Source organism: Periplaneta americana, chromosome 4 (genome assembly GCF_040183065.1).
Source record: "Periplaneta americana isolate PAMFEO1 chromosome 4, P.americana_PAMFEO1_priV1, whole genome shotgun sequence".
In the NCBI taxonomy this organism is placed as follows: domain Eukaryota; kingdom Metazoa; phylum Arthropoda; class Insecta; order Blattodea; family Blattidae; genus Periplaneta; species Periplaneta americana.
This window is the reverse complement of record NC_091120.1, coordinates 156703659-156847837: the sequence shown is the minus strand read 5'-3', so window position 1 is coordinate 156847837 and position 144179 is coordinate 156703659. Positions and strand designations below refer to the sequence as shown.

The 144179-nt window shown below is 34.6% G+C and overlaps 2 long non-coding RNA genes across 2 annotated transcripts; one reads left to right on the top strand and one right to left on the bottom strand.

Moving 5' to 3' along the window:
- Positions 1 to 23865: 23865 nt before the first annotated feature.
- LOC138698348 (uncharacterized) lies at positions 23866 to 28094 on the top strand. The gene is made up of 3 exons (XR_011331840.1): positions 23866 to 24415; positions 24548 to 24716; positions 26196 to 28094. It is a non-coding gene; the product is annotated as an uncharacterized lncRNA (long non-coding RNA).
- Positions 28095 to 44772: 16678 nt separating this feature from the next.
- Positions 44773 to 99934, bottom strand: LOC138698347 (uncharacterized). Its single transcript, XR_011331839.1, has 3 exons — positions 99490 to 99934; positions 60940 to 61132; positions 44773 to 45398 (listed from the first exon to the last, which is right to left on the bottom strand). It is a non-coding gene; the product is annotated as an uncharacterized lncRNA (long non-coding RNA).
- Positions 99935 to 144179: the final 44245 nt, after the last annotated feature.

Below are 144179 nucleotides of genomic sequence, written 5' to 3'. Positions count from 1 at the left end.
CATGGCTATACCTTTGGATCAATGGTTAAGAACCGAAAACACCGTTTGCTATCCCCTTCCACGATTGGAGTTCGATGATACTGACGCAATATACAAACAAATCACTTTACTAGGTATAGAGGGGAAGAAAAGTACCGTAGAAATGGGTAAAGTCGATCAGTGGGTGTATAATCGATCATTTGCGATTTTTATTGAAAATTATGTACTATCTCAGTTACTTGTTAAAATTTTGTTATGCTGATTTCATTGCCTGTCATTGCAAATGTAAGCGAGAGGGACAACAAAAAGCCTGCGCATGCCAACAATGGGAACACTGTGTAATTATCGTTGAAGTGAAAATGATTATTCTCAACTTTTTCTCTTAAACGAAAACAAAGTCTTACAAACTCTAAATTATCGTCAGCAGTGAAAGGAGACAAGAAGTAATTTTGGTTGAGATTGTATCCTGAAATAATAGTTTTGCAGTTCGTAAATGTTAGTATTGAAACTTATTATTTTCAAAAAACTTGTACCTTTGTAGGGTTAAATCGATCATGCCATCGACCTACTCGAAGCAGATAGGACCAGCAGGAAGAATAAATTTTTTCACCGAAATACCTCCAACTAACACTTATAAACAGAAAAGTGTCATAGTATAGCTTATATTGATGAGATAGTGGGGAAAGAGGAAGACGAATTTATGGTGAATTTCTTGCGTAAGAGAAGCACTGCCAAAGGAACGTATTTTGTATACTCCTCTGTACCTGACTATGGGAACAACGTAGTTTCTAAAGTGACGTGAGGAGGGGGAGATTTCAAATAACATCTGACATAAACCTAAGCAATGTTGAATAGCATTTTAGATTATAATTGAATTGTGGTATTTCAATGTAAATTTTGAATTCTTAAATTTTTGTTTGTTGATATTTATTTATTTATTTAACCTGGTTGATATTTGAAGTATTAATTTTTTATGTTTTATATATTGGCAATCATAGTCACGTTTGTACAGTGGAGACCTATAGGCCTAATTGAAGCGAATTGTATGATCACAGTAACAAAATATACACTATATAATCCTATGGACTTATATAATAGATTATTATTGTTTTCTACACCCCTTATAACAAATAAATTACATGTAATACACTTAATTTGTTTTTAAATACATAAACAGTGATCGACTTTACTTCGCAATATTTTAAAATCGATCTTAAACTAAAAATGCAAAGGTGATCGACTTTACCCTATTTAAACAGGTAACTTCGATCACAAGTAAAATAAAAAAAATCAAATTTTGGTAAATTGTAATTCACTTCTTGTAATGTGATTTCATAAGTGAAGGATATGACGACAAAATACTATTTTCTGAGGAACTTCGCTCCATTGCATAACCTCAATATCATTAAAAATTGCAAAATTTTGATCGACTTTACCCTCTTCTACGGTAGTTCATCCATTTACGTAAACTAGGAAATATCACGCTTTTAAGTTTGATAATTTTCATTGGGTTTTTGTTTAATCAAAATACAGTGCAGTACTAACAACGAGTGTTTATACTCACGAACTGAGCTGTCCATGCGGATGTATTCATTATGCAGTGTATATTATACTGTCTACAGCACATAAGCGTACACTATAGAGAATGAAGTTAAATTAAAAAATAATCATAATAAGGATATCTGAACACATTTTTGAAAATGGTGGCCGTTCATTTCGATACTGGTTTCAGTTCTGATGTGTGTAATTCCAATTACCAGTTTCGTCCTTCGTACCAGTAACTCATGTTGAAATAATTCTGTACCTATTCTATAAAAGAGTACCTTAGCACTTTAAATTCAATCTTCACTTCTGCCCGATCCGAAAAGATAAAATTATTCAGACATGCTATCTACCGTCCGCCCAAGTGGTTATGTCGCAGGGTGTAGAAAGGGTGAAAATCACGTAATAGTTAATTACTTAACGAGGTCCTTTTACTTAAGATATTTTAAACAGTTGTAGGGATATAATATTACGTAGACGTCCAATTCCTAACAGAAATTAATGTTCTCAGAAAAGAGCTAAGACAGGCAAGCCACTAACTAGCCTTTACAGAGAGGCGAATAGAAGCAGGTGGGGGGGGGGGGGGAACCGGGATGCGACGTAGGCAAATGGACGACAGTACCTGTGCGAAAATTATTCAATATTGAAAGATCTTTCGTCACTGGAAAACGTGAACATATTTTTGGAACGTACTGTTTACTATGACCATAAGGCTACTATGACTGTATATGCGGTCTTGGATCTGTGTGGAGGACGGTTGAACTTCATTAGTAGAAGGGGTCGGAGTGAAGTATATTCAAAAACTCAAGTACAATAAAAATTGAAGTAAAAATAAAATGATGTCCCTATACAACAAATCCATTTTCTTCGTATTGTCTCAAGTGCACTTCAGAACGGTATATGAGAGCAGTCGAAACAGAACGAATTTCAATAAGTCCCTTAGCGATAGCTTGTGTATCTGTGCTCTATGTCTCTGAGCATGCGCAGTTTATTGTATCTATTCAAGGGCCTATTACTTTTTTCTGACAGAAACAGCAGTGAGGAACAACATGAGGGACGCGGCAACACAGGTGCCCGAGGTGATGGAGAATACCAACGAAGAGACTCATACAACACCAACTACTCCTCCTGAAGGTAAGTTATTGTTCACAACAGTGCCGCGTAGTAATATTTCAAAGTAGGGAAGCAGCAACTAAATACAATGAATATTTACTTACTCACTGACTGGCTATTAAGGAACCTGGAGGTTCATTGCCGCCCTCAAATAATCCCGCCTGAGCAAGATTAATCCAGTCTCTATCATCTTATCCCACCTCCCTCAAATCCATTTTAATATTATCCTCCCATCTACGTCTCGGCCTCCCCACAGATCTTTTTCCCTCCGACCTCCAAAATAACACACTATATGCATTTCTAACTTTGCCCATATGTGCTACATGCCCTGCCCATCTCAAACGTCTGGATTTAATGTTCCTAATGATGTCAGGTGAAGAATACAATGCGTGCAGTTCTGTGTTGTGTAACTTTCTCCATTCTCCTTTAACTTCATCCCTCTTAGCCCCAAATATTTTCCTAAGAACCTTATTCTCAGACACTCGTAACCTATGTTCCACTCTCAAAGTGAGAGTCCAAGTTTCACAGCCATAAAGAAGAATCGGTTATATAACTGTTTTATAAATTCTAAAATCAGATTTTTGACAGCAGACTGGATGATAAAAGCTTCTCATCTGAATAATAACAGGCATTTCCCATATTTATTCTGTGTGTAATTTCTTCCCGAGTATAATTTATATTTGTTACTGTTGCTCCCAGGTATTTGAATTTTTCAACCTCTTCAAAGTATAAATTTCTAATTTTTATATATCCATTTCGTACAATATTCTCGTCACGAGACATAATCACATAGCCTACTTTGTCTTTTCGGGATTTACTTCCAAACCTATCTCTTTACTTGCTTGAAGTAAAATTCCCGTATTTTCCCTAATCGTTTGTGGATTTTCGCCAAACATATTCACGTCATCCGCATAGACAAGCAGCTGATGTCACCCGATGAATTCCAAACCCTCTCTGTTATCCTAGACTTTCCTAATGGCATACTCTAGAGCAGTGGTCGTCAGCACTCCTGAAGTGGGTAGAGTGCATGGAGGGTAAGGAACTTTGCTCCGTCGTGCACAAGGGATAGAGAGACAGCATACCCGCCAGCAGCGACGATTGCACGCTAGGACTGTGTCTTGTCCGCAGGTAAGAGACGCTTGCCCGAGCGTGCAGTGTTTTGATGACCGCTGCTCTAGAGCAAAGTTAAAAAGTAAAGGTGATAGTGCATCCTTGAAATACAATTAACACATTTTAATTAATTGAAACTTATAGTATAGCTAAATGAAACATTTTTAATAGAATTCTGGAGTAATTTCAACGATCCTTTGGTTTCTCACAGCAACATATAGCTTTAAAATGTAGTTCCCTCAAAACTTTAAATTTTCAGTTGTTTTCTTCTGGAATGGGTCGTTTATTTCACTTATAGGGGAGACTCGTCCAATTTGGCAATATTTGTATTTTGACACAGTTTGTAGTTACATATTCTGAAATTAAATATTCCTCTATTATGGAATGTCTTTACGCATTAAATCCCAATAAACCTCTGAAAGAAAATTCTACATTTCTAAATTACTTTACACATAACACACTAATAAATAACAAATTACATGTTTCCTTATTTGGTACTTCATCAGGATAAATTGACAATAGTAAAGGGGTAATTTGGCAATAGGATTAAAAAGTAATTTTTTCAAAATAAAACAGTGGTACAAGGTTTATAAGACTTGATTTACTCGGACAAGAAGTCATTAAACATCATAAACACACACACACACACACACACACACACACAAAAGAATTGAATGGATTTTTCCGACCACTATTATTAACTATATTGAAGGGTTGTCTTATAATTTCTTTTGCCGATAGCCCAAACCCAAGTTCTTGCATTTTGATTACATATGTCACCAGTTTTTTTATCTTCCTCAACGGTTAGAGCTATGGGTCTTCCTTTCTTGGGAATGACAACGTCATCGGGTCCTGAGGACGCATACAAAAACCTCTTTAAGTTGTTAAAGGGCACACTGTACTTCTTAGAAGCCTTATAAGTCGACGATCTATCTTTCAAAACACTCCCGACCGCAGTCCGCAAATCATCTTTGGAATATTTTTCAGAATAATGTCCTCGTTCCCTTGGCATATCTGCAACACACCACACACAGTGCTGTATTGAAGACTGTAAAAATCCCTCACATGTCCCTACTCTTAACTTTTACCATCGAGTAGACATTCTTGTTCAAAGAGAGGTGCAATATGTCACTATAAAGGAAAATGGCTAATTCACACTACCCTGGAGAAGACATTTTTTGCTAAGAAGAACATAAAACGAGCTAAGGCCTGATGAGTTATTTAACAGAAAATATTAATAAATGGCTTACCTTATAGTATGGAATCTCAGCTTTTGATATGTAATGCACAAACATATGTAGGCAATGAAGAACACTTTCTATCCGTCTTTGTTTACACACGTCCACACAACCACCACGTCAACAGGAAGTATTCAACACTTCTTTCTATTAGTAACAATATCTGTCACTATAATGCGCGGATTCGAATGAAACGAAAACTAAAAGTACAGTCAGATGTTGCACTATATGAAGGTGTCATTGAACGTCTTAAAACTCTGGAGGAAATTTGGCAATAAAAAAAATACAAGAATATTGCCAAATTTCCCATATTGCTAAATTTACCGTTTCCCCTACAACAAATCCATTTTCTTCGTATTGTCTCAAGTGCATTTCAGAACGGTATACGACAGCACTCGAAACAGAACGAATTTCAGTAAGTCCCTTAGCGATAGCTTGTGTATCTATGCTCTATGTCTCTAAGCATGCGCATTTCATTGTATCTGGAAATTGGAATATTCAAGGGGCTATTACTTTTTTCTGACAGAAACAGCAGTGAGGAGCAACAAGAGGGACGCGGCAACACAGCTGCCCGAGGTGATGGAGAAGACCAACGTAGGAACGCAGACAACACCAACCACTCCGGAAGTACCTCCGGAAATAACAACTACTCCGGAAATAGCAACTACCGGTACTCCTCCAGCAGGTAAGTTATTGTTCACATCAGTGGCGCGCAGTAATATTTCAAAGTAGGAAATGAGTAACTAAATATAATGAATATTTAGAAAAAATATTGCTACTCATCTGTAATTTAAATTGCAGAACGACCTTCGCGTTTTGAACCACTTGGTATAATGCTCCCGGTATATCTTTAACGATAGCGACCGTTAGATTGGAAGTAGTTGGTGCCAACTGTGGATGCGATACATTTACATTAGGTACAATACTTTAGTTGTAGTTCGTAATATTTAATTTTAAAATTTGTACTTGATGCTAAGATGTTGGTAAATTAAAATTAAATTCCTCGATTTCAGTATAGTCAGTAGTTTCTTTAGATACGACTGTACTATCAACAAAGGAAAGAGCCTAATGCTTTGTTTTCATATGGAAAAGAAATAGTAAAATGCATAGTTAATTTTAAATGATGGTTTACAATATTCCGCTCTCTAAATTATTTCACCGAATAGTAGAGGATCTGTCATTGCAATTTTATAACATAAAACATTTATATTTGTCTAAATCTTGAAGAATAACGTGAAGAAATCTCATTACATATTAAACAAATGTAATACTCTTGTATTCGAGAGCAATTACAGTATTTTACTGAAGAAATATATGAACATAATAACGGAAATTAAAATAGGAAACAGAATTGAAATTGTACTCAACAGAGACATAGACTTCACAATATATACAACGGTGAAATATTAAACAGTCGATAATTTCTTTACTTACACCGTAGCTAAAGAAACTGAACACTTTGATATTGCAACACCAGAATGAAGGATAAAATCGTAATTTCTGAAATAACAATAAATGTTACTATTGTCTGCATATTCAACAACTGTTATGCTACAACAAAGTAGACACAGAAATAGACTTCAGAATATCCATTTTTGAAAAATTGCATCATTTCAGTGATTTAAGAAAGTTACAACATCTAACACTGGAAAATCGTTCGAATTTTTATGTTTGCAATAAAAAATTACGATTCTTCTGCTGTAACAGAAAACTCACAAGACTTTATGAACAAAACCGAAGTGGGACTAAACTGCAATGATATGCAACGAAAAAGTGACTTAAGATAGAGGACAAATGACTTCTGGATGGAAGATAGTCGTAAAACAAGAAGCCACGCAGTCGCCTTAGTCTATTCATATTGCCAAATAGCGAGAACTGCATGGAAAGAGATCTCCATCGCCTCACTATGACAGACTGTGAAAATAACTCCTGATATTATTATGATGAAGACGATATTGTATTGTACGACGATCTGAATCAGTAACAAGAACAATGGTGAAAAGTGACAACAGAATGTAATAGGAAATGCCACAGAACATAAAGCATACTTTAAAAGGAAACGAAAATATCATGCTTGAAATGTAGGAGAAATGATTACGGTAATAAAAATGTACACTCTAGGACAGACGGAACAATTCTGTAAAATTACATATTATATAAATGTAATAATTGCCAGCATATCAAGGAAAGCGTCCACACCGGTGGAGTACCGGTTAGCGTGTCTGGTCGCGAAACCAGGTGGCCCGGGTTCGATTGCCGGTCGGTGCAAGTTACCTGATTGAGGTTTTTTTCCGGGGTTTTCTCTCAAGCGAATATGAGCAAATGCTGTGTAACTTTCAATGCTGGACTTCCGGACTGATTTCACCGGCATTATCACGTTCTTCTCATTCAGACGCGCAGTTAGCACAGCCTGTGTGTAACCTGGCTATCAGAGCAAATAAAGATATTCAGGCGTTTGCATCATCTATTTAGATTTCACGGAGCGCAAAATGGCTGCTCGTGACGTAGAAGGAGCGTGAAGCAGTGTTAGGTCGACTTCTAATTTTATAACAAAAAAAAACATGTATAGGCTTATGTATATTAAATAGCGGTATATTCAAAATACGTGACATTGATGGTGATGATAATAATAATAATAATAATAATAACAATAATAATAATAATAATAATAATAATAATAATAATAATAATCTAATGGTATAAATAATCATACCGGTACCAATATTTTGAAGACAAGTTGAATCCTTCTGTTCATGGCAACGAATTTGTCAGTAACATCGTTGTGGAAAGGCTGATTTTTTAATTATTTTTTTGCGCATTTTGTTTCTGCATGGAAATATTTGCGATTGACGACATGGAAATATTTGCGATTGACGAGAGTCTTTGTTGTGACATGCAACTACGCAAATAGTTTTTAATGTGAATCATGTAAGGAAAACTACTTTACGCGGACAAATTTGTTTATAAAGAGCCCAAATCCCTAAAGCACACTGATTTTATCAACAAATATTACTCTTAATTATTTAAAATAGTCCTAATAATTAAAGCAATAACTAAGAACAGTAGAGAAAATAATTAACGCACACAACGCGATCTTTATGCACACTCTCTCACGAAACCGCGGAAAATTTAATTTTGAATATAGGCTACAGTAGTACCCACAACGCTAACACCATAACCGTTTTTTTTTTTTCAATTCCTCTTACATTATATTTCCACTTTTCTCAAGACTGGTGCTTCCTTCTTCAGCAAATCAATTCAAAAATTACAGATATATTTATTTAATTTAACTTATCTATGGGCGATTCATCCATCGTACCGAAAGTTGTCTTACATTTTTGCTATCGTATATACATCTAGACCTATATGCAGCGTCCTACAAAAGAAAAAAAAACGTATAGTCTACAACAGACAAAAAGAATGGCATCAAGCATTTCTTCATATATTTCGTTGCACTGACATGCATTGATTGATTATATTGTACTGGAGTAAAAAAGGTATCCCCGTAACATGCCATGAAGGCACTTGGGGGGCATGGAGGTAGAGCCCCATGCTTTCCATGACCTCGGCACTAGAATGAGGTGGTGTGGTCGGCACCACGCTCTGACCGCCTTTTACCCCCGGGAAAGACCCGGTACTCAATTTTATAGAAGGCTGAGTGAACCTTGGGGCCGTTCTGAAAGTTTGGCAACGAGAAAAAATCCTGTCACCACCTGGGATCGAACCCCGGACCTATTGTACTGGAGTATCTTAATAATCTAACTTTTATAAGTTGAGAAAAGATATGAATTGGAAACCTAAATGTTGATTCAAGTGGAAGAGAATGAAGATTATTTGAAATTGACAAAGAATAACGCACTGCCCATATATGGAAAGGAGGTTGGGTTGGGCAGGGCGGAACTCGACATGCAGCCACCTCCACGTGGTGAGTTCATAGAAAATGAAACAAGCAAAGAGCTGCATCTCAACTGTAAAAGGTGGTAAGAAAATATGTAGAGTGTTCAATAACTGTAACTTCACACACTAAATCCTTAAGGTAGAAGGAACAGAATATTCCTTCGCCATTTGTTCTTTTTATTTAATAAGAAATCGATTTCATTTCCAGAAAAAATTGCTACATCGCAGTAAATTCAGTAGCACTTGCCAACAGACGGAAACACTCTTCCCTGCTGGACTTATGGCAGTCACGAGGAGACTGCCCTTCTGCCCTTACACCCTGTCCCCGCGGTGCTCAGCTCTAAGGTGAGTACACATGTTGTAACAGCGTTGCAAAATAGCCATTACTTAAACTGATTTACTATTAACAAAAGTGTTAAAATAGTTACTCTTAAACCGTAAATGTAACAACATTATGCAAAATTATTTATTGCCAATGATAAGTGTAATGTAGATATGTTTACAAAATGTATATTTGTAAATATGTTTAAAAGGTATTGGTATCTGAAATAGTCGTATAATAGCTATTTATGCAACAAATTGCGAAATGAGAGCGTTTAAGTACGAGAAATGAAGACTGTCCACCTACACCAAGGGGAGGTGGACAACATGGCAAGTGTTTAAAACGCTAGTTTCGAATGTGTTTCATACAAGATTTTACAGAGAGTCGCTCGAGAATCCCTGATGTATTTATATTTGAAAGAGAATAAAATTATTGATTGGTTCTCTCACAATGGCGAACTTCTGATGATAAAGACGCATGGAAAGAGAGAAATTTCACGGCCTTCGGGTATGTATTCGTAGTAGACCATCGTGATTGTTTTGCTGGTTATTAGGAAGTTGTTTTCTGCTTGTCACGTAATTTGTAATATACAATTACTACAACGAAAATGATAAAATATAATTACGAAAATGAGTGATTCGAAACAGAATAATGTAAGTATCAAATCTGCAAATGTTGTAATTTCCAGTTTAAATAATTGTGTTGTGAATATTTTTATAATAAATAAATAGTTGGAATGCATGTTTTCAGAATTTATAATTAGCGTGTTTTTAAAGTACACTTACAGGCACGGAAATTTACTTTTAAGCATGCTAATTTATGGATGCGGAAATCAGTGACTTTCGATATGTTTAATTTGTAAAGTTTTCCTGTTGAAACACTCTGTCGTTGAAAGTAAGAAAACAAAATCCTGGCTAATTACAATAGTTTTTAATGGTTCTTTCAACTTCGACTCTATTTCCAGGAAACGAGCTCAGAACCATCGCTCATTGAGGTCTGTATAAGTACTGCTACCAGTCTACCTTCGCAGGCGGTGAGGCTGAATAGAACTTGAATGGCCGCCAACATGGAAATCTACGACTACCAGTGACGGCGTCTCCCTGCGTGCTGCAGCACGCCAGAAAATTATCGTCGAAATGGTATTTAAAACAACTCACACACAATACAAATTCTAGTTACAATAGTTCACTATTTTTTTTATAATTTAGTATTATAGACTCAATGGAATCCATCCTTACTCTCAAACGTAATCTTTTGAACAGTGAATATTTAACCTTATTGTCATTATATAAAACAGTCTTTTGAATAGATATATATTCAAACATTTCTCAAAAACCGTAACCAATAACTGTTTTTTATTGTTATATTCGTATTCAGGAGGCTCAAATTATATTGAAAACATGTATCACATGCCCAGCACAAAAGTTAAACTTTGTTACGCAGTGTAGCCTAACCGACAAGGAACATTTATGTGAAAGGATTTCTAAGCACGAATCTTCAAAATCGTATATAAATACATCAACATATGTAAATCTCAACTTGACCCTGTGTATTAGCAATCTGTAAGACGTCACAATCAAGAAGTAGACCTAGATAAAAACAGGAATATTCTTTCGAAAATGATTGAGTGCATTAAATTTTGTGATATATTTGAACTCGCACTGCGTGAACATGACGAAATACAAGAATCACAAAATCGCGGTATTTTTCTAGGCTTAGTGAATTTCATTTCGGAACTAGATAAAAATACATTGTTGAGAGACCATCTAAATAATGCTACAGTATTCAATGTTGACAGTAGAAAAAAGAACCTTTGCCACATTTCAATAAGGAAACTATTGATCGATTTGCGTGACTGAAAACCAGACGAATGAATTTCTTGTACAAATAATTGTTAGTATAATTAGTTATTGTAATTTAATGTAAATAATGTGACCTGTGAGCATATTACCGGCATTAGTTATATGGATAAGTATCTCATGAATAGGGCCCGGATTTTTCGAAAATGCATATGCGCATATGCAAATGCATATTTTGAGGGTTAGTTCATGTTTCAGCATTTATTTAGTTTATGTATGATCAATTATCTGACATTTCTGAACGAACTGTAAATCTAGTAATGAATTTGTATGTCGAACATCCTTTGGCACCACAATAGCCTTCCAATTTCAAGTGAAATGTTAACGTAACCATACTTCCAGTCTCACAATACATGCAGATAGATGGACGTTGCAGATTTTTTTTTCACAGAAGGAATTTCTTACATTCCTTTCTCAATGCAGTATCATCTCAAAGTTTGTGTCGACAGGACCGCAGGTGTTCATATGTTGACTTGTTTTTCATCTACTGATAATTTATGCGGTGTTCTGTCCGATTAAACTAAAAATGCCTAAAGATAAGTCCAGTAAATCCTTTTTAATGTAACAGGCAATAGTGACTATTCAGCTGACGGCGATGTAGTGTATTGTCAAGTATGTGAAAAGACTGTGAAATGCGAGAAAAATTTTTAACTAGAACAGCATTCGAAAACAACTGCACATCTCTGGTCAAAACAAAAGGGTATGAACACGCAACAGGTACTTTTAACTCAGACGAAATCACTGTCTGAAGTTAATACATTTTCCGCTGACTTTTGTAAAGCTTTTGTATGCAGAACATTCCGCTGCATAAATTAAATAATCCACAGCTACGATCATTTCTTCAAAAATATTGTCTTAATCAGAGGACACCGGATGAATCCACTCTTAGGAAAAATTATTTACTTTCGCTACATGCTTCTATCCTAGATTCAATACGGTCTGACATAGGAGGGAACTGCGCAAGGATTTTGGTTGATGAATCAACAGATTCGTGTGGCAGGTACATAGCGAACTTCATAGTGGGTAAATTATGTCCAAAACAAGCCAGCAAACCTCATTTACTTTCATGCAAAGTGTTGGAAAAAACCAACCACAGTACAGTTGCAAGATTTGGTTAGTGCATATTGTTTTGTTTTTAGTGCATATTTGCATGCATATTTGAGGTATTTTCAGTGCATATATATCCGGGTTCTACTCATGAATTACAGGATCAAGGAAGGAGGAACACAACGAAAGGAGAAACACATTTAAAGTGACGCTGTAGGCATACTTATTGTTTAAAATAGCATCGCAGCTAGTCCGGATTTATTTAACATAAATAATTTGTTGATCGTGACACAGTTTATGCGTGTATAAACTTGTAATTAAGTATATAGGCCTAATTAAATATATACACATAAATTAGACCTAATTATACAATCAATAATAATTTTACATGAATATGAACGTAGACCTATTTATATTGCATGAAGAACGGAATTCAAAATAAATTATTGAGGTACCTCACTAAAAAAATATATATGTACAAGCCGCCACTGATACAAGACCTGGGCAAAGCCCCTATATGACCTGCGATACACAGTGACCAGATTCGCGACGCACGGATTCCACTTCAAAGTGTGAAATATTAGGAAATATCACCAACCAGGAAACGAATGCGAGTGTTCATGGTGCGGAAAAAAATGCGACAGGTAGCTACCACGCAATGCGGTGTGAGAAGAAACAGTTACGTATCATTGACTCAGTTGAGTGCCGATTGATAGTGATTGTACATAAGTGGCGGCTCGTGACGTAAAAGGTGTGTGAAGCAGTGTTAGGTCGACTTCTAATTTTATAACAAAAATCATGTATTAGGCTTATGTATATTAAATACCGGTATATTTAAAATACGTCACATTGATGATGATGATGATGACGACGATAATAATAGTAATAGTAAGTCTAATAATAATAATAATAATAATAATAATAATAATAATAATAATAAAAAAATCATAAATTAACGGTAATAAATAATCATACCAATTTTTTAAGACAAGTTGAATCCTTCTGTTCATGGCAGCGAATTTATTAGTAACATCGTTGTGGAAAGGCTGATTTTTTCATAATCTTGTGCATAATTTGTTTCTGCATGGAAATAATTGCGATTGACGAGAGTCTTTGTTGCGACATGCAACTACGCAAATAGTTTTTAGTGTGATTCATGTCAGAAAAGCCTCTTTCCGCGGACAAATTTGTTAATAAACAGCCCGAATCCCTAAAGCACACTGATTTTATGAACAAATATTACTCGTAATTATTTAGGCCCAAAATAATCCTAATGATTAATGTTGCTGTTGTTTTCTAATGCCAGGGGTTTGACAATAAAGTCATTTGACCTCTTGCACTCCAATATTTTTCAAAGATATTATCATGACCAGCCAATGAAGCACAGATTTTGAGGTGTTCCGAATCCATTTCTTGCTCTGAGTTGCACAATGGACAGTTAGGAGATTGATATATTCCAATTCTATGCAGGTGTTTAGCCAAACAATCATGGCCAAATAATTAATGTAATAAGCACAGTAGAGAAAACAATTTCAATACACACAACTCGATCTTTATGCACACTCGCTCACGAAACCTCGTAAAAATTTAACTTTGTGTATAGGCTACAGTAGTACCTACAACGCTAAGACCGTAACCATGTTTTTTCAATTCCTCTTACATTATATTTACACTTTTCTCAAGCCTCGTGCTTGCTTTTTTAGCAAAACAGTTAAAAGGATTACAAATATATATTCATTTAGTATAACTTTCCTATGAGCGAAATTAATTTTACGCTTTTAAATTTCTGTAATTTTCATTGTTAGAGTTGGCTACCCTGAATAGTCCCTTTGCCGTTGATTGGCGGAACGTTGTGAATTCGTCTCTTCTACTATTTCACGTCTGACCAAAGCCACGATACTAACTGTTGTTGCGAGGTGACGGGAGTAGCCTTGTTGCCATGGTAATCATAGCTGAATGAAACATTAACAGGAGGAAAATCGAGCTCACATCACCGGCGCAGAACTTCAACGTATCGCAGTCTTGTTGCTACGGTAACCATAGCAAGCGAAATAGATAGTTACAATGCAAGAATTGGATTCACCGACGCCATGTTTGTTAATTCTTCAGCGCGACGCGACTTTTGAACGTACATAAATATAAATATCATAAAATCAGTCGCACTCTGATGTATAGTAAAGGTAAAGTAAATTTTTCAATTTTTTAAAATTCTATGGTGAAGTTGTGCTTCACTTGGTTCACCTGAAAAGCCGCCTCTGTTGTACATAAATGCATATTTCATTCATTCATTCATTCATTCATTCATTCATTCATTCATTCATTCATTCATTCCTATTTTCTTACAAATCTCCACTTGTATAAATTAATTCAGAAAATAGAGGTATAATAAGACATTTAGTTATTTCCTCATAGCACATAGTGGTGCGCGACCCTGATAGTTCGTTACTTTTAAGTAAATAAAAGTTGATTTTATCTATCTATCTATCTATCTATCTATCTATCTATCTATCTATCTATCTATCTATCTATCTATCTATCTATCTATCTATCTATCTATCTATCTATCTATCTATCTATCTATCTATCTATCTATCTATCTATCTATCTATCTATCTATCTATCTATCTATCTATCTATCTATCTATCTATCTATCTATCTATCTATCTATCTATCTATCTATCTATCTATCTATCTATCTATCTATCTATCTATCTATCTATCTATCTATCTATCTATCTATCTATCTATCTATCTATCTATCTATCTATCTATCTATCTATCTATCTATCTATCTATCTATCTATCTATCTATCTATCTATCTATCTATCTATCTATCTATCTATCTATCTATCTATCTATCTATCTATCTATCTATCTATCTATCTATCTATCTATCTATCTATCTATCTATCTATCTATCTATCTATCTATCTATCTATCTATCTATCTATCTATCTATCTATCTATCTATCTATCTATCTATCTATCTATCTATCTATCTATCTATCTATCTATCTATCTATCTATCTATCTATCTATCTATCTATCTATCTATCTATCTATCTATCTATCTATCTATCTATCTATCTATCTATCTATCTATCTATCTATCTATCTATCTATCTATCTATCTATCTATCTATCTATCTATCTATCTATCTATCTATCTATCTATCTATCTATCTATCTATCTATCTATCTATCTATCTATCTATCTATCTATCTATCTATCTATCTATCTATCTATCTATCTATCTATCTATCTATCTATCTATCTATCTATCTATCTATCTATCTATCTATCTATCTATCTATCTATCTATCTATCTATCTATCTATCTATCTATCTATCTATCTATCTATCTATCTATCTATCTATCTATCTATCTATCTATCTATCTATCTATCTATCTATCTATCTATCTATCTATCTATCTATCTATCTATCTATCTATCTATCTATCTATCTATCTATCTATCTATCTATCTATCTATCTATCTATCTATCTATCTATCTATCTATCTATCTATCTATCTATCTATCTATCTATCTATCTATCTATCTATCTATCTATCTATCTATCTATCTATCTATCTATCTATCTATCTATCTATCTATCTACCTACCTACCTACCTACCTACCTACCTACCTACATACCTACCTACCTACCTACCTATATATCTATCTATCTATCTATCTATCTATCTATCTATCTATCTATCTATCTATCTATCTATCTATCTATCTATCTATCTATCTATCTATCTGTCTGTTTATCTATCTGTCTATCTATATATATATCTATCTATCTATCTATCTATCTATCTATCTATCTATCTATCTATCTATCTATCTATCTATCTATCTATCTATCTATCTATCTATCTATCTATCTATCTATCTATCTATCTATCTATCTATCTATCTAAATCTAATCTAATCTAATCTAATCTAATCTAATCTAATCTATCTAATCTATCTAATCTAATCTAATCTAATCTATCTAATCTATCTATCTATCTATCTATCTATCTATCTATCTATCTATCTATCTATCTATCTATCTATCTATCTATCTATCTATCTATCTATCTATCTATCTATCTATCTATCTATCTATCTATCTATCTATCTATCTATCTATCTATCTATCTATCTATCGCTCGTGTGTTGTAAGCAACGAGTTAGAAAGTTCTAACTTGTTGATTGTAAGTTTAATTTACAAGGTCTACCAACAACATAACAAGGTTGTAAAAACATGATCGGCCAAAAAATAAATAACCGAAGGAAAACAAAACCTTTTGCGATTGGCTCAAAACATGTTAATAATAATGGAAGAACTATTAAAACTATTGTAATATGACCAAAAATATTCTTGTCTACCATTTTTGTTTAATCATATCATGACAATGATGCGGATGTGTGTATATCTAAACGACATTTCATACCAGTTGAGAGGATGCGAAGGCATTTCTTTCCCCTTCTTCTTGCCTTGAGTCCGTCAGTAACAGAACGGTAGCTGTTACCTCTTATGCTTGCACCCCCCTAAGTTCTATACACAAGAAAATAAAATATTAATAAAGTACATAAGTGGATATAAAATACAGTGACACAGGTGTTTGACAATTACATATTTCAGTATATTTTAGTGTTGTTTTTACAATATTTTCAACTAATAATTAATTAAATTGAGGAATGTTAGTTCGCATTATGAAGTCGGGGGGGGGGGGTGACACAGTGCAGATTGTCCTAGTGCAGGCCTGCAGAACTCGTAAGAAGGGGAAATATGACGTCAGCCTCACTCCACTTCCATTGGGGATGATCGACTTCTGCGTAGAGTTATTTACCTCCTCTTGTCGTCAAAGGTCCATCAGTGGTGGCATATAATTTTCAAAGAGGATTTTAATAAATTCATTGTTTTTATAATGCGTTATCTCGTTTCAAGTTTTACAATTATGCTAGATTTCCTGTCGGTAGTTTCTCTGAGATTTCTTTGCACCTAACCTGCTTTAGATTTTCCAAAAACTTTCCACCTATCATCACCTACGGAAACATAAATTTATAGCATTTAAGTAATGAACCTTGAAAGTCACTATTAATTTCAATTCAAAATGAACACAACGAGTGACGTCCTTAATTTTACAGTAGGCTATATAAATAAATAAATAATCAATATACAGTTCGTAATAATGAGCTTACCGGAAAGTTTGTGCACTCCATAATTCTTAATAGAGACTTTGTTCAAATGTGGTTTAATACTCAAATGACGAGTGGAAATAAATTGGATGGGACACAGTAAACAAACAATTATTTCGTCTTCAACAAGAAAATTATCATATTACCATTTCCTTTGGAAGTAGTATTCCTTCACGGGTTTAGATTTTGCCATGTTTCAGTTCTCTTTAAACTGCAGTACGCGTATTATTTGTTTGTTTACTTATTTACGAGGCGCATCCAGAAAGTAAGTTTCCCGATTTTTTCCCCTTGAAAGTAAACGTAATTAGTCGTGTCAATTGCGCATGCGTAACAGATCTATGACGTATCAATCATATGTCAACCGGACAGGTCCCGCCTGGTACCAGTAGTGTGGCAGCAGTGGTCCGAAATGGAAGCTCTTATTCCTTCTCCCGCCGCCCTCGAGGTTCGGTCGGTGATAAAGTTCTTTAATGCACAAAGCGTTGCGCCAATTGAAATTCATCGGCAGCTCTTTCAGGTCTATGGGCCGAACATCATGAATAAGCAGATGGTGCGTCGCTGGTGTAGGCAGTTCTCCGAAGGTCGTCAAAGTGTCCATGATGAAGAGCGCAGTGGGTGACCGTCCATCATCAATGATGATCGTGTTGAGCTGGTGCGGCAGTGCATCATAGAGAACAGTCGCTTCACGATTACGAGCTGAGCAGCCATTTTCCGCAGATATCGCGATCCTTGTTGCATGAGATTGTCACTAAGCACCTGCTGTTCAAAAAAGTGTGTGCCAGGTGGGTGCCGAAAAACCTGACACCCGAACACAAAATACAACGTTTAGGAGCAGCACTGACATTTCTGCAACGGTATCACGATGACGGGGACGAGTTCCTCGACAGGATCGTCACGGGCGATGAGACTTGGATTTCGCACTTCACCCTGGAAACCAAGCAGCAGTCAATGCATTGGCGGCATAGTGGATCTCCGGTCAGGACGAAATTCAAACAGATGCTGTCGGTACGGAAAGTGATGCGCACGGTGTTCTGGGACAGGAAGGGCATTCTGCTCATTGACTTCCTTCCAAGAGGTGAAACAGTGAACGCTGACCGTTACTGTGAAACACTGCGAAAATTGCGACGTGCCATTCAAAACAAGAGGCGTGGAATGCTTACTGAAGGTGTTGTGCTCCTCCATGACAATGCTCGTCCACATACGGCTCGGCGAACAGCAGCTGTTTTGACGGAATTTGGCTGGCAGTTGTTTGATCATCCACCCTACAGTCCTGATCTTGCTCCCAGCGATTTTCACGTTTTCTTGCACTTCAAGAAATTACTGTCCTCCGGTGAGCGTTTTGGCAACGACGAAGAGCTGAAGACGTCTGTCACACGCTGGTTCCATTCACAGACGGCAGAGTTCTACGACAGAGGGATACAAAAGTTGATCCCACATACGACAAGTGTCTCAGTTCTGATGGTGGCTATGTTGAAAAATAGCTGAAACATTGCTGTACCTGTTGCCAATAAATGTTTTCCTGAAAGTGTGTGTTCTTTTTTTTTTTAAATAGGGAAACTTACTTTCTGGATGCGCCTTGTACTTATTTTCTTATTTTTGCTTGTTTACTTATTTAGGCCTACCTATTTATGTATATATTTATTTATTTACTTATTTATTTATTTACGTATTTACTTATTTATTTATTTACTTAATTTTTACTTACTTATTTATTATGTATTTATTTATTTATTTATTTATATATTTATTTATTTGGCTGGAGTGCGTTACAATGTTGAATGACAGCATTGACATCCGGTCATATAGCTATCACTTACTTATTACCGTACAATTCATTTATTGTCCTATTATTAGTAAAACCAGTTAAGACCAGTAATACAAGTTTTGTAAAAACAGGAATTAAAACTTTATTAATGCACGAAAAATCATAATAAATTCTTCAAATAAAGTAATTGGTTTGCTGCCTGCAAGCAACATTTCGAACTTATTTCATTTTAGTAGAATACAGAGCACGGAAAGACATGTCAGGGACTGTACGTAACTTATTTTACACAAACAGTGGATTTAATCGGCTTTACTAGTAATAGGACGATATACACATTACATTATTACATTATTAGCACACATAGGCCTATATTTTTAAATTTATTTTACATGTCTTTTAATTTATTTATTTCCCTCATTAATTTTCTCTTACTTTCTAAAGGTATGTTTCTAATGATTTTATTATCTGTTCATTTGTAATTCTTGATAGCGTATTGTATACCTGCCGCCGCGAATGAATGTTAATGCAGCCGAGCGTAACTAGAACGTCATGACCGCGCTGGTAGAAAAGGTGGGTGGGGTAAAAAAGGGGAGTATAGCAGTGCTCTCAGGAGCTACTGTTCTGCAAGCCTGTCCCAGTGTATATGCGTAGAGTACCAACTAGCGGTGAAGAAAACATTTATCTTCTGCTCTCAGTAGCATTTTAATGTGCCAGTTGATATAAACAACAATAAAATGAAACAGAAACGCTTACTATAGATTTTCGAAATATAGAGTACCGGTAAAAATTTTCAATAATAAGAATTTTCACTACGTTCAAAGTCAATTAGCCGAACGTTAGTAAGATGGACAGTAGCATCTTCCCCTTCACGGATGGTAAGGAGTGTGAGTAGAGGGGAAAGCCAATTAACCAAACTGAAATGGGGATTAATGCCTATCGACTTCACTTACGTGATTCGGAGTCCGCACATTGCGGATAGATGGCAGCACTGTGACCCATTTTCAATTTGTACACCACTTCGGTTGGCCACACTGTACATGATGAGTATTTGTGAAGAGTTTTGTGGTGTACTAGAGTGACTGTATGTGTAAGTGTAGTCAGGAGCGGTTACAAGGGGGGGTCTGGGGGGCTACAGACCCCCCTATCAATTCAAATACTTTTTTTTTATTTAAAATGTACAAAGCATTATTTTTTTCATTCATATAACTTATATGATTTCTTCACTCTCTAAACTTCATATTATTTTGCTATTTTACTTTCGCATACAAACTCTCTTTACAGTTAGCAGTGAATAGATCAGGTAAGTGGTCGCATTCCTTAGGGGTCGTTACCATGGGGTTTAACAATAGCTCGGACTTTGGAACGGAAAACTAACGGTAACCACCCCTACCACACTGTAGCTAGGCCGCTACCAATACCTTTGTTATCGTACTTTACAATAGCCACTACATTCGACTTCTGAATTGAGACGAGAAGTGATCAGTCCGTACAGGTGAATTATTTAGTGTAACAGTTATAAGAAATTATAAAATGTCGAAACGTAAGTTTCAAACAAATATCTTACAATTCATCAAGAAGCCGTGTGGTGAAGTGAAAGAAAAGTGCAGTACGGATGACAATGATACAACTGATGAAGAAAAGTATATGCCTGTTAATACTGTAACAGTGGAATCGGTTATGTGCGGTGAAAGTTATGACGCTAGTTCGACGACTCATAATGTATTAGATATTGGTTGCTTAGTGGAAAAAGAAATATGCAGCGACGAGATAAAATACAAAGCTCTAACAAATCCTTGGGTTCCAGACGAAAAATATCCATTTCCGAAGATACTAGAATCGGGACAGTCTACACAATTTCAGCGTGCGTGGCTTAAAAAGTTTCCATGGCTCTCTTACAGTAAGAAGGATGAAGGTGTGTTCTGTCACGTGTGCGTTTTATTCGGACCTAAAGAGGGAGGGCGAAGCAAAGTCACGTTACAGAATTTAGTTACGAAACCTCTAAGTCAAAAAGGCCTCTGAAATATTCAGGAGACATTCAGAAAACAGTTATCACAAAACTGCTCTCTTAAAATGTGACAACTTTAAACGAGTGTTTGAAGGTAAGGTAGAGAACGTTCTGGTTCAATTGAATAATGAAGTGTTACAAACAGTGCGCGAAAACAGGATGAAACTTATCCCAATAGTAAAAACAATTATTTTGTGCGGCCGACAAAATATTCCATTAAGAGGACACAGGGATGATGGTGCGATTGACTTGGAAAGCGAAAATCAAAACGAAGGTAATTTCAGGGAGCTTCTAAAATATCGCGTTGATGCCGGTGATGAGATTCTGCATAGTCATCTTAAAAATGCCCCCAAAAACTCATCTCTAACAAGTAAAACAACGTAAAACGATCTCATAAACTGTTGTGGCACCATTATTGAAAAGAAAATTGTTGAATGAAACAACCGACATCAGTTCCAATGAGCAACTATCATTATGTGTGCGATTCGTAGACCGAGAAAAGTGTTACTTGCATGAGGAATTTTTGAGATTCGTAGTGGTGCAAGATTTAAGTGGAGAGGCATTGTCAAAAGTTGTTTTAAGTGAACTGTGGGACTTAGGTCTAGACATTTCGAATCTTCGCGGACAGGGTTATGACGGCGGTGCTAATATGTCGGGGAAGTTTCGCGGTGTCCAAGCGCGAATTTTAAAAGAGCAGCTTCTCGCATACTATATGCACTGTGCCTCACATTGCCTAAATTTGTCACTTTCAAAATCGTGCACTGTTCCCAGCGTTAGACAAACTGTAGACACAGTAGCTGAAATAGCAAAATATGTTAGGGAGTCTAGCAAGAGGTCAATCATGATGAAAGAAAAAATTAGTCAAATATGTCCTGAACACAAGAAAATTAAACTAAAGACATTGTGTGAAACAAGATGGATTGGACGGCATGACGCAGTGTTACAATTTTTAGACATTTTCTCCGCAGTTATATCATTCCTGGAAGATTTTGGATCCTATGGTACAAAGGCACATTTGATGCTTAACTCAATTCTAAAATTCGAGTTCATAATTTCATTGCATATTTTAGCAGAAATATTTGGAATAACACTGTGTGTTTCGCGGAAGCTACAGAGCCCAAATCTCGAACTAAGTCAGTGCTACCAGATGGTTGAATATGTCATGAATACTCTTCAGGCCTGCCGAGATAATAACACTTATAATTTTCTTTTTGAGAAGGCTGTTACATTGGCTCAATCTGTAGACGTAGAAGTAAATGTACCTCGAGTTGCATCCAGACAAATCCATCGTAATAATGTTGCGTCTAAGCCTCCTAAAGATTATTACCGCCTCGATGTATTTCTTCCTTTTCACCTTCTAAGCGACTTGTCAGTACGATTTTCGCCTGCTAGGCACAGTCATGTAATTAAACTCCAATCTTTGATTCCTACATTTTACACGATCCTGATAAAAATATCGATGTCATCCTACAAGCTGCAACGATTTATGAACAGGATCTGCCAGGAACTATTCCAGAGCTTAGAGGAGAGCTACATTTGTGGTTTCAATTTTGGAAGGAGCAAAAAAAAAAAAAAAAAAAAAAAAACCAGACACGGCTATAGAAGCTTTGCTGCATACTAGGAATAATTTCTACCCCAATATAAGAGAGCTGCTCACTATATTATGTGTCATGCCAGTGACAACTTGCACCGCGGAACGGTCATTCTCAACACTGAGACGTGTGAAAACCTACCTCAAATCGACGATGAACCAGGACAGACTGAATGGTTTGGTATTGCTCAACATTCATCGCAACATTGACGTAAGTCCGGACGAAGTCATGGAACTTTTCGCAAGAAAACATCCCGGGCGACTTCAGCTTCGTTAAACTGTAAGTAACATTTAATCGACTTTCCATACCAGTCACCATTTCCTTTAGAATTAGAACTAACTGAAGACTTAGAACCTAAGAGTGACAATATTGTTGTGGTTTATTTATTTGTTTTTAACTCCATTGTTCTGTGTTATGATTATACTACTGTATTCATATTGTGACAGCGACGTGAGATTCGAACTCACGACCAGCGTCCCGCGAGAGAGCACATCGCGCGGGCTTCACGGGGAAAGGGGCCTACACGCGAGGGGAGGCTGCGCGCGCAGCTGCTACTTAACGCAGTGAATGTGGAACGACCTTCCCGACTATTCCAGAAATCCGTCGAAGTGGAAGACTCGCGAATTTTCGAGGCTACGTCGCTGTGGTTATAAATTACGGTCGCGAAGGAACGACAGCAGTTTTCAGTTATTCAGTCAGTGAGAAAGCCAGAGCAAGCAAGCCAGACTTGTGTGCCGGAGTTCGACTCGAGTGTGCGTCCGCATCTGCGTCAGCATCCGAAGGCCTGAGTTCGAGTGCAGTGGATCGCAGTTGGAGGGACCTGAGTTCGAGTGCAGTGGACCGCAGTTGGAGGGACCCGAGTTCGAATACAGTGAACTGTCTCTGAAGGTCTGTGGTTCGAGATACTGTGAACTCGAGTGACTGAGATAGAAGAACTGTGAACTGAGAACTGATAGTTCTGATTTGTAAATAGTGCTTTGTAAATATTAGTTAAGATTAACAGTTCATTGTTGTGCGTAATAGTCCAAGTAAATTGTCATTGTCGTCGGTGGAGTGCTATAACGAATACTGTGTTGAGTGAAGATCCAATTGTTGACGAGAGCGTTTAAGGTGAATTGTAGAAAGGAATTATTGTTGTGACAAATAAATTACATTGTTGTTACTAATAAAGTTCACAATATGTTAATTGAGGGGTTGGGTGCAAGAAAGGCACTTCTCTCAAATGCAAGTTTTGAGAAAATTGATGTTGAAAATTCAAACCGTAATAATGTTATCTATGCACGCCTTTACATTTTGGGTACCGGTACCCTGACCTCTATGATCACAGTATTGAACTACAACTTTGTGATCATATGCATAACAGATCAGAGAACACAATAAAGCGTTTTACTCAAAAAGGGCACATCCTCTAAAATGCCCTTCTTGCACCCAGCCCCTCAATTATTATTAGCCCCCCCTATTATTAAATTCTAGATCCGCGCCTGATATAAAAGGTAAGTATCTCATATTGTGCTTTATGCTTGTTTAACTTACAGGTTTATTCTTGATATAATTCATACTGATGTAGTGAAATACGCTCATATTCTCATGTTTTTAGATAAATATGCCTGGCTGTGCTGCAGTAATTCAGCCAAGAAGGGCATGTTAATGAAGCGCTTCCAAAAAGATCCAGCAAGAAGAAAGGAATGGCATATTAAAATGAAAAGGGATAAGTGGAAGCCAATTGATTATTCATATTAATGTGAGGTATGTATTAAAATATAATTTGTGGAAAATAATAATACAAACAGCCAACAGATGTTAGGTCTAAGTATGATATCATAATATTCATTGTATAGATCTATTATGTTAATACCAATATAATTTTGATTTATTTAGGTTCACTTCGCTCCTGATATGTGGGAAAAAACTCGTGTTGATGGCACACGAAAACTAAAATCGAATGCTGTACCAACAATCTTCTTTTTCTCACCACCATCAGCAATGAAACGAAAACCTCCAATCAAGAGAAAAGCTTCAGCTCCAAAAGCCGCCAAATCTTCGTCAAGTAAGTAAATTGCTTTCCATTAAAATATTTTAAGAGGTCATTTTCATTTTAATATTCATATTGTTAATCCGATAAGTTACAGGCCTAATTACTACTATTAATCATAATTGTATGTGTAAATTATATTTCATTAAAAAATACATAAACCTAATGTTATTCTATACACATTACAATACATTATTATATTTTTGTGTATTTTAAAAGGATATTTTAAATTTAAATTATCTTCTAGTATACCGGTACCTTAAAATTTTAATATAAAACTTAGATTTAAACTGATGACACCTAGCAATGTAAATGGCGGAAACGTTTGTTAATTAAAAATTACATATTAATGTTACGTTATTTGGCGGAAATATAATATAGGCCTACACATAAATAATTTATAATAATAATAATGATAATAATAATAATAATAATAATAATAATAATAATCTTATATAAATTTCGGTACCCAATTTCTTAATACATGTTGTCCCTTATGTATGAACACGTAAGTTGCTTTACATTAACTTAACCTCCCTGTAAGTACTATTTGTATTACTGTGTATTTAATTGGTTTTAATGTTAAACGCCACACAACATACACAAAATTATATTCTGAATTAGGCTGAGATATAGTTAACACGAAGCATTTTCCACTGACCTTAGTGGTTTCAGCTGACGTCATTTATTTATTTGTGTTTATAGTCCCAGTCAGTGGGTGTGAAAGCCTCCTTCATCCAACAAACAGAAAATTACATTCGAAATTAGGCTAAGACATAGCCAATATGAAGTATTTTCTACTGACTTAGCTGCTTCCAGAAGTGGCCTCTGATCTGGTAGCTTCTATTGATGTGCATTTACAAAGAACACAAAATATTAAGTGAATATTTCGAATTAGTCTACCAAATCCCTTCATAACGTATTGGTAGAGCATCTGCCTATAAATCGAAAGGTTTTTGGGTCGATTCCCAGTGACTGCACGTAAGATAAATTGAAATGTATTAAGATTAAATATGAGATGAAAAATATAAGTAAGGAGTGGTGTAAGCAGGATAAAAAATAGATAAAGGAATAAGAAGAAGGAGAGGTAGAAAGAAAGAAAAAGATAGATGAAAAAAGAAACAATACAAAATTATACAATTTCTTACATACATATCAAGGTAAGTGCGAAAACGACATAGGAACATCGACTGGTACTAGGAAATTACATAAATTTCAAACAACACTGTTGGCTTAGAGAACAAAAAATGATGTCATACGAAGTGAGCTTACAGAATAATTATGTAGTCAGTATATGTTTGCCATGAAGAGGTATGACTCCCTTTCTCAATTTACCTCTACATTGTATTCGGTAGCAATAAATTTTCCCTTCATCTGACAGATACACAAATGCATAGAAGGAAGAAGGCTGCAGATTTTATCTTAAACTTTTATTACCTATTTTAATGCGTTCTATTGTATAATTCAAAATCAAAACTTGTTTTGCCTGTTTAGGTCCAGTTCTAGATTCTCAAGTGGTTCCACAAAATATGGCAGTTTCTATTGGCAGTGGTGCTGAATTACAACCGTCTTCATCACATGCAGCATCATCTTGTGAAATTCAACTCCTGAGTCTTCTGCATCAAGTGAGGACAGTGACAACTGCTGTGAGACTGAACAAGCCATACATGAAGAATCAACTACAAAACTGGCAAGGTATGAGAAACTATATTTAAAAGAAAAAAGGAAGGATGAAAACTACAAGAAACTTTTAAGGAATTCAACCAAAAGATTAAAAAACATGAAAAAGTGTAGTGTTGAAAATGATCTTTCTTTTGTAAATAAGATTTTTAATAATGATCAGATTATTTCATTACAAAGAAAGCAACAAGGAAAGACGAACATGTTTGTGAAATGGTCAAATGTGACTATTATCAAAGCCCTAAAGCTGAAATTTAGTTGTGGTGGAAGTGGATATGAGAAACTGCTCAAGCAAGGCTATCCATTGCCTTCTGTACGTCCTTTGCAGAGAAGATCACAGAATCTCAAATTTGATAGTGGGATTTTACATGAAGTTTTTGAATTTCTTAGAATAAAAGTGGAATCCTTCGAATCTCATGAGAAGGACTGTGTTTTAATATTAGATGAAATGGCTATCACTTCAGGGAATGTATATGACTGCTCCTTAAGCAAATACTTTGGGAATGTAACACTGCCCGAACACTCAGGCATGGCAACTCATGTTTTAGTTTTTATGTTAGGTGGTGTAATTACACGGTGGAAACAAGTAGTTGCCTATTATTACACCAGTGATTCAGTAAATGGTGCTACTTTTCAGTAGCGGCTCATACATATTTAATGCATAGTGCCAAAATCAGTGGTATATCCAGGATACCCTAAGGGGGAGGGTAACTCTTTTTCCTACTATAAGCAATAATAATAATAATAATAATTAGAGACGAGAATTCCATGCAAATGCATGTTTTTATAGGAACATAGGACATAGCTCAAACTTAGTACTTATCCATTTCATTACTTTCCGGTTCCAAATATGTGTACTTTTCCCGTGCATATTTGCATGTTTTCGACTTTTTAGGGATAAAAACATGCATAATGCATATTTAGGTAATTTTTAGCTTAATAATGCATACAATATACATTAAATTCAGTTTAAATGCATGTTTTAATGGTTTTGTGTGGACACCTTAGTTACTCGATTTTATGTCCCATATTTTAGCTTCAGAAATCAGGATTGAAGAAAAAAAAAGAAAAAACTAAATAACAGAAAAATTAAATAAAATGTTAAGATTTTCACAATAAGGTGTTAGAGGACCTTTCCCTGGACGGAAGTCCACTTTTACAACACTTTACCGACGATCCTCTATACACTGCGTGTCATAAATTTATTACGTTGGATATTTTGAGAATAGTAAGTAGAGAGGAAATATAGAGGGTTCAAGGAAATTGCCGACAAATAATTTAGGTCAAAAGCATCCTCTTTCAGGGAGGTTGTAAATTCTCTTCCTTTTCTAGTACTAGTAGCAATTTAGATTCTTCTAAAATTGGAATCACCGTTAAACTCTGTTTGCAGTGTGTGAATGTCGTAAGTTGTTAATGTGCTTGTTTATTCTGTTTGCGCGTGTTAATGTGGTTCTAATATGTTTCCAATTTAAAGATTCCAAAAGTGTACTCTTTGCACAGTGGATTACTGTAAAGGAAAAGATTTTATTAGGTCAGATGAGGATGTCGTATTTTGCGACTGTTGGAGTAAAGAGTAAAGCAATGCTGTTCTGTTTCTGAATATTTTACATGACAATTGTTCTTTGTAAAAAATTACAAAACTTGTTCAAAATAATTATTAAATTACGATGTCCGTTTTTAAATCGTATCTAGGTAACCGTAAGGTCTATTATAATTTCAGATGAAATGCAGTAAAAAATTTCAAGTCGACCAGCATGTCGCATCTGTTTCACATATAGCAAGAATGCAACAAAAGAAATAATCTTTAAAGAATTTCATAGATCCCTCAGTTATGCCCGTGGGAAAGTGGATGTTGCGGCGAAAAACAAATTGGACAGGGTCCTAAATGCTAACCCGGACTGCGGATTCTTTTGTTCAGTGAAGAAGGTTATTTGTGGCGAAAACTTGAATGAATTTGACCTGACACTGTCACAAATATGTTCATTCAAGTTTAAACCCGTAACTTCTTGCAATATAGAGACAAGTGCAGGAACCTCACAGAAACCAATTTAAAAATGTTATTAGGTTTTTAACTGTGCAAAAAAAGTGAAGTGAAATAAGACATTTTGAAACAAAAATAAAAGTGCATATTTTAATGTATTTTTCGCTTGATCATGCATATTTCATAGTTTGATAGTGCATGAATGCATGCATAATAATAATCACTCACCAAAATGTATACAACTGGAGCACTTGAGCACTTTTGTTGACCAGGTTAATATGCGCGATAGATAAAACCCATTCGCCTATTCTTCTGACTTGAAAATAAATCCATCATTTTTTTGTTGAAGTTGTCTATTTTGCAAACAAAAGTCCTCAGATTCATCGTGCCCTCTTAGTGCTAAATCTAGTGCCCCACAAAATCGTATACAATTTATTATTAAATTTAACACATATCTGTTTTTATCAACTTGCTCATTGTGTTTTGCAATCGCGAGTCTGTAGTGTGAATTTAACTGATTTTCAGTGTTCGCTTTACCCAGCATAGACAAACTGAAGACGTTATTCATATTAACCTTTGACTTATGATGTGTTTTTATTTTACCCCATAAGTGTACTAAATCTGTCACACCCACTTTTGACCAACTAAGTTGACCTCCGAACAGAACACACGGGAAAAAGAAGAACGCATTTTTCACATCACATCCACACAACCAGTTGTTTTTTTAAATAAATATCTGGGTTGAATTTGCGAGATCTGTTAACTTTAGCACTTTGCTGCTTTTGATGAATATTTAAGTGCGGTGTTGGTCTGCCTAATTCTTTAACACGAAGTTTGTTTTAATATGTTAATGTTGAAAACTGAGATTTCAATAAAGCGCCAACCGAATTCATTTTTTAACAGTACACAACACGATAACACGACCACTATTACGAAGACAACCTCACGACTTAACACGGTCACACTACACTTGGTACTGTTGGTAGAAATAATAAAGTGAAAACTTTCTCAAGCCAAGTTTTCAAGAAACCGGGAGAGATTTTATTATCTTATTGTTGCAGTCTTCGCTAAGAAACTTGTTCCGACAAAGCGGAAGGACAGACAGAGCGCGAGTAAGGGATCGGCGTAGTAAATGGGGATGTATACAGTTTTACAAGCATTGGAAAAGCCAGCGGCAATTTGTGCCTGGCACATTTCAGATCATGCTTTAGATGCTGAAAAGGACGAGCGAACATGAAGATTGCGCGCGCATCCCATTATATTTCTTATGGGATGTAGTGCCTGACACAGATCCATCCTCCAAACATTGGTTACAACGTGTTTCGCTGCAAAGATCATATTGACGGTAGAGTTTGTGTAAGCGTAACTTGTTTCTCTCAGGTTTTGAGCGGAAAATATGAATTCTCCTTTTCCTTCTGTATTCTGGTAGTGCCATGGCACAACGGCACTACCTCTAAAGCCGCCCCTGCTGTTTTTCATGACATCATCGAATGTATCTTTCAGAAAGCTGAAGAGTTGCAATTGAACATTTTGAAGTGTAACATCTGATATGGGTTCTTGTAACCAAGCACTATGGAGGGCTTGGGGTGTAACAGCAGGCAGATATTCTGAGATCAAATGCACAGTTGCCCATCCACTGCACTCGGATAAAGTTGTATTTGTCTTTGCTGATGTGCCACATTTATTTAAAAACATTAAATCAATGTTCATATCGAATAAGGTGATTAGAATACTTACTTACTTACAAATGGCTTTTAAGGAACCCTAAGGTTCATTGCCGCCCTCACATAAGCCCGCCAGCGGTCCCTATCCTGTGCAAGATTAATCCAGTCTCTATCATCATACCCCACCTCCCTCAAATCCACTTTAATATTATCCTCCCATCTACGTCTCGGGCTCTCTAAAGGTCTTTTTCCCTCCGGTCTCCCAACTAACACTCTATATGCATTTCTGGATTCGCCCATACGTGCTACATGCCCTGCCCATCTCAAACGTCTGGATTTAACGTTCCTAATTATGTCAGGTGAAGAATACAATGCGTGCAGTTCTGTGTTGTGTAACTTTCTCCATTCTCCTGTAACATCATCCCGCTTAGCCCCAAATATTTTCCTAAGCACCTTATTCTCAAACACTCTGAACCTATGTTCCTCTCTCAGAGTGAGAGTTCGAGTTTCACAACCATACAGAAGAACCGGTAATATAACTGTTTTATAAATTCTAACTTTTAGATTTTTGGACAGCAGACTGGATGATAAGAGCTTCTCAACTGAATAATAACAGGCATTTCCCATATTTATTCTGCGTTTAATTTCCTCCCGAGTGTCATTTATATTTGTTACTGTTGCTCCAAGATATTTGAATTTTTCCACCTCTTCGAAGGATAAATCTCCAATTTTTATATTTCCATTTCGTACAATATTCTGGTCACAAGACATAATCATATACTTTGTCTTTTCGGGATTTACTTCCAAACCGATTGCTCTACTTGCTTCAAGTAAATTTCCGTGTTTTCTCTAACCGTTTGTGTATTTTCTCCTAACATATTCACGTCATCCGCATAGACAAGAAGCTGATGTAACCCGTTCAATTCCAAACCCTGCCTGTTATCCTGAACTTTCCTAATGGCATGTTCTAGCGCGAAGTTAAAAAGTAAAGGTGATAGTGATTAGAATACCCAATGATATTAAAGAGAAACAAAAGCTATCCACAAATGAAGTTCTGGCAAGCCATATTTATGAAATAATTGCACATGAAAAACAGCATTCTTTTAAACTGGCACCAAAACTATCAGAACGAGACCTGTTCCCTAGTCACTTCGGCAAGATAGAAGTGTGAACATCAACAAGTGTGGTAAACCATACTGTAAGCAGTGCTCTGAAATTTCTTGCTGAAGAACTTGATAAACCTGCTTACTTAACTACTGCATGGTTTTTTGGACCAAGTAGAAAGATTGTTTCATTTAATGACCTCTAGACATCCATCATGTGCTTTAAGTAAATTTAATTTAAATGTTTACAGAGATTCCATAGCATTCTTAAAACATTTTAGGGATCTTTTTTGTAATATGGAAGTTGGTCAGAAAAAAATTTGGAAACCATCTCAAATTGGTGTCCTAATTTCAACGCAGACCATGTTAGAATTGCAGGCTAATTTATTGGAAGACAGAGAGTACAAGTTTCTTTTAACTAGCAGGTTTCCTCAGGACTGTATGGAAAATCTTTTCAGTGTGCTAAAAAGTAAACAGTGTGTTCCAAATGCAGTTCAGGTTAAAAATAACCTCAAGTTGATCTGTGTGTCACAATACTTACGAAATGCACCTCGTAGTAGCTACGAAGAAGATGACAGGGAATTTCTTTCTGGATTCTTGGACACATTACATGAGGTAAAGCCTAAGTCTGAAGAAGTAGAAATTTCTGCAGAAATGAGTCATCCTATGGTGAACTGAATTCCTTATATAATGTATCTGGCTATATCGTTCAGAGTATCAAGAAAACATCAAAAACATGTTCAACATGCATATCTCCTGTAGGCTTTAAAACGCCTATGTATGAAACATTTACCAGGTTCACAAACTTTCAATGCTTCAGGGAAGACACTATTTTTCTGTTCAGAGGAAACATTTCAATTCTTTGTTGAAATGGAAAATATTTTTGTAATGTTCCTTCCAAGTGTTTCTGTACAAGATGTAAATTTGAAACAATTCTACTTTAAGGAGATGAGTAAATTAGAGCTGAACATACCTGACTGTCATGAACTGAAAACTAAAATTATTAGCAGATATATTGTATACAGACTGAAAATTAATTCTAAAATCTGCAAACCAGCTACTAATACCTATGCAAGTAAATCCATTGCTGGACATTCACTGTAGTATAATTTAACACTAATAATTCTGGTATTGTATTCAAATGTGTTTGTTTTTATTGTGTACATTTTATTGAATTCTCTGTTTCTGATTTTATTATGTAGCTTAAATCATATATTCTTGTAACTTAACACTAATAGATATGTATTGCAGTGTGTTTACTTTTATTTCTATTGTGTACAATTTTTCAATTGTCTGTTTCTGATTTCAATGTATATGATAGTAATTTAACATTAATATGTATTCCACAGTGTGCATTTTTATTTTCATTGTGTATATTTCATTCAAGGGTTGCAAAGGGTAGTGATGTGCATTCCATAACCTCTCCTACTCAATTCCCATCCTTACCTTCTCGTGGTGCACCCTATTCTAATGAATGAGGCTCTGGAGACCGAGTCATGGCGGTATAACCATTTCATCTTATACTGAGGAAATGCAGTATACACCAGTTTGTCAGAAGCTGTAAAGTGATAGCCCTACCATAGGATTTGCCTCCTCTTTCCTTGCAACTAGTTGGAGGAAATCATTATGTTTGCAAGTCTACAAATATAATTTTGTAGATCGTTGTTATAGCACTATGGCCTGTTAGAATGATATTTTATTAAATTCTCTGTTTCTGATTTTATTATGCAAATCATATTCATTTTAACTTAACACTGATAATATGTAATTACTTATATCTAATATGTTTTTTATGTTTGGCTATGAAGTAAGTTTTACTCCTATTCAGTGTAAGAGAAAACCTTATGGTCTTAACTGTAAAAAGGTAAAGGTAACCCCGTAACATGCCATGAAGGCACTTGGGGGACATGGAGGTAGAGCCCCATGCTTTCCATGCCCTTGGCACTAGAATGAGGTGGTGTGGTCGGCACCACGCTCTGACAGCCTTTTACCCCCGGGAAAGACCCGGTACTCAACTTTATAGAAGGCTGAGTAAACCTTGGGGCCGTTCTGAAAGTTTGGCAACGAGAAAAAATCCTGTCACCACCGGGGATCGAACCCCGGACCTTTCAGTCCGTAGCCAGCTGCTCTACCAACTGAGCTACCCGGCCGTCCGGTCTTAACTGTACCACGTTAAATAAAACATTTCCTCGTCGTCATTATATTTGCAGCTTCCACATGGTCTTTTTTTTTTACACTGCAGTATGCCATTTCCTTGGTATGTATGCCTAACTGAAAACTTGCATATTGCAGTGAAAAAAAGATTAAATGTAACAAGCAAATACAATAATAGTATTCTTATAGGAGAAGTTATGTAACTATAATGTTCACCACTGTTACCAGAAGATTTTGCATAGGCCTGTTTGTATAATTATTAATTCCTCACGCCTTCTATTCTGTATGTGAATTCATGACATTCAACAACACTTCATGAAATTGATATTAAAACTATGTGTTGTACAAGTAAACTATATTGTAAACCTCTTCTGTTTGTATTTCAACTAGACTAAATTAAGAGTTTACAGTAGTATTAAGTTTCTTTGACTTGTTCCATATTCTAGCTGTGAAGCAATGTATGAATACCATGGAATGTTAATAAATACAATAAGTTTACTGTGTAATGTATTGTCAGCATAATTTTCCAGGTACCATTCACAATATTTAAAATGCTATGAGAGTTGACATGTATGCTGTTTACTTTGATTCATTATGACTTCTGTTATTGTTTTGTATTTCCGAAAATGTATTGAAATAAAAAAATATTAATTAAATGTACTGGGAAATACAGATATTAAAAGTGTATCCGTACCAACATACTTTTCCCTTCCTCATGTGTAAAAGTGATATGTTGATTTTATGTCATTTTTCCAGCTCAGTTTATATTTAGCCATCGGAAATGGGAGACCTCTCAAGAAACTTTCTCAGGTACGCAATATTAATACTAGAAACTCCAATTAGATTAAATTAAAGGATAGGGACTCAATTTCCAGATATATTAAAAGTTATATCCATATAGCCTCTGCTTGACTATGCAACATGGCGGATGGGCGGAGCTTAAGCTGTCTTGTCGCCACTGTAGTACGAGGTAACCCCTGGCGTAAGCAACTCGCAGTGCATATTCTTTAAGGTCGTTTTTCCTATTTTATATGAAAAGTTATTGACTTTAGCACAGCAGACTTGACGCGCAATATCTCCTGGTTCTATAGGCGTTTGGACATCCATGATCAAGACAGTTCGTTGAAGCCGTACCCTTTCTTAATCTTCCATATAAAAACAGAATACCAATAGCTAAGGCAAAGCTTGAGGACATTTCCAAGGCTATACAGCATGTTCCAGACGAACATAAAGCTTTCTATGAAGAGTTTAGGGAATGATCTGTTTCCGCAGGAACATAAATCAATGGAGAACGACCCAGGAGTTGATGTGGAACCAGGAGGGACAGTAAACTAGGAAGAAAAGCTAGAAGAAATCATATAAACATTATTATTAATAAATATGTAAGTTAGTTGAGTTTGAAACACAAATTATAATTGTTTTAAGTTTTTTTCTTTAATTTTTTGTTAAAAGGGTATAATTTAGTAGATTTTGGAATATGATTACTCTTAATACGGTAGATTTAATGAAAGATTATTTGTTGAAGTCCATGTCTCTTAAACAGTTCTATGTAGCCCACCTGAGATCTAAAAGTCTGTCTCTTGGTTTAGATGTGAATATGTTTTTTGTGTTTTCCCACAAATGTGGTTTCATGGAAATATGCCCTTTTAATATCGGCACGTTCATATAATTTGAACTGGTAATGGAAATTACGGGAAAATGACTGAACGGATTTTAATGAATAACTCCTCATTTTGAAGTTTGGAACCCAAAGATTTGCAGAAAAATAGTAGTTTTCTGTGAAATGTCAATTTTCCTACATAATTTTCCTATTTTCCAAAATCTATCTGTCGTCAGTTTTGAGAATAACAATAAAACACACACACTACAATAAGCAATATTACACGAAGGCCATGACCTACAGGATTGCCAACATATTTACAGCAAATCAGAGCAAATTCTGTGACATCATAATGACAATAATGTGTCGATCTTCATTTGTGTAATTTTATAATGTCTCTGTGATCCGTTATTAAAAATTTTCAAGACTTGCTACAAATAATTTACAGGTCTGATTTTGTGGTGTGTAATTTTCTGAGTACAGCTGTGTATTGGATATTAAAAACTACGAAACTTGAGGTGGTTTGATGACATTATCACCATTAAAAGTGAAATATTATTATAGTTAGCGCCATGACGTGAGTATTTGTCACTAATATACATATTAATGACATAGCCTATTGATGATATAAAGCTCAAACTTTTGGAGTTATATACGTAGACGTAGAGAATATCTTAAATTAGATCTTCATTTGTATAATTTACTGAGTGACGGCTGTATAATATATACAGTATATGTTGCTGAAAACTACAAAACTTAGGTACATAAATTTGAATTTTGAATTCATCTTTGTAGATTATCCAATAAGTCATATTATGATGAAAGAGTAATATGGTTTCAATGTTTCCGTCTTGACATATTTATAATGTCAACTCAAAAAAATATTTTTGTTAACACATTTTAATTATTTTTGTGAACGTTTTCGCCCTGTTTGGGCATCTTCAGACAATATAGATATCTGTACATAGTGCATATCAAAATTACATAATACATGTGACCAATTATACAAACAATAACTTGGCGTTTTAAAAGGCTATTAAACATTTTTTAAAATCTAACTAAAAGTACAGCAACAAGATTAATCACTAAGTTGTATAATAAATATACATATTAATTAATATCATACTGTGATCGTCCAAGACAGATAGAGATTGCAAACGGGCTATTATGTAGGATCGATAAGCTGTATTGTTACTATTATGTGTGTGAAGACTCGTAGGTGGACACTTATTTGACAATAGGACGCATAATTAAATGTACATATTTTAACAGAGAATAACATGAAAATATTTGCAAATCAATGAAGGTCATAGATAACTAGTATGATTCTGAATTGGTGTTTAGGCGTGAATAGAAAATGTTATGTTGTGAAAATTAATGTCTATGAAAGAAAATAGTTCGTGGAAATAATAATAGAAATAAATTAAAGAAAACATCAATTATAATTATAATACAATAATAGGGCATATGTTTACTTAATTACTGCTGTCGTTAGGAATATCAATAATGAGAAATAATTGTGTTATAATTCAATTTATTCAAATTTAATTGTGTACTGAATTTAACTTTCAGTTTATTTTGTTTATAATATATTAATATGTATTCCTGTAGTTACACAAGTATTTTCTATGAAATTTGTCACTTAGGCCCGTCTTTTATGTTGTAGTTTCTTGCTTAATCCCTATTAAAACAATATACCATGATTTTAATGTGTTTTTCCAAATACGCGTTTGTTTTCTGAACAGTTAATGAGGATTATTTTAGTATCACGGAATTAGGATATCACTCACGGAATTATGAAACCACTATCACGGAATCTGGATCCTTGTCACGGATTTAGGAGCCACTGTTATAACAATGAAGAATTATGTATTATATACCGAACTTGTGAAACTGTTGACACTGAATGTTATAGCTAAAGGTCGAAATAACGTCGTTTAGGTGTTATTTGAAAAATTTTAATACAATTTTGGTATAAATAGAGACTTTATTAAATACGTCACGGAATTAGGCAACTTTACCCTACTTGTTGCATTACCGCGCTGAATGGCGATACCAATGCGCTGACGTATATTGAGGGTCACATAAGAACAGTTCCTAAACAGCAAATATTGCCGTCTTGTCAGTGTTGCCAACTGTTACCAGATATCACACGATCCTACGTACTAAATGACTTATTTACTTACTTTACTTCATGTTGGAAGGTTATTCTAAATAATTCAATAATTTGTAACATATTTTCGTAGGCAAACTATACGAGAAAGGGATTTTGTCTGGCAATACGAAATTCATTGGTTTGACTAAACAATTGACTCACGAGATCTAACCTAAAAATGTATTTTGTTTGACCACATGCAATTATTAATATTAACTCCGAAAACTTACCTGACTATAGTATTGAATTATAACCACAACGCAACACATAAAATGACTATTATGTATTAATATTAATACTGATATTAATTAATTATTAGTATGTTCAAATTTCACTAGCTTTCAGTAATCGGCTCAGAAATCTAGTACAATTTTAATTTCATGGGACTCCAGTACTGACAAATATTGTCGACATTTGTCTCAGCTGCCAACATACCAGTTACAAAATCACTACCATTTGTAATATTCATCAGTGTCGAAATTCGAAACGAAGTTGGCAAAAGAAAATTCAACCTCCAAACTAGAAAATCACCAAAATCCTCTAGCATATGTAGTAATGGGGGAAAAATGGTTAGGTTTCACCCTTAGGGTATGAAGTACGCTAATCCGGACTATAGATATTGACTTCTTCGAGGGTCCCCAGCAAGCTGCTCTAAACGTCTGCCTATGGTGGAGATAAGAGCTTTGGCTTCACTACACCATGATCCAAACGTTTCAACCGCAAAAGGAATAAAAATATAATTATCTGTAAGATGTTTATATTTATGATGTTTACTGACAGAAGCACTTTCTGCTGCAGATCCTGATGTCTTAGAGGTTGAAGACAGATGAGAAGGGGCCAGTGTATCCACAGTCGTCATCTACTGCCATGATTGTTTCACGAGTGGAATCAACGTCGACCCTAGTCGCCTGGCTGTTCCAGCGTGGCTCTTCCTCTTCGGGGTGCCCGTTACCTGAAGGTCTCCGGTATATCCAGCTGTTAGCAACCCGCATAGGAGCTCACTGACCAGTTGCTGGTGACGAGGTCCGAGGATCGACGGCCAGAGCGCGCCAACTAGTCAAGAGATCCTTCATCTGGGTGAGTGTACTACCAGTCTCGAGAGACGTTGTTACAGGCATCCAACAAGGAAAACTCAATGCGCAGAAACCAGCGGGCGTGACTGTCTCGCGCAGATGACGTATGCTCCCGTTCCCAGCATGCTCTCACGCCTACTGCAGGGGGGTAAGAGGGGTATAGCATGCGCGCCGCGAGGAGTTCGAGCAGAGTTTTGCTTGTAGGATACCTATAACCCTTGTTATAATTTCTTAAAATATTGGTGAAAGTTAGTAATCCGAGTGAAAGCACTTTAGACCATGGCACAACCAGATCAAGATCAACGAATTCAATTCTAGAAGACCAATTGAACACTCATCTAAGACAACAAAGAATAAGTGCTGAATTATCCGTTACACCTGCTGCTAAATTGTTTGAAAAATGTTTTTCAGGCAAACCATCTACGCTAAATGAATTTATTGATAATGTTGAGTCAGCTAGGTCATTAATAAATCCAAATCAGGAGAATATATTAATAAAATATATTTTAGCAAAGATTACAGGTAATGCTAGGAGAACTTTAAACATCCATCCAACAGATGAAAAAAAAAATGGGAGGATATAAAGGAAAAACTAGAGACACGTTTTGCTGTACAACGAACATTTATGTACAATACGAACCAACTCTGTCAGGTAAATCAGAAACCCAACGAAAGTATTACTCCAAGGGAGGCAAAAATCGAACAAATGATTCAATCTACTTTAGACAGTACTAATCGCTTCACTAACTCTTGGTCAGAGGACGAGAAAAAGGTTGGACAAAAGGTAATCATTTAATTAGGAAAAAATGTTTTTGTAAATGGAATTTTCTTTGATTCTGTGAGAGAAGCAGTGAAAGCAGTTGCGGATGAGAAATCCTTAAAAGAAGTGATAGACAGAGGGGTTATAGAAGATTGTGACAGAAGGTCTAGCGCAAGATGTACCTATGATATAGTTCTGGGAGCCAAGGTCTTGTTACGGAAAGGAGAATAGGAAAAAGTTGGACACTCTGTGGGAAGGTTATTCGGGTTAATAAAGTTAACCTCGAGTTGTGCAGAATTGGGGGTACGGGAAAAAAGAATTCACTGTACACATCAATAGAGCAAAGGAATACAAAGAATAATTGTGTTTCTTTTCTTTTCAGAAGCATACCAAGATGATTTTATGTAAGTGGTTAGCACTACTCATTGGTATGGCTACTGTTAAGGTTGAATGCTTTTCAGCAACTCAAAATGAAGAAATCAAAGGACAGGCAGGCATATACTTTGATTTTGTAGCAGACGTGTGGTTCACTCCGTATCTCTGGGATGTCATTACTTACGTAGACATAGGAGAGGTACAACGCCTGTATGATACGCTCAAACAAGGGACTGCAACTATACAGAATGAATGTAAAAATTTGTTAGTATACACATGGTATTACAAAACGGATTGTGAGCAAGGATTAGCTCACATCCTGGCTAAAAGAAGTAGTGTACAAAGGCTAAGAGAAACTCTTGAAGAAATTATTGGAACAATAGTCAATAATAATAATAATAATAATAATAATAATAATAATAATAATAATAATAATAATAATAATAATAACAGGAAAAAGCGTTCTGTACTAGGTTTTGTAGGCGAAATTTCTAAAATTCTATTGGGCACTGCAATTTAAGCTGAGGCAGAAATGTATAAGGAAAGAATAGATGAAATGCAGCAAGAACAACTTAACTTCTTGCATATTAGTCCAGAACAGTTAACACTTTTAAAGTTAAGTTTGGTAACAGTCAATGAAACAACTACGGAATTATTATTAAATCAAAAAGCAATAAAAGAAAGTTTCAATACTTTTCTTTCACATTACCAAAATCAGTGGGAAGGTAAGACGCATGAAGACAATACGATTACAGCAAATCTAAAGATTAAACATGTTGAGTTAGGATACCAAGGCTGTTATGAATATTACGATTTGTTGATCACAGTGACAACAAATGCGCGACTTGGAATTATTCAACCTTAGGTTATAACCAGGCTTCGAGACTTCGGACCCGATAGAGCAGTTCAGTGGGAAATCCGCATAACAGCGTACTGAGTATAATGGTAAAGCGTAGGCTACAGTGGGTGCGGGTACTGTAGAATGAATGCCAACAAATACGCAAAGAAAAACGCTCTGGATTTGAAGGTTCTGACGAATCATTTGGTTTTCATACAAACTGTGTCTGAAACTATTACACGGTTAGAGAATTCAGAGCAAGAGATGCCGGAAGCCCTCAAATTAATTTAGAAAATGACGCAGAGAATTAATGAGACATCGGGTACACCGGTTACTGAACGTCTAAAACAGAAGTGGAAATCACTTTTATGTAAAAATAAGGGATATGGAACATTGTGTAACATAAACAGCAAATTAGTCACCCGAGAATAAAGGACTGTCTGTTAGAGTCTGCAATGATGTTAGGTTTTTTCGTTTTGCTCCTATCACGTCATGCGACGTAGAGCGCAGCTTTCTACAGTACAAACTTCGGCAGATAAGCTTAACCGAAAAAGATTTATGTTTGAGACACTGAAAATGTATCTTGTAGTACATTGCAATTCGGTACTGTAATTGCAATTTCTAAATACGACCAATAGGATAGATGAAGATATTAAAATTGATACATGTTTATTTTCACCATTAACACTGTGTATAATTAATTACAAATGCTTATAAGGGACAGGAGAATAAATGCTTTTCATATTCTCTTGACATTTTCATTGTGTAATGTATATTTACTTTCAGAATGTTTCCCCATACTACCGTACTCTATTATAAATAGCAACGTTGTTACCTCAACACATCTCTATCTACCTGCAGCGAGTCAACAATCTATAGTGCATGCACAGTAAACTTATTGTATCGGGTCCAAAGTCTCGAAGCCTGGTTATAACTTAAGAGAAAATTAAGAAAGTGTTACGTGAAACAATTCCTATCGATTTTCCATCACACCAAGTAGACCAGGTGATGACGGTAACTATTTATAAAACATCACCTGCGTTGATATACATTGTGAGAGTACCTTTACTATCACGCGAAAAGTTAAATTTATATGAAATTGTTCATTTTCCGGTAGTTATGAATAATAATAGGACAGCAAAATTTATACAACCCCAATATCTTTACATAGCAACCAATATGTTGAGAACAAAAACGGAATTTTTATCTCAACAGCATGTTAGAGAATGCAAAAAGATAATTGAGGCACTCAGAAGCAAAGTGATACAAGTGACGTTTAATAAGTTTTGAGACAAATGACTATGAAGTTGAAAGGAAATTTTAAAATCTTTTACAGGAATATGTTGCTGTAAATTTTCAGTTGTATAAGTTGGTACCTATATTTTTTAACTTCTAAATAGAAATTATCTATTCTAAAACAGTTTAGGTAAAATTGGGCCCTAAAGTCACTTGTATTATTTTGCCACGGAATTATTTTTTGTGGAGGAGTAATACAAGTGCAAGGGTTTTAAGTATTTGTATATTATTTAAAAGAAGAACAAGAACATTACTTAGAACATTAAAACATTCCTGTCTTAACAGCATTTGAGCTTTCTTATTAACATATTACGACACAAAATGTGTCTATATAACCGAAAGAAGTGGGTTAATGATATTTTTAATTTTCAATGAAATTCAGCCTTAGTCGCTGTCCATTGCGTCACTAGCCTCATCTGAACATGTCACATCTCTCTCTGCTGTAACATCTGTGTTTCTGTCATGAAGTGCACCTGTAGGCCTCCTACCGCGAGTATTCCTTGAACTTCCTCTTCCATGTCCACGTCCTGCAGTCCTTATTATAAGCCCCTCCTCATGCTTCAGGTCATCAAAGAAAGAGTGGTTATGGGTGGGATGAATTTCTTCAGCTCTTGCAAGTTGCTCCACTTAGCAAAAGTTATTCTTATTGGATAACTGTATAGTTGGTCCAGCTCAATGTGTGCAGGCCTTCCACGAAGATGTTTCGAGAAGTCAGCGCTGTATTATATTACCTCTCTCCATGATGGCAAATGAATTAGTCATAAACTTGAGAAACACTACAACACTACATAAATAACGCACTTGTATTAGTTTGCCTCTCAGTCAAAACTCTGTAAGCATTGCAATACAAGAGTTAGGCCAACAGGGAGCAGCACTGACTGCAACTGCACTTATATTACTTTTTCTCTGAACAGAAGTGACATTAAAGATTTAGAATATACACTTATCTCACTTTTTAAAAAAATGTCACTTGTATTAGACCTACTTTCCTTGTGAGTGCCTCAATTGTTAATATGATTTGTACGGAGAATGTACCAATAAATCATATAGTGAAAGAGAATTGCCTCATCTACCTGACACATCCTGCTACTACTGAATATCCAAAATATGTAAAGCATTTGAACAATATGTAACTTACATATAATAGATACCATGTGGATACCGTTAACACATAGTAATGAATGGCTGTATGTAAATCATCAAAAGGATGAAATGACTGTAGTATGTGAGAATGAAGTAAAGGAAAAAGTAAAATTATTTAATAGAGGGAAACTTGTGTTAGCTGTTAATTGTTAAGGGTTGACCTCAGTAGGTGTGTTATATCCACTACAGCAGGAGTTTCCAACCAGTGTGTCGCGAAATTTTGGATTTTAAAAATAAATTTTATGCCATCCACAAAGTCTCTTAACAATGCATTTTTTATTTGCAACGAAGTCTTTTATATGGTACATTTTATTTTGAGACAGACTTTACCAATGAAACGTGAACATCTGCAACAATATTCAGTTCAGTTTTTCAACCATAAGGCCACGTACTATATAAAGAAACTCTGTGCAACCCACCAACCGCAGATTTCACATTAATTTAAATAGGCGAGTTTTCAAGAACAATAATCTTTCATAGGACATCTTTTATCGGATATCCAGCATAGACAGATTGGTATTTTTGACACATATCTTTGTTTTTTTTTTCTAATGCCACTTAATTTGCTGCTTGTTCTTTTAGAATTTTCAACTGTGTGTTAACATCGACTTATCTACAACACTACATAGAAGTTGTTATCAATGCTTTTTTCTGGCGGAACGCGCTGGAACGGCGTTCCGGCACCTTTTTGTTGCAGTTTTCATCATGGAACCGAAATATGTGTGAATAATTATGTTTTTAATATAATTTTTCTTTGAATTTCGCTTAGACCTTGAAAGTCTTAGTTGGACGAAAAGGAGGTTAAAAACGACAAAATTCCCGTGTAGTGAACAGTAGTCTAAGCATCTCCCCGTCCGCTCTACAATATTCTGCACAGAGTTACATCACCTTTTCCTCCAGAATAAATGTACTAGTTATCATTATTATTAGTATTAATAAAATCAAATAAGTGTGTCGCGATATCGTGGGCGTTCAGTAAAGTGTGTCGTCAGTCAAAAAAGGTTGGGAACCACTGCACTACAGCATACTAAAATTAATCAAATTACTACTGATATCATCCCTATAGCTCCCATGCATATTGACTGTTGTATTTCAAAGAAACAAGAAGAAATAACGACAAAAACTAAGATGCAATTGCCATTTCCAAATATTCTATCTACGACTCATGATTTTAAATACATGGGAGTAAGAATTCATAATCTTCAAAAACAAATATCAGAAGAACAATCCAAAATTCAATATGAAAGATTGGCGTCACTATTCTTCTTGGCTCTATATTTCAGTAATCGGAGTAATGTTACTCTTTTGTGTGTGATGCTGTTGCTGTAGCAGTTGCAGAAAGTGTAGACTGTGGATGTTGAAACAATGTAACTTGAGAGAGACGTGTTCAGATTACAGGAAGGAATGTAGTGCTTGTTGTCGTTTTATTATTATTAAGAATAAGGCAACTTTGAACTGTATTAGGGACAAATATAATATGCTATAAACATTGTTAAACCAGAAATAAGTAAAATAAAGATATTTAATCAATCACTAAAAGCAACTCTAAAACGAATCAGTAAAAAAACACCTGCAGTAACCAATGTTGAAGAATGTACCAAAGCAGATACCGGAGTAGGAGCTGCTATATTGCCGTAAATGTCAGACGTAATATTGCTAACTCCAGCAAACATATTTGTTTAAACTGGGTTCGAGGGCACTCGGGTATATTAGGGAATGAAAGGGCAGACCCGCTATCCAAGCTTGCTTGTTCCATGAATGTCGTTGATAATTACCATAAAATTCCTGTCAGTTTCATAAAACATAAATTAAGGGAACACATGTTAGCACGCTGGGATGTTCAATGCCAAGGAAGTAATAACGGCTCTCTAACTAGAGACTTAGGCCCGGTTTCTTTAATCTTTGTTAAAATGCACCTAACATAGCGTTAATTAACTGTAAAGCCCGGTTCAGACGGTGCATGTTTCTGTGATGGATTCCAGGGTGGCTGCGCGGATGGGTAGCCTGCGTGGTCACTTTCCGGAAGTAATGCGCTCTGGTGGCTCCGTGGATGGCTAGCTTGCAGGATTTCGAGGGTAGGTTCCTTGCTATTTTTCGTGATGGTTTGCAGGCTGGAAACCAAAGATGATCATATAATATCACCATTGAAACCATGTCGCCATGTTCGTTATTTTCCAACTAAACCTGTTTTTTCTATATTCTTTAGTTTCTAAGAAACAACAATTAAATATCGGACTTTAGCTGTTTTGCACTTATGGCTTAATTACTTTATTACGACATTTACTACTGTTAATGTAGGACTTTAGTTGTTTTCCACTCACGGTTTAGTTTCTTTTTGACCATGAGTGTTGGCAACAGATGAAGCAGCAGATGATTCTCCAATTTGAACTGTGAAAAGAGCCAGCTCCGTGCGAACAACTACCATCACCGTAGGAAACACGGGAGCCAGCCAGTGACCACGCAGGCTACCCATCCGCGCAGCCACCTTGAAATCCATTACAGAAACACGCACCGTCTGAACCTGGCTTAAGTTAAAAGTCTGAATTGCTGTTAAAAATATTGCATTTATTCAACTTTACATTTCACATTTTAACATTCTGTTTAACTCTCTGTTTGGACCAGAGACTCTAGAGTTCAACCATAACCTATAACCAAGTGTAGGCTCAGTTCAAAGAGTTTGTAATGTTACAAATTCTTTGGCTCAGTTCTGTTTTCTGGACTCTCACAATTGCGATTCTCGCTTGTTTCCGTTGTTTGATTCAGAGAGGATAGAAGTCTTTCTATTCTCTCAGGTTTTATTTCTGCTTCTTTCCGTCGTCTGTATCACAGTAGCGTGGAGCGGTGTATTGGTATGTCTGTTGTGAAATGGAAAACACTGGAACAATAAGAAATCGTGGGACTAATTCTTTTCGTTCGAGAGAAGCCTTCTGCTGGAAATAATTTCGCAGTATAAACCAATTATTGAGAATAAACAAACAAACGGATCTAAGTTGAAAGCGAAAAGTGAGACTTTGCATCAATTTGCTTATATCTTTGTATGAATTTATGTTCTGTCGAACCACAGAAATCATCCGCTCTGTATGATGGATATAATTTTCTAAATAATCAACATAGGGGAAGGTTGCCTATATCGTACCACTTTTCAGTTTTTCTTCAGTTATTTAGAAATGGGAAGGAATTTTAATTGCATATACTGTTGGACATTGAGACAGTACCTTGGGATACAAAATATATATTTGTTTCGGAATTTTTAAATAATTATAAATTGTTTTAAAAGATATTATTTAAAACTTTTGCAAGCGGTACGATTTATGCGCCTAGTTTCCTAAATCGTACCTATAGGTTGCTTAAATCGTACCCATTTATAAAAGACATCATTTTCACAATAATAACTTCATAAAAATAACATATTTCATTACATTATTATCATTTAATATGGAGTTTTATTAATACAAATGAGAAACAGAGATGTTTTAAGATACAAAGATTTTTGTAATATATAAATCTTAAATATTATCAAGATCTAGTAACACGAAAACACGAAGGACCACTTAAGATTCAATCTTATTTAACACATATGAAAGATACCTACTTGTCAGATTCTGTCGTTACACGTCACAGACAAAATGAGAACGTTTTCTTGAGCCGTAGAAACTCCTGCACATGTCTCATGCACCCATTGATAGCACAGAGAGCAAGGAATCATAATGACAGCTTCCTCACAGATAAAATAAAACCAGTCTTCTTCTTTTAGATTAACATCAATAATTTTAGATGCCTTTTTCGTTCTTTTTGATAGTTGATTTGTTGTTTTTTCTGTCCCCCCCCCCTTGAAATTCTTCCTTTCGATTACTTCTGCTGCAATTGATTCTTACAGGGACTTGAAGTTAGCACAACAGCTTACTGAACACTTTTTCTCGTTCTCGTTTGAACTGAAATCTTTGGTTTAGAGATTTATTATTAAGTTATTTTACGACGCTTTCTCAACAGGTTAGTTTATTTAGCGTCTGAATCCAGTGTGGTTCTGACCACGGTAGAGGAAGGTCGTGTGTTTCCGATCCGGCTTGTGTACCGTGACGAGAACTGATTGATTACGAGCACGTAAAGTTTCTTATTATTTATAGTGTAAGTGACATAGTGCGGTCAAATAAGGTACATTAATAACAGACACTATACATCTAATTAATATAAATAGTGGTGCTTTAAGTGAATTTCAACAAGAATGACGACCTTTCGTCGTGTCAACACCATCAAGGTTCAATTTGAGACAACGGCAACGAGACCTACAGCAATGGAACTGCACAGATGGATACAACAACAGTTAAAGATAACAGCAGATCAGTTGGACATGGTACAGCTCAACACACAGGAAAGATCACTTTATCTTAAGGTAATTTCTCCTAACTTATTTGAGAGAATAGTACAAACATATGAAGGGGAAGTGCCTTTTAAATATGAGAATGGTGAAAACACACAAGTTAAAATTAGCAAAGCGGATTTTCCCTCATTCACAGTGCGAGTATTTAACCTCCCCCCGGAAATACCAAACTCCGTAGTGACACAAGTGCTAAACCGATATGGAACCATTGCCTCAATACGAAACGAACAGTGGAGTACAGCCTTTCCCTTCCCAGTCAACAACGGAATTAGGGCAGTAAAAATGGAAATTAAACAACATATTCCTGGATCAATAAAAATAGCTGGTTTCCCTGCTCAAATAACATACGTAGGTCAACCGCAGTTGTGTTTCGTCTGCCACGAGGCAGGTCATCTGAAAGAAGAATGCCCTAAACGAAAAACCAAATTGAATGTGAGTTTTCAACCCCGGAAACTACTGCTAAGTGACGTTGTTGCGGGGATTAGCGAGTGTTCCGCGCCAGCTTCCCCTGCCGCGGAGCACACCGAATCTACTATAACGACGGAGCAAATACATGACGAACAGCCCAACCCAATGGAATTAGAAGAAACACATCCGGCGCCTCCTGCACCCGTCATCAAGTCTGTAGAAAAGTCAAATGACGTAAAATATTTGAAGGCAACGGAGGACTTGGTAGAGCAAACACCTGAAGAACAGGATAACAAAGCAGAATACAAAGACATGGAGGATAAAATTCAACATCAGGAGAAACATCCAGCAGAAGAAGATACAACAATGTCTGTGGACTGCAAAGTGCAGGAGCAGCAGGTAGATGCAACTCCCAACAAAAAACTGAAGTCAACAGTAGAACACGAAATTATACGAGATCCTAGGCTGCGAAAAAGAGAAATAACAAATTCAAGTAACATAGTAGAAAAAGAGTCGCAGAACACTAGTACAATAGGTAAAATTAAGAACAACCCGCGACCCCATCCTTACGCGATATACGGTCGTACTAAAGAAGGAACCAAGAAAGAAAACGCGGTTGAAACGGGTTCTAGCCAGGAGATAACACTGCCGTAAAGTTTGGCTGTGTTTCGTAGAATAAAGCCTTTTCTTGAAAAAATTTATCATGAAACGTGGTGGTACATTTCCTAGCAACTATACTCTACATGCGATCACTGTTCTTTACTTTTTCAGTATGATAATCTTAAGAAACTATGCTACGTTAAATATAAATTGCATACAGAGTAAATCCAAGCAAAACGCATTGAGTCAATTTATTAGAGACAATAACATAGATGTATTACTGTTACAAGAAGTAAACATGGATAATTTTAGTTTTTTAGGACCACAATTTGATTTTGTAGTTCATACAGGAGAAAACAATAGAGGTACTGCTATAATCTATCGTGCTGGTTTTAATGTTAAAAATATAGAAGGACATCCAAGTGGTAGAGTAACCTCCTTGACTTTAAATGACACCCACATAGTGAATGTGTACCTCCCATCCGGAACTAATAATCGTAATGAACGAGAGAACTTCCTTAGTAAAGACTTACCCTTCTTTTTACGACATCGATATAATCAGCTAATTCTCGGAGGAGACTGGAATTGTGTACTACAAGCCAAGGACCAATCTGGGAGTTACAACCCCTCGCCTGTTTTAAAAACACTAGTGACGGACTTTGAGCTTGTGGACACATGGGAAAATAAGCATGGAAACAACGTAACGTTTACATTTCACAGACAGAACAGTGCGTCCCGACTTGACCGGTTTTACATCAGTGAAGCATATACAAATGACATATACAACGTGACAGTAATTCCCACTCCATTCTCCGACCATGATTGTGTGCGATTGTCAACAATAACAGAAACAATACCTCCTTTGTACGGACGCAGTTATTGGAAGCTAAACAACTCTTTAATTCAACGGCATGATGTGAAGCAGAACTTTAATGATTATTTTGAAAATATAAAACGCAGAGTACAAAATTCCCCTCTAAGTATTATGCAGAAATGGACTCGTATTATAAAACCCGGAATTAAGTCGTTCTATCAGACTGCGGGATATCTGCGAGCACAGGAAAGTAGAGCTACACTTCAATTTTATTATCAGATGTTGAATGAACTTTATTCTCGTCACAAGACAGAAGGTAATAAATGGGAAGAAATCCGTCAAGTTAAACGCACAATATGCACTTTACAGGAAAAGACAATGTATGGAATAGTAATTCGATCGAAAGTTCCAACAATAAACGAAGACGAAAAATGTGCCCTCTATCACTTAGTAAAAGAAAAGCAAAAACAACATGTCAAATTCATTACAAATCTTCAGACGGCGGCTGGGAAAACCCTCAACACAAACAATGAATGTATAACAGAATTTGAGAAACACTTTACGTCTCTGTATGAAAATACAAATACTTCGCAGCAGCAAACACAAAAGATACTCAAACATGTGAATCGTCACTTAAGTGTGATCCAGCAAGAAGAACTGCAACATCCAATCACAGAAGAGGAAATCCGGAAAGCATTAGACTCAACGTCTAAACACACAGCACCCGGTCGAGATGGTCTAACATATCAGTTTTATAAAACACATTGGATAGTGATGAAAGAATATTTGTTGGAACTGTTCAACTATATTTTTAATACTCATGATATAATTGATGGATTCAGTGACGGTGTGGTGACGCTCATCCCGAAGAAGAAATCTCCTAAAACAGCAGCCGATTATAGACCCATCACACTATTAAACACCGATTATAAATTACTGATGAAAGTTCTAGCCAATCGTTTTCGACCAATATCTGAACATATTTTTGAAACAGGGCAAACATGTGGCATCCCCAATAAGTCCATCATAGACAATCTCACTGCCATCAGAGACACCATTTTATATTTTGAAGAACATCCAAATGAAAGTGGTGCACTGGTAGCACTCGATTTTGAGAAAGCTTTCGACAAAGTGAACCACAATTATTTATACGCAGTCATGCAGCACTTCTGTATACCACAGAAAATAATTAATACCATTAAAGCGATATACGCAAAGGCACATTCTCAAATTCAAGTTAACGGGTTTATTAATAAAAGAATTCCAATAAAATCCTCAGTCAGACAAGGGTGTCCTCTATCTATGTTTCTTTTTGCAGTCAGTGTAGAACCATTTATACGACTTGCTAATCAGGTACTGCGCTCTAGAAATCGAGTACCAACACCATTGTTTACAATAAAAGTGTATGCAGACGACGTTGTCCTCCTACTTCGTGACATTGAAGAGTGTGAATATCTACCAGATATTTTGCAAACTTATTGTGAGGCCTCAAACGCGCAAATAAACTATCAAAAATCAACTTTATTGCCCGTCGGGAAATGGCCTCAACAACAAACAATCAATAATGTCCCAATTAAAGCTAAAACAAATATACTAGGTCTAACGGTATGCACCTCTTTTGACGATATGGTGGAAAGCAATTGGTCTAAAGTCACTGCCAACAGCCGAGCCTCAATGTTTAAAAATATCACCAGAAATCTAAATTTGTTTCAGAAAATTTGGCACGTCAATGTATTTTGTCTATCAAAATTATGGTATATCGCGCAAGTACTGCCGATGACAAACAAATATTCATGCATCATGGAAAAAGCGGTAAACTATTATATATGGAAGGGGCATTTCTATAAGCTTAAAAAAACGCAATTATATCTACCGATAAAGAAGGGTGGGTTGCAGCTAACAGCCGTAAAACAGAAATGTCAAGCACTTTTTATACGAAACGTAATGCGAGCACTACAAGGAAGAGGGGACCAGGCAGATATAAATTTCTGGGAACATCACACACCATTACTACGAAAGAGGACATCCACATTACCCCACTTGTTAAAACAATCTTGGGAACAGATTGAAAAATGCCCAGCAGATATTTTGGGAGTAAATGGCCCGCAACAAACAAAAATGATATATCAGCACATTCTGCAAGACACTTATCAGACACCACATATAATGGAACGATATCCGAATGAGAGATGGTCCAAAATCTGGAATAACCTTCACCTAGCGGACATTCCTACCACATGGAAGATTTCAGCATACGAATACATCAATGAAATTATCCCAACGGAAGAGAAGAAATATCGCCACAATATCACTGCGTCACCGGCCTGCAAAAAACGTGGGTTTTTGGATACACAAAAACATCGTGTAACGAACTGTGGACCTGCAAAGTTTGTTTGGGAAGAAGCAAAACGACGACTGTGTAGTATAGGAGACATCAAGACTGTGAATGGTATGAATCAGGTCCTCCTATGTATCGACCCACCAACAGAAAGTAATGTATTCGTACATGTGTGGTTGGCAGTAAGTTTGCTGCATTACCAATTAACAACAGAACTACCAACTGTAAATGACTATATAGGAATGCTGAAAACGGAAAAGATTAAAGCAAAATATAAATATCAAAATGACGCTCGATCAAAAGTTCACCAACTTGACCTGCTTCAATTATAACAATTTAATTTCTTTTGATTCAAGGTCGTAATTTTAAAATAAATACTAAGATGTGATCCAGAACACTATGTAACAATGACACAAGGGAAACGGTGTTTCTATATAAAAAAGAATGAAAGTTATTTTGTTTGCAAATTATAGTCTTGAAATGGAAGGTATAACTAAAAGAAAACACTCTATCCAAGTCTGTTTACAAATGAAAATAGGCTAATAATTATGTATGCAATATTTTAAGTGTAAAAAAAAAGTGAAGGATCTAATTTTTAGGTCTGAGTAGTTGATAGGAAATGTGAAACACAATTAATCGATTATTATGTAAATATGATAACGTAGTATGAATAGAAATGTATATTAATTCTTAAAAAAATGTAATTCAGTAAATCAGTATATCTTCCTACACTAAGGAGAACATTTCTTCATATTCTAACTTAATTTCCAGTGTAAGGTTCTAAGTGTAAATACTTTTAAATTTGTAACTTAATTCTTATTGTGAAGGTAGAACGTTACCTAGAAATATATATATTTTGTTTAAATATGTTTTTAATAATTGGCCACAATAACTCTCAGGAAATAAATTCTACGCTTTGGTAGGCTTTGGATAATACATACACTTGATTGTAATTCGTTTTAAACTTGACAAAATTTTATTAATCTTAGAAATTAGTGCAATTATTATCATTAAAAAACAGAGGAAGACCAGATTAGTTGTAGCTTTTTCTGTTACTTTCAACAGTAGACTATAGGATTTTGTGATGTTCTGAACACATGCTTATGCTACTGCAGTATTGAGTGTACAAAGATAAAATAATTCCTATGTTTTGTAAGTCATACAACATTTTCATTGACTCATTTCTGGGAAATGTGCAATATATTTCACTAACATAAACGTTTATAGTAAAGTATCTCATAAATGTGAATAGAGTTATAGTAACAGATTCAATACTAGCTTTTCTATTGTCCATTCCATTGTTTTCATTTTGGACATATTAAATTCAATACTAGCTTTTCTATTGTCCATTCCATTGTTTTCATTTTGGACATATTAAATTAGTGATGTCACGTAACCAAGCAATTTTATGTTATATGTATAGTTGTTTTCTTTAGTGAATTCCATAACAGTACTTCATGAAACATAAACAGTCTGTGATATAAAAAAAAGTGTGTGAACGTTTTTGTATAGAATATTTTGGGAATTATATGTGTTTAGTCGGAAATGTATTATAATTATGAATGATTTATGAATATTCTATTAATGCTAAGATGGATTGTAAAATAACGTTCTCACAAAACAAAAAATTATAATTAGTCAATAGTTCAGTAAAAAAAATTGTATTAGTTTTGTATAATGCTTCTTGATATGGTAAATGTATATATTATATTTCTGTGACAAATAAATGGTAAAAAAAAAGAGAAAAAAAAAAATGAGATGAAGGTGATAATGTCGGTGAAATGAGTCCGGGGTCCAGCACCGAAAGTTACCCAGCATTTGCTCATGTTGGGTTTAGTGAAACAACCTCAACCATGTAACTTTCCCCGACCGGGAATCGAACCCGGGCCACCTGGTTTCGCGGCCAGTTTGGTTTAGGGAGAAACACGTTTCGTCAACGTTAAATTTTTACAATCCGTTAACGGATCCATTTGCAGGACGATCCCGACCTCTCTTTACCTTGCCCATCAAATCTCGCTTGAAAATCAATTTTGAGATTTCGTACATACGACAACATTCATTCAATCCCACTGCTCCGGATCGAAATTCATCCAGTACAACACTTGGTTCCGATTTTACGTATTCTTGTTTGATCATTATCTATTCTGAAATTTGAAAATATTATGCACCTAACGTTACTTGTTCACGTTGCCAAAATCATACTGGCACGATATGAGCAACCTTTTAATGGTACGATTTAGGAAACTAGCACTCCAAGCAAACTATTCAGATTATAACCTAAACAAAGCTGTTACAGTGACTATTTTTACCGTTTAAATAATGCAACCAATCTAATATACTAGGTGTAATAAAACACATTCATTAAACTAAATGTTTTACTGAAAGCTTACGAAAGAGTAAGAAAATCTTATATGAGAAAAAAGAACTTACTATAAAACGCGATTTAATACAGCTGTTGTCTTGGATGAAAGGCGGAAAACTGAACGAGTATCAGTTTCTATTTGTATTTCATGAAAAATTCCTCAGATGGTTCCTGCATGCAATACTTTCCTCAATATTAATATTGGTACGATTTCGGCGCCGGTACGATATAGGCTACTTTCCCCTACAACAGTTCAGCATCTAACGCACCAGCCATATTGAATACTTCCATGCTAACAGAAAGTTAAATGACTTAACTCCATGAAATTGGTCACTTAAATTAACATGTATTTTAACAGCCTGTTAGTACTAACATTAGTTGAAGAAATGCTTCAACTGTCAACTTTACAGTTAAAATGGAATAATACACTGTTATAATTTAACAATGGTTGAAGAAACCGGGCATTATTCTTTTCTACAATAACCTCTAGGTTAAACTGTAAACACATGATACCCAATTTCGTGCTTACGCAATTCATTTCAGGCCATGGAAATTTTAAAACATATTTTAAACGGCTCAAAATCAATAATGTAAATGAATCCATGTGTAAATGCGGGGAAATCGCCCAGACTGTTCAACACCTCCTATTTGATTGCCCAATTTTCGAAAGAGCTCGCCTGTTATTACTGTCGCATGTCGTCCCATGTTCTGGGCAATTTGAAAAACTCCTGTGTTTAATGTTTAAAAAGAAATGCTGTTCAAGAGAATTTCAGAAATTCGTATCACATATTCACAATTCACTGTAAATAGCTAGTCTGTGTGTTTCTACCATACTAAGAGAAGTTGTAGTTAATGCAATTAGTAAGGCTATATGAATGTGTTAATTTTTTGTGTACATATTATATTTTCAGGTTTTGTATCATTAATCTAACATGCCACAGGGCAAAACAGGCTGCAATAAAAGGAGATACTACCACTATTAATTATACTAATAATCACAATAATAATAGCTATAATATCACAGTTTCATATCATATACAGGGACATCATTTTATTTTTACTAACATTTCTAATATTAACCTGGCTATATTGGATCAACGATTAAGAACCGGAAAAACACCGTTTGCTACCCCCTTCCACGACTGGAGTTCGATGATACTGGCGTAATATACAAACAAATCACTTTACTAGGTATAGGAGGGAAGAAAAGTAGTTCATCCATTTACGTAAACTTAGAAATATCGCGATTTTGAGTTTGATAATTTTCATTAGGTTTTTGTTTAATCAAAATACAGTACAGTATTAACAATGAGTGTTTTTACTCGAGAACTGAGCTTTCCATGCGGACGTATTCATTATGCAGTGTATATTATAATGTCTACAGTACATTAGCGTACAATATAGAGAATGAAGTTAAATTGAAAAAAATTCATAATATGAATATTTAAACACATTTTCAAAATGGTGGCCGTTCATTTCGATACAGGCTTCAGTTCTAATGTGCATATTATCGCACTATAGACTATTGTACGTAATTCAAATTACCGGTACCAGGTTCGTACTTAGTATCAGTAACTCATGTCGAAATAATTCTGTACCTACTCTATAAAAGAGACCTTACGTACTGTAAATTCAATCTTCACTTAAAATTCAGACATGCTATCTACTATCCGATCAAGTGGTTACGTCGCAGCGTCGTAGAAAGGCAGGAAATCACGTGGCAGTTAATTACTTAACGAGGCCCTTTTATTTAAGTTATTTTAAACAATTGTATGGGTATAATGTTACGTAGACGTCCAATTCCTAACAGAAATTAATGTTCCACTAGCATTTATAGAGAGGCGAATAGAAGCAGATGGGAGAAACCGGGATGCGACGTAGGCAAATGGAAAATGATGCAATATTGAAAGCTCTTTCGTCACTGGAAAACGTGAACATATTTTTGGAACGTACTGTTTACTATGACCATAAGGCTACTATGACTGTATATGCGGTCTTGGATCTGTGTGGAGGACGGTTGAACTTCATTAGTAGAAGGGATGGGAGTGAAGTACATTCAAAAACTCAGGTACAATAAAAATTGAAGTAAAAATAAAATGATGTCTCTGTATAAGTTTTTATATAATTTTTTTTAAGTCTTGTCTGTGTATTTTATATAATATGTTTATGTCTTATGTGTTGTATATGCATTTGTATGTCATGTGTCTAGTTCATGTCATTTTTATGTCATATACGTCCTTAAAAGTAATATGTACGTTTCTACGAAATGCTTACAAGTCTGTGTGTGATGTGTCCTGGGAAAGTATTGTATGCAATATGTCTGTGTTTCATATATTGTGTATCTATTTCTATGTATCTATTTTATCTCATATCTACATATTTGTATATAATATAATTATGATGTTTATTATGCCATACACATTTAATGTAATATGTGTATTTTATGTCATAATTATGTATATATTTTATGTAAGTATTTGTACAGGGCTATAATATGTACGATTTAACTAAAGCCCTAATATACCTTCGGTTAAAATAGGGTTCTATAAACTTGAAAATTCAATAATAATATTATTAAAAATAGCCAATACAATCAGAGATCAAAGGAAAGAGCAAGAGAGGGAGAAAACTCAAATAGTGACAATGAAATGCAAACATTTTCTATGATCCATGTTGAATTTTTCGTACACTACTTTCAACACTTGAATATAAATAAGTGATTAAATGGCGATCTTACTCGTGTTAATTGTGTAAGCATGTGCAGCTTACAGCTGTTTCGGTGCTTCTTCACACCATCCTCAGAGCCTACTATACTAAAAGCCAGGTTATGAACCGACTAAACAGGAAGTAGTTGGGATGGCGAGAGGAAAGTGCGGATTAGAGGTGTAGCCTGTGCAGCGATGACACGTTGAGTGTAGGGGGTTAGAGGGGAAAAGAAGAACGGAGCTTGTCATTGGATCTCGCGTGAAAATGTCGTCAGCTAACGAAAATCTGGCAACGGAATCACGGAGACAGTGTAGCCAAATTTCCCAGTTCATTTGCAGTAACACGTGCATTACGAGTCGCATTTCGTACCAGCGTCATTAGCTCGTGCTTTCTTAAAAACAGTAATTTTAATTACTAATATTGTTGATAGTGTTATCGAGAACTATATACAGTAGCTATTTTAAACATATCGGTGACAAACGCTGAACACGCTTTGAATCTCGCGCCACTATGTGGCAACAGAGCTCAGAAAGAGAGCAACAGAACGTTGCTTCCGGTTTAGTCTGTTCATAACCTGGCTTTTAGTATATATCTCGGGGTCATCTCGAACTTCGCTGCCTGTTGTGTGGGTGCGTTCGATTGTTGAAAAGTGTTGAAATGTGGTGTCAAATAGTGTGTGTGTTCTGAAATTGATCTGTGTGTTGAGAATTTGATCAGGGTGTGTTTTGGTGTGTCTGTATATTTCATTTTGTTCTAGTGTGTTGAGTTTTTGGTTTCTGGGTTGTATGTGTAGGATTTCCATGTCTGTATTTATGCTATTGTATGTGTGGTTAGCATTAGTTATGTGTTGGGCATATGTAGATGTATTGTGTCCTCTGGTTATTGCTTTAATGTGTTCTTTGTATCAAGTTTGGAATGATCTGCCTGTCTGTCCAAGTAGAAACTGTCGCAACTATTGCATGTGAGTTTGTATACGCCTGTGTGGTTGTATTTATTTGTTTATGTGTTGAGATCTTTTTGTAATCTCTTAGAAGCTGGTCAAACATTTAATAGGAAGGGAAGTGTGGAATAATATTGTAACCCTTCTAAACTGTAGTGTGAATTAATAATTATGAACATGTATAAAAATTATTTGTTACTGAATTCTGTGTAATTACATCATTGCAAACGTATAAGTTACTCCTAAGGATGTTGGTGTCTGCATAGAAAGCTATCTCCCTTTCACCCACGCGTTACTCTCTCACTCCTTTGAATTATTTTTGGACTCTTTGGGGCTGCGTTCCCTAAAATATTACTATATATGGTCATGTGGAACTAAAACGTCTATCGTACTGCACGTGACTACAGCCCCTAAACATTTCCATGTATGGTCATGTTTAGACATGGACTCGCGTCCTGACAACGCCCCAAACCTGGACTATATAATACGAGCCACCACTAACCTCAGGACTTTTACTCGTTAGCTGTCATGTAGTCTACAACACATTCAACTGTATTACTACCTATTCTCCAATATAATAGTTATACCACAGTTTGACGACTTCTTATTCTCAAGAACCCTACTCAATTCCTGTAACTTTACGAAGTGTGGTCAACTCTACCTTACACCACACACCCTCGCTTAAGTCATAAACTAAGACATAAGGGGAGAGAATAGTATGGTGTCTGCCTGCTAAACAGCGGGAATTTTTATGTTATTTATGGCCTATTTAGGAAGACAAGTCACCACTGTTATACCCACCCCATTCCACCCTCGAGACCAGTCCATGGATGGGAAGAGTGAAAGCTGACCGGGCCACAAGGCCAGACGAATTGTGTCTTAGCTACACCGTTTCAAGTACAACCTCAAAGCCCGCGAAAACATACGAAATGCAGAAACCAGACCCGACACGAGCGAACCTGCCCTCAGGAACAAATTTTACTGCAAAACAGGTCTATATCCATCACTAAGTTTTCAAATACTTCTACAGCGACATAAGCTTCATTCAAATTACTAATATATTATATAAAACACAAAATTTGATTTTAATTAGGGCAAGTGACTGAGACCTGACCTCACTTGTCTCATTCAATCAGCCGCCACTAAGTGTCATTCATTTGTTACAGGTGACATTCATTTGTTATTATTCGACGAGTGAAAAAATACTGTAATAAAATAAATTATAGACAGTTTAGTTTTGTCTTCAAAGAATTAGATAGGTGACACTTTAATCATACATCAATATTAATTAATAGCATATAGAAAGTGATTGTAGGTGACACATTAATTGTACAGCAGTGTAAATAAATTGCATATCGGTATAGGTTAATGCTTGAATATGTATTTTACTCTGACAGTCTTATTAATAAACCGTGTATAGTTTTTATACGAGACTTATGAAGAGTTGAGACAGAAAACGTTATTAATAAACCGTGAATAAGCTATGGACGTATAAACAGGTTGTAACCATACAATGGGAATTGCTTTGCAGTAGTTATATACACGAAACCCCTTGTTTAAGCGTTGTATATAGGGAAAAATGGCCGCCCCTCTAACAGCTGTTCGTATCGACTGTCATTTTATGATGATAGTTACCTTGTAACCACAGAAGAACAAACCAAAGATCATAGAATTATTAGAATAATATTGCTGTAGCTTGTACTCTTTGACCAAAATGTAGTGTGGTAATAGATTAGAGCCAGTTGTACTATCGATATTTAACACGCCACACTAGAGCGCTCTACCGGATGCAATAGAGAACCTCAGATATTCTATTACCTTTCGTAATGAAGTAATGACGAAACTATGACGTAGCTGTGTAACAGTTATACTGTTATACACGATGTATGTAGTGATTATTAGTAAGGAATTTACACACGACTTATAAACGAGCTACTCATTGTATAAGTATAAGACAGTTAAACGTCTGTATATAGAGCTTTTATTAGTAAGACCGTTAGAGGATAAAAAGAAAGGAGGGAGTACTTCAAGCCAAATATGCTTGAAATCTGTGCGACGGATATGACGTCAAACTACACCTTTTACGCCTCATAATCCACCGCGAAATACCGCCAGTTCCATCCATCCAATGGTTCTACAGCTCATGTTTGCGCCTTGACCTGCCGAATTTTTTGCCTCCATAAATCTCTATTTTAAGCTGCCAGTTTCCAATCTCTGCAATGTAGCAGACTAGCCGCATCCTCCCTGATATTATCTTCCCATCTCTTCGTGGGTCTTCCAGGACGGCGAGTTCCATGAAAACTAGCTCTAAGGGTTTTTTTTGGTAGACGATCCAGAGGTAATCTTTGTACGTGACCTGCCCATCGGAGTTTTTTTAATTTTTATATAGGTGAGTATATCGTATTCTCTATAAAGTTCTTTATTATTTCGTATCTCATATTCCTGATTTATGTTTACAGGTCCAAATATTTTCTAAGTATTTTCCTTTCAAAGCTACCAATAGCTTTCTCAGCCCTTCTGGTAAGACACCATGTTTCGCAGCCATACATGAGAACAGTTCTTATGAGTGTTTTATAAAGTCTTATTTTAGTTGCCGTGTGGACGTCCCGATTACTTATAACCTGGTGTAGGGAATAAGTTTTATTGGCCGATCTTATGCGCTTTTGGATCTCATTAAAAAGGACATTATTATTGGTGATCATTGAGCCTAAGTAGTCAAAACTATCAACCACGGTTATCTCTGGTTCGCCGATCATAAGTTGCCGGTTATTTCTAATTTTAGAACTTGCTTGAATCAAATGTTTTGCCTGTGTTTTGGTTAGATTGATATTAAGACTTATGTCCTTAGTGGCCTCTTTCAATTCATTGTAGGTTTCGTATATTGCCTTGATATTTCTACTTAATATGCATATATCATCCGCATAGCCGATTACTTGAGTGGTCTGGTAGTCCAGAATACCTTTCATATTGATAGAGAGCTTTCTTATTGCATATTCCACTACTAAGTTGAACAGTTGAACAGGCATGGAGCCAGCCCATTACCTTGTTTGAGTCCCTGCTCTATGAGTTAATTGAGTTTGAATTTTGACCTGAATTATTGTTCCTTTCATCGTTGTTTTTACTAATTTTATAAGTTTACATGGAATATCAAATCTTGCATAATCCTGTAAATTTGCTTCCGATTTATGCTGTCGTAGGCTTGTTTGAAGTCTCTATAGATTTGGTAGACACCGCCAATTGCCAAATGTTAAATTGCTACTATCGGTTTTGGTCATACGTAAACGGATTAGACTGGATCTGGAGGTAACAGGACTATTAGCAGATTATTATATCAATGTATGTTTTACTGTATTTTTTATTTTATTGGGTTATTTTACGACGTTGTATCAACATCTAGGTTATTTAGCGTCTAAATGAAATGAAGGTGATAATGCCGGTGATGCACCGAAAGTTACCCAGCATTTGCTCATATTGGGTTGAGGGAAAATCCCGGAAAAAACCTCAACCAGGTAACTTGCCCCGACCAGGATTCAAACCCAGGCCACCTGGTTTTGCGGCCAGACGCGCTGACCGTTACTCCACAGGTGTGGACGTTTCACTGTATATTTATTAAAAGTGTTATGGTTGTGACATGGATTGAACACTTCATTTCCACATTCTTTCTCTTATCAAGAAGGCTGTTGACATTCCTTCATATGCTAAAGCATAGGGGGATATATCAACGGACATATTCTGCAGTTGAGTCAAACAGAATATTAGCTTATTTATAAAAAAATAACACCTGCTGAACTTGACTACACTTTTGAAATATTCACAACACGAAACAATTTGTAATCATAATAATACGAACAAAACAGCTGATAAACATACCGAGAAAAAAATATGAACTATGGATAATTTGATGGCCATACTAGTACACCTTTTTGGTTCCACCGTTTCAAGCTTATGGCCGGGGGTTGATTTTACTCCATGGATGTTTTCGCATTCAGCCACGACCCCACGAGTGGCGCTCAGAGCAACAACCGGAAGTCGTCAGACGCTTACGTCTTATCTGCATTAATTCCTGAGGAAGAGAGGCACATCTAGTTTACAAAGGAAAAAACTTGACATCAATAAAGCAGTTCAAATAGCTAGGAGTAACGCTGCAGACGACAGGGATGACATTCATAACACATACTGAAGAGCAATTAGCTACATAAAGCACCTCCGGGAGATGTTAGTACAGACAGCATTGAAACTCTTTCAGGCAGTGCTGCAGTTGGAAACAAATTTTAGAGGGTACTGTTGAAATCTACTTGGTCAGACTAGACTCTATCTGGACTCGTACTGCACTTCATTTCCAAGGTTACTTCTTCATCATGCAGACCTCCTTCCAGATCGCAGCCATAATTGCACATGAGGCAAGAAATTAAACGCTGACGTTTGTGGTCCAACACTTTTTAGGAACAAAAGTCTAGGAACTCTTTTACTAGAAGAGTATTCCTTTTCTTAGTGCAGATATCGTTCATTACAGTATTGCTCATTCACATTCTTCAGTTGAAATTGGAATATAATCTGTAACATGTAACTGGACTCAAGATTCATGAACACACGAAAAGTAACAATATTTCCCTCCTCAAGCAAACTGCTAGCATTACATCTGAGCGTGTTTAAAATTACAGAATCAGTGCAGCAGAAATCTTGAGGCGCAACATAATAAAATTAGTGTTATGCGAAGGCATCTACTATACGCAAGTTTTGAAATTAGCGAATCAGTATGGCAGATTTCTTGAGGCTCCATGCTATAAAGTTAGTGTTAATTACGTATAGAAATAGACGGCGGCATGCAAGTTTGAAATTAACAAATCGCAGCTAGCCTACTCCTGAAGTGTTTTGGATAAAATAACGAATGAACAAGCGTTTAAGCAAAGGATATGAGATGTCAGCCGCTACTTTTATGCCAAATATGAACATCAAAATGTTTTTCAAATAGCTAATAGGCCTATCTCCCATTTCAAAGTATATTAAAAGACCATTTAAACATAATTAATATAATTTTAGAGTCTATATTTTTTTCCGGTACTGTAACAGCGAGTTTTTGTTTTAAACGGTACGGCGTACCGTCCCGTACTGGCCCAACTACAGCACTGCTTTCAGGTCATTTCGAAACCGCTATTTGAATACGCGTTATACTGCGTATCCGAAAGCTAAATGTTTTTATGCTCGACCATGCCGAAATGTAGTAATTATACACCTGGTAGCAGTCCTTTAATGCATGTCATTAAAGTACACGTGTTCAGCCAATGACAACTCAGCTTACAGGTGTTCAGCCAATGACAAGTCAGCTTTGTACCGTTATAAAACCGCAAGTATCGATTATTCTCGGATATGCAATCGAAAGAGAATTAGCGAAAAGTCACGGAGGCTGGAAATCCAATGCTGTCGCAGAAGGTTATGTTCTGTTACTATGATAATTAGCGTTAATTGTAAATAATATTCAAATAAATTCAATTTGTCATCTCGTTTTTCAATGTCGAATTCAATAATCAAGGTTATATCAAGTTTAACGGGATTACAACAAGGTCAATGACATTATTGTTCCTTGGAAAAAATCAATACTTTCGCGTCTGCGCACATCTCACAATTTACGACTTAGAACAAGGTCACTTCCGATCTTGTGACATACAAATAAAATGTATATATCTGAATAATTTCAAGTTAGAAATATGGTCGAGCATAAAAAGTCGTATGAAACTCACCTATAATGGTAATTAAGAAGCTCGTATGAAAATTATGAAACTCGCGCTCGTTTCACAAACATCCATACTCGCTTCTTAATTACTATCATTATAGGCTCGTTGCATAATGTACTATTATTTGAAGGAACAATACTAGTACTTCCTTTCCGATATACCTTTAATAATGTGTTTCTGCTGTCAGCAGAGTTGCTAGGTTTTCTGCGAGGGAAATCGGAATATCAGAAGCTAACTTAAGACATTAGACTTATCAACACTTTATCATAAGATTTATATTTCATTATCATCATCATCATCATCATCATCATCATCTTCATCAACATCAGCCTTCAAGTGTTAGACCCCAGTGGATCTGTTACGGTCTCTTGCCAGCGTTTCTTAGGTCTTCCTAAATTTCTTCGACCTTTTGGAACATGCGACAAAATCTGCCTGGGCCATTTAGAGCGATCCATCCTCTTGACATGTGTCTGCCACTGGAGCCTGTATTGCTGCAGATAATGGACAATAGAGTCAATTTTTAATTCCTTCCGAATCTCTACGTTCCGATGATGGTCGAGAAGGGAGTATCCAGCAGTTTTTCGTATGAATCTCATTTCGGCAGTTGTTAGCCGTCTTTCGTCGCATTTTCTTAGTGTCCCTGCTTCACTGCCATAAGCCAAAACTGGTCGTGCTAGACTTTTGTAGATTTTCAACCTTGTATTCTTTGTATTTGGGAAGGTTTGAATACACTGTTGATGGTTCCAGCAATTTTTAGAAATTTTGAGATTTTGTTGTCTATATCATCATCAGTGATGTATGATAGATTAAGATTTATATTTGTTTTCTGCAAAGCAGTGTTCGCGTGCTTTTAATGTAATATTCGCCTCCTGTTTCATTAATCAGTAACTAAGACAAGAGTTACTTTCAACCAGTCATATTAAAGAATTAACTTTTTATAATTTATACAGTTTTTGTATCTTCAAATTCGGCGAATAATTATTCATGTATGCACTGAAACAACAACTGTTTGAAGAAAATGAGGGATATGGAGTGGATGAAGGACAATAACAATGTATAATAACGTAGTTTGAAAGGTAACAATTATCTTCGAAATGAGTTGAATACACTGAATGATTCATTGTAGGGTAGAAATTCTCTCTGCGGATTGCACCTATCCATTTTCAGTTATAGGAATCTTTACTCAGAGGAAACCTGGAGCATAAACAGTCGTATAAGTGCAATGGTTTGTATTCTGTAACATAATACGGAGCAAAAATCATTATAGAAATTAAAGATTAACTAATAAATGAAATGTAACATTCCTTCCTTCTTTATCTTTACATCCGTATGCATTGCTGCAATTAAAAATAGCACACGAACGAACATACTTATTCAGCTTAACCAAACAAATAGCCACCCGTCGGCTGTTCAATTTGGGAGCATAACACTAGCGCCAGTGAGCGGTCTAGCGGTTATTTAGTAAGTCTATGATATAGCCTAATCTCTTTCTAACTCGTTGGTTGTAAGTTTAACTTACAAGGCCTACCAACAACACCATAAGGTTGTTAAAAAACATGATCGGCTAAAAAATAAATAACCAAACGAAAACAAATCCTTTTATTGGCTCAAAACATGTTAATAATAATGAAAGAACTATTCAAACTATAGTAATATGACCAAAAACATTCTTGTCTACCATTTTTGGTTAATCATGACAATGATACGTGTGTGTGTCTAATGCCTATCGACTTCACTTACGTTATTCGAGATCCGCATATTGCGGATAGATGGTAGCACTATGACCCATTTTCAATTTGCACACCACTTCGGCGGGCCACACTGTTCATGATAAGTATTTGTGAAGAGTTATGTGGTGTATTAGAGTGACTGTATGTGTAAGTGTAGTGTTGGGAATGGGTGAGGAAGGGAGAAGGGGAAACCCCTTGCCGGCACGTAGCGTATTCTTGTCGAATAGCACCAAGGGGGCCGCTAGGCTTAACGTTCCCATCCGACGGACGAATCGCTATCATCAGTGCCATATGTCTTCTTTTCATATGCACTGCGGAGAGATTTGGGATTTAACCCAGGCATATTGGTGCACAATTTAGTGATTGGAAGTTGTGCACCGCCATCTCTTCTAGTCCCGAGGTAGAAACTTTACATGAAAATTTCTGATCTCGCCGGGAATTGAACCCAGGCCGGATAGTCTGAAGGCAGACACGCGACCACGAAGCTAACATGGCGGACATTTATGACAATGATAACACGATAAACAAAAATGCATTTATATAACCAATAATAACTCTGTTCATAAATGCTAGAAATGTGTTCAATGTACTGTAACTTAGACTAGGCGGCATTTCGGAAGGCGGTCAGCTGCTCTGTGCGCATTTCTAGTATGTGACGTCACAAGCTTGCAGAGTAGAACCAGTCGGAATCAGTCTATAACAAGTACTTCCCGAGTTCGTTCGTTCACGTGTGAATGTTTCAATACATTGAATAAGTAAAATTAACATTTACTGTCTGTGTAAGATAAATAAATGAAAGAAGAGACTGTAAAAGACAAGTATTGCACAGACAGGCGCGGAAAATATTAAGCTGTATAATTATTTTAAAAACGTTGACGAGCAGAACGCTGCCGGCCATCTTGATGCTGGCTGCAACGTTGCCAATGCGCAAGAAACGACTGCAGAAGTGTAAAGAATTTTGTTAGTGAAGGAAGGAGGGTTTGTTTGGTGTCATGCTTACAGCAATCAACGGCTAAGGTCGTTATTGTCTTTTGATAATTTAAATTCTCTCCTGCGCTATTTGTATTACACGTGCGCGTGAAGTACGATGTGGCAATGTTGTACGCTGCCTTGCTCTCTCTATCTGTCTCTTTCCACGCAAACGCTAGCAGACTACCGCCTTCCGAATTGCCGTCGACTCTAGGTTTGTAGAAAGAGATCAGGATAAAATATGACACATCAAAGAAACCCGAGCCTTAGTAATAAGGAAGGGACGGATGTTGACGACCTAGAAATAACTGAAAAAAAAGACCAAAAAATCTTACATTTACTTTAAAATTCCCTAAATTGTAATTAAAGTTAATAATCTAAAGACAAGGGACTATATATGGAAAAATAATAAACACCGGAGGGAATAGTTCTTAAAATAAATGAATATTACTCCATTGTTCCTGTTTTCTCGTATTGAAAACATTCTCAATTAATAGAGGAAAGTGCCCTAAACCGGACTCCTCCCCCTAAAGTGGACCCCCGGTCTCCTGGCTCTGCATTCCCTTGAACTCTAGCAGAACTAAGTGTAAATAGTAGTTTAGGCTTCTACCAGTCTGTAGCGGAGCATACACGTCGCCCGCTTCACTTGTTGCTTATCAGTCTCCCATTACGTGTTTTGACAGTGGAAAAAGTTTTTACATTGTGCTACATTTTTTGTTTTTTCTTCTACATATTGGCAGGTAAACCATTCGATCTATATATATATATATATATCCTTAAATGGTAAGGTTTAAGGTTACTGCTTTTCATTAAACCGTTTAATTTATATGTTTGGTTCAAAATCTATTGAGTTAACAAAATGTTGGCTATAGTCGCGTAAACCGGACCCCCTTCAGTTGCCTAAACCGGACCCCTTATTTTTTCATGTTTAAAGTCTACCTGTATTAGTACACACTCTTATTCTATTGGAATTCTGTTCCAAATTTCAAGAGAATAATTTGGATGGAAGGAACAATCTTTACAGCGTACGATTCAGGGCGGATCCAAATGAACTCCTTCACTCAGTGGTTTCGACACTTCATCGAGTTTGCCAATCCTACAAAGGAAAAACCTGTGCTGTTGCTCTTGAATGGCCACTTATCCACACAGAGAATATTGATCTGATCAACTTGGCAAAAACAAATCATGTTACAATTGTGTCGGTGCCACCTCACTCTTCACACGAACTACAATCTTTGGAAAAAACTTTCATGGTTCCCCTGAAAGTTTACTACAGCAAGGAAATCAGGCAGTGGTTAAGGCACAATGAACGTGCTGTCAGTGCTTTTGATGCAATGGACCTGTTTGGCAAAGCCTATATTAGATGCCATACAGCTCAAATAGCAATCAATGGATTTAAAGCAACCCTTGAACATGAAGCTGTTTTCAGATGCCGAATACATTGAAGAGGCAAACAAAAAACCGAGATTTATCTTTCTATGAATCTGTGTTAAAGAAACGAACAGCAGAAAATCAGAGCTTTCCAGAGAACAGAGAAGAATGTGATGTGAACGAAGTTTTTGTAGAGTTTAACCCAAATCAACCATCAACATCTTCGGCAGGTCAGAGTGTTTCTCTGTCACCAGCTACACTTGAGGATCCTCAGGGTTCCACATCTTCTAAGACAAGCCCGTTTGACATCACTCCCATTCCAAAATTTAAAAAGAGGTTCTCGAATAGGGGGCGAAAGATCTGCAGTTCTACGATCATCACATCTACGTCTTATGAAGCCCAATTGGTGGAAACTAACAAAGCTAAAGGAGCTATGGAAGCTGAACAACAAGCACGGAATTGTGCTCAAGGACGGAAATGCAATCGCGGCCAGGGACGTGGTTCAGATGTACAGCCTTCAAGAAAAGGGAAAGGGCTCGTGAAACATCGTCTAAATGTTGTGAAAAAATGTGACAATCACGCACTGAAGATGAAAACAACGTGACCTCTGGAATATCTGAATTGGATCTCTTCTCGAAAGTTTTCCCATCCAAAGATGATGCTTGGTATGTGTGTTTTGTGACAGAACATTTTCGGAGGATTCTGAAGGGAAACTTTGGGTCATTTGCGTTATTTCCTGGGACTGAAAAGGACATGAACATCTGCGATTTTTGTCGCTAAACGATTTAATTCTGTTGTACGTTTTATGTATCTTTTTTGAAAACATCCTATATCTCTTTTTAAAAACTAAAACCTGTAATTGTAATATTATACTTATACTTTGAAACTAGATTATGATTTCTCTTATTTAATACCTTTTTCCAAATTTGTTTAGTGTTATTTTGATTATTTTTACAAGGGGTCCGATTTCGGCAACTATTTTTCAAATCGCCAAAGTGTAAGGTTATTGAAAATAATGTTTTTCGTACCAATTTTTAATTATTTTCTAAAAGTAAAATGTAAATGATGCATAACATTATAAAGTAAATATTGCATGCTTTTAAAACATAATTTTTACTGTATTATATTTTTAAAAAATCAAAAACAAAATGGGGGTCCGGTTTTGGGCACTTTCCTCTACAAATTTAATTCATGGATGACCATGGATGTATTGCAACATAGAATAACATGATGTTTAAACTATAAAACTAACATATATTCAAAGCAACGAACATAACAAAACGTATTATACCAGTTTTTATTTCTTCTTTTGGGACGTGGCGGTTATGTCATGCATGAAGTTTAAAGATATGAAAAAATAAATGCTACTTTAGGGCTATCTTAAATTGTAGAATGTTGCTGTTGACAGTGGGATAAAATATAACGTCATTGATGGTTTCAATAATTGTTTTCTTTTGAATACAACTGCAATGCATAAATGCATGTACATGTACAACATAACTCTATTATTACTACACAATATGTAATACACAAATATTTCTATTACTCAAATTTTTATGATAGATAATTTCGAATCGATAGGATAAAGATATATATATATATATATATTATTATTATTACTCATTATTTTTTTGTTTCTTGCCGTCTCCCACGCAAATAAGTTTTAAGTAGTAGAATTCTTATGCGCTTGTGGGGCGAGAGCTGAAAAATAGTAATAGGTTGCATTCAACTCTATTTCCATGTAAAATCTAACCTTACCATATTTTTAGTCAACTTATGCGATCACTGTAACCAACAAAGGAAGGCTAGTGTCGTGAGTAATGAAAAATATTAAGCACTGGAAAGGAGCAATAATTATGATATTTGTATAAGATTGTCGGAAATTCAAACTAAACTCTACACAATGATGTAAAAATCAATACGAAATGGAGGGAATTATTTCTAATTACCTTCCTATCCCTAAAAAAATTTCTTACACAAAAATGGAAGAAATACAAAAAATCTTAACATAGAAAATTTGTGTGTATGTATTTTTTTTTGTACAAATCTACACGCTTTGACCGACATTTACGAAAAAATTGAGTCTTCCAAAAATGTAGGCCTAAGATTCGTAAATTGGAGTGCAATGTCAATTATCAACGTTGGTTTCAAAAGTAATTACTAGGGAAATAGACATTTATTCCAATTATCAAAAGTCGAATTAACCTATTTCTATTGTATTACTATATGAAAAACTTTGGACTCCTACAGAAGTTTCTGATCTATATTTTCTATCAGTACGTTAATTACCACATTACTGACATCAAGTAGCATGATAAAAAAACGGTGAAATTTAACGGTCTACTTTCAATTGTTCCTGAGAAAATGGGAACACAAGCAAAGAAATTTAAGTTTTTGAAAACCGAATTCACAGACGAACACGTGGGAAGAACACAGTCGCAACATTAAAGTTCAAATCCTATTACAAACGCAGCCAACATAGTAGGCATAGAACGAAATTTCAGCTACAGAATTAATAAAAGAAGAGAAAGTAGATCTCTAAGCCAAAGAGTTTGAAATTAATATTCTCTCAAAAAGTAAAGATTTGTGATTTTTATACTGATAAAAATCAAGTAGCATTAATACAATACGTAACTGCATCATAAATAATGTAGCTACGTTGTTATATCAATTACTTTAGAAAATATAAAAATACGTTTTAAACATAAAATATGAAAACGAGAATATTTAAACTCCTTTGCGGCCGGATGACAACTCTTACAACACAAGTAGGCTACTATCGATTTACTTGTCGATATCTCCTACTCACTGACGCTAGTTCCATTTTTTCATTCTCTATGCAATTGGCGTTCATCTCTCAACGCGGAACAATGCCGCCTTCAACAATGCAAATGACATATTGAATCGCCATTTTGAGTTTTGATTTCGATTAAAGCAAGCAAAGATGACGTTTTATGGAGCGTAATGTGAAGTGAGGAGCTGGGTTCGATTTCCACGGGACAACCAGGATGAACTTCTTCCCATTGAGGTAAGTTTTCTAAGTTATATTACAATTCCTGTTTGAAAACTGCAACAATAATTAGGGAATAAAAGCTTTTACGTTTCGTAGCGTCCATAGCGATTTTAGAAATAAAATATATGTATGTTGGAGACTGATAATTAAGTCTCGATTGGACAAGCACGTTAAAAAAACTACCGAAATCGCGACGCTATTTAAAAATTACTGAGGACAATGAGGTTTTATGTTTTTAATACATTACATCGTTTTATGGCCATTCTTCCTTATCAATAAATACGAACAAATTAAATCGTATAATGCAGCGCTTATGAAAGTGTGGAATTCCGTGAATCGTAAATTATATTTAAATATTATTTTAAATTTGGAGATTAGGCCTAATGAAAAATGTATACAAAGTCATGAAAATACGAATCACTTAAAACATGAAACATCACAAATAATAATTATTATAATGTAATCATAATATTATGAAATGAATATTAAAAATCATATTTCACTATTATTAATACTATTAAAGATCTATAAAAGAATATAATATATATCTATCCGCATATCATCAGCTAAATTCCAGGTCTCAAGAATTTACTCATTATACGTTACCACAAGAAGTCTTTATATTCTTCATCTTATACAGTCTCAGTTGCTAGAAATTGGAACTCGTTTCCGAGTGATGTAAGGGGTTGTTGGACAATAACTTCATTTAGGTCAAAATTACACAAATTCTTACTTAACAGATTAATGACTGATTAATATTTGTTAGTTATAATGAAACTAACATCAGCCCATTCTTGTTATTACTATCATTAATTTATCTAAATAGATTACAACACCTCTAATGACAAAATTTAATAATTACATTAATATTATCATTATATAAATATGTTTTTAGATGTAATATTTTTTCTCCCTATAACATAGTTCTAGTAAACTTGTATTAAATTAATTCTCACCATTTTACTAGCTATCTCAAATTAATTATAGCTCATAAATTAAGTTACCGGTACTACTTTATCTTGTAGGTTCATCTAAATTTAAATAAACATGTACTAGTCGTTAAAACTTAACTGAAGAATATTGCTGGAGAATATTTTAAGTGTAATGTAAATATTCGTAATTTAAATATGTATTGTATTGATTAAAGCTGGTTGAGTGGAAGAGAAGGCCTTATGGCCTTAACACTGCCAGCGAAAATAAAACATTCTATTCTATTTTATAATCTTAATTAGTTTCATATCTGAATTCTCTGCGTATTTATCCATGAAAACAAATGATCGAAATAGGTTAAATGCAGAAGCAGAAAAGAAGCTACAGAATTCCGCTCTAAAACTAGATAATTATAAAAAATTTGTAGCAATTAAGCAGGAACATATTCATCCCAACGAGCAGAATAATTAAGTACCGGATTTTATATAATTACAGCCGGAGTGTAATCAAACTCACATCCACAGCACACGAGTCCCTTTCCATACTCCATCTACGCCGGTTATCACTAGCTGTGTTAAATTACATTCCAAGGGTTCTGTAAATTTTACGCGGCTTTGTAATTCTTTCAGAACTTTCGAAAGAATTCCAGGAATCTACATGTAATTCATTGATTGGATCATCGAAGTTTCTTGCATTATTGTAGTTCTACAGAGAGATCTCCTGCACCTGCGACAGAGAGAATTTTCAAAGAAAGAACTCTAAAATATTTCATGCAGCCCATCGAGTGGGATGCTGCAACTAACCCAGCCGAACATCTGGCTATATCAGGATACCAGACAAAGGAATTGGATACCCAACGGAATTGAGATGGTGTGTTAAACGTTTCGCCAACAAGGTAAGATATTGCGGCTTTCATCTTCTCTTTTAGGTCACATAATTGAATTAGCACTTATATTAATGCGAATAATGGATTACAGGTAATTAAAGAGTGGTTTGATTCAAACGCTCTTTCCTTAAACACATCCAAAACAACTGTTGTTCCATTTTCACTAAGGTCCAGTGGTCTTCAATCTCCTCAATCTTCCTTTAGGCTCAAAATTCATCATTCAGATTGTTCTTCTCAAAATTGTGAATGTCCTATATTAACCGAATCCTCAGAAGTTAAATATTTAGGCATTACAATCGACTAACACTTACGATGGAACACACATATTACATATTTATGCAATAGATTACGTAAAACAATTTATATCTTTGTTATACTTCGGTCATATTTACCAATTAATATTTTACGTCTCATTTATTTGGCTTTATTTCAATCCATTCTCCAGTATGGAATTTTAGGGTGGGGAAATGCTTGTAATTCTAATCTCACTCCACTAATACTTATACAGAAAAGAATTATTAAAATATGCCTTAATAAACCAATTGATTACTTATCTGAGCTTTTTTTTTACTGATTTTAATGTTTTGAAAATTAAACAGATTTATTATATTGCCTTATTAATCTTCATACATAAAAACCGCAATAAATTCAAATTGTATCATCATAAATATGGAACTAAAAGATCCCATTTTATACGACTAGAGGAACCAAAGTGTTTTACAAGCACAGCTCTGAGCCATGGTACCTACTTTGGTCCAAGGTTATACAATAAAATAATTGATAAATACCCAAATTTGGAAAATTTTAGTATCAGAAATTTCAAAAATAGCGTTAGGAATTTAATTTTTAAAGAATATATATTGATTTAATATGTATATGTATTTGTATGACTTAAATTGTTAAAATTGAAATTGTATTTTTAAATTTAATTTATTCCTGTAATTTTTTTTTCTTGACCCAGTTTGTGTCAAAAATTATCTTTGTGTTTATCTTTGTATTTAGACATCTCCCTGAGCACGAGTTTTTTACTCCTTCAGGGAAGAACTAAGATTGTACTTTTTATTTTTGTCACTGTTACTTTATTAACAATAAACAATTAGCATGAACTATTACTCCAGCAGTATTCCTAGTCCGCATTGCAGTAGCAAGAAACTGAGGGTTTGGGATCATTTACCTAGAAATATAAGACTTTTGCTTTGAGAATATTCATGTTAAATTGTTGTATTTTCATAAAGTCTTGAACGGGCAATTCTCCTTAATTCTTGAAATTAGTTTATACCGATTTTCTTATAGCTTGTGTGGTCCAATGTGTGAAAATATGTAGAGTTTAACGAGGATAAAACAGAATGTAGGGTTTTTTTACTTTTGGGATTTAGGCAACACAGCAGTTCCAAACTGCGTACAAAAGTATCAACCACAGAGCTACAAGTATATACAGATAAGGGGGAAAAAAAATCACTTCAACTTGTTCCTGTTTAGCATCTAAGTATTGCGCAAACTGAAAATTAATTAATGATATTCATGCGCGACCATGCCTTTTTTTTATTGTAGTAGGTTATTTTACGACGCTTCATCAACAGCTTTGGTTATTTAGCTGAATGAGATGAAGGTGATAATGCCGGTGAAATGAGTCCGGGGTGCAACACCGTAAGTTACCCTGCATTTGCTCATATTGGGTTGAGGGAAAACCCCGGAAAAAACCTCAACCAGGTAACTTGTCCCGACCGGGAATCGAACCCGGGCCACCTGGTTTCGCGGCTAGACGTGCTAACCGTTACTCCACAGGTGTGGACTCGACCATGCCGAAATGTAGTAATTATACACCTGGTAGCAATCCTTTAATGCATGTCATTACGGTACACCTATTCATTAAATTTAGGTTTTCGATTATTCTCGGATATGCAATCGAAAGACAACGAGGAAAACGTCACAGAGCACAGTGTTTCCAAGAGGCCCAAAAGCTGGCCAAAAATGATTTTTTCACTTTTAATTTTATGATGTTTGAAATATACCCCAACTATCTCCAAGGTCTGGCGGTCATAAAACAGCCACCCTCGAAGCAGGTCTAATTCTACGCAGTTGTATTCGAACCTTTGAAAGTAGTGCATGAAGTGTCGTTTTTGCTGTGTTGTGATTGTGTGTTTTTCAATTAGAATTTCAATTATTATCTTTTGTACTTCTGTGGTTGATTTTCAGGTAAATGTTATTATGGATTGTTAGAGTTATGTTTCTGAATTAAGAATACATTATTATTATAATGATTAAGTATATTATGCTTTGCTGAGGAATCATAATCATATTATGTAACATTTTATTTTGTGATTCCTTAAGTTCGGTCTTTATGCAGACCAGCAAAAATTGCCTCACGTTGCGTGCTATTTCCTTGACCAACGTGTAGCCTGACATGTTTACTTGATGATCTTGAAAGGTAAAATTGCCCATATTTGCCCCTTTTGATAAAATGTAGATAAATATATGTATTGGCGTATTTCAAATTAATCGTCTAAAATACGAATATTCTCAGTATCAGTTAATTTCTTCTCTACAGCAAAACTATGTTCAATTTGGCTATCAAATAGTTATAAAAGTAAAAAGTAACAAATTTTTAGTCATTTATTTTGGTTTCAGAATGGAGTACCGTTGCAAAAGGAAAGGATTGTTTGATACTTCACAGAAGGAAAAAAGTGGTCGTAAGAAACAGAAAGACGTAGTATTGCAGTTTCTTATTACAAAAATCAGTCTAGAAGTCTCCCATGATCAAATTAAATTGTTAGAAAGACATGTTTCTCATTTTTGCATTAATTTGTTTCGCAGAATCGATAAATCTAACAGGATGAGTGTTTGATTAAAAAAAAACGAGCAGTGTTAGATAAAGAGTTTGTATGTGATTTAAATGCTATAAAACCTACTGTACAGAAAAGAGGAGGACCACAGGCAAAGTTTGGAGAGAGCAGTAGTAGGTCTAAGCGTAGAAAAACTCAAAATGTAAGAAAATCTGCAGAGATTGCGAAAAATTTAACATTCGCTGCAAAAATAAAGTAAGTGCAGAAATAACCGGCATTGACAGAATCTCATCCACAGATGTGGAATTATACTTAAAACCATATCCTGTGGATCTGAAATAAACACAAATGAATTTGAAAAATTTGCAACTGAGACTGCCAGATTATTTGTCTCACTGTACTCTTGGTATCCCATGCCTGTCACTGTACATAAAATACACATTCATGGTTCGACTATTATTTCCGAGGCGTTACATCCAATTGAATGGTGAATTTACAAAACGACTTATGTCCCTAGAAGTAGTTTTGAGAAAATTAAAGAAAACTGTTTTTGACTTCGCTGAACCATATATTGTTACAATATAATTTTTTATATGTAAGAGAAAAATTTTTAGTATAAAAATTCATACTTTTGTACTCTTCTTCAGGTTGTAAAAAATTTAATTATCTTCAGGACTTAAGTTGTTCTGCAAATTAACTTCAATTCTGCATCATAATTATTAGGTTATTGACACATAAACATGTTTAACTAAATGTATTTAGCCTATACCAAAATCATAAAATAACCTTATTGCAATTGTTGAACAACATTATTTTGAACAATTTTTTAATCACAAGAGCACAGACCTCTGATGGAGAAAAGTATGATGTTGAAGAAATGTTTCCGAGCACTTATTTCCATTAAGAATTTGATTAGTGAGCTGTTCTTATTTTGTCTCGGACAACTGTTACAGAATAACCACAGTTCTTTAATATACTGGATGTGACATAGTTATCGAAGTAGTGTGCAGGAGAAAATTACATACCTCATTAAGACGTTCCTTGGCCTATCCCTCATGGTAGACACAAAAGGACATTTCACTAGTTTTCATGCTGTGCACAGAAAAAACTGAGACGGTGAGCTGCCGATAGTAGTACATATCCTGAACTGGTGTTAGGCAAGCATACATTTTTCATGTAATCAAATGTGACAGCAAGAAAATCCTCTCTCTCTAGATACTTAACTTGGCTCCATTTTGCAATACTTTTTACTTCAGCTACACGTTCAGCACGATTACTGAACATATTGCTTTTCATTTTCATGCTCTGTTTTTCAAACGTAATAAATTTTCTCAACTGAAGAATTACCAATGACAACAGATAAAAAACATTTTGTCAGCTGATTGTATAATTAAAATTACATATTCTGTAAGTTTCTTCAGTACTTGACAGGCAAAACAACTTAAGACCAGGACTAAATTCGTTTTACCCCTTAACCAAACATTCTGCTGCTAAGGAAAACTATACAAAAGTCGTGGATTAAAGTCATTCTGTTACTAAACGATGACCCTTGCACATAGTAACATAATCATGCTCTCAACTCAAAACTCCCAAAATGTGAACTTAAGTCGTTTTGCAAATTTATCATTCAATTGGACAAATGTCGGAAGAAGCACAAGAAACAAGGTATAAACACCATAAGCAATTTCGTGAACTGAATGCCAGAAAGATTTCAAGAGAGGCCACTAATCGGGATGTATTCAATCGACTCCTTGCGACCTCTGATCCTTTTATAACATCCTTCCGCCAAGAGAACGGAACAAAATACAAGAAAAGGATACTGTATGTGGAAGTCATAAATCTATTGAGTTCTGAAACAAACAGGGACGGCTCAGGCCTACTGCAAGCGCAGTCACAACTTTCGGAGTGGAGGATAGTACCAATACTAGTAACAGTGATCAATGAACATTCTTTACCCTACTAAAGTGCTAAAGTGTCTCTGATTCTGTATTGTGTACGTGCTCACTTAGAATTTATTATTTATTAAGTGCCTCCGTAATAAATATAATAAACAGTGTAGTTACTTTAACGTGTAACAACCATTAAAAAGTTACTATTAAACAGTCATTAACATAATCGTAAAATGTTGTAATACTTAATGCACAGATTAATTCAATCAATAATATATATATATATATATATATATATATATAAAGTGTTAAATTAAGCGCCTTAATTATGGACGAAAAAAAACTGGGTCTACCACTTCACTGTTCAAGTATACCCAGCGGAACGCGAGCCATCAGTTGAGAAACACTGTCCTAAGATAAGCAAGTAGAGCTGATATATTGTTAATATGATATTATCTTTCAGTTGGTACCAAAAATTGGTAAAAAAAAGTGTTAAAGTGGCTTTTAGTATTTTTGGCCAGCTTTTATGCCTCTAGGAAACACTGTGCAGAGGCTGGAAATCCAATACTGTCGCAGAAGGTTATGTTCTGTTACTATAATAATGATCGTTAATTGTAAATAATATTCAAATAAATTCAATTTGTCATCTTGTTTTTCAATTCTAATTCAATTTCCAGGTTATATCAAAATTAGTTCATGTTATTCTCTACATTACATCAAGGTCAATGACATTATTGTTCCTCGGAAAAAATCAATACTTTCACCTCTGCGCACATCTCATAATTTACGAGCTACGCACAAGGTCACTTCCGATCTTCAGTCAGATACAACTAAAATTAATACTTCTGAATAATTTCAAGTCAGGAATATGGTCGAGCATAAAAAGTAGTGTGAAACTTGCCTATAATGGTAATTAAGACGCTCGTATGAAAATTATGAAACTCGCTTGCGCTCGTTTCATAAACAAACATACTCGCGTCTTAATTACTATCATTATAGGCTCGTTGTATAATGTACTATTTTGATTTTAAAAATGCTGTCGTTCTAATAACTTTATTATTAATGTAGACAAAACTTCATGTTTATTTCTTAGTAATAATGTTAATTTTAAATGTCTAGTATTTCAATGACATGATAGAGAGTGGATTAATCTTGCACAGGATAGGGACCAATGGCGGGCTTATGTGACGGCGGCAATGAACCTTCGGGTTCCTTAAAAGTCATTTGTAAGTAAATAAGTATTTCAGTGACATAACTTTAATCTTAAATCATCCTTGAAGACTAACTTTCTTGGTGTTATCTTCGATAAGGATCTTAGTTGGTCATTTTAACAATGATGTTCTTTGTAATGGTCGACCTGGTTGGGGAGTTGGTATATGATATGATATATTTATTTGTCAGTCAACTTTACAATTCACAGTTATGGTGGGCCTTCACATTTCTGTTTCTCGATCCACTATCTCTTTAATACATACAACTCTTTTCTATTAGTGTATTCTTTGCAGAGAATTTCTTGATTACTTTCTAATGTTCTGTTAAGACTGAATTGCTATATGTCCTTCCCTCTATATCCTCTTCTATTCTCTCCCTCCTACCTAGACTCTCTCCCTTCCATTTCTCGCTCACCTATTAAATATTGGATATTCCTTCCTTAATAATTTGCGTTATTTATTTATTTTCTTCTCTACCCTCAAATCCAACTACTCTTAATCATTGTTTTCCAGCTATTTTCTCCTACATTACTTGCTGACTTTTTCGTTTACTCTATTTTACAACACTTACACCACTTTTTTTTCCTACCGTCTGTTTATTTACGTATTGATCCCTTTCTCTTCGCTTCACTCCTAAATTTCCTATTTTATTCCTCTTTCCATATATTTATTTCTATAATACTCCTACAGTTATAGTACCCCTCATACTACTCTCAACCCATAACATTGAAAAACATCAAATATCTAATTCACTTAATTACACTTGCAATTTCTCTCTCATTCCACTTCACATTTGTTCAGATGTTTTTTTTTTCACTTTAATTCTCTTGTATTCATTGCTTGATAGTCTCTTATTACACTCTTACACTATCTTCTTACACTTAACACTTTTTTCTCTGTTCCTTTTCTTACACTTTTGCCACCCCTAACTTTCTTGCACTCACTTTTTAACACTCTTTTTCTTCGCTAATAACCTCTCCAAGGCCCTATCTATTCTGTCCTCACAATCACTAATATCTGGTAGTCGCTTCATTCCTTCACTCGTTCTTCACATGTCTTCTCTTGCATTTCCTCCATTAGTCTTGTCTATGCTCCTGACCTCAGACACTTCCACCTGTTTCCCTAATCCTTCGTCCGCAGTATTTTGTATCTGCCTCACGTTTTGTTTTCCTCCTTGGTTTATTCTGGTCAGCTGTTTCGTACTCGAAGTAGGCGTCAGATATCGACATTGTACATCTCTCGTTTCATTGACATTGAAGTTTTGTGTCATTTGCATTTTTTCATTCTTCCTAGCGTGCTGCCTTGACGTACGCATATTTTAACGTTCATTGAACCTCCGTTTCACTGCTCCTTGATTCACCTGGGTTTGCTCGATTTCAGTCCAAAACTCTGGTTTGTCACAATTCTTTTCACAGTATTCGAGAACGTACTCTTTATCATTGATTTTCAATTTATCATCGATCATGATCGCAAAATGTCCTTTACTTCTCGCTGTATTCAGATATGGTAACAATAATTTTCTTCTTCTTCTTACTTCGTAACTAAGATCATTTACAAAGCTAAATTTTGTTCCCCTCGCATTTTTCACTCTGTTCATAATCATTTCTTTTGTCCTTAAATTTTGAAATTTCAGCAAAATTGGCCGAAATTTTCCCTTCCCCACTCTATAAACTTCTTCTATATGGCCATCTATATCTACTTCGAAAAGCTCCCAACACACTCGCCGGACTGCAGTGTAAGTTTCCTCTCCACACTCTCTTTCGTCCTCATTTATACCGAAAATTAACAAATTCTTCTTCCTCTGGCTATTTTCTAAATCACTAATCTTCTTTTCCAACTGCCTATTTAACTGGTGAAGCTCTTCAATTCTTTTGTTGTTATTCTCCATGTTTGTCTTCAAATTTGTGATTGTCTGACTGAAATCTTGTAGCTGTAGTTTTATTTCCTGATTAATTTTTATGAATCCTAACTTCATTTCTTCTTTAATTAACTCTCTCAACTCTTCGCTCTTCACACTCTTTGGCCCCGGATTCACTTCAATTCCTCCCATTATTAATATCATCACTATGACTGCTCCAATCGCCCATTTTAGTTCTTTCTTCTTCCCACTCTCCCATCTTCTCTCTTCTTTAACTCTTCTTACGCTAAACATTCCAATTCTTGATCTATACACATATAAATCCACACCCATTTTACTTTCGTCTACTGCTGTTCCTGTTGCCCGACGACTCTTTTTACTCTAGCTTAGAGCATGGCTCTCTCTATGTTGATTCTGCAATTCCTCGCACGACAGTACGTCCACACGGCTTGAAATCTAGTTGCTGACTGGGAGTTGGCATAGCGCTGGCCTTCTATGCCCAAGGCTGCGGGTTCGATCGCGGGCCAGGTCGATGGCATTTAAGTGTGCCTAAATGCGACAGGCTCATGTCAGTAGATTTTCTGGCATGTAAAAGAACTCCTGCGAGACAAAATTCCGGCACATCCGGCGACGCTGATATAACCTCTGCATTTGCGAGCGTCGTTAAATAAAACATAACGTTTAACATCTTTGTAGTGCTTTAGACTTAGGCAAAGGGGGGCAAAGGCTAATTAGGATTTCCCGGTCTCTGATCGGGTCAAAAACCCTGATGGAACTGATATTTAACCCTTGCGGTGAATTTCGGTGAAGTCCGGAGGGTCTAATTAGTCAAATCCACTCTCCTCACCTCCACGCCGGGGCCCCCTGGGATCTTTTAAGATGCGAAAGAGAGAGTGGTGTGCGGAAAGCAATGGGAGGCTTCCGCATTCATCCATCTATCCCAAGAAGAATGTATCGAATAAAATTGCATGATGAGTCTTTCCCTGGTAAAAAACTCCGGACGTAAACTATCCCCCCAATCGGATGTCCGGGTGGGGGATACTGGGGAAGGACCCGTCATGACGTACAACAACGGACAGGAACAAGGAGGATCGACGACGAATGCCAGTACCTCTGGGCTACGAGGTAAGATGGAAAACTTGAAGCAATGAGAAGAAACAGAGTGGATGTGATGGGAATATCGGAAAGGACGTAGGATAATAGTAGAGAGTTAATGAGTGATGATTAGGGCTGGAAATTGATAAAATATATTTTTTCTGAGATCACAGACAATGCAGGATACCCAATATAAGCTCGTTTCATTTTAACACGAACCAATATAGTCTATGTTTACTTTTATTTTGCATTTATTTGCATTTTTTGCCTTGTATTGTTTAATGGTCATTTTTAGTAAATGTTATTAACAAGTACGCTGGTCAGATTAGTTTACGAGCAGAGTACCATTGAGATTAAGTTTTAGAGAACATTTTTTTCACATCCGTTTTTGTATCATTTTTATTTTGTTTAAAGAAGACAAACTATCTCCCAAGTAATGGTTCGTTTTACTTATGATAAACCTGAAATTTTAAGCTTCATGTTGCTGTGAAAAATCCAATTAACACACTTTACTTAATTCAAACTTATAGTATAACTAAATGAAACATTATTAACAGAATTCTGGAGTAATTTCAACGATCTTTTGCTTTCTCACAGCAACATATTGCTTTAAAATGTAGTTTCCTCAAAACTTTAAACTTTCAGTAGTTTCTTTCTCAAGTAGGTCCTTTATATCATTTATACAACAAATCCACTTTGTTCGTATTTTCTCTAGTGCATTTTAGAACAGTATACGACAACACTCGAAACAGAACGAATTTCAATAAGTCCCTTAGCGATAGCTTGTGTATCTATGCTCTATGTCTCTGAGCATGCGCAGTTTATTGTATCTGGAAATTAGAATAATCAAGGGCCTATTACTTTTTTATATAGAAACAACAGTGAAGAAGAAGGAGAAAACTGACGCATCAACACAGGTGCCCGAAGTAATGATGACCACCAAACCCGGGACGCAGACAATACCAACTACTGCTCCTAAAGGTAAGTTAGCCTATTGTTCACATCAGTGCCGCGTAGTAATATTTCAAAGTAGGGAAGCAGTATCTAAATACAATGATTTTACTTACTTACTGGAGTTTAAGTAACCCGCAGGTTTATTGCCGTCCTGACATAAGCCCGCCATCGGCCCCTATCCTGAGCAAGATTAATCCAGTCTCTATTATCATATCCCACCTCCTTCAAATTCATTTTAATATTATCCTCCCATCTACGTCTCGGCCTCCCCAAAGGTGTTTTTCCCTCCGGCCTCCCAACTAACACTCTATATGCATTTCTGGATTCGCCCACATGTGCTACATGCCCTGCCCATCTCAAACGTCTGGATTTAATGTTCCTAATTATGTCAGGTGAAGAATACAATGCGTGCAGTTCTGTGTTGTGTAACTTTCTCCATTCTCCTATAACTTCATCCCTCTTAGCACCAAATATTTTCCTAAGAACCATATTCTCAAATACCCTTAACCTATGTTGCTCTCTCAAAGTGAGAGTCCAAGTTTAACAACCATAAAGAACAACCGGTAATATAACTGTTTATAAATACCAACTTTCAGATTTTTTGACTGCAGACTGGATGATAAAAGCTTCTCAACCGAATAATAACAGGCATTTTCCATATTTATTCTGTGTTTAATTTCTTCACCAGTATAATTTATATTTGTTACTGTTGCTCCCAGGAATTTCAATTTTCCACCTATTCAAAGGATAAATTTCCAATTTTTATACTTCCATTTCGTATAATATTCTAGTTACGAGACATAACCATATAGCCTACTTTGTCATTTCGGGATTTACTTCCAGACCTATCTCTTTACTTCCTTTAAGTAAAATTCCCGTATTTTTCCTAATCGTTTGTGGATTTTCGCCTAACATATTCACGTCATCCGCATAGACAAGCAGCTGATGTCACCCGTCCAATTCCAAACCCTCTCTGTTATCCTGGACTTTCCTAATGGCATACTCTAGAGCAGTGGTCGTCAGCATTCGCTGAAATGGGTAGAGGGTAAGGAACTCTGCTCCGTCGTGCAGAAGGGATAGAGAGACAGCATACCCGCCAGCAGCGAAGATTGCACGCTAGGGCTGTGTCTTGTCCGCGGGTAAGCGACGCTAGCCCGAGCGTGCAGTGTTTTGATGACCGCTGCTCTAGAGCAAAGTTAATAAGTAAAGGTGATAGTACATCTCCTTGAAATTCAATTAACACATATTACTTCATTGAAACTTATAATATAGCTATATGAAATATTAACAGAATTCTGGAGTAATTTCAACGATCCTTTGGTTTCTCACAGCAACATATAGCTTTAAAATGTAGTTCCCTCAAAACTTTAAATTGTCAGTTGTTTCCTTCTCAAATGGGTCATTTATATCACTTATTCAACAAATCCATTTTCTTCGTATTTTCTCTACTGCATTTCAGAACGATATAATACAGCACTCGAAACAGAACGAATTTCAGTAGGCCTAAGTCCCTTAGCGATAGTTTGTGATCTATGCCCTATGTCTCTGACCATGCGCAGTTTAATGTATCTGGAAATTAGAATATTCAAGGGCCTATTACTTTTTTCTTATACAAACAGCTGTGAGGAAGGGGAAGAGGGATGCGGCAACACAGCTGCCCGAGGTGATGATGACGACCAACGCAGGGACGCAGACAACACCAACTACTGCTCCTGCAGGTAAGTTATTGTTCACAACAGTGCCGCGTAGTAATATTTCAAAGTAGGAAAGCAGTAACTAAATGCATAAATATTTACTTACATACTTACTGGCTTTTAAGGAACTCGGAGGTTCATTGCCGCCCTCACATAAGCCCGCCATCGGTCCCTATCCTGTGCAAGATTAATCCAGTCTCTATCATCATACCCCACCTCCCTCAAATCCATTTTAATATTATCCTCCCATCTACGTCTCGGCCTCCCTAAAGGTCTTTTTCCCTCCGGTCTCCCAACTAACACTCTATATGCATTTCTGGATTCGCCCATACATGCTAAATGCCCTGCCCATCTCAAACGTCAGGATTTTAAGTTCCTAATTATGTCAGGTGAAGAATACAATGCGTGCAGTTCTGTGTTGTGTAACTTTCTCCATTCTCCTGTAACTTCATCCCGCTTAGCCCCAAATACTTTCCTAAGCACCTTATTGTCAAACACCCTTAACCTATGTTCCTCTCTCAGAGTGAGAGTCCAAGTTTCACAACCATACAGAAGAACCGGTAATATAACTGTTTTATAAATTCTAACCTTCAGGTTTTTGGACAGCAGACTGGATGATAAGAGCTTCTCACCCGAATAATAATACGCATTTCCCATATTTATTCTGCGTTTAAATTCCTCCCGAGTGTCATTTATATTTGTTACTGTTGCTCCAAGATATTTGAATTTTTCCACCTCTTCGAAGGATAAATCTCCAATTTTTATATTTCCATTTCGTACAATTTTCTGGTCACGAGACATAATCATATACAAGAATCTATTCTGCGCTTCTAGTGTTCAATTAAATTGACATTTGGACATCATAAACATACTTAGCAGAAGGAAAAAACACAATTATTGTCAGTGTTTATATTTGACAATAATTGTAACACAAGAAACAACAGACTTACTTAGTTACAATTCACAATGCAGTCGTTTGTAAAGAAGAATTTATTTACATGATTTATATACAGTATTTGAAGAAAATATAAATATTGCAGTAATTTCGAAACATCAAAAACGAACACAAAATATTTCATCTTACGTAGCAGGTACTGATTATTTCAAGGTAATACTCTTTCATTGTTCCTCAAGCATTATTGGGACCATTGGTGCACAAATGCTAAGAAAGAAAATATTTTACTCCCAATTACATGCAATAGGACATTGTGAGGCTTTTACACAGGAATCATTTCCTTGCTGTATATTATTATTATTATTATTATTATTATTATTATTATTATTATTATTAATAAAGTGGATAAATTAAGCTTGAATTTAAATTTATATATAGTTTATTTGTAAAACATTGAGAGCAAGTATTAACAAGTTGGGAGCGTTACTGAATTGAGTTAAAAGAGTACTTCACAAGCTGTGAAGCGAGGCCATTTTGTTTATGTCAGGTTTAAAGATTTATTAACGTAAGTATATTAGATAATATAGTAATGTGAGGTGGAAAATTCGCCATTATGTATTATTTATCCAGAAAAAATTTCCGCCTTACAAATAGTTGCTTTCTTCCTTCCCTTACAACCTCAAGAGCCTGACATGTATTACTCACTATATTCTCATCACTTATCAGCTTATCAAATAAAAGGTATAAGTCGTCTAATCATTGATGGCTGTGTTAGTACAGACTCCAAAACAACATCATTTTCATGTTTGTCTTGCCGTGAGAGTACTAATTAAGAAATAAGAGCAGGCGAATATCATATTTTGAGAACTTTATTAATATGATTTAAATTCTCATATCACTATTAGGTCTACATGATATGATGAAAGCCTTTCATTTTAAAATAATTACTATTGGCTGAGGAAAACATCATAACAGTTACGTTATATGATTCGTGATTTCTCTTCTTCGTTATATCTGTGGACTCCTCACTTTATTTTCCATAACGCACTCACAATCACAGCTCAATGAGACCCGTACTGATCTGTGTTACTGAAACAAAAGCTGATCTGCTGATCTGCTACTACAGGTACTGCACAGCCCTGTCGCAGACCAGTGCAAAAATGTGCAGGGTTTTGACATGCCTGCTCTAGAGCAAAGTTAAAAAGTAAAGGTGATAGCGCATCTCTTTGAAATCCATTAAGACATTTTAATTAATTGAAACTTATAGTATAGCTATATGAAACATTATTAACAGAATTCTGGAGTAATTTCAACGATCCTTTGGTTTCTCACAGCAACATATTGCTATAAAATTTAGTTTCCTCAAAACTTTAAATTTTCAGTTCTGTCCTTCTCAATGGGTCGTTTATATCACTTATATAACAAATCCAATTTCTTCGTATTTTCTCAAGTGCATTTCAGAACGGTATACGACAACACTCGAAATAGAACGAATTTCAATAAGTCCCTTAGCGATAGCTTGTGACCTATGCTTTATATCTCTAAGTATGCGCAGTTTATTGTATCTGGAAATTAGAATATTCAAGGGCCTATTACTTTTTTTTTCTCATAGAAACAGCAGTGACGAAGAAGAAGACGGACGCAGCAACACAGGTAACCAAGATGATCGAAAAGAACCATGCAGTGACGCAGACCATATCATCTACTACGACAACACCATCTACTCAGGCTCCTCCTGCAGGTAAGTTATTGTTCACAACAGTGCCGCGTAGTAATATTTCAAAGTAGGAAAGCAGTAACTAAATACAATGAACATTTAGAAAAAAAATTAACTACTCATCTATAATTTAAAATGCAGAATGACCTTCCCGTTTAGATTGTGAAACTCGTCTATGACGACATCGTAAAATCGAAATTGTTGGGACAGTTCCTTAATAAAAGGTTTTTCATTTTCAAAACTGCCGACCGTGACATTCGCTCTTCGCGTATAGAGTTTCTCACAAATGTCTTTACCCTCTTGCGAATAGGGAGGAAGTATAGTCCGTAACTCAGGAGAAGACGAGCGGAAAGAATGTGACCTTCTTGACTATCGCTGTTGATTATTATAAACATCGCTCAGATAAGCATCCCAGTAGCCAGGTTATTACTCGTGCAGGAAACATGAGTAACAATGCGTATGGAAATTAAAGCTAAGTTGAATAGAAGAAGACCTAATGTTTCCGCTTACTGCAGTACAAATATTGCACGTGTCGTCGTACGTTATCTGTTCACATCCTTCCTCCTCAGTCCGCTCTCGTCTTCTCCTGAGTCACCGATAGTAGTTGTAGGAATTGTTAGTAGTTCACAAACAACTGCAGAGTAGGCCACCTCTAGTTCAGTTTTCTTTAAATTTCAACAACTCACTCACGCAACCAAAGATGTTATTGTTGTTGTTGTTGTTGTTGTTGTTGTTTTCTAATGCCAGGCGTTTGACAATAAAGTCATTTGACCTCTTGCACTCCAATATTTTTCAAAGATATTATCATGGCCAGCCACTGAAGCACAGAGTGAAAATGGCAAGTTGTAGCCGATTTAATTGAACACCATATTTTAACGTTTTGGTGGCTACTTAATTCACACACAACCCCCAGAATGTCTGGAGGACAACACCTGCTGATGGTTGACGAGTCCATTGGACCTAGCTGGGAGATCTTGTTGATCACCAGCTTTCCCTCCTTAAGCCACTGGAGGATGATTTTAGTGCCATAGCAGGTCAGCACTAGGAACAGAAAAGTAGAAAGAGGAGGAAGGAAAATGAAATGAACCCCTAGACTTCGAATGCTCTAATGCCGTCAGGGTCGAAGAAAGTAAGAGTTCAGTCAGAGGACTGGATAGGAAAGGGTAATGAGGGAATTAGGTATTGGATAGAGGAAAATTACACCAAATTCAGTCATTAACTCATCAAGCTGACCAGTGCTAATTGATGAGTAGCCCCTCCCTTTAGTTCAGCTTGTAAAATTATGCTTACTAACAGCTGCACCACGGGAATGTAGGGATGGGACATTGGGTATTTGTCCAGGTTGGTTCCTTAAAGCCTTAAATGGGAAGGATTGATGGCTCTCCCCCCTGTATCCGACAGATACCCTTTTGCAGCCACCCAACCAAAGATAATACAATATAATGGATCTTGAAACTTTTAACTTGCTGTCCTGTAAAAACACTAAATCGTGACTTAATAGGTTATTTTACTTATACTATTGATATGCTGTGACATGACATGACATGACATGACATGACATGACACAATATATACGATATGATATGATATATGATACGATAAGATATGATACTTTTGTAGTGAGTTGTAGCGCTCTTATGTCGATCCAGTGCCCAGATGATGTTTTAGTTTACTCCCATCTTCGTGACGAGACTTAGCATTTTAAATTATACACATAATTTTATTATGTACGAACTGTAAAAATCGGAGGTATCCTTCTCGTTTATCATTTATCACCTTTTTGATATCTTCATCCCATATCCCTCATTTTCTCTTTTGCCTAGAATTTTTAGGCCAATATTTTCAAATGCAATCTTTCTTAAAATGTCTGTTAAGGTCTTCCATTCTTCTTCCATGTTATCTAAATTTTGATTTCTTGAAAGTGTTCCTTTATTCTAAACCCCATTTCAGTTTGGTTGATAGGCTTCCCCCTCTACTCAACAGGGAAAGGTGCTACTGTCCATCTTACAAACGTTCGACTAAATAACTTTCTACGTAGTGACAAATTTTATTTCTGAAAGTGTTTACCGGTACTCTAGCTTATATTTTGAAAGCCCATACTAAGCGTTTATATTGAATTTATTGCTGTTTATATTAACAGGCACATTAAGAAGTTATAGTCGGAGGCACCGATTTTGGCAGATGACCTCGATGACATTTCCAGTAGGCGAGCAAATGTTGTTTGTGTAAGCTGCGAGAATGAGATGCGATAACATTCTGAGTCGTTCATATTTTCATAACAGCAGCTCATATCAATTATCCTTATTATGAAACACACCACGGTACAGACCTACTCAAAGAATACCTTTAATAAACGTAAATGACTTCCGTTCGCAATGATTTTACAATACGTCTCCTACATTTTCTAAATTAAATTAATTCTTAATTAAAAGGAAAAAGCATTGCATTGCGCATATATATATAATCCTACCCTTACCAGATCAATATACAAGATTTGTCCAGTAATAACACTAGTCAACAAATTTTAACTTTTTGTCTGTCACAGAAATAAAATCAGCTGATTTTTACTAAATCGACCCTGCTGATTACGAAAATCGCACTGAAAAATCTGTAACACGTAACATTTTTGTGTGACAGAAGGGGAAGTATTTTGGTTTAAAAAAACGTTTTCGTGCATTTAAAAATACGTAATTACAACAGTGATAATAAATAAATTCCTAAGATACAAAATTTATATACAAAATACACTGACGTTTCACAGAAAAATAATAACGCTGTATAAATAATAATTACAATAAGAAAAAGTAGCATTATATTCCTTTTTTTGCCCTTCAAAATGAGGTTTTACTTTATTAATTTAAAACTGGATCAAATGAACTATAATTTTTTAAGATTTATAAATTAAATTGATTAAATTATCAAATCAAATAACTTAGGAGCCCTACACTGAAGTAAACAACCATATACAGACTTCAAGCTAGATTTTTTAAAAATATATTTAGTTATTTAGAGTTATTTTTTCCTCTTGTAGTTTGAGTCACCTTCTCTGAACAAAAACCAACAGTAGTCCCCCATCATACTAGAATCCCACCTTCCTTGATGTCGTTGTTCCATCCTGTGTATATCTTGATGGAATCTTTCTCCTTGTTCATCGCTTACAGCTCCTAAGTTCTTTGGAAAAAAGTCGAGATGGGAATGTAGGAAATGTATTTTCAATGACATTTGACAACGAAGCTTCTGGTAACTATGCAGGAGTTCTTGTACAAGCTGTTGGTAATTGTCAACTTTATTATTACCTAAAAGCCCACTAAAATACTTCAAAAGGCATTCCAAGCTTCTAGTTCCTCAATACTTAACTTTTTTTCGAAGCTCTTATCTTACAAAAGTTTCCTAATTTGAGGGCCAACAAAAATTCCCTCTTTCACTTTAGCTTCACTGAGTTTCGGAAACATATTCCCTACATATGCAAAACCTTCTCTATTTTTATCCATAGTTTTAACGAAATTCTTCATTAAACCAAGCTTGATATGTAAAGGAGGAAGCAGTTTTTACTACCGGTTTTACTAAAGAGACATACTTGATATTTTGATCTCCTGGGACATAGCTTTCTCTGGGAGGCCAGTCTTTCAACATATAGTGTTTTTCAGTCGCTCTACTATCCTATAAACAGAGAAAGCAACAGTATTTTATGAATCCACCCTGAAGTCCGAGCAATAAAGCGACAATTTTCAAATCTCAGCAGAGTTTCCAGCAGTATGTTTTATATTGGATTGGATCTAGTAACACTGACAAATTTGTATAAGTTTCCTTCATATACTGAATACACCACTGAAATTAATGGTTTAGTGTTTCCATTGTGCATTAACACTGCTTTTAAACTTATTTTGGAAGAATCTATGAATAACCTCCATTCTTCTGGGATGTGTTGAAATCCTAGTTCTTCCATTAAGCCGTCTATATTTACATACGCGCACATAGAATTTTTCATTATAAAATACTTCGAAAACTGTTCATGTCTCTTCCTGTACAATGAAATTCTAGTATCTGGTGCTAGCACGTTCCATTGTTGCAGTCTAGACCCTAAAATCTCAGCTTGTTGTTTAGTGAGACTAAGATTTCTTATTAAGTCGTTCATTTCACATTGTTGGATTAAATGGGGTTCTTTATGATGTTCTGGACTATAGGACGGATCAGATACTGTTGATGGTTGAGCCAAGTCATCTGTTTGTTCTATTAGAAGAACCTATTCCTCTAATTGCGAAGGTGGATTAGGAATAGAGAGTTTTGGTCCATGTGGTACAGGTCTTATTGCAGATTGAACATTAGGATATTCAATTTTAGATCTTGTTTTCTTTGAAAATCCCGTAATTTTTGTTAAACAGAAATAACAGTCTTCTGCATGGCTTGTCGGTTCACGCCAGATCATTGGAACTGAAAACGGCATACTTCGATTCTTCTCTCCATTCATCCATTTTATCAGTTTTGAGTAACATGTTGTGCAGCACACATGGAGAGCCCATGATTTGCCCTCATCACACACATTACATTCAAAATAGCAATGATATGCTTGTTTCAACTTATCTGATAAAGGCCGACGCTGCGATTTTGCCATAAATTCTCCACATACGTAACAAAAGCTGTCCGGCGAAGTTACACACACACGACGAGATTTTTTCATTCTCAGAAAGCGTAAATGAACGCGAAGATAAACATTTAAAACCAGCGATACAACTTGTCACAAGCTCAAACAATTTACAACTAATCCTAAAATGCAATCTATGTCGCTCTAAAAGCCCACCTTCTCAGTCCTTTCTCTTGGTCTAGCCCCATAAAGCAATAACGTTATATAGATATATATCGCCCACTACGCGCCTTATTAATGCAGACTCACATATTTGGAAGAACCTATTCCTTAAAATACACTTCTAGTATATTCTGAGCAACATTAAGTTATAAAACGTATCAATATACTGTGTAACCGTCTAAATAAAGTCAATAGTTCGATACCCGAGTTCTTTAGTAAATTCATTCTTCTTTTTTTGCAATTTCCAATTTTCCTCTTAAATGGTGCGTGATGGAAAATTTTCCAGTTTAGGTCCACTATCAGCACACAATAATTGATCTAAAATGACCATTTTCACCCTTGTGACAAAAACCTTGTTGACTAGTGTAATCTAGGGATCTTCTATTGGTGGTGCGACAATTCAAGTTAATAAAATCACGATTCTTCTTAATAATCAAAATATAATTTGGTTAATTGGGTAAAATTTCATGCTGCGGAAGTTAGATTTATATAAGAGTATAATAAATAGGATTGTAATGGATATTACAAGGGCAATAATTTCTTCACGCGCACATTGTAATTAATTAATTTAATTTCTTCCTGTAACCGCTACAGGTTGCCGTCGACAAAGAGTACCATGATACAATAGAGTAAAAGCCTTGAGGCTTAGCGATAAATTGTTGTTAGAGTGAAAAAGAAAGAATTTGGATTATATTGAAACACATGATGTTAAACGAAGTAACGTCAAGGAGATGCGAATTAGTCATGGTCCATATGTATGATGCCTGAAAATAGCTATTGAGCCTTTGAGTGCTGCAATTGTTAGATCTCTTAAAATACTTTTATGCAGGCCAAAAGATTTACAGAAGTCGACTAGGAACCGGGGTATGGTCCCACGGGCTCCTATCATTAGTCCCGTAATGACGATGGATTCCAGATGGTATTTGTCCTTATAAAAACTGATGGAAGGTTCATATATATTCCTTTTTTCCTCGTGTACTTCTTCTGGCTGGTGTTCGTGCGATTCGAATCTCACAGTAGGGTCTATGATGTAACCTTCAAGAGAGGGAGGTTTAAATGCAATTATGTCAATTCTTCGATTACTGCCCTCACTGGATATGCCGTGTACTTCTTCATATACTGAATAACCTTTGTTCCTTAAGGCAGTTGCTATTATAGATCTTACTGTATGATGCCGCGTATTTCGTAGAAGTTCACCGTGTGGACAGGCCCCCAGGACATGGGCAAGGGTTTCAACCTCCCTGTCGCAACGTCGACAGAGGTTACTGCCCGAAGACCTGCCAGGTACACTACGCACAGCTGACACGTTCGCATTCATCTTGATTGCTTCCCTCCACTCACTACAGGAAAGACCCTTGTGATTCCGGATCCACTTATTGGCCGGGGTATATTGTTGGTATAAGAGCACGCCTTTGCCTTTATGTTTTTTCTGGCTCCAGTTCTCAAACGCTTTTTCTCTTAATACTTGCCGTACCTTTCGCGTATCTACAGTGCCGTACTTGTCCAAAATATTTGCTGATTCGGTGATATTGAGTGCTGTGAGACTGGATGTAATTTCTTGGGATAATTTCCTTGTAGCATGTAGGAAGGAATTATTGGATTTAAGCAATATCTTACATGCGTTTATATTTTGTAAGTGTAATTCCCATGCTGAACAGAATAAACGTAATCCCTTGAATTTTGTGTCAGTATATAACATATCTGTAGGAAGGTCATTAGGCAGTTGCAGTATTTCTTTCAGCACACCCCTTATCATAATATCTGCATCCACTATGAATTTATTAGAAATTTTTTTTGGAGGCACTGTCTGAAATGGATATATTAGACTAGGACAGATTGAGGTGTTAATGATGTTGTATTTTTGATCCGCTTGTAAGTGTGGTGAAGAAATAAGCAATTCTACATTTGTTCTTAGTTTAGACAATGTTGAAAGAGGATCAAAATTAATCTCGTCATAAAAATTGACTCCTAGATAGCGAATGAAGTCACCTCTTTGCAAACCAGCTATTTCATTTCCAGACGAGATGTGGAAATTTTCTTCAAACAGCTGACCCTTTTTAATACACATGCCTTTACACTTGTTAATGTTAATGTCTAGTCCGATTTCATGGAATTGTTGAACTGCGTGATTGAAGAGTGTTAAAGCTGATTTTTTGTCTTTACCAATGATAACAATATCATCTGCGAAGCCCATTACAGTTAATTGATCTTCAGATGGACTTAAGTTAAATCCATACTGAGTAGTCATGCCGTGTTCACTAAGTTCGTTCAAAATATGGTCAATGCATGGATTGAAAAGAGTAGGTGACAAAGGGGAACCTTGTAACACACCTCTGACTATGGTGATGGGTTTTGTTTTACCATTGTTAGATTGAATCGTTGTAATATTGCCTGTCTGTAAGCTGAAGACCAGATTTGTGAGTTTAGTTGGAACAGAGAAGAAGGAAATTTTAAAATATTCGAAATCGTACAAAATATCGGAGAAACCAATTTTCCCTGCACAAATTGCACCAATTGAAAAATACAATTACCATTCACAATAAATACTGTATTTTATGGATTCTAAAAAGTTGTTTATTAATCTAGAGGTATTGGCTGATGACTATACTAAATTCCAGCACAACATTCATTCAGAATATGTAGAAATTACACTTTGGATTTTACTAAATGTATAGGCCTACTATCAAAAGGTGTTACATACCCCCTTAAATACTGTAGATGTGTTACCTGTGCGATATCCGATGTTTAATTTTTTAAAATATAATTCATAGTGCTGAAACTGCCATACTGAATTCGCACAAATTGTATTATTCGTAATTTTCGTCTCGAAAACCCCTAAGATATGTAATTTAATTTTTCACCCATTTTTGTCCCACTCCACCACTTTAGGGACAAAGTCGGACTAAATAATACCTTATTCGTATTCTGTGATCGCAAAGATCCCCAGATATCGACTTTCATCGAGATCGGATGACATGAGATTTCTCACTCCCTTCCCCCTTTTCATCAGTACCTTAGGATATGGTACTTAAGAAATCTAAGAATGTTTAACCAATATTGTAGAGAGTAATCTTGATTTTAAATTTTACGTCTGTAGTTAAATATAGTTTAGTGAATTTTTAAAATCGTCGACTTCTTTCTCTCTCGTCTCTGCTCGGAAGTTAAAAAAAAAAAAAAAAAAAAAACCTGAAGTTATTTCAAGGGAATAGCCTACATGAAATTGCATTTTTTTACTTTCCTTATACATTTTAGAAACAATTCTGAGAGATGAGATGAATAGTCTAACCCAATTTTATGAGTGAATCTTTGCACGTCTGCTGGTTAAAAAAAAATAAATCGGTATAATTATTTTGATCATTACTGCTACCCATTTTCCATCCCTTAATGTTCGTATTTCGTAAAACTCAGTCTTATCTATTGACTAAGGATTAACATATTTCCATATACATATATATTTCCATATTATAACAGATTATATTTCCATTTCGTACAATATTCTGGTCACGAGACATAATCATATACTTTGTCTTTTCGGGATTTACTACCAAACCTATCGCTTTATTTGCTTCAAGTAAAATTTCCGTGTTTTCCCTAATCGTTTGTGGAGTTTTTCCTAACAAAAAAAAAAAGATGTTATGATTTTATTTAACGACGCTCGCAACTGCAGAGGTTATATCAGCGTCGCCGCATGTGCCGGAATTTTGTCCCGCAGGAGTTCTTTTACATGCCAGTAAATCTACTGACATGAGCCTGTCGCATTTAAGCACACTTAAATGCCATCGACCTAGCCCGGGATCGAACCCGCAACCTTGGGCATAGAAGGCCAGCGCTATACCAACTCGCCAACCAGGTCGACTTTTCCTAACATATTCACGTCATACGCATAGACAAAAAGCTGATGTAACCCGTTCAATTCCAAACCCTCTCTGTTATCCTGAACTTTCCTAATGGCATATTCTAGAGCGAAGTTAAAATGTAAAGGTGATAGTGCATCTCCTTGCTTTAGCCCGCAGTGAATTGGAAAAGCATCAAATAGAAACTGGCCTATAAGGACTCTGCTGTAAGTTTCATTGAGACACATTTTAATTAATCGAACAAGTTTCTTGGGAATACCAAAGACACATATAGACTACTGTAATATTTGTTAGGTTTTGGAGGTGACTGTCCAGAGTGCATAAATACTCGGACGTGCATGTTTACTCTTAAGTCCTACCCATTCCACTGCGACAGAGATAACAGCCGATCTTGCAGCGGTGAGGAACTCGCTCTCCAGTTCACATTAAGAAAATCCATCTGCCAAAATCCCTGGTGCGAACTATACTGACAACAGAAGATAAATGTTTTCTCCACCGCTAGTTGCTAATCTACAGCATACACATTGGGAAAATCTGCACTGTGTCGCTTCCCCTGACTTCATAACACAAACTAACATTCCTTAACCTAATTAATTATTAGTTGAAAATATTGGAAGAACGATACTAAAGTATACTGTAACAAGTAATTGTCAAATAACTGTGACACTGTATTTTATATGCACTTATGTACTATATTTAATGTTTTATTTGCTAGTGTGTACAGCTTGAGGGGTGCAAGTGTAAGAGGTAACAGCTACCAGTCTGTCACTGACGGACTCAGGGCAAGTAGAAGGGGAAAGAAATGCCTTCGCATCCTCTCAACTTGTATGAAATGTCGTTTACATTCATAAAACCATTGAATACTACTATCTCTCAATGGATCTACTTTAAAAATGAGCTTATTATTTTCTTGCTTGGAATTTTTATTGTTTTTTGTATGCCATGGTGATGTTATTATAATAGGGGATACGACTAAATAAAGATCCGTCTCTAATTCGTTTACTCCTAAGTGTTTAATAAACACAACTGAATGCTTTGTTAACGTGAAGACATTCGTGGTATACGAGTAGCTTCTAGCCACATAACTTATCCTTTTCAGTTGGAAATTTGAGAACTGTAACATAACACTCATTTATAGCACTCCGGTAATTGCTGGTACACATAGACATACAACATTTAGGAGCCATCTGTAAATAAAAGAATATGGATAAATTAACTTCATTTGTAATTAAAGTCTAAACTTTCTTTATTTCATCTCCCTGAATTTATTTTTCTTTGAGGTTATAACTATATTAGAAGTAACCGTAGATATGTGCTTCATCTTTTGATTTCTTTTCAGACTTTATTTTTATAATTCACTTACTGTTAACAGTTTGCTGACGTACATGTTGTCATGCTATTGTCCATCCGAGTGGTTGTCACATGGTCGTCAAAACGGGGGAAATCACATGACATTTACTTACTTACTAGGACCTTTTTTTTTAAATTACTTTAAGTAGCTGTATAATGCTGCGCAAACTTCCAGTCCCGTACAGAACATATTTGCAGAGAAGAGCCTAACAACTCAGGCACTAGCCCTTTCAGAGAGGACAGGAGAAACGAGTGGTGCAAACCGGGATGCAACATAACCATTCGGCCGGACAGTATAGTGAGGGTCACATAAGAACAGTTCCTAAACAGCAAATATTGCCGTCTTGTCAGTGTTGCCAACTGTTATCAGATATCACACGATCCTACGTACTAAATTACTTATGTACTTACCATACTTTATGTTGGAAGGTTATTCTAAATAATACAATAGGCTATTTTGTAACATATTTTCATAGGCAACCTATATGGGAAGTATTTTGCCTGGCAAATACGAAATTCATTAGTTTGCCTAAACAATTGGCTCACGAGACCTAACCTAAAAATATATTTTGTTTGACCACGTGAAAATTATTAGTACTAACTTCGAAAACTTACTTGACTATAATCTTGAATTATAACCAAAACGCAACACATAAAATAACTAATATGTATTAATATTAATACTGATATTAATTAATTATTAGTATGTTCAAATTTCACTAGCTTCCAGTAACCGACTCAGAAATCTAGCACAATTTTAATTTCATCGAACTCCAGTACAGAGAAATATGGTAGATAGTTGTCTCAGCTGCCAACATACCAGTTACAAAATCACTATCATTTGTAGTATTTGTTAGTATCGAAATTCGAAACGAAGTTGGCAAAAGAAAATTCAACCTCCAAACTAGAAAATCACCATAATTCACTAGCATATGTAGTAATGGGGGGAAAATGGTTAGGTTTCACCCTTAGGGTTTGAAGTAAGCTGATCCGGACTATACCTATTTATCCTTTTCATAGTTAGCAAACAGTGTATTATGAAGGTTTCAACTCAGAATTACATTGTCTTCTAGCTGAACAAGAAACAACATCCAGTGAATTTCCTGAGACAACGGCTACCGCACACACTGAAGAGGACAACGAGAACAACGAGTATGACCCTTTGGCGACATTCAACAGAAACGTCAGAGCATGGGTCCTGAAAATGAGAGCGATTAATGAGTTGGAGCAAAGACAACGTTATCAAATAGAAGGTAAGTAGCTAATTGTTTATATCCTGAAGTAGTGGCGCTTTCAGCTATGCACAAGTTCAGGAGATTTGAATTATTATTGGTACAAGTATGGCTCGGAAATTATAAAATAAGAGCTTACAATGGTTTGGACACCTTAAAAGAATGGACAGGGCAAGTCTGTCAATGAGAATATTAAATTTAAAAGTGACAGTATACTCCATTTTATTTCAAGGAGTGCAGTTCGGTGGCTCCTTTGAACACCCACTTACAGATTTATGACTTCCTACACAAACACCTCTGACAATTCCATCCTGTCCTCTCGTCCTAACATTGCACAGATGCCAAAATCCTGGTGACCCTCGAAATGAGACAGTGAGACTGACGGGATTCTTGGAATTCGGAAAAGATGCGACAACTCTGCCTCCACGTGGATTTGACGGGAGCCTATCAATTCTTCTGAACGAGGGTTGTGATTGGTTACTAACAAGAGAAGATAAGATTTCCGTCAGCAAGACATTTATTTATGATAGTGGGCAGTAGAAGGTCTGTCGGCAAAGTCCTTCTATGAAACTGCACTCCATGAAATAAAATAAGCTATACCTATTTATCCTCTTCGTAGTCATCAAACAGTGTATTATGAAGATTTCAACTCAGAATTACGTTGTCTTTTAGATGGATATGAAGAAACAACAGAAAGCAGCGGGAGCGACGACTCCGAGGACTACGCGTATGACAGATGGAGGTTCCACGCCCAGCACCATACATCCTTCGAAGACGGCCTAAATGATACATGGGAAGGTACAGTAGCTAATTGTTTATATTCTGAAGTAGTGGCGCTTTCAGCTATGCACAAGTTCAGGACATTTGAACAGCGGCGGATTTTCAGGGTAGGCAAGGGAGGCCGAGCCTCCCCTAATATTTTACCAGAACACAATAAAAAAAGGTAAAGGTATCCCCGTAACATGCCATGAAGGCACTTGGGGGGCATGGAGATAGAGCCCCATGCTTTCCATGACCTCGGCACTAGAATGAGGTGGTGTGGTCGGCACCACGCTCTGACCGCCTTTTACCCCCGGGAAAGACCCGGTACTCAATTTTATAGGAGGCTGAGTGAACCTCGGGGCCGTTCTGAAAGTTTGGCAACGAGAAAAAATCCTGTCACCACCTGGGATCGAACCCAATATGGCAGTAATAATTCCAGCTGAATTAAGATCATAGACAAGTTACAGCAAATGACGAACATGTTTCCTTTTATATTAATTTTATTATTCACTACGACTAAGATGTAAGTTACGTAAAGTCGACCACATTCTGTTGGTGATGCCCGCTCGCTATACTGTACATAGTACAAATAATTCGTACTGAAAAATAACAGATAGCGCTGTAACCTGTATAGTCCAGAGTCCGTGGATATCCAGAGTACCGCAATTGTTTGAGCCCAAATTTTTACCATCTTCTCCCTTTCAAGTCAAGAATTTCTGAATTTAATCCTATTTGCTATTTGCAAGAATGACATAATATATTTCTGAAGTTCTAAATTCATTCTTGAGACAAGATTGCATTGTCTGGCTCGATTGGAAAATACAAAGACCGTAGAAACTAGAAACCCTATTAAGGTTAGACTGATGTGAAATTTCAATTTTCTAAACTATTCTAGGTAGATCTATGAAATTTTGTACTTTTTTATTTTAAATTTTAAATTGTGTAAATTAAGGTTTTCAAAAATTACTACATTTTGTCCAGAATTTTTGTCTAGATACGTGCCAGACCTTCAAAAACAAAACTTACTATACAATTTTCCTTTTTATTTTACTAAAAAAATAATTAAAAATATTTGACGCACTGAAGTGTAAAAAACAGAAAAAAAATAAACTCTAGCGTAAAAGAATTAGTATTAAAAATATCTCTTATTTATATTCTGGCTTATATATATATATATATATATATATATATATATATATATATATATATAATCACTTGACGATATGTGTCAGAGGAAGAACAATTGTTTGTATGCATCTTAAGTCTGATTAGTGGAATATGTAGCTAATCGGCGAAGTATGCATTGGAGGGAGAAAGGAACTGGCCACCCTACCCCATTATCTCCTGGCCTAGTTGTCTCATGAGTGATGCCTTTTTGGTGTTACTTATGAAGTTCAAACCTGTCTTCGGACAGTTGACTAAACAACAACAAGAAATATGAGTGTTGGGTATAATCCTGATGGTAAATTTTGTTAAAAACATATTCAAAAACATTTACAAAAAATCATGCATGTAGTCAAAATCTGTAGAAAGAGTAGCATTTATAGCAATGCAAATTACAGAAAATTAAAGTGGAGAAAATTGACTTCAAAGTTTGGGCTGATAATAATGAATCAGGTCTCCGTCTTTTTTATTTTCTAGGCATTTTGAAACTTAGCCTATAGACCTAGCATATTATATGCAGAACTTACCCTTATATACACTACCATTGTGCACACCTAACCTACACTAGTAAATAAAGATGACGACTGAAAAAAAATTTATGTAAACTTATGAAAACGCTATACTAGATAAATATTATTTACAAATCACTATCACTATAGACTGTAGACGGTATTATAACACTAATAATAAAACTGTTAGAAACTTGCAAATATTTCTTGTATCACAAACAAAACCCAAGCATGGAAAACACGTTGTTATGGCTATTAGCCAACGAGTTAGAAAGAGAAGAATCTCTCTCTTTCTAACTCGTTGCTATTAGCAACAAGTGCAATTTTCCTTTAGACAAGAGTTGTGCTCTCCTTTGTAACTGAATATCTTTCAAAGGAAAGCAGCCTTTGAAGTAGGCCTAACATCTGTTGGATTCTACAGTATGAAGAAATATTTCGAGAAGTCGAGAAGATCAATCGGAAATCTAATATAATAAATAATGTACGAAATGCAGCGTAATTCCCAAAATGGTCGCAGAATTCAGAGTGGAGGGCGTGGACGGAGCATTTAAATTAACAGTCAGAGCCCTCAGCCTTTCAAAAATGTGACTCTAAACAGCTGACAGACCGGTCGTATGGCCATGAAAAGGGCATCTTTAGACCACAAACACATTTTTAAAGATGAAAACAAAGAAACGATTTTTTTGACCAAATCTCACATCAGTGTATCCTTTGGGACATTAGTCTATACCGGTACTGAAATTACTAACTTCCATATTTTTAAAGCTAAATTCACAAAATGTTTATCACTAGTATATCTGGTTAATAATAACACATGTACAAAATTTTGTCCGTCTATGGTAAGTGGTTGATATTCACTTATATGATTCTTTATATATATTGGAACAAACATTACTATTGGAATTTTCTGTACAGTGAATGGGTAAATTAGTAGGAATTTTTATGGCTATTGATTTTATTTTTTATTTTATAACAAAAAATTCTAGTAATTTACTGATTAATTTTACAGCAAAACCCTATAGTAAGCTTTGATTCCATGTATGTAAGGATCCATATAAGTGAATGTCAATGATGTCAATTGTAATGCAAGCGACTTTTTATATAAAGCGGTTCAATATTTCAATAAAATATTAATGGAATGCAAATCACTTATCATAGGCGGATGAAATTTTATATATTTGTTACTATTAAGCAGATACACCAGTGATCAAAACTTGGTGAATCTAGCTTCGGAAGTGTGGTAGTTATTGATTCCGCTATTGTAAACTCTCAAAACTAATTTCAGTATAGTGTCCCCTTATATGCGGAAGCCGGAGAGTTTGCACAAGGAATGCAGTTGGAAATGTTTAGATTATTGTTATTTTATTTGCAACATTGTTGTTTTCATTTGTTACTTGTAATTTATTAAGTTCATGTTGTTGTAATACCTATAACTGTGATGTTTATGAAGGAGTGTATTGAACACTTAAATGCGTATTTATGCTATAATAATTATTAAATGGAGTTTTTATACATTGGTATGTTGACTGACAATAATGTTCTAAACTGTAAGAAGATCCTTTAGAAGTTTTCGCCCTTCAAATTAAAAATATCTGAGTTTTACTTTAAATATTCCTATCCCACGCGTGTTGGAAAGGAATAACAATGGCGGCCGACTGGGTGATTGCGCTACTCTGGTATATCCACGGACTCTGTATAGTCGACATCAAGCAGCCAGCAGTGTCTATGTGAGAACGGGAGAGAGGAGTCGGCTACATGACGCTACTCCCCGGTAACCATGACAACATCAGTTCAACCAATAAGATAGCTGGTTAGAAGAGTGTTTAAACTTGACTAGAACGCGCGAAGGGAGCCGATTTGGAGACGTTCTAGCCACCGCTGAGAACTGTACTGCTTAGTCACGGCCAGTTTCGGCTGTATTCGGAAGCTCTCTCTCTCTCTCTCTCTTTCTCTCTTCTTGGTTTTAGAAAATTGAGTAACGTGTTGTTAGTTTTCTCTCCCTGCGTAAAAGTTTTCATTTATGTTGTTAGATTTTCTCTTGTTTGCGGGTGCTCTTGTTATTTTTTCTTTTGTGTTACGAGATGTATTTACTTATACAGTATTTTAAATATATCGAGAGTTTAGAAACAAATGCAGATTTGTCTCTAGCTTCTTGTAGTAGCAGTTATTCAGTATGTTGTGGCCTATTTGATCGGTTTGCGAAGAAAGAGAAACGTCCAGTTAATTTGCTGTAAAATTAGGCTATGTAATAGTAATGAGCAAGACCCGGATTGTTAGGTTCGAATCAATTTTGTTGCTATCTCGTTACTCTCGAAATATTGTTTTTCTTGTTCGTTTTATGTAGCAAAGAATAACATTATTAAATGTAATATGACCTAAAAAGACCTAATTCGTAGGTTAGGACTTAATGTGTCCCAAAGAGTAGCAATCTTTACCAGGCCGTTGTAAAATATTAACAGTATGTTGTTTATATTTATTCTTTTTCCCCCTAAAATCATGTAAATTCCTAAACATAAGATTTAAAATCCTAAAACATAAATCGGAAAACCTAATTTTAATTTCTTAAAATCTATAAATTCTGCGCATGGTAATGAGGACGTCACAGGCCTTATATTTTTATATTCTCATCATTCACGTCTTGGCTTCCTCAACTTTCAAACCCACCGTCTGCTACTGCATTTGAATTATTATTGGTACAAGTACGCCTTGGAAATTAGAAAATAAGAGCTTAAAATGGTTTGGACACCTTAAAAGAATGGACAGGGAAAGTTTTCAAAGAGAATATTAAATTTAAAAGTGAAAGGAAGACGACCAATGGGAAGACCACGGGTAAGATGGATAGATCAAATTCAGAAGAACTTAAACGAACAGGGATACAAGTGGGATGAAATAAACAGGAAAAGGCCACCGGCGTGGCTCAGTCAGTTAAGGGGATTGCCTGCCGGTCTGAAGTTGCGCTCGGGCGCAGGTTCGATCCCCGCTTGGGCTGATTACTTGGTTGGGTTTTCTCCGAGGTTTTCCCCAACCGTAATGTGAATGCCAGGTAATCTATGGCGAATCCTCGGCCTTATCTCGCAAATACCTTCTCGCTATCACCAATCTCATCGACACTAAATAACCTTGTGGTTGATACAGCGTCGTTAAATAACTAAAAAAAAAAATAAAATAAAGAGGAATAAAGCTTGGAAAGATAGAGACGAATGGAGGCATATTTGGAATCGACCTTCGGAAAGGAGGACACGATGACTGGTAGCGAATAGGGTTTTATCCAGTGGTGTCATTCTCACCAGTCCACAGTGGGTCGGATTGCGATTCTAGCCGGAACAAAATCAATTTTCACATGTTCTCATTTTTATGCGTTTCCTACCTCAAATTGTTGCTAATGAATCACAGAATGCTTATCTATGAGAAAGAAGCTTTGACACTAAACATACGGACGTCACACAATGATGTTGACGAGGATTCCACTCCATAACCAGTTTTATTGCTCAGCCACGCTGAAATAGTGTAAGAAGCAAGCTTGTTTTCTGTGATCTGGGAGTGAAACATTTCGTGATTCTGAAATGGAAAATGAAGAACAAGGTTGGTAGATAATTATTATATAAATTTGATGTTCATAATAACTTTGAATTTTTAGAAACGGCATGTTAACGTAACGGCGGGAAATGCGATTTTTTAAAACTATTTATCAAAGTAAACGTTGACTTATAACAGCATAGTCGCACAGAGTCACATTTATTTTTATGTCAGAATGTAGGTTTAAGTGTGCACTTTAAGACTAACCTAGTTTCATTTGCTCCTACTGACCGCTCTGCATGTGGTTAATTTTTTTCAGACTCAGAACCGCTACCGGTGATTTCGCGCCGTGATCTATTTCCAATACTTGCCAATAAAAGTGGCGACTTGGATGAACTATATAGATATGTTTTGAACAAATTATGTATTGAAACATGTGATTCTAATAGTGAGAAGTGCATTCATACTATTTTGATAAATATTCGAAGTTATTTTAACAGACATTGGATGCAGTGTCACCGTAAAAGGATTATTTTCTAAAAAACATTGTTCTTGGCAGGTCAGAGGCAACAACAAAGATATTTTTTAAGCTAGAAAACAGGGGATTATTTCTGGATTTCGCTCTCAATTAGGTCTTCTTATTGACAAACCGAAATCTGGTGGCCCTGGGACACCAAATGATGACATTATACCACGTTGGTTTTTTTTGAAAACCCACAAATTACAGCCAATATAACGGGCATTAGTAAGACCTTATTCACAGATTTTCTGTAATTTTATGCACCATTTCATGTGGATATCCAATGTACAATATATTAAAGCGTTTGAGAACTACACCAATGATGCAGCCCATTTATATGTACAATAGATATATCCATGGTAATACATGCCATCCAGCGTGCATAAAATACTGATACATGGAGGAAAAATTGCAGAAACTGCGATACTTCCTATTGGGATGTTATCTGAAGATGCTCAAGAGGCAAGACACAAACATTTACAAAAGTACAGGTTAGACCACGCTACAAAGTGTACTTGTCAGAGAAACTTAGATGTCGTACACATGTTGTTAGTATCTTTTGATCCCATCATATCCCAGGTCAATCGACATCCAAATACAGTAGAACCACAGTCTACTATATACAGTCGCGAAGCTTGAGGTGTTTTTTTGCAAACCTCGTGATAAAGCGCTCCAAGCGGTTAGCAACTAGAAACAATAGACTGTCCATGATCGACTTTGGACTGTGTCGTATATATATCGAGTGCTAGCTCGTTGCGTATTTCACATTGATGCTTGTGAAATGTTCGTTATTGGTTATAATGAAAATGTTAATGGCTAAAATATAATAATTGGAATCATAATATGGGACAAGGAGGAGACGTTTGTAGTGCTATAAATTGTAGCAACAGTAAGAGAAAGAGGCCACAGTTATCCTTTTTCCGATTTCCGAAAGATTCAGAAAGGTTCCTGGGTTTCCACAAGAATGCTGTGCAGAAACAAAACTGTTAATTTGAAGTTCTTTGTGACTGTTAGAATACATTATATCCTTAAATTTCACAATGAAATGTTTCAGTCTAACCGAAAGGACATTAGATACCAGTCAAAGTTCTGTCACTTAGGCTGCTAAATTTCCAGAGAAATAAAGGTTAGGTCTATTTTTTTTCAGAGGATATATATTTAATTGTAGCTATTAATTTTGTTATTATTTTTATGTGTTATTTTACTAAAGACGTAGAAACATTAAATTTGTTTTAATGAACTTCACTGATCACGTTTTATTTTCAATTCTGGTGGGATTATTATTGCTTAGGCCTAATTTTTTCTTCAAAGGATATGTTTTTGATTATAGCTGTTAATTTTGTTGTTATTTTTATTTGTTGCTTTACTAGAGACGTAGAAAAAGTCTGTTACAACAAATGTGTTGATCACGTTTTATTTCCAATTCTGGTGTGATTATTATTGCTTAACCTCATCCCACTTTGTTAACTACCTAAGCCTACACTACAAGTACCGGTACACGTAAGTTACTCCATTAATTCATGTTTCCATTATTATTGTTGTAAAGCGAAATGCAAATTAATATTTATTGGTTTCAATTCATAGTTAATTATCGCTATAATCTTGAATGAGTGAAGCTATTATAGTAAATTTCAGTTCGTTTTGCACAAACAAAAATTATATTAACTTATTTCTTGCAGGTATCTTCGAGTTTATGGTGGAATTTAATATACTTCATTAAAATAATAAATTAACTTTATGCATTTAATATTTCAATAATGGAAGGAAGGTGTTAATTTTTCCAAAAGAACACAACGAAAGTGTAACATATTTTGTCGGCTGCTAGGAGAGAGATCTGCGATGATGAGGCGATAGTAGCGATCCTAGTGGTGGGCAACTACCCCTGTTTGCATTTTTACTACATATTGAGCTTCGCGACTGTATATAGTAGACTGTGGTAGAACCTCTATTATCCGTGGTAATGAAGGGGATGGACTGAACCATGGTGGAAACATAGTAGAGGTGTGGACAAGCTGTGCGTGTTTTCGTTCAGTCTGCGCATGACGTCACCTTTACTGCAGGCCGCACTCGAATGACACAGTCAACAGATTGTTGATGGTTAGATCTCCGTCCATAGATTTAAATGAATAAATAAAAATCATAGTTTGTGTATTCAGTAAATATTGACAGTATAGGCTATAATAGGGTCTACCTTGAAGTGATAACATTATAAAATAATGAACAATAAATTAAATTCAAGAGTCAAGAAATAATGTAATATGGTAGTGCAACGTTAATAATTGCCTTCTGTTATATACACGTACTTTTATAATAATTATAATACATTATGCTACAAATATGCACAAAATTAGGCCCATATATCACACATTATATTACACATGAATTCAAGTACAATAAGAACTACCTTGAAATGATAACGTAATAAAATTATGATCTATTACATATTAAACTTAAGTTTCAAGAAACAATGTGATATGGCAGTGTGTCATTAATAATATTGCCTTCTGTAATATACACGTGGTTTTATAATAATTACAATACAATGTGTAATAAATATATACATACTTAGATCTATACAGTTATTTATAACATACGTTATTTTGTACATGAATTCAAATACTTTTGAACCTTCATTAACATATATATATGAATTTCTTGGAATAATTTGTCATTGTAGTAAACAAATATTTTTATATATTCAGGCTATTGGAGACATAATATAGTCTACTACATTATTTACCTTACTATTCCACACACGACATAATATAATTTCACCATTATAAATCCCACTCTGTTAAGTAAATACTTATTCTTATGCAATCTTTTTCATTTTCTTTATAATATTTCTCTTTGAAATTCCAGACATTTTTATTATTTTATTAATTTCTTTAATTCTAATAAATGTTCTTGTTCTAACCAATGTCGTAATTACTTCTGGCGGAAGAGGAGAACTGATTTCTGCTTCGTTTTTCATGGCAGAATTAACCAAATTTACAGTTTTTTTTATTATAAATTTCTCATGAGTAACAGAATCTCCGTGCACATCTGAGAATATACTGTCAACAAGCATTGCAACCAATTGCAGATCCTTAGAAGGAAGAATTAAGTTTCCACGGGACACTGTAGTAATCCAGTCTTTCTGATTAGCAGAAGTTGACAATTTTGTGGGAATTCCAGATTCGGGTATTGCTCCATATGTTTTGATGCAGCATATCCTGCAATATATTTTAATCCTTCCTGGGATATCCGCTGTCTTGCAGAGATTTCATATATTTTTTCTGGGAGGCCTATATTTTCTTCAGGATCTCGATCGTTGGTAAATTTAACCGGTTTCAGAATGCCTTTAATAAATTCTGCCGTTGCACATAGTTCTTTCTGCAGATTATCATTGACTTCTGATTGGCTTGTACTAGGACTCACTATTAATGCCTCTTCTTCCGAAAGCAAATCGGAGGAGTTTTTGTTCTCACAAAACTGAGATAATGGATTTCGATCTTGTATGTACCACTTCAATCTATGTTTAAAATCTAAAGCAGAGGGATGATCGTTTGTTCTACCCATGCTTCTAATTTCCGAAAAAAAGTTTTCTACCAGATCTTCGTTAAGTTTTCTTGTGATGATGTATTCAATTTTGTACTTGTACCTCATTGCCTCATACAACAATGTTAATGATTTATTATTTATTAGAATCCCCTCCTGATAAGGTAATTTCCTGTTTGCTTCTCCTAATTTAACTGTGGTCATGAAGTCATTCATTTCTGAGAGTATAATATTCTGAATTTGAAGGTTTATTCCGTAACTATGCAGCCCACGGTGGGTACCGAATTTAGAAACGGTATTAAATAAATCAAACCAATCATTAGTTAATTTTATTGCCTTTGAAGTTTCTTTCTATTCATTTGATCTCAACGCCTCGTTTTCACCACACCATTTGAAAGCCTTTGCAACTCTGTTGGAAAATAATTGTGCTGCCAAACTAACTTTTTGTCTTTGGGTACCACGGACACTTAAGTGTAACGGAGTTAACTTGTAAGGTAATTTTGTATCAGAGAACGAGGATGAACGTAAAAGTTCATGAATTGGTTCTGATGAAATGTTCAATCCGTTCAAGTTGAAACCATGATCTAGAAAGTGATTCCTGTGTAATTTCAATAAATGTGGAGCGTCTGAAAAAACAAATATTTCTCGAGTTGAATCATTTGGATTAGGAAAACTGCAATTTAGTTTGGTAGAAATTTTCAAATCACGCCACAATTTTCTGTTACTTCCACCTAAATCGCTAACTGTGGCCACAACTTGAAAACCACTGCCTTCTAACTGGCAAATTATGTGTGTTAGGATTTCTTTTGTCATTGTCTGATCATATTTATAGTATACGGGCTGCTTCCACCTTGCAAACAAACCTCGTGCCAAAACAACCTGCACTGCCTCTCGTCACTGGAACTCTCTGCCGCCTGAAGTCAAGGGCTGACGAACATTGAAATCTTTCAAATCCAAGTTAGGAAATTATCTTATGACGAGTTGCCAAACTAACTTACTATTATGACAAGTGTTGTATTGCATGTTTCCACGTATTCACATTTTTTTTTTTTATGTTCTAGTGATATTTAACTTATTTTATATTTTTGTTTTCATATTTTCCGATAATGGTATATCTCTAATGTGATATGTTGAGCTATATATAATCATAATTTTCCTTACTGTGTGTACTTAAAAATATTGTATTCATTGTACTACTATTAGTATTATTATTACTATTAGGCCTGTTATTATTATTATTATTATTATTATTATTATTGTTATTATCATTATTATTTTATTATTATTTATTATTATTATCAATAATTGTCTTATTTTTTATACTTTGTATGCCTCATTTATTTTTGACCTGCTGTTCACATTTTATTATGCTTTTTTCTTTCTTTCTTTCTCTATGTTATATATTATGTCTGATTTCTTCTTAATTGTTGTTTACATTTTATTATTATTATTATTATCTTATTCAGTTTTGTGTGTAAAATTCTAGTGTACTTTGTAAATTTGTATTGTTTTTGTAACGCAGTTTTTACTCCTGGTTGAGTGTTAGAGTAGGCCGTATGGCCTTAACTCTGCCAGGTTAAATAAATTATTATTATTATTATTATTATTATTATTATTATTATTATGAGGTCCATTATTTGTCCTTCCCTACTGTCAAAAGAAACCTCCTCATTTAAATACATTTCATCAAATGCTAATACTGTTACACGATCTAACTCCGACATATTTGTAGCCCTCGCCTTCATTAATTTTAAGACATCATGAAGTACACCTTCCTCAAGCGATAATTGTTTTACTGCCCATTTTCTCAGAGTTGACAAATCAGGTAACGGGTAATTTAATTTTGTTCTTAAGTATCGGTATGGTTTTGGACTTAGGTTTCGAAGTGTTATTGCAGTACCGTAATCTTCTACAGACCATTTCACCCTACGTTTTTTATTCAAAAGAGCATCAATTTGCCCATTAGTGAAAAATGGTTTCAAAATTTCAACCACTTTAGATTTAACTTCTGTTTGTCTAATGTTTTTCAATGAAATTACATCCTCATGTAATTTTCTTTTGTCTTCTTCATGTTTCCTGTTGGCAGCTGTCAATTCCTTAATCCTCGTTTCTAGAGAGTAATTCTTCTCTTCTAATTCTTGAATTCTTTGTATTAGTATTTGGCATTCCTCTGTGACAGTAGACTCGGTGGCTCCGCGATTTTCCATCGTTACATTAGTGCTGGATGCTCCTGTTGCGCTGAAGTGAAAGAAAGTTAATAGGTACAGTAGCCTACATGCAATCAGGGGCGCATTTAGGCCTCGGGAGCTGCCTAGGACGGCAGATTTGAGGGAGCGACTTTTAAGCTATTACTGTTAATTTTTTATATGTTTTTTAAATTTTATTCATAACTCTTTTAAAGAGTACATGAACTTAAACGCACAATGAAAAGGATATAAATAACATTGGCAACAATCAGTTCAAATAATGTATTGTAATTAATGTCTAGTTAGGTTTATTAAAAAAAATGTACTCAACGCAATGAGCTGCGATCGCTGTCTGCAGTGAAGATGACGTCACACGCCTCGGCCGCTATCGCAACAGCATGCGCAGTCCCACACCTTTGCTATGTTTCCACCATGGACTGAACGGTTAATCGAAAAAATCGGATAATCCGTACCATGAAAGATTTTGTAATTTCTGCCATTGTCTTGTATTTAACTCTCTTTGTAGTGGATCAGAAGTTCACTAATTTAAGACTGGTTGTCAAGTGCGGGTTTTTAAGGGAGAAGAAAGCTTTTTGTAATGACTGTCTCAGGAAAGATAGGAATAAATGAGCCCTCATGTTGTAGATTTACATACTTTTTACACTTTATCCTTGTTCTTTTTTATTAATTCGCGCAGTTGTAACTCCAATCTCGTATTCTGCCGCAAGATGAGCCACAGTTTCTCTTTCTCAACCCATTAAATTATTTCCATTTTTCTTCGATTTTTAGCACAACACATTTTCTGTTAACACTCGTGGAAGACATTTTATATAGGCCTACAAATTACTCGTATATTATAGAACGCCAATTCGAACAGCAGACAATGTTATATAACGATAAAGACTTGTAGTAACACTCTCTAGCAAAGACATATGTAGAACCTACTAATATTATGTACAACACAGATCTTCATATAAGTTATTTATTCATGAAGAAGTAAAAAAAGAGCGAGAAAGACAGTCGGATAATCCGCCAGTCGGTTAATAGGGAGACAGGTAATCGGGGTTCTACTGTACAAGAAAATCAAAACTATAAGTTGAGGTAATTAAACTGCTACAAGTACCAGCTGCGAGTGCCAACAACAGCACTGCTCAACTGCAACCCCAACATGAGGACGACAGTAGAGCTAGCGGATCCGACACTTCTGGAGGTACAACAGACACATCAGATTTCTAAACAGGAGTCATAAAATATACTACATATATTATTTTTCTCTTCATAGTAGTCTGTAAAATAATTTCGGTATATTTTAATTTTTTATTTGCATTAGTTGTATGCAATTTCTATTACTGTGCAATTCTTTTTTAATAAATAGGCATTCTATACTAAAATAATAATTCTCATACAAATATTTCATCAAATGTCATAAAAATTTACGTTCATTTTGCTATTTTCAACGATTCGAAAGGAATTTATCAATATTAGATTTTGTTCCGGCTAGAATCGCAATCCGTCCCACTGTGCAGTCGTCCGATTCACTTATTGAATTTGTCGCAGTTCGCAGAACCTGTTCTTAAATGTTTTACGTTAAACATATTAGATTATTGACAGAAAGAAAGAAAGAAAGAAAGAAAGAAAGAAAGAAAGAAAGAAAGAAAGAAAGAAAGAAAGAACATTATTTTAACAGTTTTACCACGAAATTCTCTAGCATTTTAATAGGACAGTGATAGACAACATAATCATATCATATTATTAAGTCGTTTCTCATCAAAATGTGCAGGAAGTCAAAACAGGAAAACAATATCGACGGCCCATTTTGAGTTAGTTTAACTCAAAATCCAAAGTCTTGAGAAACCTGCATATTTAAGATTCATGTTGTGAAAAATCGAAGAATCGTTCAACTCAGGAGCGTACGCAAGGCGGGGGGGTTAATGGGTTTGAACCCCCCTGAACTTAAAAAAAAAAAGGACAGATTTAGATTTGAGTATTTTTTATCCACAATCGTTTCCCCTTCTCTAATTATTCACTGTCAGAGTAACAAAATCTACATCGACATAAGGCAATATAATCCCAGTTCTAGGTACTACAGCACATTCAAATTATAATAATGCTATCTTTTTTATAGAGAGAGACCTACCGCCTCGTACCAACCTTGTAATAAAATGAAGCTGACACAATATGAAATTGAAAAGGTTGTTTTGACAATCCTGTAGTGCAGATGTTAAATATTGTGTACTGCCGACTTTAAACTCAATTTAAGAGCGGAATTCACCCGTTCGTTAGAGTTCTGACTTAATTGTGAAACGTTCGTTTAACGTTTTGTGCATTTGACAGTTAATATTTATAATATAAACTTCATATTATCGTTCTGGGTTCTTTGATAAAGCTCAATTTTACAACTTTTTTAAACAAAAAAAGTCGCGTACCAGTAGTGATTCTCGCAAAGATAGTGAAAATTTTACATTTTCAAATGTTTCTTTGTAGCCGCGGCCTGACGACGTTGTCGCTAACGTTCTTCCTGGTACTAGTTTCACATCCCTCTGTGCAAAATCAATTGCTGCCGCTGCTGATGATGATAATAATAATAATAATAATAATAATAATAATAATAATAATAATAATAACAATACACAAAATACAAATACCGATATGCAAATTGTAAACAATTTTAATAACGCCTCCCCCATTTAAAAAAATTCTGAGTATGTCACGGGTTGAAATTAATCCAAACTGAAATCATGTTTTGTTAATTGGATTTCCACAGCAACATGAAGTTTTGAATTTCACTTTTCTCAAAACTTTAAATTTTGAGTTGCTTCCCTTTTGAACTCGCCCGTGAATATTATGCTTGAAGGTTTGAAAGCCATCTGCAATTATTTTGCAGTCGTCTACCAATACCCCTTTCCCTTTGAGTGCTAATATCGCATACACTACAATGAACCATTGTTTATTATTCAAAAACACAATTTAAAAAAATAAAAATATTATAAGTAGAAAATACACTATTAAGCACATTACTAAGATACTTCGTTTTCCTCTTTTAATAGGGTAATCCTCCGTCAATTTTTTATTCCACTTGAATGAAATAGTTTATTTCTTTTATTAAAAATATTCACAATTCAAAATGGTTGATGATTACTGGGTCGGTTTAGTCAGTATAATTTAAGCTGCGCTTATGTTTGAGTCTAAATCTCAGACAGAAATCAGTGTAGTGCACTGAAATGTGAGAGCGTTCCATCAAGTCTATCAAAGCTTGTTTTTGAAGAAACGATGCATGCGGGGTGCGAGACCGGTTTCGTACAAATCCACACTACACCAGCAATAGTGAGTGGTTTGTAAAGCTAAGAGGTGCGCGGTGTACACACCTTCACAAATGTCCTAGGACAGACACTTCACTGCAAATCCAGCATTCTCCAATCTTCCCTATTTTCCGCTCTTCTCTGAGTCTCTGCATATGATCCATAACCTATATTTTAATGTTATATATCAACTAGTCGCCCTCAGTAGCGTAGTTGGTATAGCGCTGGCCTTCTATGCTCGAGGTTGCGGGTTCAATCGCGGCCGAGGTCGATGGCATTTAAGTGTGTTTAAATGCGACAGACTCATATCAGTACATTTACTGGTATGTAAAAGAACTCCTGCGGAACAAAATTCCGGCACACCGGCGGAGCTGATATAATCTCTGCAGTTGCGAGCGTCGTTAAATAAACCATAATTTAATCAAAATTTTCTACTGTTCACCACTGCTTTCAGTACATCCTTCAGTAAGCAGTTTCTTCTCAGCCAGTGACCCAGCCAATTTCTTTTTTCTTTCCTGATCTGTTTCAGCACTATTCTTCCTTCACCCACTCATTCTGTCAGTCCATTTCGCACGCTCCATTCTTCTCCATATTCACATTTAAAATGTTTCTAGTCGTTTCACTTCACTTCGTCGTAATGCTCATATCTATGCCCCTTACATTGGCACATCCCACACAAAGTACTTCACTAAAGCGGTTTCAGAATAAGAAGGCATATGACCTAAGCCAATCGAGTGTTAAAGCCTGTGTGATGAATCTTGTCTCACTGTGAAAAGAGAAAGAAAGGAGATATGTCTTACCTCGTCTGTGTTGATACTGCGATGGGGAGAGTGAAACGATGCCAGTGGCGGAAGGGTCTAGTTGATACATTCTCTAGCGCAAAATAAAGTAACAAATTATCTCTCTTCGTACTATATAGTTCCGTCACTGAGCTTGTCTTTCAAGAAACTGAGTTCCGGTAGCCTGTACAATAACAAGGTTTTGAAAGGAATCCTGAAAATTTACAACCCTACTATAATCTCCACCCCCATTTGAAGAGACTTGGTTTTATTGCTACTGAGACAAGACAAACCTTACCAGGTACAGTAGCAGTACGACGTTGTCACACGGTGCACAAGACGTGGAAGACAGAGACAACAGATCAGAGTAGAAAATATCAGTCGCTGCTGTTGCAGCGAGCGGACGGGTCGAGACCTGTTGCTTCATTATGTGTAATGTTTAAATATAATTACTCTTACTGAAGTAATTCTCATCCAAACTTTTATTACTTCTTCGCTTCACAGATTAGTAGATCTTGGATTGTATAAAATGATTTTGCATGACTTGCAAATGGACAGTAAAAATATGCATCTCCATATGAATCCTAGCCCTATTAATACGCCATTCACTGGAAGCCTGTGAATGCAACGAACATGCTTAACGATCAAGTTTATTTTGTTTCTTGCAGAGCCAATGCCAAGCATCACAGACATTCAAGATGCCATGTCAGAATCAGAATCCATGCCAACTATCATCATATCAGCATGGGAACTAAGCATGCCAGATCACATTCCAGATACCATGCCCGACTCCACCCCACCAGTCATCCCAGATTCCATCCCAACTGTCATCCCAGATCACAAGCCGGAGCCCATGACTGATCACATGCCAGTTCCCATCCCAGCTGATCACATGCCTGATTCCATGCAACCTTCCATGGCAGAACACATGCTACACCCCATGTCAGCACTATCCATCAAGCTATCAGCAGTAGAAGAAGCAGATGAGGAGAGCACAACGAAGAATGGTTGCTGGTCCCGTTTCAAACATATATGTTCTGGGGTTTGCCGCTTCTTTAGGCGTAAGCTGAAGCTTAAGCGTAAGCGTAAGAGTAAGTGTAAGTAAATCAGATCAGTTCAGATCAGGATCTGAGGAGCTCCGAAACAAAATCCGTTAAGTCCACAAATCATAAATTTTCAGGAAAGACGAAAAACTTCTACCGCTTAAACTTGTGAATAAAGAAATTAAAAGAAACCACTGTTGTAAAAAGGACTCTTTCTTGACAAGAATATGACTAGCGCTGAAAATCAGTTGCATCTAAATTAGGAATAATGGCAACTTAAAAAAATATCGGGTGGACTTAACTTGTTTTGTTCCATACGGTTGGACAAAATGGCTTTTGAAACGGAAACTAACGAAATACAAGTACGGTATGTACTTTACGAAATCAAGTTTACTAAATCAAAATTAACTCGTACCAGTACATGTTAATGGGTTATTTATGAAAGGGCCAAAGTCGCTAATTTTGTGAAAATGAGTGTGTAATATAATACTGTTCTTTTGGTGTAGATACATCGATTTAGATATGAAGAGGACTAAATTTCACACTCTAATGCTTAGTAGAATTTATGATATAATTTTTAGTTCAGCGTTAATTTCAAAATTTCGGCCTGTAAGCAGTTTTTCTTAAATTTCTAACAATTTGGTATTCAAGAATTAGGCCCTTTCATAAATAACCCACTCATGTTATAGTGATTGTTAATGAATTAATGGTTCTAAAATGTATGACTATTATGTATTATTCGTCTTCACAAGCAACTCAAACCACAAAAGAATATGCTATATCATTCCAAAACCTTCTTCATTATCAAGACAATCATATCTTTCATTTTCTTCTTCATTCTGAGTCATCTTTCTGATAATCAACAATGTTTGCGTAAAACTGTAGTTTTGCCATGTTACTTCCCTCATCTCCAAATCTTTGTTTCAACAAACAGTCTATATCAGCCTTCTTTGCAGTTTTTACATTACCTGGGCAAAATGGTATTTTCAAGGGCCGAGTTATATCTTCCACCTGACAACCTCTCTTTAACAATGATTTCGAAGTCTAGAATGATCAAGTCGATATGACACATTCATTGCTACATTTACATTCGTTTTACCTGCCTTTATTTTCTTCATCAGACATATCGTTTTCATTGTACTGATCCCTTCCAACTTATGAACTTTGGAGGTAAATGCCTTGAAGTCTTGAACTTTCTAATCTATCCCCAGAACGGAAACTTTGTCGACATTACGACAGAAATTACGGTAGTCTTGAAGCATAAATATTTCAGAGTGCATTCGCAATGCTTTTTCTATTATACCAAACGCCCTACCTATTGGGAGGACATGAATGGCCTTGACCAGGAAAAATAGTATAAGATAAGATAAGATAAGATAAGATTAAATAAGATAAGATAGTATAAGATAAGATAAGATAAGATAGTATAAGATAAGATAGTATAAGATAAGATAAGATAGTATAACATAAGATAGTATAAGATAAGATAAGATAAGATAAGATAGTATAAAATAAAATAGTATAAGATAAGATGAGATAGTATAAGATAAGATAAGATAAGATAGTATAAGATAAGATAAGATAGTATAAGATAAGATAAGATAGCATAAGATAAGATAATATAGTATAAGATAAGATAAGATAAGATAGTATAAGATAAAATAAGATAAGATAAGAATAAGATAAGATAAGCTAAGATAAGCTAACATAGTATAAGATAAGATAGTATAAGATAAGATAAGATAGTATAAGATAAGATAAGATAAGATAGTATAAGATAAGATAAGATAGCATAAGATAAGATAGTATAAGATAAGATAATATAAGATAAGATAGTATAAGATAAGCTAAGATAAGATATCTTATCTTAAGATAGTATAAGATAATATAAGATAGTATAAGATGGTATAAGATAAGATAAGATGAGATAAGATAAGATAAGATAAGACGATAAGATAAGATGATAAGATAAGATAAGATGATAAGATAAGATAAGATATCTTAAGATAGTATAAGATAAGATAAGATAAGATAGTATCAGATAAGATAAAATCAGAAAAGAGAGTATAAGATAAGATAAGATAGTATAAGATGAGATAGTATAAGATAAGATAGTATAAGATAAGATAAGATAAGATGATATGATAAGATATCTTATCTTAAGATAGTATAAGATAAGATAAGATAGTATAAGATAAGATAATATAAGATAAGATAAGATAGTATAAGATAAGATAAGATAGTAAAAGATAAGATAGTATAAGATAAGATAAGATAAGATAGTATAAGATAAGATAAGATAGTATAAGATAAGATAAGATAAGATAAGATAAGATAGTATAAGATAAGATATGATAGTATAAGATAAGATAGTATAAGATAAGATAAGATAGTATAAGATAAGATAAGTTAAGATAATCTAGTATAAGATAAGTTAAGATAAGATAGTATAAGATAAAACAAGATAGTATAAGATAAGATAAGATAGAATAAGATAAGATAAGATACTATAAGATAAGATAAGATAGAATAACATAGTATAGATAAGATAGTATAAGATAAGATAAGATAGTATAAGATAGGATAAGATAGTATGAGATAAGAAAAGATAAGATAAGATGATAAGATAAGAAAAGATAAAATAATATATCTTATCTTAAGATAGTATAAGTTAAAATAAGAGAAGATAGTATAAGATAAGATAAGATAGTATAAGATAAGATAAGATAGTATAAGATAAGACAAGATAAGATAAGATAAGATAGTATAAGATAAGATAAGATATCTTATCTTAAGATAGTATAAGATAAAATATGATAAGATAAGATAGAATAAGAAAAGATAAGATAGTATAAGATAAGATAAGATGGTATAAGATAAGATAAGATAAGATAGTATAAGATAAGATAAGATAGTATAAGATAAGATAAGCTAAGATAAGATAAGATAATATAAGACAAGATAAGATAAGATAGTATAAGATAAGATAAGATAATATAAGATAAGATAGTATAAGATAAGATAGTATAAGATAAGATAGTATGAGATTAGATAAGTTAAGATAGTATAAGATAACATAGTATAAGATAAGATAAGATAGTATGAGATAAGTTAGTATATGATAAAGTAATCTAAGATAAGATAGTATAAGATAAGATAGTATAAGATAAGGTAAGATAAGATAAAATAGTATAAGATAAGATAGTATAAGATAAGATAAGATAATATAAGATAAGATAAGTTAGTAAAAGATAAGATAAGATTAGATAAGAAGTATAAGATAAGATGAGATAGCATAAGGTAAGATAAGATAGTATAAGATACGATAAGGTAATATAAGAATAAGATAGATAAGATAGTATAAGATAAGATAGTATAAGATAAGATAAGTTAAGATAGTATAAGATAAGATATCTTACATTAATATAGTATAAGATAAGATAATATAAGATAAGATAAGATAGTATAAGATAAGATAAGATAATATGAGATAAGATAGTATAAGATAAGATAAGATAGTATAAGATAAGATAAGATATTATAAGATGAGATAGTATAAGATAAGATAAGATAAGATAAGATAGTATAAGATAAGATAAGATAAGATAGTATAAGATAAGATAGTATATGATAAGATAAGATAGTATAAGATAAGATAAGATAGTATAAGATAAGATAAGATAAGATAAGATAAGATAATCTAGTATAAGATAAGATAAGATAGTATAACATAAAATAAGATAGTATAAGATAAGATAAGATAGTATAAGATAAGATAAGATAGTATGAGATAAGATAGTATAAGATAAGTTAATATAGTATGAGTTAAGATAGTATAAGATAAGATAAGATAGTATAAGATAAGATAAGATAAGATAGTATAAGATAAGTTAGTATAGGATAAGATAAGATAAGATAGTATAAGATAAGATAAGATAGTATAAGATAAGATAAGATAGTATAAGATAAGATATGATAGTATAAGACAAGATAGTATAAGAAAAGATAAGATAAAAAAGTATAAGATAAGATAAGATAGTATAAGATAAGATAAGATAGTATAAGATAAGATAGTATAAGATAAGATAAGATAGTATAAGATAAGATAAGATAAGATAGTATAAGATAAGATAAGATAGTATAAGATAAGATAAGATAATATAAGATAAGATAGTATAAGATAAGATAGTATAAGATAAGATAGTATAAGATGAGATAAGTTAAGATAGTATAAGATAACATAGTATAAGATAAGATAGTATGAGGTAAGATAGTATATGATAAGGTAAGCTAAGATAAGATAGTATAAGATAAGATAGTATAAGATAAGATAAGATAAGATAAAATAGTATAAGATAAGATAGTATAAGATAAGATAAGATAATATAAGATAAGATATGATAGTAAAAGATAAGATAAGATTAGATAAGAAGTATAAGATAAGATAGTATAAGATAAGATTAGATAGTACAAGGTAAGATAAGATAGTATAAGATAAGATAAGCTAAGATAAGAATAATATAGATAAAATAGTATAAGATAAGATAGTATAACATAAGATAATATAAGATAGTATAAGATAAGATATCTTACATTAAGATAGTATAAGATAAGATAATATAAGATAAGATAAGATAGTATGAGATAAGATAGTATAAGATAAGATAAGATAGTATAAGATAAGATAAGATAGTATAAGATGAGATAGTATAAGATAAGATAAGATAAGATAAGATAGTATAAGATAAGATAAGATAAGATAGTATAAGATAAGATAGTATAAGATAAGATAAGATAGTATAAGATAAGATAGTATAAGATAAGATAAGATAGTATAAGATAAGATAGTATGAGATAAGATAGTATAAGATAAGATAAGATAATCTAGTATAAGATAAGATAAGATAGTATAACATAAAATAATTTAGTATAAGATAAGATATGATAGTATAAGATAAGATAAGATAATATGAGATAAGATAGTATAAGATAAGTTAAGATAGTATGAGTTAAGCTAGTATAAGATAAGATAAGATAAGATAGTATAAGATAAGATAGTATAAGATAAGATAAGGTAAGATAAGATAAGATAAGATAGTATAAGATAAGATAGAATAAGATAAGATAACATAAGATAAGTTAAGATGAGATAGTATAAGATAAGATAGTATAAGATAAGATAAGATACGATAAGATAAGATAAGAGAGTATAAGATCAGATAAGATAAGATATCTTTTCTTAAAATAGTATAAAATAAGATAAGATAAGATAGTATAAGATAGGATAAAATAAGATAGTATAAGGTAGGATAGTATAAGATAAGATAACATAGTATAAGATAAGATAACATAAGATAGTATAAGGTAAGATAAGATAAGAATAAGATAAGAATAAGATAAGATAAGATAGTATAAGATAAGATAGTATAAGATAAGATAGTATAAGATAAGATAGTAAGAAATAAGATAAGACAAGATAAGATAAGATAGTATAAGATAAGATCATATAAGATAGTATAAGATAGTATAAGATAAGATCATATAAGATAGTATAAGATAGTATAAGATAAGATAGTATAAGATAAGATAAGATAGTATAAGATAAGATAGTATAAGATATGATAGAATAAGATAAGATAACATAAGATAAGTTAAGATGAGATAGTATAAGATAAGATAGTATAAGATAAGATAAGATACGATATATTAAGATAAAATAGTATAAAATCAAATAAGATAAGATATCTTATCTTAAAATAGTATAAGATAAGATAAGATGGTATAAGATAAGATAAGATAAGATAAGATAAGATAGTATAAGGTAGGATAGTATAAGATAAGATAACATAGAATAAGATAGGATAACATAAGATAGTATAAGATAAGATAAGATAAGAATAAGATAAGATAAGATAGTATAACATAAATTGTATATGATAAGATAAGATTGTATAAGATAAGATAAGATAAGATAAGATTGTATAAGATAAGATAGTATAACATAAGATAAGATAGTATAAGATAAGATAGTATAAGATAAGATAAATTAGGATATCTTATCTTAAGATAGAATAAGATAAGATAATATAGTATAAGACAGTACAAGATAAGATAAGATAAGATAAGATAAGATAAAATGATATGAGAAGATAAGATAAGATAATATAAGATAAGATAAGATATCTTACCTTAAGATAGTATACGATAAGATAAGATAAGATAAGATAGTATAAGATAAATAGTATAAGATGAGATAGTATAAGATAAGATAAGATAAGATGATAAGATAAGATATAAGGTAAGATAAGATAAGATAAGATATCTTATCTTAAGATGGTATAAGATAAGATAAGATAGTAGAAGGTAAGATAAGATGATATAAGATAAGATAGTATAAGATAAGATAGTATAAGATAAGAGAGTATAAGATAAGATAGTATGATATAAGATAAGATAGTGTAAGATAAGATAAGATAAGATAAGATAATATAAGATAGTATAATATAAGATAAGATAAGATGGTATAAGATAAGATAAGATAGTATAAGATAAGATAAGATAGTATAAGATAAATAAGATACTATAAGATAAGATAGTATAATATAAGATAAGATAAGATAGTATAAGATAAGAGGAGATAGTATAAGATAAGATAGTATAAGTTAAGATGAGATAAGATAGTATAAGATAAGATAAGATAGTATAAGATAAGATAAGATAGTATAAGATAAGATAAGATAGTATAAGATAAGATAAGATAGTATAAGATAAGATAAGATAAGATACAATAAAATAAGATAAGATAATATAACATAAGATAGTATAAGATAAGGTAAGATAGTATAAGATAAGATGAGAAAAGATAAGATAAGATAACATATCTTAAGATAGTATAATATAAGATAATATAAGATAGTATAAGATAAGTTAAGATGGTATAAGATAAGATAAGATAGTATAATCTAAGATAAGATAGTATAAGATAAGATAGTATAAGATAAGGTAAGATAAGACAGTATAAGATAAGATAGTATAAGATAAGATAGTATAAGGTAAGTAGTATAAGATAAGGCACTATAAGATAAGATAAGCTAAGATAACATAAGTTAAGTTAGTATAAGATAAGATAGTATAAGATAAGATAGTATAAGATGAGACAGTATAAGATAAGATAAGATAGTGTAAGATAAAATAATATAGTATAAGATAAGATAAGATAGTATAAGATAATATAAGATAAGATAATATAAGATAAGATAAAATAAGAATAAGATAAGCCAAGACAAGATAAGATAGTATAATATAAGATAAGATAGTATAAGATAAGATAAGATAGTATAAGACAGTATAAGATAAGGTAAGATAAGATAAGGTAAGATGATAAGATAAGATAAGATAAAATGATATAAGATAAGACAGTATAAGATAAGATAGTATAAGATAAGATAGTATAAGATAAGATAAGCTCAGATAAGATAAGATAAGATAGTATTAGAAAAGATAGTATAAGAATAGATAGTATAAGGTAAGATAAGATAGTACAAGATAAGATAGTATAAGATAAGATCAGATAAGATAGTATAAGATAGTCTAAGATAATATAGTATAAGATAAGATAGTATAAGAAAAGATAAGATAGTATAAGATAAGATAGTATAAGATAAGATAGAATAAGATAACATAAGATAAGTTAAGATGAGATAGTATAAGATAAGATAGTATAAGGTAAGTTAGTATAAGATAAGATAAGATACGATAAGATAAGTTAAGATAAGAGAGTATATGATTAGATAGTATAACATAAGATAAGATAAGATGATAAGATAAGATATAAGGTAAGATAAGATAAGATATCTTATCTTAAGATGGTATAAGATAAGATAAGATAGTAGAAGGTAAGATAAGATGATATAAGATAAGATAGTATAAGATAAGATAGTATAAGATAAGAGAGTATAAGATAAGATAGTATGAGATAAGATAAGATAGTATAAGATAAGATAAGATAGTATAAGATAAGATAAGATAGTATAAGATAAGATAAGATAGTATAAGATAAAATAAGATAGTATAAGTTAAGATAAGATAAGATAAGATAAGATAATATAAGATAAGATAGTATAATATAAGATAAGATAAGATAGTATAAGATAAGATAAGATAGTGTAAGATAAGATAGTATAAGATAAGAAGAGATAGTATAAGATAACATAGTATAACATAAGATGAGATAAGATAGTATAAGATAAGATAAGATAGTATAAGATAAGATAAGATAGTATAAGATAAGATAGTATAAGATAAGATAAGATAAGATACTATAAGATAAGATAGTATAAGATAAGATAAGATAGTATAAGATAAGATGAGAAAAGATAAGATAAGATATCCTATCTTAAGATAGTATAATATAAGATAAAATAAGATAGTATAAGATAAGGTAAGATTGTATAAGATAAGATAAGATAGTATACTCTAAGATAAGATAGTATAAGATAAGATAAGATAGTATAAGATAAGATAAGGTAAGATATGATAAGATAATGTAAGATAAGATACTATGAGATAAGATAAGATAAGATAAGATAAGGTAGTATAAGATAAGATAGTATAAAATAAGATAATATAAGATACCATAAGATAAGATAATATAATATAAGATAAGTTAAGTTAAGGTAAGATAAGATAAGGTACTATATGATAAGATAAGATAATATAAGATAAGATAAGATAGTATAAGATAATATAAAATAAGATAAGATAGTATAAGATAAGTTAAGATAAGATAAGATAGTATGAGATAAGATAGTATAAGATAAGATAAGATAGTATAAGATAAGATAAGATAAGATAGTATAAGATAAGATAAGATAAGATAAGATAGGATAAGATAGTATAAGATAAGACATGATAAGATAAAATAAGATAGTATAAGATAAGATAGTATAAGATAAGTTAAGATAAGATAAGACAAGATCACATAGTATGAGATAAGGTAGTATAAGATAAGATAAGATAAGATAAGATGAGATAGTATAAGGTAAGACAAGATAGTAAAAGATAAGATAAGATAGTATAAGAAAAGATAAGATAAGATAGTAAAAGATAAGATAAGATAAGAATAAGATAAGATAAGATAGTATAAGATAAGAAAAGATAGGATAAGAAAAAACAAGATAGTATAAGATAAGATAAGATAGTATAAGATAAGATAAAATAGTATAAGATAAAATAAGATAGAATAAGATAGTATAAGATAATATAAGATAAGATAAGATAAGATGATAAGATAAGATAAGATAACGTAGTATAAGATAAGATAGTATAAGATATCTTATCTTAAGATCGTATAAGATAAGATAAGATAAGATAAGATAGTATAAGATAAGATAAGATAGTATAAGATAAGATAAGATGTGATAGTATAAGATAAGATGGAATAAGATAAGATAAGATAGTATAAGATAAGATAAGCTAAGATAAGATAAGCAAAGATTAGATAAGATAAGACAGTATAAGATAAGATATTATAAGATAAGGTAAGATAAGGTAGTATAAGATCAGACAGTATAAGATAAGATAAGATAGTATATGATAAGATAAGATAGTATAAGATAAGGTAAGATAGTATAAGATAAGATAATATAAGAATAGGATAAGATAAGATAAGACAAGATAAGATAAGTTAGTATAAGATAAGATAAGATAGTAAAAGATAAGATAAGATAGTATAAGGTAAGATATGATAAGATAGTATAAGATATGATAAGATATCTTATCTTAAGATAGTATAAGATAAGATAAGATAGTATAAGATATTATAAGATAAGATAAGATAGTATAAGATAAGATTAGTATAGGATAAGATCAGATAAGATAGTATAAGGTCAGATAGTATAAAATAAGATAGTATAAGATAAGATAAGATAGTATAAGATAAGGTAAGATAGTATAAGATAAGATAGTATAAGATAAGATAACATAAGATAAGATAAGATGTGATAGTATAAGATAAGATAGTATAAGATGAGATGAAATAAGGTAAGATAAGATAAGATAGCATAAGATAAGATAGTATAAGATAAGATAGGTTAAGATAAGATATGATAAGATAGTATAAGATAAGATAAGATACGATAAGATAAGATAAGATAGTATAAGATAAGATAAGATAGTATAAGATAAGGTAAGATAGTATAAGATAAGATAAGATAAGATAGTATAAGATAAGATAAGATATTATAAAATAAGACAAGATAAGAATAAGATAAATTAAGATAATATATGATAATATAACATAAGATAAGATAAGTTAAGATAAGATAGTATAAGATAAGATAGTATAAGATAAGATAATATAGTATGAGATAAGATAAGGTAGTATAAGATAAGATAAGATAAGATAAGATAAGATAGTATAAGGTAAGTTAAGATAGTATAAGATAAGATACTATGAGATAAGATATTATAAGATAAGATATCTTATCTTAAGTTAGTATAAGATAAGATAAGATAAAATAAGATAGTATAAGGTAAGATAAGATAGTATTAAATAAGATAAGATAGTATAAGATAAGATAAGATAGTATAGGATAAGATAAGATAGTATAAGATAAGATAAGATAGTATAAGATAAGATAAGGTAGTATAAGGTAAGATAGTATAAAAAAAAATTAGATAAGAAAAGATAGTATAAGATAAGATAAGATAAGATAGTATAAGATAAGATAAGATAGTATATGATAGTATAAGATAAGATAGTATAAGATAAGATAAGAATAAGATAAGATAAGATACTATAAGATAAGATAAGATAGTATAAGATAAGACAAGATAGTATAAGATAAGATAAGATAGTATAAGATAAGATAAGATAAAATAGTATAAGAAAAGTTAAGACAGTATAAGATAAGATACTATAAGATAAGATAAGATAGTATAAGATAAGATAAGATAAGATAGTATAAGATAAGATAGTATAAGATAAGTTAGTATAAGATAAGATAGTATAATATAAGATAATGTAAGATAAGATAAGATAAGATAGTATAAGATAAGATAAGATAGTATATGATAAGATAAGATAAGGTAATATAAGATAAGATAGTATAAAATTAGATAAGATAGTATAAGATAAGATGTGATAGGATAAGATAAGATAAGATAGTATAAGATAATATAAGTTAAGATAAGAATAAAATAAGGAAGATAATATAAGATAAGATAATATAATATAGTATAAGATAAGATAAGATAAAATAAGATAGTTTAAGATAAGATAAGATAAGATGTCAATTTATTACAAAAAGTGTTTGATCTGTATATCTTCTTATTATAATGGTTATGTAATTTCATTTCAAGAGTGTTGCTTCATATGAGATTAATGTTAGCCACTATTGAATCTATGATTTCTTTTGAAAAATACTTTTATCAAATCATTTAATTTTCAACAAGTCATGATAATGTGAATTTATTTCAAAAATTGTTTGGCATTTGGGAGTATAATATAAGATTATTTAACTAGTAATTTGTTTTCAAGAATGTTTCCTTCAGACTATTTGTTAGCAAATATTATGTGAACTGTTAAAAAAAATCTTCTTTCAGATCAGTTAATTCTTAACAGGTAGTGATAATATGAATTTATTTCAAAATTTGTTTGGCATTTGTAATAGTTTAACTAATAATTTGTTTTAAAAAATGTTTGCTTCATTCCAGACAGAGTAATTGCTAGCAAATAAACAATATATGAACTGTTTTGAAAAATTTTTCAAGAAGTACTGTATATGCGAATTTATTTCAAAATGTGTTTACTTTTATATCAGTTCAACTAGTAATGGATATGTATTTTGTTTTCAATGCTATTTCCTTCATATCAGATTATTAGTCTGCAAGTATTGAATATGTGAATTGTTTTCAAATTTTTTTTTCAATTCATTGAATGTGTGATCAACTATTGAATATATGTGCACTCACTTCACAAATTTTTGCTGTCTCTATCGTTTTCACTACTAATAGCTATGCAATTATTTTTCAAGACTGTTTACTTGATATCAGATTATGTGTTATCAAATGTCGAACATGAAAACTGTGTTCCAAAACCGGTAATTTGCATTCAGATCAGTTCATTTGTAAACAACCACAAAATGGTGAATTTATTTAAAATAATTTTAATGTTCCCATCGTGTTCATCGGAATGATGCCTATATAATTTATTACCAAGATTGCCTGCTTTGACACTACATTATTTGTGAACACGTACTGAAGAAATATATGAACATAATAACGGAAATTAAAATAGGAAACAGAATTGAAATTGTACTCAACAGAGACATAGACTTCACAATATATACAACGGTGAAATATTAAACAGTCGATAATTTCTTTACTTACACCGTAGCCAAAGAAACTTAATACTTTGATATTGCAACACCAGAATGAAGGATTGAATCGTAATTTCTAAAATAACAAATTTTACTATTGTCTGCATATCCAACAACTGTTATGCTACAACAAAGTAGGAATTTTAGATCCAAAAACAGACTTCAGAATACTCGTTTTTGAGAATTTGCATCATTTCAGTTATTTAAGAAAGTTACAACATCTGAAACTGGAAAATCGTTCGAATTTTTATGTGTGCAATCAAAAATTACGATTCTTCTGCTATAATACAAAACTCACAAGACTTTATCAAACGTGCAACAAAACCGAAGTGGGACTAAACTGCAATGATGTGTAACAAAAAAGTGACATAAAATAGAGGACAAGTGACTTCTGGATGGAAGATAGTCGTAAAACAACAAGACAAGCAGTCGCCATAGGCTATTCATATTGCCAAATAGCGAGAACTGCATGGAAAGAGATCTCCATCGCCTCAATATGACGGACTGTGAAAATAACTCCTGACATTTTTATGATGAAGACGATATTGTATTGTGCGATGATCTGAATCAGTAACAAGAACAATCGTGAAAAGTGACAACAGAATGTAATAGGAAATGCCACAGAACATGAAGCATACTTTAAAAGGAAACGAAAATATCATGTTTGAAATGTAGGAGAAATTATTACGGTAGTAAAAATGTACACTTTTAGGGCAGACGGAACAATTCTGTAAAATTATATATTATATAAATGTAATAATTGCCAGTATTTGAAGGAAAGCGTCCACACCGGTGGAGTAACGGTTAGTGCGTCAGGTGGCCCGGGTTCGATTGCCGGTCGGCGCAAGTTACCTGATTGAGGTTTTTTCCGGGGTTTTCCCTCAAGCGAATATGATCAAATGCTGGGTAATTTTCAATGCTGGACTCCGGACTCATTTCACCGGTATTATCACCTTCTTCTCATTCAGATGCGCACTTAGCACACCCTGTGTAGCCTGGCTATCAGAGCAAATAAAGATATTCAGGCCTTTGCATCATCTATTTAGATTTTCCGAAGCGCAAAGTGGCGGCTCGTGACGTAGAAGGATCGTTACGCAGTGTTAGGTCGACTTCTAATTTTATAACAAAAAACATATATAGGCCTATGTATATTAAATACCGGTATATTTAAAATACGTGACATTGATGGTGATGACAATAATAATAATAATAATAATAATAATAATAATAATAATAATAATAATAATAATAATATAAATTAACGGTAATAAATAATTATACCAATATTTTGAAGACAAGTTGAATCCTTCTGTTCATGACATCGAATATATCAGTAACATCGTTGTGGAGAGGCTGATTTTTTTTTATAATTTTTTGCACATTTTGTTTCTGCATAGAAATATTTGCGATTGACGAGTCTTTGTTGTGACATGCAACTATGAAAATAGTTTTTAATGTGAATCATGTAAGAAACACTTCTTTACGCGGACAAATTTGTTTATAAAGAGCCCAAATCCCTAAAGCACAATGATTTTATGAACAAATATTACTCTTAATTATTTAAAATAGTCTTAATAATTAATGCAATAACTAAGAACAGTAGAGAAAATAATTAATGCACACAACGCGATCTTTATGCACACCCGCTCACGAGACCGCGGAAAATTTAACTTTGTATATAGGCTACAGTAGTACCCACAACGCTAACACCATAACCGTTTTTTTTTCAATTCCTCTTACATTATATTTCCACTTTTCTCAAGACTCGTGCTTGCTTCTTTAGCAAAACAGTTTAAAAAGTACAAATATATTTATTTATTATAACTTATCTATGAGCGATTCATCCATCGTACCGAAAGTTGTCTTACATTTTTGCTATCGTATATACATCTAGACCTATATGCAGCGTCCTACAAAAGAAAAAAAAAATGTATAGTCTACGACAGACAAAAAGAATGACATCAAGCATTTCTTCATATATATTTCGTTGCACTGACATGCATTGATTGATTATATTGTACTGGAGTATCTTAATAATCTAACTTTTATAAGTTGAGAAAAGATATGAATTGGAAACCTAAATGTTGATTCAAGTGGAAGAGAATGAAGATTATTTGAAATTGACAAAGAATAACGCACTGCCCATATATGGAAGGGAGGTTGGGTTGGGCAGGGCGGAACTCGACATGCAGCCACCTCCTCGTGGTGAGTTCTGGGTTGTTTCAGTTCATAGAAAATGAAACAAGCAAAGAGCTGCATCTCAACTGTAAAAGGTGGTAAGAAAATGTGTAGAGTGTTCAATAACTGTAACTTCACACACTAAATCCTTAAGGTAGAAGGAACAGAATATTCCTTCGCCATTTGTTCTTTTTATTTAATAAGAAATCGATTTTCTTGGTGTCATCTTCGATAAGGATCTTAGTTGGTAATTTTAACAATGATGTTCTTTGTAATGGTCGGCCTGGTTGGCGAGTTGGTATATGTTATGATATATTTATTTGTCAGTCAACTTTACAATTCACAGTTATGGTGGGCCTTCACATTTCTATTTTTCGATCCACCATCCCTTTAATACATACAACTCTTTTCTATTAGTGTATTCTTTGCCGAGAATTTCTTGATTACTTTCTAATGTTCTGTTAAGATTGAATTACTATATGTCCTTCCGTCTATATCCTCTTCTTTTCTCTCCCTTCTACCTAGACTCTCTCCCTTCCATTTCTCGCTCACCTATTAAATATTGGATATTCCTTCCTTAATAATTTGCGTTATTTATTTATTTTCTTCTCTACCCTCAAATCCAACTACTCTTAATCATTGTTTTCCAGCTATTTTCTCCTACATTACTTGCTGACTTTTTCGTTTACTCTATTTTACAACACTTACACCACTTTTTTTTCCTACCGTCTGTTTATTTACGTATTGATCCCTTTCTCTTCGCTTCACTCCTAAGTTTCCTATTTTATTCCTCTTTCCATATATTTATTTCTATAATACTCCTACAGTTATAGTACCCCTCATACTACTCTCAACCCATAACATTGAAAAACAACAAATATCTAATTCACTTAATTACACTTGCAATTTCTCTCTCATTCCACTTCACATTTGTTCAGATATTTTTTTTTCACTTTAATTCTCTTGTATTCACTGTTTGATAGTCTCTTATTACACTCTTACACTATCTTCTTACACTTAACACTTTTTTCTCTGTTCCTTTTCTTACACTTTTGCCACCCCTAACTTTCTTGCACTCACTTTTTAACACTCTTTTTCTTCGCTAATAACCTCTCCAAGGCCCTATCTATTCTGTCCTCACAATCACTAATATCTGGTAGTCGCTTCATTCCTTCACTCGTTCTTCACATGTCTTCTCTTGCATTTCCTCCATTAGTCTTGTCTATGCTCCTGACCTCAGACACTTCCAGCTGTTTCCTTAATCCTTCGTCCGCAGTATTTTGTATCTGCCTCACGTTTTGTTTTCCTCCTTGGTTTATTCTGGTCAGCTGTTTCGTACTCGAAGTAGGCGTCAGATATCGACATTGTACATCTCTCGTTTCATTGACATTGAAGTTTTGTGTCATTTGCATTTTTCCATTCTTCCTAGCGTGCTGCCTTGACGTACGCATATTTTAACGTTCATTGAACCTCCGTTTCACTGCTCCTTGATTCACCTGGCTTTGCTCGATTTCAGTCCAAAACTCTGGTTTGTCACAATTCTTTTCACAGTATTCGAGAACGTACACTTTATCATTGATTTTCAATTTATCATCGATCATGATCGCAAAATGTCCTTTACTTCTCGCTGTTTTCAGATATGGTAACAATAATTTTCTTCTTCTTCTTACTTCGTAACTAAGATCATTTACAAAGCTAAATTTTGTTCCCCTCGCATTTTTCACTCTGTTCATAATCATTTCTTTTGTCCTTAAATTTTGAAATTTCAGCAAAATTGGCCGAAATTTTCCCTTCCCCACTCTATAAACTTCTTCTATATGGCCATCTATATCTACTTCGAAAAGCTCCCAACACACTCGCCGGACTGCAGTGTAAGTTTCCTCTCCACACTCTCTTTCGTCCTCATTTATACCGAAAATTAACAAATTCTTCTTCCTCTGGCTATTTTCTAAATCACTAATCTTCTTTTCCAACTGCCTATTTAACTGGTGAAGCTCTTCAATTCTTTTGTTGTTATTCTCCATGTTTGTCTTCAAATTTGTGATTGTCTGACTGAAATCTTGTAGCTGTAGTTTTATTTCCTGATTAATTTTTATGAATCCTAACTTCATTTCTTCTTTAATTAACTCTCTCAACTCTTCGTTCTTCACACTCTTTGGCCCCGGATTCACTTCAATTCCTCCCATTATTAATATCATCACTATGACTGCTCCAATCGCCCATTTTAGTTCTTTCTTCTTCCCACTCTCCCATCTTCTCTCTTCTTTAACTCTTCTTATGCTAAACATTCCAATTCTTGATCTATACACATATAAATCCACACCCATTTTACTTTCGTCTACTGCTGTTCCTGTTGCCCGACGACCCTTTTTACCCTAGCTTAGAGCATGGCTCTCTCTATGTTGATTCTGCAATTCCTCGCACGACAGTACGTCCACACGGCTTGAAATCTAGTTGCTGACTGGGAGTTGGCATAGCGCTGGCCTTCTATGCCCAAGGCTGCGGGTTCGATCGCGGGCCAGGTCGATGGCATTTAAGTGTGCCTAAATGCGACAGGCTCATGTCAGTAGATTTTCTGGCATGTAAAAGAACTCCTGCGAGACAAAATTCCGGCACATCCGGCGACGCTGATATAACCTCTGCATTTGCGAGCGTCGTTAAATAAAACATAACATTTAACATCTTTGTAGTGCTTTAGACTTAGGCAAAGGGGGGCAAAGGCTAATTAGGATTTCCCGGTCTCTGATCGGGTCAAAAACCCTGATGGAACTGATATTTAACCCTTGCGGTGAATTTCGGTGAAGTCCGGAGGGTCTAATTAGTCAAATCCACTCTCCTCACCTCCACGCCGGGGCCCCCTGGGATCTTTTAAGATGCGAAAGAGAGAGTGGTGTGCGGAAAGCAATGGGAGGCTTCCGCATTCATCCATCTATCCCAAGAAGAATGTATCGAATAAAATTGCATGATGAGTCTTTCCCTGGTAAAAAACTCCGGACGTAAACTATCCCCCCAATCGGATGTCCGGGTGGGGGATACTGGGGAAGGACCCGTCATGACGTACAACAACGGACAGCAACAAGGAGGATCGACGACGAATGCCAGTACCTCTGGGCTACGAGGTAAGATGGAAAACTTGAAGCAATGAGAAGAAACAGAGTGGATGTGATGGGAATATCGGAAAGGACGTAGGAAAATAGTAGAGAGTTAATGAGTGATGATTAGGGCTGGAAATTGATAAAATATATTTTTTTCTGAGATCACAGACAATGCAGGATACCCAATATAAACTCGTTTCATTTTAACACGAACCAATATAGTCTATGTTAGTTTTATTTTACATTTATTTGCATTTTTTTGCCTTGTATTGTTTAACGGTCATTTTTAGTAAATGTTATTAACAAGTACGCTGGTCAGATTAGTTTACGAGCAGAGTATCATTGAGATTAAGTTTTAGAGAACATTTTTTTCACATCCGTTTTCGTATCATTTTTATTTTGTTTAAAGAAGACAAACTATCTCCCAAGTAATGGTTCGTTTTACTTATGATAAACCTGAAATTTTAAGCTTCATGTTGCTGTGAAAAATCCAATTAACACACTTTACTTAATTCAAACATAGTATAACTAAATGAAACATTATTAACAGAATTCTGGAGTAATTTCAACGATCTTTTGCTTTCTCACAGCAACATATTGCTTTAAAATGTAGTTTCCTCAAAACTTTAAACTTTCAGTAGTTTCTTTCTCAAATAGGTCCTTTATATCATTTATACAACAAATCCACTTTGTTCGTATTTTCTCAAGTGCATTTCAGAACAGAAACGACAACACTCGAAACAGAACGAATTTCAGTAAGTCCCTTAGCGATAGCTTGTGTATCTATGCTCTATGTCTCTGAGCATGCGCAGTTTATTGTATCTGGAAATTAGAATAATCAAGGGCCTATTACTTTTTTTTTTATAGAAACAGCAGTGAAGAAGAAGGAGAAAACTGACGCATCAACACAGGTGCCCGAAGTAATGATGACCACCAAACCCGGGACGCAGACAATACCAACTACTGCTCCTAAAGGTAAGTTAGCCTATTGTTCACATCAGTGCCGCGTAGTAATATTTCAAAGTAGGGAAGCAGTATCTAAATACAATGATTTTACTTACTTACTGGATTTTAAGTAACCCGCAGGTTTATTGCCGTCCTGACATAAGCCCGCCATCGGCCCCTATCCTGAGCAAGATTAATCCAGTCTCTATTATCATATCCCACCTCCTTCAAATCCATTTTAATATTATCCTCCCATCTACGTCTCGGCCCCCCAAAGGTGTTTTTCCCTCCGGCCTCCCAACTAACACTCTATATGCATTTCTGGATTCGCCCATATGTGCTACATGCCCTGCCCATCTCAAACGTCTGAATTTAATGTTCCTAATTATGTCAGGTGAAGAATACAATGCGTGCAGTTCTGTGTTGTGTAACTTTCTCCATTCTCCTGTAACTTCATCCCTCTTAGCACCAAATATTTTCCTAAGAACCTTATTCTCAAATACCCTTAACCTATGTTGCTCTCTCAAAGTGAGAGTCCAAGTTTCACAACCATAAAGAACAACCGGTAATATAACTGTTTATAAATACTAACTTTCAGATTTTTTGACTGCAGACTGGATGATAAAAGCTTCTCAACCGAATAATAACAGGCATTTTCCATATTTATTCTGTGTTTAATTTCTTCACCAGTATAATTTATATTCGTTACTGTTGCTCCCAGGAATTTCAATTTTCCACCTATTCAAAGGATAAATTTCCAATTTTTATACTTCCATTTCGTATAATATTCTAGTTACGAGACATAACCATATAGCCTACTTTGTCATTTCGGGATTTACTTCCAGACCTATCTCTTTACTTCCTTTAAGTAACATTCCCGTATTTTTCCTAATCGTTTGTGGATTTTCGCCTAACATATTCACGTCATCCGCATAGACAAGCAGCTGATGTCACCCGTTCAATTCCAAACCCTCTCTGTTATCCTGGACTTTCCTAATGGCATACTCTAGAGCAGTGGTCGTCAGCATTCGCTGAAATGGGTAGAGGGTAAGGAACTCTGCTCCGTCGTGCAGAAGGGATAGAGAGACAGCATACCCGCCAGCAGCGACGATTGCACGCTAGGGCTGTGTCTTGTCCGCGGGTAAGCGACGCTAGCCCGAGCGTGCAGTGTTTTGATGACCGCTGCTCTAGAGCAAAGTTAAAAATTAAAGGTGATAGTACATCTCCTTGAAATTCAATTAACACATTTTGCTTAATTGAAACTTATAATATAGCTATATGAAATATTAACAGAATTCTGGAGTAATTTCAACGATCCTTTGGTTTCTCACAGCAACATATAGCTTTAAAATGTAGTTCCCTCAAAACTTTAAATTGTCAGTTGTTTCCTTCTCAAATGGGTCATTTATATCACTTATTCAACAAATCCATTTTCTTCGTATTTTCTCTACTGCATTTCAGAACGATATAATACAGCACTCGAAACAGAACGAATTTCAGTAGGCCTAAGTCCCTTAGCGATAGTTTGTGATCTATGCCCTATGTCTCTGACCATGCGCAGTTTAATGTATCTGGAAATTAGAATATTCAAGGGCCTATTACTTTTTTCTTATACAAACAGCTGTGAGGAAGGGGAAGAGGGATGCGGCAACACAGCTGCCCGAGGTGATGATGACGACCAACGCAGGGACGCAGACAACACCAACTACTGCTCCTGCAGGTAAGTTATTGTTCACAACAGTGCCGCGTAGTAATATTTCAAAGTAGGAAAGCAGTAACTAAATGCATAAATATTTACTTACATACTTACTGGCTTTTAAGGAACTCGGAGGTTCATTGCCGCCCTCACATAAGCCCGCCATCGGTCCCTGTCCTGAGCAAGATTAATCCAGTCTCTATCATATCTCACATCCTTCAAATCCTTTTAATATTATCCTCCCATCTACGTCTCGGCGTCCCCAAAGGTCTTTTTCCCTCCGGCCTCCCAACTAACACTCTATATGCATTTCTGGATTCGCCCATATGTGCTACATGCGCTGCCCATCTCAAAGGTCTGGATTTCATGTTCTTAATTATGTCAGGTGAAGAATACAATGCGTGCAGTTCTGTGTTATGTAACTTTCTCCATTCTCCTGTAACTTCATCCCTCTTAGCACCAAATATTTTCCTAAGCATCTTATTCTCAATCACCCTTAACCTATGCTCCTTTCTCAAAGTGAGAGTCCAAGTTTCACAACCATAAAGAAGAACCGGTAATATAACTGTTTTATAAATTCTAACTTTCAGGTTTTTGGACAGCAGACTGGATGATAAGAGCTTCTCACCCGAATAATAACACGCATTTCCCATATTTATTCTGCGTTTAAATTCCTCCCGAGTGTCATTTATATTTGTTACTGTTGCTCCAAGATATTTGAATTTTTCCACCTCTTCGAAGGATAAATCTCCAATTTTTATATTTCCATTTCGTACAATATTCTGGTCACGAGACATAATCATATACAAGAATCTATTCTGCGCTTCTAGTGTTCAATTAAATTGACATTTGGACATTATAAACATACTTAGCAGAAGGAAAAAACACAATTATTGTCAGTGTTTATATTTGACAGTAATTGTAACACAAGAAACAACAGACTTACTTAGTTACAATTCACAATGCAGTCGTTTGTAAAGAAGAATTTATTTACATGATTTATATACAGTATTTGAAGAAAATATAAATATTGCAGTAATTTCGAAACATCAAAAACGAACACAAAATATTTCATCTTACGTAGCAGGTACTGATTATTTCAAGGTAATACTCTTTCATTGTTCCTCAAGCATTATTGGGACCATTGGTGCACAAATGCTAAGAAAGAAAATATTTTACTCCCAATTACATGCAATAGGACATTTTGTTTATGTCAGGTTTAAAGATTTATTAACGTAAGTATATTAGATAATATAGTAATGTGAGGTGGAAAATTCGCCATTATGTATTATTTATCCAGAAAAAATTTCCGCCTTACAAATAGTTGCTTTCTTCCTTCCCTTACAACCTCAAGAGCCTGACATGTATTACTCACTATATTCTCATCACTTATCAGCTTATCAAATAAAAGTTATAAGTCGTCTAATCATTGATGGCTGTGTTAGTACAGACTCCAAAACAACATCATTTTCATGTTTGTCTTGCCGTGAGAGTACTAATTAAGAAATAAGAGCAGGCGAATATCATATTTTGAGAACTTTATTAATATGATTTAAATTCTCATATCACTATTAGGTCTACATGATATGATGAAAGCCTTTCATTTTAAAATAATTACTATTGGCTGAGGAAAACATCATAACAGTTACGTTATATGATTCGTGATTTCTCTTCTTCGTTATATCTGTGGACTCCTCACTTTATTTTCCATAACGCACTCACAATCACAGCTCAATGAGACCCGTACTGATCTGTGTTACTGAAACAAAAGCTGATCTGCTGATCTGCTACTACAGGTACTGGACAGCCCTGTCGCAGACCAGTGCAAAAATGTGCAGGGTTTTGACATGCCTGCTCTAGAGCAAAGTTAAAAAGTAAAGGTGATAGCGCATCTCTTTGAAATCCATTTAAGACATTTTAATTAATTTAAACTTATAGTATAGCTATATGAAACATTATTAACAGAATTCTGGAGTAATTTCAACGATCCTTTGGTTTCTCACAGCAACATATTGCTATAAAATGTAGTTTCCTCAAAACTTTAAATCTTCAGTTCTGTCCTTCTCAACTGGGTCGTTTATATCACTTATATAACAAATCCAATTTCTTCGTATTTTCTCAAGTGCATTTCAGAACGGTATACGACAACACTCGAAATAGAACGAATTTCAATAAGTCCCTTAGCGATAGCTTGTGACCTATGCTTTATATCTCTAAGTATGCGCAGTTTATTGTATCTGGAAATTAGAATATTCAAGGTCCTATTACTTTTTTTTTCTCACAGAAACAGCAGTGACGAAGAAGAAGACGGACGCAGCAACACAGGTAACCAAGATGATCGAAAAGAACCATGCAGTGACGCAGACCATATCCTCTACTACGACAACACCATCTACTCAGGCTCCTCCTGCAGGTAAGTTATTGTTCACAACAGTGCCGCGTAGTAATATTTCAAAGTAGGAAAGCAGTAACTAAATACAATGAACATTTAGAAAAAAAATTAACTACTCATCTATAATTTACAATGCAGAATGACCTTCCCGTTTAGATTGTGAAACTCGTCTATGACGACATCGTAAAATCGAAATTGTTGGGACAGTTCCTTAATAAAAGGTTTTTCATTTCCAAAACTGCCGACCGTGACATTCGCTCTTCGCGTATAGAGTTTCTCACAAATGTCTTTATCCTCTTGCGAATAGGGAGGAAGTATAGTCCGTAACTCAGGAGAAGACGAGCGGAAAGAATGTGACCTTCTTGACTATCGCTGTTGATTATTATAAACATCGCTCAGATAAGCATCCCAGTAGACAGGTACAGGAAACATGAGTAACAATGCGTATGGAAATTAAAGCTAAGTTGAACAGAAGAAGATCTAATGTTTCCGCTTACTGCAGTACAAATATTGCACGTGTTGTCGTACGTTATCTGTTCACATCCTTCCTCCTCAGTCCGCTCTCGTCTTCTCCTGAGTCACCGATAGTAGTTGTAGGAATTGTTAGTAGTTCACAAACAACTGCAGAGTAGGCCACCTCTAGTTCAGTTTTCTTTAAATTTCAACAACTCACTCACGCAACCAAAGATGTTATTGTTGTTGATGTTGTTGTTTTCTAATGCCAGGCGTTTGACAATAAAGTCATTTGACCTCTTGCACTCCAATATTTTTCAAAGATATTATCATGGCCAGCCACTGAAGCACAGAGTGAAAATGGCAAGTTGTAGCCGATTTAAGTGAACACCATATTTTAACGTTTTGGTGGCTACTTCATTCACACACAACCCCCAGAATGTCTGGAGGACAACACCTGCTGTTGGTTGACGAGTCCATTGGACCTAGCTGGGAGATCTTGTTGATCACCAACTTTCCCTCCTTTAGCCACTGGAGGATGATTTTAGTGCCATAGCAGGTCAGCACTAGGAACAGAAAAGTAGAAAGAGGAGGAAGGAAAATGAAATGAACCCCTAGACTTCGAATGCTCTAATGCCGTCAGGGTCGAAGAAAGTAAGAGTTCAGTCAGAGGACTGGATAGGAAAGGGTAATGAGGGAATTAGGTATTGGATAGAGGAAAATTATACCAAATTCAGTCATTAACTCATCAAACTGACCAGTGCTAATTGATGAGTAATCCCTCCCTTTAGTTCAGCTTGTAAAATTATGCTTACTAACAGCTGCACCACGGGAAGGTAGGGATGGGACATTGGGTATTTGTCCAGGTTGGTTCCTTAAAGCCTTAAATGGGAAGGATTGATGGCTCTCCCCCCTGTATCCGACAGATACCCTTTTGCAGCCACGCAACCAAAGATAATACAATATAATGGATCTTGAAACTTTTAACTTGCTGTCCTGTAAAAACACTAAATCGTGACTTAATAGGTTATTTTACTTATACTATTGATATGCTGTGACATGACATGACATGACATGACATGACACAATATATAGGTATGATATGATATATGATACGATAAGATATGATACTTTTGTAGTGAGTTGTAGCGCTCTTATGTCGATCCAGTGCCCAGATGATGTCTTAGTTTACTCCCATCTTCGTGACGAGACTTAGCATTTTAAATTATACACATAATTTTATTATGCACGAACTGTAAAAATCGGAGATATCCTTCTCGTTTATCATTTATCACCTTTTTGATATCTTCATCCCATATCCCTCATTTTCTCTTTTGCCTAGAATTTTTAGGCCAATATTTTCAAATGCAATCTTTCTTAAAATGTCTGTTAAGGTCTTCCATTCTTCTTCCATGTTATCTAAATTTTGATTTCTTGAAAGTGTTCCTTTATTCTAAACCCCATTTCAGTTTGGTTGATAGGCTTCCCCCTCTACTCAACAGGGAAAGGTGCTACTGTCCATCTTACAAACGTTCGACTAATTAACTTTCTACGTAGTGACAAATTTTATTTCTGAAAGTGTTCACCGGTACTCTAGCCTATATTTTGAAAGCCCACACTAAGCGTTTATATTGAATTTATTGCTGTTTATATTAACAGGCACATTAAAAAGTTATAGTCGGAGGCACCGATTTTGGCAGATGACCTCGATGACATTTCCAGTAGGCGAGCAAATATTGCTTGTGTAAGCTGCGAGAATGAGATGCGATAACATTCTGAGTCGTTCATATTTTCATAACAGCAGCTCATATCAATTATCCTTATTATGAAACACACCACGGTACAGTCCTACTCAAAGAATACCTTTAATAAACGTAAATGACTTCCGTTCGCAATGATTTTACAATACGTCTCCTACATTTTCTAAATTAAATTAATTCTTAATTAAAAGAAAAAAGCATTGCATTGCGCATAAATATATATATATATATATATATATATATATATATATATACATATATATATATATATATATATATATATAATCCTACCCTTACCAGATCAATATACAAGATTTGTCCAGTAATAATCTAGGGATCTTATATTGGTGGTGCGACAATTCAAGTTAATAAAATCACGATTCTTCTTAATAATCAAAATATAATTTGGTTAACTGGGTAAAATTGCATGCTGCGGACGTTAGATTTATATAAGAGTATAATAAATAGGATTGTAATGGATATTACAAGGGCAATAATTTCTTCACGCGCACATTGTGAATAGAACAGAGAAGAAAGCATTTTAAAATATTCGAAATCGTACAAAATATCGGAGAAACCAATTTTCCCTGCACAAATTGCACCAATTGAAAAATATAATTACCATTCACAATAAATACTGTATTTTATGGATTCTAAAAAGTTGTTTATTAATCTAGAGGTATTGGCTGATGACTATACTAAATTCCAGCACAACATTCATTCAGAATATGTAGAAATTACACTTTGGATTTTACTAAATGTATAGGCCTACTATCGAAAGGTGTTACATACCCCCTTAAATGCTGTAGATGTGCTACCTGTGCGATATCCGATGTTTAATTTATTAAAATATAATTCATAGTGCTGAAACTGCCATATTGAATTCGCACAAATTTTATTATTCGTAATTTTCGTCTCGAAAACCCCTAAGATATCTATTTAATTTTTCACCCATTTTTGTCCCACTCCACCACTTTAGGGACAAAGTCGGACTAAATAATACCTTATACGTATTCTGTGAACGCAAAGATCCCCAGATATCGACTTTCATCGAGATCGGATGACATGAGATTTCTCACTCCCTTCTCCCTTTTCATCAGTACCTTAGGATATGGTATTTAAGAAATCTAAGAATGTTTAACCAATATTGTAGAGAGCAATCTTGATTTTACATTTTACGTCTGTAGTTAAATATAGTTTAGTGAATTTTTAAAATCGTCGACTTCTTTCTCTCTCGTCTCTGCTCGGAAGTTAAAAAAAAAAAAAAAACCTAAAGTTATTTCAAGGGAATAGCCTACATGAAATTGAATTTTTTACTTTCCTTATACATTTTAGAAACAATTTTGAGAGATGATGAGATGAATAGTCTAACCCAATTTTATGAGTGAATCTTTGCACGTCTGCTGGTTAAAAAAAAAATAAATCGGTATAATTATTTTGATCATTACTGCTTCCCATTTTCCATCCCTTAATGTTCGTATTTCGTAAAACTCAGTCTTATCTATTGACTAAGGATTAACATATTTCCATATACCGGTACATATATATTTCCATATTATAACAGATTATATTTCCATTTCGTACAATATTCTGGTCACGAGACATAATCATATACTTTGTCTTTTCGGGATTTACTACCAAACCTATCGCTTTATTTGCTTCAAGTAAAATTTCCGTGTTTTCCCTAATCGTTTGTGGAGTTTTTCCTAACAAAAAAAAAAAAAAGATGTTATGGTTTATTTAACGACGCTCGCAACTGCAGAGGTTATATCAGCGTCGCCGGATGTGCCGGAATTTTGTCCCGCAGGAGTTCTTTTACATGCCAGTAAATCTACTGACATGAGCCTGTCGGATTTAAGCACACTTAAATGCCATCGACCTAGCCCAGGATCGAACCCGCAACCTTGGGCATAGAAGGCCAGCGCTATACCAACTCGCCAACCAGGTCGACTTTTCCTAACATATTCACGTTATCCGCATAGACAAAAAGCTGATGTAACCCGTTCAATTCCAAACCCTCTCTGTTATCCTGAACTTTCCTAATAGCATATTCTAGAGCGAAGTTAAAAAGTAAAGGTGATAGTGCATCTCCTTGCTTTAGCCCGCAGTGAATTGGAAAAGCATCAGATAGAAACTGGCCTATAAGGACTCTGCTGTAAGTTTCATTGAGACAAATTTTAATTAATCGAACAAGTTTCTTGGGAATACCAAAGACACATATAGACTACTGTAATATTTGTTAGGTTTTGGAGGTGACTGTCCAGAGTGCATAAATACTCGGACGTGCATGTTTACTCTTAAGTCCTACCCATTCCACTGCGACAGAGATAACAGCCGATCTTGCAGCGGTGAGGAACTCGCTCTCCAGTTCACATTAAGAAAATCCATCTGCCAAAATCCCTGGTGCGAACTATACTGACAACAGAAGATAAATGTTTTCTCCACCGCTAGTTGCTAATCTACAGCATACACATTGGGAAAATCTGCACTGTGTCGCTTCCCCTGACTTCATAACACAAACTAACATTCCTTAACCTAATTAATTATTAGTTGAAAATATTGTAAGAACGATACTAAAATATACTGTAACAAGTAATTGTCAAATAACTGTGACACTGTATTTTATATGAACTTATGTACTATATTTAATGTTTTATTTGCTAGTGTGTACAGCTTGAGGGGTGCAAGTATAAGAGGTAACAGCTACCAGTCTGTCACTGACGGACTCAGGGCAAGTAGAAGGGGAAAGAAATGCCTTCGCATCCTCTCAACTTGTATGAAATGTCGTTTACATTCATAAAACCATTGAATACTACTATCTCTCAATGGATCTACTTTAAAAATGAGCTTATTATTTTCTTGCTTGGAATTTTTATTGTTTCTTGTATGCCATGGTGATGTTATTATAATAGGGGATACGACTAAATAAAGATCCGTCTCTAATTCGTTTACTCCTAAGTGTTTAATAAACACAACTGAATGCTTTGTTAACGTGAAGACATTCGTGGTATACGAGTAGCTTCTAGCCACATAACTTATCCTTTTCAGTTGGAAATTTGAGAACTGTAACATAACACTCATTTATAGCACTCTGGTAATTGCTGGTACACATAGACATACAACATTTAGGAGCCATCTGTAAATAAAAGAATATGGATAAATTAACTTCATTTGTAATTAAAGTCAAAACTTTCTTTATTTCAGCTCCCTGAATTTATTTTTCTTTGAGGTTATAACTATATTAGAAGTAACCGTAGATATGTGCTTCATGTTTTGATTTCTTTTCAGACTTTATTTTTATAATTCACTTACTGTTAACAGTTTGCTGACGTACATGTTGTCATGCTATTGTCCATCCGAGTGGTTGTCACATGGTCGTCAAAACGGGGGAAATCACATGACATTTACTTACTTACTTACTAGGACCTTTTTTTTTAAATTACTTTAAGTAGCTGTATAATGCTGCGCAAACTTCCAGTCCCGTACAGAAAATATTTGCAGAGAAGAGCCTAACAACTCAGGCACTAGCCCTTTCAGAGAGGACAGGAGAAACGAGTGGTGCAAACCGGGATGCAACATAACCATTCGGCCGGACAGTATAGTGAGGGTCACATAAGAACAGTTCCTAAACAGCAAATATTGCCGTCTTGTCAGTGTTGCCAACTGTTATCAGATATCACACGATCCTACGTACTAAATTACTTATGTACTTACCATACTTTATGTTGGAAGGTTATTCTAAATAATACAATAGGCTATTTTGTAACATATTTTCATAGGCAACCTATATGGGAAGTATTTTGCCTGGCAAATACGAAATTCATTAGTTTGCCTAAACAATTGGCTCACGAGACCTAACCTAAAAATATATTTTGTTTGACCACGTGAAAATTATTAGTACTAACTTCGAAAACTTACTTGACTATAATCTTGAATTATAACCAAAACGCAACACATAAAATAACTAATATGTATTAATATTAATACTGATATTAATTAATTATTAGTATGTTCAAATTTCACTAGCTTCCAGTAACCGACTCAGAAATCTAGCACAATTTTAATTCCATCGAACTCCAGTACAGAGAAATATTGTAGATAGTTGTCTCAGCTGCCAACATACCAGTTACAAAATCACTATCATTTGTAGTATTTGTTAGTATCGAAATTCGAAACGAAGTTGGCAAAAGAAAATTCAACCTCCAAACTAGAAAATCACCATAATTCACTAGCATATGTAGTAATGGGGGGAAAATGGTTAGGTTTCACCCTTAGGGTTTGAAGTAAGCTGGTCCGGACTATACCTATTTATCCTTTTCATAGTTAGCAAACAGTGTATTATGAAGGTTTCAACTCAGAATTACATTGTCTTCTAGCTGAACAAGAAACAACATCCAGTGAATTTCCTGAGACAACGGCTACCGCACACACTGAAGAGGACAACGAGAACAACGAGTATGACCCTTTGGCGACATTCAACAGAAACGTCAGAGCATGGGTGCTGAAAATGAGAGCGATTAATGAGTTGGAGCAAAGACAACGTTATCAAATAGAAGGTAAGTAGCTAATTGTTTATATCCTGAAGTAGTGGCGCTTTCAGCTATGCACAAGTTCAGGAGATTTGAATTATTATTGGTACAAGTATGGCTCGGAAATTATAAACTAAGAGCTTACAATGGTTTGGACACCTTAAAAGAATGGACAGGGCAAGTCTGTCAATGAGAATATTAAATTTAAAAGTGACAGTATACTCCATTTTATTTCAAGGAGTGCAGTTCGGTGGCTCCCACTTACAGATTTATGACTTCCTACACAAACACCTCTGACAATTCCATCCTGTCCTCTCGTCCTAACATTGCACAGATGCCAAAATCCTGGTGACCCTCGAAATGAGACAGTGAGACTGACGGGATTCTTGGAATTCGG